A 144,179-nucleotide genomic window follows, 5' to 3' on the forward strand; every position below is an offset into this window, starting at 1 on the left:
ATTCACACCACCCCGTGATGTTTTTCTCACTCCTACTAGTGAATGTAATGTAACACACACCCATACAATGCGCACCACCCCGTGATGTTTTTCTCACTCCTACTAGTGAATGTAATGTAACACACACCCATACAATGCGCACCACCCCGCGATGTTTTTCAGAAACCTATCCTACATTGCCACTGCATTTCCCTGACCTCCCCATGCTGACCACCCCGCGGTGCTTTTCTCCATCCTACATTGCCACTCACTGCCTATCCTAATCCACACCCTCCGATTCACACCACCCCGTGATGTTTTTCTCACTCCTACTAGTGAATGTAATGTAACACACACCCATACAATGCGCACCACCCCGTGATGTTTTTCTCACTCCTACTAGTGAATGTAATGTAACACAAACCAATACAATGCGAACCACCCCGCGATCTTTTTCAGAAAACTATCCTACATTGCCACTGCATGTTCCCTGACCTCCCCATGCTGACCACCCCGCGGTGCTTTTCTCCATCCTACATTGCCACTCACTGCCTATCCTAATTCAGACCCTCCGATTCACACTACCCCGTGATGTTTTTCTCTCTCCTACTAGTGAATGTAATGTAACACACACCCATACAATGCGCACCACCCCGTGATGTTTTTATCACTCCTACTAGTGAATGTAATGTAACACACACCCATACAATGCGCACCACCCCGCGATCTTTTTCAGAAACCTATCCTACATTGCCACTGCATGTTCCCTGACCTCCCCATGCTGACCACCCCGCGGTGCTTTTCTCCATCCTACATTGCCACTCACTGCCTATCCTAATCCAGACCCTCCGATTCACACCACCCCGTGATGTTTTTCTCACTCCTACTAGTGAATGTAATGTAACACACACCCATACAATGCGCACCACCCCGTGATGTTTTTCTCACTCCTACTAGTGAATGTCACCCCGTGATGTTTTTCTCACTCCTACTAGTGAATGTAATGTAACACACACCCATACAATGCGCACCACCCCGCGATGTTTTTCAGAAACCTATCCTACATTGCCATTGCATGTTCCCTGACCTCCCCATGCTGACCACCCCGCGGTGCTTTTCTCCATCCTACATTGCCACTCACGGCCTATCCTAATTCAGACCCTCCGATTCACACCACCCCGTGATGTTTTTCTCACGCCTACTAGTGAATGTAATGTAACACACACCCATACAATGCCCACCACCCCGTGATGTTTTTCTCACTCCCACTAGTGAATGTAATGTAACACACACCCATACAATGCGCACCACCCCGCGATGTTTTTCAGAAACCTATCCTACATTGCCACTGCATGTTCCCTGACCTCCCCATGCTGACCACCCCGCGGTGCTTTTCTCCATCCTACATTGCCACTCACTGCCTATCCTAATTCAGACCCTCCGATTCACACCACCCCGTGATGTTTTTCTCACTCCTACTAGTGAATGTAATGTAACACACACCCATACAATGCGCACCACCCCGTGATGTTTTTCTCACTCCTACTAGTGAATGTAATGTAACACACACCCATACAATGCGCACCACCCCGCGATGTTTTTCAGAAACCTATCCTACATTGCCACTGCATGTTCAGTGACCTCCCCATGCTGACCACTCCGCGGTGCTTTTCTCCATCCTACATTGCCACTCACTGCCTATCCTAATTCAGACCCTCTGATTCACACCACCCCGTGATGTGTTTCTCACTCCTACTAGTGAATGTAATGTAACACACACCCATACAATGCGCACCACCCCGTGATATTTTTGTCACTCCTACTAGTGAATGTAATGTAACACACACCCATACAATGCGCACCACCCCACGATGTTTTTCAGAAACCTATCCTACATTGCCATTGCATGTTCCCTGACCTCCCCATGCTGACCACCCCGCGGTGCTTTTCTCCAACCTACATTGCCACTCACGGCCTATCCTAATTCAGACCCTCCGATTCACACCACCCCGTGATGTTTTTCTCACTCCTACTAGTGAATGTAATGTAACACACACCCATACAATGCCCACCACCCCGTGATGTTTTTCTCACTCCTACTAGTGAATGTAATGTAACACACACCCATACAATGCGCACCACCCCGCGATGTTTTTCAGAAACCTATCCTACATTGCCACTGCATGTTCCCTGACCTCCCCATGCTGACCACCCCGCGGTGCTTTTCTCCATCCTACATTGCCACTCACTGCCTATCCTAATTCAGACCCTCCGATTCACACCACCCCGTGATGTTTTTCTCACTCCTACTAGTGAATGTAATGTAACACACACCCATACAATGCGCACCACCCCGTGATGTTTTTCTCACTCCTACTAGTGAATTTAATGTAACACACACACATACAATGCGCACCACCCCGCGATGTTTTTCAGAAACCTATCCTACATTGCCACTGCATGTTCCCTGACCTCCCCATGCTGACCACCCCGCGGTGCTTTTCTCCATCCTACATTGCCACTCACTGCCTATCCTAATTCAGACCCTCTGATTCACACCACCCCGTTATGTGTTTCTCACTCCTACTAGTGAATGTAATGTAACACACACCCATACAATGCGCACCACCCCGTGATATTTTTCTCACTCCTACTAGTGAATGTAATGTAACACACACCCATACAATGCGCACCACCCCACGATGTTTTTCAGAAACCTATCCTACATTGCCACTGCATGTTCCCTGACCTCCTCATGCTGACCTCCCCGCGGTGCTGTTCTCCATCCTACATTGCCACTCACTGCCTATCCTAATTCAGACCCTCCGATTCACACCACCCCGTGATGTTTTTCTCACTCCTACTAGTGAATGTAATGCAACACACACCCATACAATGCGCACCACCCCGTGATGTTTTTCTCACTCCTACTAGTGAATGTAATGTAACACACACCCATACAATGCGCACCACCCCGCGATGTTTTTCAGAAACCTATCCTACATTGCCACTGCATGTTCCCTGACCTCCCCATGCTGACCACCCCGCGGTGCTTTTGTCCATCCTACATTGCCACTCACTGCCTATCCTAATTCAGACCCTCCGATTCACACCACCCCGTGATGTTTTTCTCACTCCTACTAGTGAATGTAATGTAACACACACCCATACAATGCGCACCACCCCGCGATGTTTTTCAGAAACCTATCCTACATTGCCACTGCATGTTCCCTGACCTCCCCATGCTGACCACCCCGCGGTGCTTTTGTCCATCCTACATTGCCACTCACTGCCTATCCTAATTCAGACCCTCCGATTCACACCACCCCGTGATGTTTTTGTCACTCCTACTAGTGAATGTAATGTAACACACACCCATACAATGCGCACCACCCCGCGATGTTTTTCAGAAACCTATCCTACATTGCCACTGCATGTTCCCTGACCTCCCCATGCTGACCACCTCGCGGTGCTTTTATCCATCCTACATTGCCACTCACTGCCTGTCCTAATTCAGACCCTCCGATTCACACCACCCCGTGATGTTTTTCTCACTCCTACTAGTGAATGTAATGTAACACACACCCATACAATGCGCACCACCCCATGATGTTTTTCTCACTCCTACTAGTGAATGTAATGTAACACACACCCATACAATGCTCACCACCCCGCGATCTTTTTCAGAAACCTATCGTACATTGCCACTGCATGTTCCCTGACCTCCCCATGCTGACCACCCCGCAGTGCTTTTCTCCATCCTACATTGCCACTCACTGCCTATCCTAATTCAGACCCTCCGATTCACACCACCCCGTGATGTTTTTCTCACTCCTACTAGTGAATGTAATGTAACACACACCCATACAATGCGCACCACCCCGTGATGTTTTTCTCACTCCTACTAGTGAATGTAATGTAACACACACCCATACGATGCGCACCACCCCGCGATGTTTTTCAGAAACCTATCCTACATTGCCACTGCATGTTCCCTGACCTCCCCATGCTGACCACCCCGTGGTGCTTTTGTCCATCCTACATTGCCACTCACTGCCTATCCTAATTCAGACCCTCCGATTCACACCACCCCGTGATGTTTTTCTCACTCCTACTAGTGAATGTAATGTAACACACACCCATACAATGCGCACCACCCCGTGATGTTTTTCTCACTCCTACTAGTGAATGTAATGTAACACACACCCATACAATGCGCACCACCCCGCGATGTTTTTCAGAAACCTACCCTACATTGCCACTGCATGTTCCCTAACCTCCCCATGCTGACCACCCCGAGGTGCTTTTCTCCATCCTACATTGCCACTCACTGCCTATCCTAATTCAGACCCTCCGATTCACACCACCCCGTGATGTTTTTCTCACTCCTACTAGTGAATGTAATGTAACACACACCCATACGCGCACCACCCCGTGATGTTTTTCTCACTCCTACTAGTGAATGTAATGCAACACACACCAATACAATGCGCACCACCCCGCGATCTTTTTCAGAAAACTATCCTACATTGCCACTGCATGTTCCCTGACCTCCCCATGCTGACCACCCCGCGGTGCTTTTCTCCATCCTACATTGCCACTCACTGCCTATCCTAATTCAGACCCTCCGATTCACACTATCCCGTGATGTTTTTCTCTCTCCTACTAGTGAATGTAATGTAACACACACCCATACAATGCGCACAACCCCGTGATGTTTTTCTCACTCCGACTAGTGAATGTAATGTAACACACACCCATACAATGCGCACCACCCCGCGATCTTTTTCAGAAACCTATCCTACATTGCCACTGCATGTTCCCTGACCTCCCCATGCTGACCACCCCGCGGTGCTTTTCTCCATCCTACATTGCCACTCACTGCCTATCCTAATTCAGAGCCTCCGATTCACACCACCCCGTGATGTTTTTCTCACTCCTACTAGTGAATATCACCCCGTGATGTTTTTCTCACTCCTACTAGTGTATGTAATGTAACACACACCCATACAATGCGCACCACCCCGCGATGTTTTTCAGAAACCTATCCTACATTGCCACTGCATGTTCCCTGACATCCCCATGCTGACCACCCCGCGGTGCTTTTCTCCATCCTACATTGCCACTCATTGCCTATCCTAATTCAGACCCTCCGATTCACACCACCCCGTGATGTTTTTCTCACTCCTACTAGTGAATGTAATGTAACACACACCCATACAATGCGCACCACCCCGTGATGTTTTTCTCAGTCCTACTAGTGAATGTAATGGAACACACACCCATACAATGCGCACCACCCCGCGATCTTTTTCAGAAACCTATCCTACATTGCCACTGCATGTTCCCTGACCTCCCCATGCTGACCACCCCGCGGTGCTTTTCTCCATCCTACAATGCCCCTCACTGCCTATCCTAATTCAGACTCTCCGATTCACACCACCCCGTGATGTTTTTCTCACTCCTACTAGTGAATGTAATGTAACACACACCCATACAATGCGCACTACCCCGTGATGTTTTTCTCACTCCTACTAGTGAATGTAATGTAACACACACCCATACAAGGCGCACCACCCCGCGATGTTTTTCAGAAACCTACCCCACATTGCCACTGCATGTTCCCTGACCTCCCCATGCTGACCACCCCGAGGTGCTTTTCTCCATCCTACATTGCCACTCACTGCCTATCCTAATTCAGACCCTCCGATTCACACCACCCCGTGATGTTTTTCTCACTCCTACTCATGAATGTCACCCCGTGATGTTTTTCTCACTCCTACTAGTGTATGTAATGTAACACACACCCATAAAATGCGCACCACCACGCGATGTTTTTCAGAAACCTATCCTACTTTGCCACTGCATGTTCCCTGACATCCCCATGCTGACCACCCCGCGGTGCTTTTCTCCATCCTACATTGCCACTCATTGCCTATCCTAATTCAGACCCTCCGATTCACACCACCCCGTGATGTTTTTCTCACTCCTAGTAGTGAATGTAATGTAACACACACCCATACAATGCGCACCACTACGTGATGTTTTTCTGTCCTACTAGTGAATGTAATGGAACACACACCCATACAATGCGCACCACCCCGCGATGTTTTTCAGAAACCTATCCTACATTGCCACTGCATGTTCCCTGACCTCCCCATGCTGACCACCCCGCGGTGCTTTTCTCCATCCTACATTGCCACTCACGGCCTATCCTAATTCAGACCCTCCGATTCACACCACCCCGCGATGTTTTTCTCACTCCTACTAGTGAATGTAATGTAACACACACCCATACAATGCCCACCACCCCGTGATGTTTTTCTCACTCCTACTAGTGAATGTAATGTAACACACACCCATACAATGCGCACCACCCCGCGATGTTTTTCAGAAAGCTATCCTACATTGCCACTGCATGTTCCCTGACCTCCCCATGCTGACCACCCCACGGTGCTTTTCTCCACCCTACATTGCCACTCACTGCCTGTCCTAATTCAGACCCTCCGATTCCCACCACCCCGTGATGTTTTTCTCACTCCTACTAGTGAATGTAATGTAACACACACCCAAACAATGCGCACCACCCCGTGATGTTTTTCTCACTCCTACTAGTGAATGTAATGCAACACACACCAATACAATGCGCACCTCCCCGCGATCTTTTTCAGAAAACTATCCTACATTGCCACTGCATGTTCCCTGACCTCCCCATGCTGACCACCCCGCGGTGCTTTTCTCCATCCTACATTGCCACTCACTGCCTATCTTAATTCAGATCCTCCGATTCACACTACCCCGTGATGTTTTTCTCTCTCCTACTAGTGAATGTAATGTAACACACACCCATACAATGCGCACCACCCCGTGATGTTTTTCTCACTCCTACTAGTGAATGTAATGTAACACACACCCATACAATGCGCACCACCCCGCGATGTTTTTCAGAAACCTATCCTACATTGCCACTGCATGTTCCCTGACCTCCCCATGCTGACCACCCCGCAGTGCTTTTCTCCATCCTACATTGCCACTCACTGCCTATCCTAATTCAGATCCTCCGATTCACACCACCCCGTGATGTTTTTCTCACTCCTACTAGTGAATGTAATGTAACACACACCCATACAATGCGCACCACCCCATGATGTTTTTCTCACTCCTACTAGTGAATGTAATGTAACACACACCCATACAATGTGCACCACCCCGCGATGTTTTTCAGAAACCTATCCTACATGCCACTGCATGTTCCCTGACCTCCCCATGCTGACCACCCCGCGGTGCTTTTCTCCATTCTACATTGCCACTCACTGCCTATCCTAATTCAGACCCTCTGATTCACACCACCCCGTGATGTGTTTCTCACTCCTACTAGTGAATGCAATGTAACACACACCCATACAATGCGCACCACCCCGTGATATTTTTCTCACTCCTACTAGTGAATGTAATGTAACACACACCCATACAATGCGCACCACCCCGTGATATTTTTCTCACTCCTACTAGTGAATGTAATGTAACACACACCCATACAATGCGCACCACCCTGCGATGTTTTTCAGAAACCTATCCTACATTGCCACTGCATGTTCCCTGACCTCCCCATGCTGACCACCCCGCGGTGCTTTTGTCCATCCTACATTGCCACTCACTGCCTATCCTAATTCAGACCCTCCGATTCACACCACCCCGTGATGTTTTTCTCACTCCTACTAGTGAATGTAATGTAACACACACCCATACAATGCGCACCACCCCGTGATGTTTTTCTCACTCCTACTAGTGAATGTAATGTAACACACACCCATACAATGCGCACCACCCTGCGATGTTTTTCAGAAACCTATCCTACATTGCCACTGCATGTTCCCTGACCTCCCCATGCTGACCACACCGCGGTGCTTTTGTCCATCCTACATTGCCACTCACTGCCTATCCTAATTCAGACCCTCCGATTCACACCACCCCGTGATGTTTTTCTCACTCCTACTAGTGAATGTAATGTAACACACACCCATACGCGCACCACCCCGTGATGTTTTTCTCACTCCTACTAGTGAATGTAATGCAACACACACCAATACAATGCGCACCACCCCGCGATCTTTTTCAGAAAACTATCCTACATTGCCACTGCATGTTCCCTGACTCCCCATGCTGACCACCCCGCGGTGCTTTTCTCCATCCTACATTGCCACTCACTGCCTATCCTAATTCAGACCCTCCGATTCACACTATCCCGTGATGTTTTTCTCTCTCCTACTAGTGAATGTAATGTAACACACACCCATACAATGCGCACCACCCCGTGATGTTTTTCTCACTCCTACTAGTGAATGTAATGTAACACACACCCATACAATGCGCACCACCCCGCGATCTTTTTCAGAAACCTATCCTACATTGCCACTGCATGTTCCCTGACCTCCCCATGCTGACCACCCCGCGGTGCTTTTCTCCATCCTACATTGCCACTCACTGCCTATCCTAATTCAGACCCTCCGATTCACACCAACCCGTGATGTTTTTCTCACTCCTACTAGTGAATGTCACCCCGTGATGTTTTTCTCACTCCTACTAGTGTATGTAATGTAACACACACCCATACAATGCGCACCACCCCGCGATCTTTTTCAGAAACCTATCCTACATTGCCACTGCATGTTCCCTGACATCCCCATGCTGACCACCCCGCGGTGCTTTTCTCCATCCTACATTGCCACTCATTGCCTATCCTAATTCAGACCCTCCGATTCACACCACCCCGTGATGTTTTTCTCACTCCTACTAGTGAATGTAATGTAACACGCACCCATACAATGCGCACCACCCCGTGATGTTTTTCTCAGTCCTACTAGTGAATGTAATGGAACACACACCCATACAATGCGCACCACCCCGCGATGTTTTTCAGAAACCTATCCTACATTGCCACTTCATGTTCCCTGACCTCCCCATGCTGACCACCCCGCGGTGCTTTTCTCCATCCTACATTGCCACTCACGGCCTATCCTAATTCAGACCCTCCGATTCACACCACCCCGTGATGTTTTTCTCACTCCTACTAGTGAATGTAATGTAACACACACCCATACAATGCCCACCACCCCGTGATGTTTTTCTCACTCCTACTAGTGAATGTAATGTAACACACACCCATACAATGCGCACCACACCGCGATGTTTTTCAGAAAGCTATCCTACATTGCCACTGCATGTTCCCTGACCTCCCCATGCTGACCACCCCGCGGTGCTTTTCTCCATCCCACATTGCCACTCACTGCCTGTCCTAATTCAGACCCTCCGATTCACACCACCCCGTGATGTTTTTCTCACTCCTACTAGTGAATGTAATGTAACACACACCCAAACAATGCGCACCACCCCGTGATGTTTTTCTCACTCCTACTAGTGAATGTAATGTAACACACACCCATACAATGCGCACCACCCCGCGATGTTTTTCAGAAACCTATCCTACATTGCCACTGCATGTTCCCTGACCTCCCCATGCTGACCACCCCGCGGTGCTTTTCTCCATCCTACATTGCCACTCACTGCCTATCCTAATTCAGACACTCCGATTCACACCACCCCGTGATGTTTTTCTCACTCCTACTAGTGAATGTAATGTAACACACACCCATACAATGCGCACCACCCCGTGATGTTTTTCTCACTCCTACTAGTGAATGTAATGTATCACACACCCATACAATGCGCACCACCCCGCGATGTTTTTCAGAAACCTACCCTACATTGCCACTGCATTTTCCCTGACCTCCCCATGCTGACCACCCCAGGTGCTTTCTCCATCCTACATTGCCACTCACTGCCTATCCTAATTCAGACCCTCCGATTCACACCACCCCGTGATGTTTTTCTCACTCCTACTAGTGAATGTCACCCCGTGATGTTTTTCTCACTCCTACTAGTGTATGTAATGTAACACACACCCATAAAATGCGCACCACCCCGCGATGTTTTTCAGAAACCTATCCTACATTGCCACTGCATGTTCCCTGACATCCCCATGCTGACCACCCCGCGGTGCTTTTCTCCATCCTACATTGCCACTCATTGCCTATCCTAATTGAGACCCTCCGATTCACACCACCCCGTGATGTTTTTCTCACTCCTACTAGTGAATGTAATGTAACACACACCCATACAATGCGCACCACTCCGTGATGTTTTTCTCAGTCCTACTAGTGAATGTGATGGAACACACACCCATACAATGCGCACCACCCCGCGATGTTTTTCAGAAACCTATCCTACATTGCCACTGCATGTTCCCTGACCTCCCCATGCTGACCACCCCGCGGTGCTTTTCTCCATCCTACATTGCCACTCACGGCCTATCCTAATTCAGACCCTCCGATTCACACCACACCGCGATGTTTTTCTCACTCCTACTAGTGAATGTAATGTAACACACACCCATACATTGCCCACCACCCCGTGATGTTTTTCTCACTCCTACTAGTGAATGTAATGTAACACACACCCATACAATGCGCACCACCCCGCGATGTTTTTCAGAAAGCTATCCTACATTGCCACTGCATGTTCCCTGACCTCCCCATGCTGACCACCCCGCGGTGCTTTTCTCCATCCTACATTGCCACTCACTGCCTGTCCTAATTCAGACCCTCCGATTCACACCACCCCGTGATGTTTTTCTCACTCCTACTAGTGAATGTAATGTAACACACACCCAAACAATGCGCACCACCCAGTGATGTTTTTCTCACTCCTACTAGTGAATGTAATGTAACACACAGCCATACAATGCGCACCACCCCGCGATGTTTTTCAGAAACCTATCCTATATTGCCACTGCATGTTCCCTGACCTTCCCATGCTGACCACCCCGCGGTGCTTTTCTCCATCCTACATTGCCACTCACTGCCTATCCTAATTCAGACACTCCGATTCACACCACCCCGTGATGTTTTTCTCACTCCTACTAGTGAATGTAATGTAACACACACCCATACAATGCGCACCACCCCGTGATGTTTTTCTCACTCCTACTAGTGAATGTAATGTAACACACACCCATACAATGCGCACCACCCCGCGATGTTTTTCAGAAACCTACCCTACATTGCCACTGCATGTTCCCTGACCTCCCCATGCTGACCACCCCGAGGTGCTTTTCTCCATCCTACATTGCCACTCACTGCCTATCCTAATTCAGACCCTCCGATTCACACCACCCCGTGATGTTTTTCTCACTCCTACTAGTGAATGTAATGTAACACACACCCATACAATGCTCACCACCCCGCGATCTTTTTCAGAAACCTATCGTACATTGCCACTGCATGTTCCCTGACCTCCCCATGCTGACCACCCCGCGGTGCTTTTCTCCATCCTACATTGCCACTCACTGCCTATCCTAATTCAGACCCTCCGATTCACACCACCCCGTGATGTTTTTCTCACTCCTAATAGTGAATGTAATGTAACACACACCCATACAATGCGCACCACCCCGTGATGTTTTTCTCACTTCTACTAGTGAATGTAATGTAACACACACCCATACAATGCGCACCACCCCGCGATCTTTTTCAGAAACCTATCCTACATTGCCACTGCATGTTCCCTGACCTCCCGATGCTGACCACCCCGCGGTGCTTTTCTCCATCCTACAATGCCCCTCACTGCCTATCCTAATTCAGACTCTCCGATTCACACCACCCCGTGATGTTTTTCTCACTCCTACTAGTGAATGTAATGTAACACACACCCATACAATGCGCACCACCCCGTGATGTTTTTCTCACTCCTACTAGTGAATGTAATGTAACACACACCCATACAATGCGCACCACCCCGCGATGTTTTTCAGAAACCTACCCTACATTGCCACTGCATTTTCCCTGACCTCCCCATGCTGACCACCCCAGGTGCTTTCTCCATCCTACATTGCCACTCACTGCCTATCCTAATTCAGACCCTCCGATTCACACCACCCCGTGATGTTTTTCTCACTCCTACTAGTGAATGTCACCCCGTGATGTTTTTCTCACTCCTACTAGTGTATGTAATGTAACACACACCCATAAAATGCGCACCACCCCGCGATGTTTTTCAGAAACCTATCCTACATTGCCACTGCATGTTCCCTGACATCCCCATGCTGACCACCCCGCGGTGCTTTTCTCCATCCTACATTGCCACTCATTGCCTATCCTAATTCAGACCCTCCGATTCACACCACCCCGTGATGTTTTTCTCACTCCTACTAGTGAATGTAATGTAACACACACCCATACAATGCGCACCACTCCGTGATGTTTTTCTCAGTCCTACTAGTGAATGTGATGGAACACACACCCATACAATGCGCACCACCCCGCGATGTTTTTCAGAAACCTATCCTACATTGCCACTGCATGTTCCCTGACCTCCCCATGCTGACCACCCCGCGGTGCTTTTCTCCATCCTACATTGCCACTCACGGCCTATCCTAATTCAGACCCTCCGATTCACACCACACCGCGATGTTTTTCTCACTCCTACTAGTGAATGTAATGTAACACACACCCATACATTGCCCACCACCCCGTGATGTTTTTCTCACTCCTACTAGTGAATGTAATGTAACACACACCCATACAATGCGCACCACCCCGCGATGTTTTTCAGAAAGCTATCCTACATTGCCACTGCATGTTCCCTGACCTCCCCATGCTGACCACCCCGCGGTGCTTTTCTCCATCCTACATTGCCACTCACTGCCTGTCCTAATTCAGACCCTCCGATTCACACCACCCCGTGATGTTTTTCTCACTCCTACTAGTGAATGTAATGTAACACACACCCAAACAATGCGCACCACCCAGTGATGTTTTTCTCACTCCTACTAGTGAATGTAATGTAACACACAGCCATACAATGCGCACCACCCCGCGATGTTTTTCAGAAACCTATCCTATATTGCCACTGCATGTTCGCTGACCTTCCCATGCTGACCACCCCGCGGTGCTTTTCTCCATCCTACATTGCCACTCACTGCCTATCCTAATTCAGACACTCCGATTCACACCACCCCGTGATGTTTTTCTCACTCCTACTAGTGAATGTAATGTAACACACACCCATACAATGCGCACCACCCCGTGATGTTTTTCTCACTCCTACTAGTGAATGTAATGTAACACACACCCATACAATGCGCACCACCCCGCGATGTTTTTCAGAAACCTACCCTACATTGCCACTGCATGTTCCCTGACCTCCCCATGCTGACCACCCCGAGGTGCTTTTCTCCATCCTACATTGCCACTCACTGCCTATCCTAATTCAGACCCTCCGATTCACACCACCCCGTGATGTTTTTCTCACTCCTACTAGTGAATGTAATGTAACACACACCCATACAATGCGCACCACCCCGTGATGTTTTTCTCACTCCTACTAGTGAATGTAATGCAACACACACCAATACAATGCGCACCTCCCCGCGATCTTTTTCAGAAAACTATCCTACATTGCCACTGCATGTTCCCTGACCTCCCCATGCTGACCACCCCGCGGTGCTTTTCTCCATCCTACATTGCCACTCACTGCCTATCCTAATTCAGATCCTCCGATTCACACTACCCCGTGATGTTTTTCTCTCTCCTACTAGTGAATGTAATGTAACACACACCCATACAATGCTCACCACCCCGCGATCTTTTTCAGAAACCTATCGTACATTGCCACTGCATGTTCCCTGACCTCCCCATACTGACCACCCCGCGGTGCTTTTCTCCATCCTACATTGCCACTCACTGCCTATCCTAATTCAGACCCTCCGATTCACACCACCCCGTGATGTTTTTCTCACTCCTAATAGTGAATGTAATGTAACACACACCCATACAATGCGCACCACCCCGTGATGTTTTTCTCACTTCTACTAGTGAATGTAATGTAACACACACCCATACAATGCGCACCACCCCGCGATCTTTTTCAGAAACCTATCCTACATTGCCACTGCATGTTCCCTGACCTCCCGATGCTGACCACCCCGCGGTGCTTTTCTCCATCCTACAATGCCCCTCACTGCCTATCCTAATTCAGACTCTCCGATTCACTCCACCCCGTGATGTTTTTCTCACTCCTACTAGTGAATGTAATGTAACACACACCCATACAATGCGCACCACCCCGTGATGTTTTTCTCACTCCTACTAGTGAATGTAATGTAACACACACCCATACAAGGCGCACCACCCTGCGATGTTTTTCAGAAACCTATCCTACATTGCCACTGCATGTTCCCCGACCTCCCCATGCTGACCACCCCGCGGTGCTTTTCTCCATCCTACATTGCCACTCACTGCCTGTCCTAATTCAGATCCTCTGATTCACACCACCCCGTGATGTTTTTCTCACTCCTACTAGTGAATGTAATGTAACACACACCCATACAATGCGCACCACCCCGTGATGTTTTTCTCACTCCTACTAGTGAATGTAATGTAACACACACCCATACGATGCGCACCACCCCGCGATGTTTTTCAGAAACCTATCCTACATTGCCACTGCATGTTCCCTGACCTCCCCATGCTGACCACCCCGCGGTGCTTTTGTCCATCCTACATTGCCACTCACTGCCTATCCTAATTCAGACCCTCCGATTCACACCACCCCGTGATGTTTTTCTCACTCCTACTAGTGAATGTAATGTAACACACACCCATACAATGCGCACCACCCCGTGATGTTTTTCTCACTCCTACTAGTGAATGTAATGTAACACACACCCATACAATGCGCACCACCCCGCGATGTTTTTCAGAAACCTACCCTACATTGCCACTGCATGTTCCCTGACCTCCCCATGCTGACAACCCCGAGGTGCTTTTCTCCATCCTACATTGCCACTCACTGCCTATCCTAATTCAGACCCTCCGATTCACACCACCCCGTGATGTTTTTCTCACTCCTACTAGTGAATGTAATGTAACACACACCCATACGCGCACCACCCCGTGATGTTTTTCTCACTCCTACTAGTGAATGTAATGCAACACACACCAATACAATGCGCACCACCCCGCGATCTTTTTCAGAAAACTATCCTACATTGCCACTGCATGTTCCCTGACCTCCCCATGCTGACCACCCCGCGGTGCTTTTGTCCATCCTACATTGCCACTCACTGCCTATCCTAATTCAGACCCTCCGATTCACACTATCCCGTGATGTTTTTCTCTCTCCTACTAGTGAATGTAATGTAACACACACCCATACAATGCGCACAACCCCGTGATGTTTTTCTCACTCCTACTAGTGAATGTAATGTAACACACACCCATACAATGCGCACCACCCCGCGATCTTTTTCAGAAACCTATCCTACATTGCCACTGCATGTTCCCTGACCTCCCCATGCTGACCACCCCGCGGTGCTTTTCTCCATCCTACATTGCCACTCACTGCCTATCCTAATTCAGACCCTCCGATTCACACTACCCCGTGATGTTTTTCTCACTCCTACTAGTGAATATCACCCCGTGATGTTTTTCTCACTCCTACTAGTGTATGTAATGTAACACACACCCATACAATGCGCACCACCCCGCGATGTTTTTCAGAAACCTATCCTACATTGCCACTGCATGTTCCCTGACATCCCCATGCTGACCACCCCGCGGTGCTTTTCTCCATCCTACATTGCCACTCATTGCCTATCCTAATTCAGACCCTCCGATTCACACCACCCCGTGATGTTTTTCTCACTCCTACTAGTGAATGTAATGTAACACACACCCATACAATGCGCACCACCCCGTGATGTTTTTCTCAGTCCTACTAGTGAATGTAATGGAACACACACCCATACAATGCGCACCACCCCGCGATCTTTTTCAGAAACCTATCCTACATTGCCACTGCATGTTCCCTGACCTCCCCATGCTGACCACCCCGCGGTGCTTTTCTCCATCCTACAATGCCCCTCACTGCCTATCCTAATTCAGACTCTCCGATTCACACCACCCCGTGATGTTTTTCTCACTCCTACTAGTGAATGTAATGTAACACACACCCATACAATGCGCACCACCCCGTGATGTTTTTCTCACTCCTACTAGTGAATGTAATGTAACACACACCCATACAAGGCGCACCACCCCGCGATGTTTTTCAGAAACCTACCCCACATTGCCACTGCATGTTCCCTGACCTCCCCATGCTGACCACCCCGAGGTGCTTTTCTCCATCCTACATTGCCACTCACTGCCTATCCTAATTCAGACCCTCCGATTCACACCACCCCGTGATGTTTTTCTCACTCCTACTAGTGAATGTCACCCCGTGATATTTTTCTCACTCCTACTAGTGTATGTAATGTAACACACAGCCATAAAATGCGCACCACCACGCGATGTTTTTCAGAAACCTATCCTACTTTGCCACTGCATGTTCCCTGACATCCCCATGCTGACCACCCCGCGGTGCTTTTCTCCATCCTACATTGCCACTCATTGCCTATCCTAATTCAGACCCTCCGATTCACACCACCCCGTGATGTTTTTCTCACTCCTAGTAGTGAATGTAATGTAACACACACCCGTACAATGCGCACCACTCCGTGATGTTTTTCTCAGTCCTACTAGTGAATGTAATGGAACACACACCCATACAATGCGCACCACCCCGCGATGTTTTTCAGAAACCTATCCTACATTGCCACTGCATGTTTCCTGACCTCCCCATGCTGACCACCCCGCGGTGCTTTTCTCCATCCTACATTGCCACTCACGGCCTATCCTAATTCAGACCCTCCGATTCACACCACCCCGCGATGTTTTTCTCACTCCTACTAGTGAATGTAATGTAACACACACCCATACAATGCCCACCACCCCGTGATGTTTTTCTCACTCCTACTAGTGAATGTAATGTAACACACACCCATACAATGCGCACCACCCCGCGATGTTTTTCAGAAAGCTATCCTACATTGCCACTGCATGTTCCCTGACCTCCCCATGCTGACCACCCCGCGGTGCTTTTCTCCATCCTACATTGCCACTCACTGCCTGTCCTAATTCAGACCCTCCGATTCACACCACCCCGTGATGTTTTTCTCACTCCTACTAGTGAATATAATGTAACACACACCCAAACAATGCGCACCACCCCGTGATGTTTTTCTCACTCCTACTAGTGAATGTAATGCAACACACACCAATACAATGCGCACCTCCCCGCGATCTTTTTCAGAAAACTATCCTACATTGCCACTGCATGTTCCCTGACCTCCCCATGCTGACCACCCCGCGGTGCTTTTCTCCATCCTACATTGCCACTCACTGCCTATCTTAATTCAGATCCTCCGATTCACACTACCCCGTGATGTTTTTCTCTCTCCTACTAGTGAATGTAATGTAACACACACCCATACAATGCGCACCACCCCGTGATGTTTTTCTCACTCCTACTAGTGAATGTAATGTAACACACAACCATACAATGCGCACCACCCCGCGATGTTTTTCAGAAACCTATCCTACATTGCCACTGCATGTTCCCTGACCTCCCCATGCTGACCACCCCGCAGTGCTTTTCTCCATCCTACATTGCCACTCACTGCCTATCCTAATTCAGATCCTCCGATTCACACCACCCCGTGATGTTTTTCTCACTCCTACTAGTGAATGTAATGTAACACACACCCATACAATGCGCACCACCCCATGATGTTTTTCTCACTCCTACTAGTGAATGTAATGTAACACACACCCATACAATGTGCACCACCCCGCGATGTTTTTCAGAAACCTATCCTACATTGCCACTGCATGTTCCCTGACCTCCCCATGCTGACCACCCCGCGGTGCTTTTCTCCATCCTACATTGCCACTCACTGCCTATCCTAATTCAGACCCTCTGATTCACACCACCCCGTGATGTGTTTCTCACTCCTACTAGTGAATGCAATGTAACACACACCCATACAATGCGCACCACCCCGTGATATTTTTCTCACTCCTACTAGTGAATGTAATGTAACACACACCCATACAATGCGCACCACCCCGTGATATTTTTCTCACTCCTACTAGTGAATGTAATGTAACACACACCCATACAATGCGCACCACCCTGCGATGTTTTTCAGAAACCTATCCTACATTGCCACTGCATGTTCCCTGACCTCCCCATGCTGACCACCCCGCGGTGCTTTTGTCCATCCTACATTGCCACTCACTGCCTATCCTAATTCAGACCCTCCGATTCACACCACCCCGTGATGTTTTTCTCACTCCTACTAGTGAATGTAATGTAACACACACCCATACAATGCGCACCACCCCGTGATGTTTTTCTCACTCCTACTAGTGAATGTAATGTAACACACACCCATACAATGCGCACCACCCCGCGATGTTTTTCAGAAACCTACCCTACATTGCCACTGCATTTTCCCTGACCTCCCCATGCTGACCACCCCAGGTGCTTTCTCCATCCTACATTGCCACTCACTGCCTATCCTAATTCAGACCCTCCGATTCACACCACCCCGTGATGTTTTTCTCACTCCTACTAGTGAATGTCACCCCGTGATGTTTTTCTCACTCCTACTAGTGTATGTAATGTAACACACACCCATAAAATGCGCACCACCCCGCGATGTTTTTCAGAAACCTATCCTACATTGCCACTGCATGTTCCCTGACATCCCCATGCTGACCACCCCGCGGTGCTTTTCTCCATCCTACATTGCCACTCATTGCCTATCCTAATTCAGACCCTCCGATTCACACCACCCCGTGATGTTTTTCTCACTCCTACTAGTGAATGTAATGTAACACACACCCATACAATGCGCACCACTCCGTGATGTTTTTCTCAGTCCTACTAGTGAATGTGATGGAACACACACCCATACAATGCGCACCACCCCGCGATGTTTTTCAGAAACCTATCCTACATTGCCACTGCATGTTCCCTGACCTCCCCATGCTGACCACCCCGCGGTGCTTTTCTCCATCCTACATTGCCACTCACTGCCTGTCCTAATTCAGACCCTCCGATTCACACCACCCCGTGATGTTTTTCTCACTCCTACTAGTGAATGTAATGTAACACACACCCAAACAATGCGCACCACCCCGTGATGTTTTTCTCACTCCTACTAGTGAATGTAATGTAACACACACCCATACAATGCGCACCACCCCGCGATGTTTTTCAGAAACCTATCCTATATTGCCACTGCATGTTCCCTGACCTTCCCATGCTGACCACCCCGCGGTGCTTTTCTCCATCCTATATTGCCACTCACTGCCTATCCTAATTCAGACACTCCGATTCACACCACCCCGTGATGTTTTTCTCACTCCTACTAGTGAATGTAATGTAACACACACCCATACAATGCGCACCACCCCGTGATGTTTTTCTCACTCCTACTAGTGAATGTAATGTAACACACACCCATACAATGCGCACCACCCCGCGATGTTTTTCAGAAACCTACCCTACATTGCCACTGCATGTTCCCTGACCTCCCCATGCTGACCACCCCGAGGTGCTTTTCTCCATCCTACATTGCCACTCACTGCCTATCCTAATTCAGACCCTCCGATTCACACCACACCGTGATGTTTTTCTCACTCCTACTAGTGAATGTAATGTAACACACACCCATACAATGCGCACCACCCCGTGATGTTTTTCTCACTCCTACTAGTGAATGTAATGCAACACACACCAATACAATGCGCACCTCCCCGCGATCTTTTTCAGAAAACTATCCTACATTGCCACTGCATGTTCCCTGACCTCCCCATGCTGACCACCCCGCGGTGCTTTTCTCCATCCTACATTGCCACTCACTGCCTATCCTAATTCAGATCCTCCGATTCACACTACCCCGTGATGTTTTTCTCTCTCCTACTAGTGAATGTAATGTAACACACACCCATACAATGCGCACCACCCCGTGATGTTTTTCTCACTCCTACTAGTGAATGTAATGTAACACACACCCATACAATGCGCACCACCCCGCGATGTTTTTCAGAAACCTATCCTACATTGCCACTGCATGTTCCCTGACCTCCCCATGCTGACCACCCCGCGGTGCTTTTCTCCATCCTACATTGCCACTCACTGCCTGTCCTAATTCAGACCCTCCGATTCACACCACCCCGTGATGTTTTTCTCACTCCTACTAGTGAATGTAATGTAACACACACCCAAACAATGCGCACCACCCCGTGATGTTTTTCTCACTCCTACTAGTGAATGTAATGTAACACACACCCATACAATGCGCACCACCCCGCGATGTTTTTCAGAAACCTATCCTACATTGCCACTGCATGTTCCCTGACCTCCCCATGCTGACCACCCCGCGGTGCTTTTCTCCATCCTACATTGCCACTCACTGCCTATCCTAATTCAGACACTCCGATTCACACCACCCCGTGATGTTTTTCTCACTCCTACTAGTGAATGTAATGTAACACACACCCATACAATGTGCACCACCCCGTGATGTTTTTCTCACTCCTACTAGTGAATGTAATGTAACACACACCCATACAATGCGCACCACCCCGCGATGTTTTTCAGAAACCTACCCTACATTGCCACTGCATGTTCCCTGACCTCCCCATGCTGACCACCCCGAGGTGCTTTTCTCCATCCTACATTGCCACTCACTGCCTATCCTAATTCAGACCCTCCGATTCACACCACCCCGTGATGTTTTTCTCACTCCTACTAGTGAATGTAATGTAACACACACCCAAACAATGCGCACCACCCCGTGATGTTTTTCTCACTCCTACTAGTGAATGTAATGTAACACACACCCATACAATGCGCACCACCCCGCGATGTTTTTCAGAAACCTATCCTATATTGCCACTGCATGTTCCCTGACCTCCCCATGCTGACCACCCCGCGGTGCTTTTCTCCATCCTACATTGCCACTCACTGCCTATCCTAATTCAGACACTCCGATTCACACCACCCCGTGATGTTTTTCTCACTCCTACTAGTGAATGTAATGTAACACACACCCATACAATGCGCACCACCCCGCGATGTTTTTCAGAAACCTATCCTACATTGCCACTGCATGTTCCCTGACCTCCCCATGCTGACCACCCCGCGGTGCTTTTCTCCATCCTACATTGCCACTCACTGCATATCCTAATTCAGACCCTCCGATTCACACCACCCCGTGATGTTTTTCTCACTCCTACTAGTGAATGTAATGTAACACACACCCATACAATGCGCACCACCCCGCGATGTTTTTCAGAAAGCTATCCTACATTGCCACTGCATGTTCCCTGACCTCCCCATGCTGACCACCCCGCGGTGCTTTTCTCCATCCTACATTGCCACTCACTGCCTGTCCTAATTCAGACCCTCCGATTCACACCACCCCGTGATGTTTTTCTCACTCCTACTAGTGAATGTAATGTAACACACACCCAAACAATGCGCACCACCCCGTGATGTTTTTCTCACTCCTACTAGTGAATGTAATGTAACACACACCCATACAATGCGCACCACCCCGCGATGTTTTTCAGAAACCTATCCTACATTGCCACTGCATGTTCCCTGACCTCCCCATGCTGACCACCCCGCGGTGCTTTTCTCCATCCTACATTGCCACTCACTGCCTATCCTAATTCAGACACTCCGATTCACACCACCCCGTGATGTTTTTCTCACTCCTACTAGTGAATGTAATGTAACACACACCCATACAATGCGCACCACCCCGTGATGTTTTTCTCACTCCTACTAGTGAATGTAATGTAACACACACCCATACAATGCGCACCACCCCGCGATGTTTTTCAGAAACCTACCCTACATTGCCACTGCATGTTCCCTGACCTCCCCATGCTGACCACCCCGAGGTGCTTTACTCCATCCTACATTGCCACTCACTGCCTATCCTAATTCAGACCCTCCGATTCACACCACCCCGTGATTTTTTTTCTCACTCCTACTAGTGAATGTAATGTAACACACACCCATACAATGCGCAGCACCCCGTGATGTTTTTCTCACTCCTACTAGTGAATGTAATGCAACACACACCAATACAATGCGCACCTCCCCGCGATCTTTTTCAGAAAACTATCCTACATTGCCACTGCATGTTCCCTGACCTCCCCATGCTGACCAACCCGCGGTGCTTTTCTCCATCCTACATTGCCACTCACTGCCTATCCTAATTCAGACCCTCCGATTCACACCACCCCGTGATGTTTTTCTCACTCCTACTAGTAAATGTAATGTAACACACACCCATACAATGCGCACCAACCCGTGATGTTTTTCTCACTCCTACTAGTGAATGTAATGTAACACACACCCATACAATGCGCACCACCCCGCTATGTTGTTCAGAAACCTATCCTACATTGCCACTGCATGTTCCCTGACCTCCCCATGCTGACCACCCCGCGGTGCTTTTCTCCATCCTACATTGCCACTCACTGCCTATCCTAATTCAGACCCTCTGATTCACACCACCCCGTGATGTGTTTCTCACTCCTACTAGTGAATGTAATGTAACACACACCCATACAATGCGCACCACCCCGTGATATTTTTCTCACTCCTACTAGTGAATGTAATGTAACACACACCCATACAATGCGCACCACCCCACGATGTTTTTCAGAAACCTATCCTACATTGCCACTGCCTGTTCCCTGACCTCCCCATGCTGACCACCCCGCGGTGCTGTTCTCCATCCTACATTCCCACTCATTGCCTATCCTAATTTAGACCCTCCGATTCACACCACCCCGTGATGTTTTTCTCACTCCTACTAGTGAATGTAATGGAACACACACCCATACAATGCGCACCACCCCGTGATGTTTTGCTCACTCCTACTAGTGAATGTAATGTAACACACACCCATACAAGGCGCACCACCCCGCCATGTTTTTCAGAAACCTATCCTACATTGCCACTGCATGTTCCCTGACCTCCCCATGCTGACCACCCCGTGGTGCTTTTGTCCATCCTACATTGCCACTCACTGCCTATCCTAATTCAGACCATCCGATTCACACCACCCCGTGATGTTTTTTTCACTCCTACTAGTGAATGTAATGTAACACACACCCATGCAATGCGCACCACCCCGCGATATTTTTCAGAAACCTATCCTACATTGCCACTGCATGTTCCATGACCTCCCCATGCTGACCACCTCGCGGTGCTTTTCTCCATCCTACATTGCCACTCACTGCCTGTCCTAATTCAGACCCTCCGATTCACACCACCCCGTGATGTTTTTCTCACTCCTACTAGTGAATGCAATGTAACACACACCCATACAATGCGCACCACCCCGCGATGTTTTTCAGAAACCTATCCTACATTGCCACTGCATGTTCCCTGACCTCCCCATGCTGACCACCCCGCGGTGCTTTTCTCCATCCTACATTGCCACTCACTGCCTATCCTAATTCAGACCCTCCGATTCACACCACCCCGTGATGTTTTTCTCACTCCTACTAGTGAATGTAATGTAACACACACCCATACAATGCGCACCACCCCGTGATGTTTTTCTCACTCCTAGTAGTGAATGTAATGTAACACACACCAATACAATGCGCACCACCCCGCGTTCTTTTTCAGAAAACTATCCTACATTGCCACTGCATGTTCCCTGACCTCCCCATGCTGACCACCCCGCGGTGCTTTTCCCCATCCTACATTGCCACTCACTGCCTATCCTAATTCAGACCCTCTGATTCACACAACCCCGTGATGTGTTTCTCACTCCTACTAGTGAATGTAATGTAACACACACCCATACAATGCGCACCACCCCGTGATATTTTTCTCACTCCTACTAGTGAATGTAATGTAACACACACCCATACAATGCGCACCACCCCACGATGTTTTTCAGAAACCTATCCTACATTGCCATTGCATGTTCCCTGACCTCCCCATGCTGACCACCCCGCGGTGCTTTTCTCCATCCTACATTGCCACTCACGGCCTATCCTAATTCAGACCCTCCGATTCACACCACCCCGTGATGTTTTTCTCACTCCTACTAGTGAATGTAATGTAACACACACCCATACAATGCCCACCACCCCGTGATGTTTTTCTCACTCCTACTAGTGAATGTAATGTAACACACACCCATACAATGCGCACCACCCCGCGATGTTTTTCTCACTCCTACTAGTGAATGTAATGTAACACACACCCATACAATGCGCACCACCCCGCGATGTTTTTCAGAAACCTACCCTACATTGCCACTGCATTTTCCCTGACCTCCCCATGCTGACCACCCCAGGTGCTTTCTCCATCCTACATTGCCACTCACTGCCTATCCTAATTCAGACCCTCCGATTCACACCACCCCGTGATGTTTTTCTCACTCCTACTAGTGAATGTCACCCCGTGATGTTTTTCTCACTCCTACTAGTGTATGTAATGTAACACACACCCATAAAATGCGCACCACCCCGCGATGTTTTTCAGAAACCTATCCTACATTGCCACTGCATGTTCCCTGACATCCCCATGCTGACCACCCCGCGGTGCTTTTCTCCATCCTACATTGCCACTCATTGCCTATCCTAATTCAGACCCTCCGATTCACACCACCCCGTGATGTTTTTCTCACTCCTACTAGTGAATGTAATGTAACACACACCCATACAATGCGCACCACTCCGTGATGTTTTTCTCAGTCCTACTAGTGAATGTGATGGAACACACACCCATACAATGCGCACCACCCCGCGATGTTTTTCAGAAACCTATCCTACATTGCCACTGCATGTTCCCTGACCTCCCCATGCTGACCACCCCGCGGTGCTTTTCTCCATCCTACATTGCCACTCACGGCCTATCCTAATTCAGACCCTCCGATTCACACCACACCGCGATGTTTTTCTCACTCCTACTAGTGAATGTAATGTAACACACACCCATACATTGCCCACCACCCCGTGATGTTTTTCTCACTCCTACTAGTGAATGTAATGTAACACACACCCATACAATGCGCACCACCCCGCGATGTTTTTCAGAAAGCTATCCTACATTGCCACTGCATGTTCCCTGACCTCCCCATGCTGACCACCCCGCGGTGCTTTTCTCCATCCTACATTGCCACTCACTGCCTGTCCTAATTCAGACCCTCCGATTCACACCACCCCGTGATGTTTTTCTCACTCCTACTAGTGAATGTAATGTAACACACACCCAAACAATGCGCACCACCCCGTGATGTTTTTCTCACTCCTACTAGTGAATGTAATGTAACACACAGCCATACAATGCGCACCACCCCGCGATGTTTTTCAGAAACCTATCCTATATTGCCACTGCATGTTCCCTGACCTTCCCATGCTGACCACCCCGCGGTGCTTTTCTCCATCCTACATTGCCACTCACTGCCTATCCTAATTCAGACACTCCGATTCACACCACCCCGTGATGTTTTTCTCACTCCTACTAGTGAATGTAATGTAACACACACCCATACAATGCGCACCACCCCGTGATGTTTTTCTCACTCCTACTAGTGAATGTAATGTAACACACACCCATACAATGCGCACCACCCCGCGATGTTTTTCAGAAACCTACCCTACATTGCCACTGCATGTTCCCTGACCTCCCCATGCTGACCACCCCGAGGTGCTTTTCTCCATCCTACATTGCCACTCACTGCCTATCCTAATTCAGACCCTCCGATTCACACCACCCCGTGATGTTTTTCTCACTCCTACTAGTGAATGTAATGTAACACACACCCATACAATGCGCACCACCCCGTGATGTTTTTCTCACTCCTACTAGTGAATGTAATGCAACACACACCAATACAATGCGCACCTCCCCGCGATCTTTTTCAGAAAACTATCCTACATTGCCACTGCATGTTCCCTGACCTCCCCATGCTGACCACCCCGCGGTGCTTTTCTCCATCCTACATTGCCACTCACTGCCTATCCTAATTCAGATCCTCCGATTCACACTACCCCGTGATGTTTTTCTCTCTCCTACTAGTGAATGTAATGTAACACACACCCATACAATGCGCACCACCCCGTGATGTTTTTCTCACTCCTACTAGTGAATGTAATGTAACACACACCCATACAATGCGCACCACCCCGCGATGTTTTTCAGAAACCTATCCTACATTGCCACTGCATGTTCCCTGACCTCCCCATGCTGACCACCCCGCGGTGCTTTTCTCCATCCTACATTGCCACTCACTGCCTGTCCTAATTCAGACCGTCCGATTCACACCACCCCGTGATGTTTTTCTCACTCCTACTAGTGAATGTAATGTAACACACACCCAAACAATGCGCACCACCCCGTGATGTTTTTCTCACTCCTACTAGTGAATGTAATGTAACACACACCCATACAATGCGCACCACCCCGCGATGTTTTTCAGAAACCTATCCTACATTGCCACTGCATGTTCCCTGACCTCCCCATGCTGACCACCCCGCGGTGCTTTTCTCCATCCTACATTGCCACTCACTGCCTATCCTAATTCAGACACTCCGATTCACACCACCCCGTGATGTTTTTCTCACTCCTACTAGTGAATGTAATGTAACACACACCCATACAATGTGCACCACCCCGTGATGTTTTTCTCACTCCTACTAGTGAATGTAATGTAACACACACCCATACAATGCGCACCACCCCGCGATGTTTTTCAGAAACCTACCCTACATTGCCACTGCATGTTCCCTGACCTCCCCATGCTGACCACCCCGAGGTGCTTTTCTCCATCCTACATTGCCACTCACTGCCTATCCTAATTCAGACCCTCCGATTCACACCACCCCGTGATGTTTTTCTCACTCCTACTAGTGAATGTAATGTAACACACACCCAAACAATGCGCACCACCCCGTGATGTTTTTCTCACTCCTACTAGTGAATGTAATGTAACACACACCCATACAATGCGCACCACCCCGCGATGTTTTTCAGAAACCTATCCTATATTGCCACTGCATGTTCCCTGACCTCCCCATGCTGACCACCCCGCGGTGCTTTTCTCCATCCTACATTGCCACTCACTGCCTATCCTAATTCAGACACTCCGATTCACACCACCCCGTGATGTTTTTCTCACTCCTACTAGTGAATGTAATGTAACACACACCCATACAATGCGCACCACCCCGCGATGTTTTTCAGAAACCTATCCTACATTGCCACTGCATGTTCCCTGACCTCCCCATGCTGACCACCCCGCGGTGCTTTTCTCCATCCTACATTGCCACTCACTGCCTATCCTAATTCAGACCCTCCGATTCACACCACCCCGTGATGTTTTTCTCACTCCTACTAGTGAATGTAATGTAACACACACCCATACAATGCGCACCACCCCGTGATGTTTTTCTCACTCCTACTAGTGAATGTAATGTAACACACACCCATACAATGTGCACCACCCCGCGATGTTTTTCAGAAACCTATCTTACATTGCCACTGCATGTTCCCTGACCTCCCCATGCTGACCACCCCGCGGTGCTTTTCTCCATCCTACATTGCCACTCACTGCCTATCCTAATTCAGACCCTCCGATTCACACCACCCCGTGATGTTTTTCACACTCCTACTAGTGAATGTAATGTAACACACACCCATACAATGCGCACCACCCCGCGATGTTTTTCAGAAAGCTATCCTACATTGCCACTGCATGTTCCCTGACCTCCCCATGCTGACCACCCCGCGGTGCTTTTCTCCATCCTACATTGCCACTCACTGCCTGTCCTAATTCAGACCCTCCGATTCACACCACCCCGTGATGTTTTTCTCACTCCTACTAGTGAATGTAATGTAACACACACCCAAACAATGCGCACCACCCCGTGATGTTTTTCTCACTCCTACTAGTGAATGTAATGTAACACACACCCATACAATGCGCACCACCCCGCGATGTTTTTCAGAAACCTATCCTACATTGCCACTGCATGTTCCCTGACCTCCCCATGCTGACCACCCCGCGGTGCTTTTCTCCATCCTACATTGCCACTCACTGCCTATCCTAATTCAGACACTCCGATTCACACCACCCCGTGATGTTTTTCTCACTCCTACTAGTGAATGTAATGTAACACACACCCATACAATGCGCACCACCCCGTGATGTTTTTCTCACTCCTACTAGTGAATGTAATGTAACACACACCCATACAATGCGCACCACCCCGCGATGTTTTTCAGAAACCTACCCTACATTGCCACTGCATGTTCCCTGACCTCCCCATGCTGACCACCCCGAGGTGCTTTTCTCCATCCTACATTGCCACTCACTGCCTATCCTAATTCAGACCCTCCGATTCACACCACCCCGTGATGTTTTTCTCACTCCTACTAGTGAATGTAATGTAACACACACCCATACAATGCGCAGCACCCCGTGATGTTTTTCTCACTCCTACTAGTGAATGTAATGCAACACACACCAATACAATGCGCACCTCCCCGCGATCTTTTTCAGAAAACTATCCTACATTGCCACTGCATGTTCCCTGACCTCCCCATGCTGACCAACCCGCGGTGCTTTTCTCCATCCTACATTGCCACTCACTGCCTATCCTAATTCAGACCCTCCGATTCACACCACCCCGTGATGTTTTTCTCACTCCTACTAGTAAATGTAATGTAACACACACCCATACAATGCGCACCACCCCGTGATGTTTTTCTCACTCCTACTAGTGAATGTAATGTAACACACACCCATACAATGCGCACCACCCCGCTATGTTGTTCAGAAACCTATCCTACATTGCCACTGCATGTTCCCTGACCTCCCCATGCTGACCACCCCGCGGTGCTTTTCTCCATCCTACATTGCCACTCACTGCCTATCCTAATTCAGACCCTCTGATTCACACCACCCCGTGATGTGTTTCTCACTCCTACTAGTGAATGTAATGTAACACACACCCATACAATGCGCACCACCCCGTGATATTTTTCTCACTCCTACTAGTGAATGTAATGTAACACACACCCATACAATGCGCACCACCCCACGATGTTTTTCAGAAACCTATCCTACATTGCCACTGCCTGTTCCCTGACCTCCCCATGCTGACCACCCCGCGGTGCTGTTCTCCATCCTACATTCCCACTCATTGCCTATCCTAATTTAGACCCTCCGATTCACACCACCCCGTGATGTTTTTCTCACTCCTACTAGTGAATGTAATGGAACACACACCCATACAATGCGCACCACCCCGTGATGTTTTGCTCACTCCTACTAGTGAATGTAATGTAACACACACCCATACAAGGCGCACCACCCCGCCATGTTTTTCAGAAACCTATCCTACATTGCCACTGCATGTTCCCTGACCTCCCCATGCTGACCACGCCGTGGTGCTTTTGTCCATCCTACTTTGCCACTCACTGCCTATCCTAATTCAGACCATCCGATTCACACCACCCCGTGATGTTTTTTTCACTCCTACTAGTGAATGTAATGTAACACAACCCATGCAATGCGCACCACCCCGCGATGTTTTTCAGAAACCTATCCTACATTGCCACTGCATGTTCCCTGACCTCCCCATGCTGACCACCTCGCGGTGCTTTTCTCCATCCTACATTGCCACTCACTGCCTGTCCTAATTCAGACCCTCCGATTCACACCACCCCGTGATGATTTTCTCACTCCTACTAGTGAATGTAATGTAACACACACCCATACAATGCGCACCACCCCGCGATGTTTTTCAGAAACCTATCCTACATTGCCACTGCATGTTCCCTGACCTCCCCATGCTGACCACCCCGCGGTGCTTTTCTCCATCCTACATTGCCACTCACTGCCTATCCTAATTCAGACCCTCCGATTCACACCACCCCGTGATGTTTTTCTCACTCCTACTAGTGAATGTAATGTAACACACACCCATACAATGCGCACCACCCCGTGATGTTTTTCTCACTCCTACTAGTGAATGTAATGTAACACACACCAATACAATGCGCACCACCCCGCGTTCTTTTTCAGAAAACTATCCTACATTGCCACTGCATGTTCCCTGACCTCCCCATGCTGACCACCCCGCGGTGCTTTTCCCCATCCTACATTGCCACTCACTGCCTATCCTAATTCAGACACTCTGATTCACACAACCCCGTGATGTGTTTCTCACTCCTACTAGTGAATGTAATGTAACACACACCCATACAATGCGCACCACCCCGTGATATTTTTCTCACTCCTACTAGTGAATGTAATGTAACACACACCCATACAATGCGCACCACCCCACGATGTTTTTCAGAAACCTATCCTACATTGCCATTGCATGTTCCCTGACCTCCCCATGCTGACCACCCCGCGGTGCTTTTCTCCATCCTACATTGCCACTCACGGCCTATCCTAATTCAGACCCTCCGATTCACACCACCCCGTGATGTTTTTCTCACTCCTACTAGTGAATGTAATGTAACACACACCCATACAATGCCCACCACCCCGTGATGTTTTTCTCACTCCTACTAGTGAATGTAATGCAACACACACCAATACAATGCGCACCACCCCGCCATCTTTTTCAGAAAACTATCCTACATTGCCACTGCATGTTCCCTGACTCCCCATGCTGACCACCCCGCGGTGCTTTTCTCCATCCTACATTGCCACTCACTGCCTATCCTAATTCAGACCCTCCGATTCACACTATCCCGTGATGTTTTTCTCTCTCCTACTAGTGAATGTAATGTAACACACACCCATACAATGCGCACCACACCGTGATGTTTTTCTCACTCCTACTAGTGAATGTAATGTAACACACACCCATACAATGCGCACCACCCCGCGATCTTTTTCAGAAACCTATCCTACATTGCCACTGCATGTTCCCTGACCTCCCCATGCTGACCACCCCGCGGTGCTTTTCTCCATCCTACATTGCCACTCACTGCCTATCCTAATTCAGACCCTCCGATTCACACCACCCCGTGATGTTTTTCTCACTCCTACTAGTGAATGTCACCCCGTGATGTTTTTCTCACTCCTACTAGTGTGTGTAATGTAACACACACCCATACAATGCGCACCACCCCGCGATGTTTTTCAGAAACCTATCCTACATTGCCACTGCATGTTCCCTGACATCCCCATGCTGACCACCCCGCGGTGCTTTTCTCCATCCTACATTGCCACTCATTGCCTATCCTAATTCAGACCCTCCGATTCACACCACCCCGTGATGTTTTTCTCACTCCTACTAGTGAATGTAATGTAACACACACCCATACAATGCGCACCAACCCGTGATGTTTTTCTCAGTCCTACTAGTGAATGTAATGTAACACACACCCATACAATGCGCACCACCCCACGATGTTTTTCAGAAACCTATCCTACATTGCCACTGCCTGTTCCCTGACCTCCCCATGCTGACCACCCCGCGGTGCTGTTCTCCATCCTACATTCCCACTCATTGCCTATCCTAATTCAGACCCTCCGATTCACACCACCCCGTGATGTTTTTCTCACTCCTACTAGTGAATGTAATGGAACACACACCCATACAATGCGCACCACCCCGTGATGTTTTGCTCACTCCTACTAGTGAATGTAATGTAACACACACCCATACAAGGCGCACCACCCCGCCATGTTTTTCAGAAACCTATCCTACATTGCCACTGCATGTTCCCTGACCTCCCCATGCTGACCACCCCGTGGTGCTTTTGTCCATCCTACATTGCCACTCACTGCCTATCCTAATTCAGACCATCCGATTCACACCACCCCGTGATGTTTTTTTCACTCCTACTAGTGAATGTAATGTAACACACACCCATGCAATGCGCACCACCCCGCGATGTTTTTCAGAAACCTATCCTACATTGCCACTGCATGTTCCCTGACCTCCCCATGCTGACCACCTCGCGGTGCTTTTCTCCATCCTACATTGCCACTCACTGCCTGTCCTAATTCAGACCCTCCGATTCACACCACCCCGTGATGTTTTTCTCACTCCTACTAGTGAATGTAATGTAACACACACCCATACAATGCGCACCACCCCGCGATGTTTTTCAGAAACCTATCCTACATTGCCACTGCATGTTCCCTGACCTCCCCATGCTGACCACCCCGCGGTGCTTTTCTCCATCCTACATTGCCACTCACTGCCTATCCTAATTCAGACCCTCCGATTCACACCACCCCGTGATGTTTTTCTCACTCCTACTAGTGAATGTAATGTAACACACACCCATACAATGCGCACCACCCCGTGATGTTTTTCTCACTCCTAGTAGTGAATGTAATGTAACACACACCAATACAATGCGCACCACCCCGCGTTCTTTTTCAGAAAACTATCCTACATTGCCACTGCATGTTCCCTGACCTCCCCATGCTGACCACCCCGCGGTGCTTTTCCCCATCCTACATTGCCACTCACTGCCTATCCTAATTCAGACCCTCTGATTCACACAACCCCGTGATGTGTTTCTCACTCCTACTAGTGAATGTAATGTAACACACACCCATACAATGCGCACCACCCCGTGATATTTTTCTCACTCCTACTAGTGAATGTAATGTAACACACACCCATACAATGCGCACCACCCCACGATGTTTTTCAGAAACCTATCCTACATTGCCATTGCATGTTCCCTGACCTCCCCATGCTGACCACCCCGCGGTGCTTTTCTCCATCCTACATTGCCACTCACGGCCTATCCTAATTCAGACCCTCCGATTCACACCACCCCGTGATGTTTTTCTCACTCCTACTAGTGAATGTAATGTAACACACACCCATACAATGCCCACCACCCCGTGATGTTTTTCTCACTCCTACTAGTGAATGTAATGCAACACACACCAATACAATGCGCACCACCCCGCCATCTTTTTCAGAAAACTATCCTACCTTGCCACTGCATGTTCCCTGACTCCCCATGCTGACCACCCCGCGGTGCTTTTCTCCATCCTACATTGCCACTCACTGTCTATCCTAATTCAGACCCTCCGATTCACACTATCCCGTGATGTTTTTCTCTCTCCTACTAGTGAATGTAATGTAACACACACCCATACAATGCGCACCACACCGTCATGTTTTTCTCACTCCTACTAGTGAATGTAATGTAACACACACCCATACAATGCGCACCACCCCGCGATCTTTTTCAGAAACCTATCCTACATTGCCACTGCATGTTCCCTGACCTCCCCATGCTGACCACCCCGCGGTGCTTTTCTCCATCCTACATTGCCACTCACTGCCTATCCTAATTCAGACCCTCCGATTCACACCACCCCGTGATGTTTTTCTCACTCCTACTAGTGAATGTCACCCCGTGATGTTTTTCTCACTCCTACTAGTGTATGTAATGTAACACACACCCATACAATGCGCACCACCCCGCGATGTTTTTCAGAAACCTATCCTACATTGCCACTGCATGTTCCCTGACATCCCCATGCTGACCACCCCGCGGTGCTTTTCTCCATCCTACATTGCCACTCATTGCCTATCCTAATTCAGACCCTCCGATTCACACCACCCCGTGATGTTTTTCTCACTCCTACTAGTGAATGTAATGTAACACACACCCATACAATGCGCACCACCCCGTGATGTTTTTCTCAGTCCTACTAGTGAATGTAATGGAACACACACCCATACAATGCGCACCACCCCGCGATGTTTTTCAGAAACCTATCCTACATTGCCACTTCATGTTCCCTGACCTCCCCATGCTGACCACCCCGCGGTGCTCTTCTCCATCCTACATTGCCACTCACGGCCTATCCTAATTCAGACCCTCCGATTCACACCACCCCGTGATGTTTTTCTCACTCCTACTAGTGAATGTAATGTAACACACACCCATACAATGCCCACCACCCCGTGATGTTTTTCTCACTCCTACTAGTGAATGTAATGTAACACACACCCATAAAATGCGCACCACCCCGCGATGTTTTTCAGAAAGCTATCCTACATTGCCACTGCATGTTCCCTGACCTCCCCATGCTGACCACCCCGCGGTGCTTTTCTCCATCCTACATTGCCACTCACTGCCTGTCCTAATTCAGACCCTCCGATTCACACCACCCCGTGATGTTTTTCTCACTCCTACTAGTGAATGTAATGTAACACACACCCAAACAATGCGCACCACCCCGTGATGTTTTTGTCACTCCTACTAGTGAATGTAATGTAACACACACCCATACAATGCGCACCACCCCGCGATGTTTTTCAGAAACCTATCCTATATTGCCACTGCATGTTTCCTGACCTCCCCATGCTGACCACCCCGCGGTGCTTTTCTCCATCCTACATTGCCACTCACTGCCTATCCTAATTCAGACACTCCGATTCACACCACCCCGTGATGTTTTTCTCACTCCTACTAGTGAATGTAATGTAACACACACCCATACAATGCGCACCACCCCGCGATGTTTTTCAGAAACCTATCCTACATTGCCACTGCATGTTCCCTGACCTCCCCATGCTGACCACCCCGCGGTGCTTTTCTCCATCCTACATTGCCACTCACTGCCTATCCTAATTCAGACCCTCCGATTCACACCACCCCGTGATGTTTTTCTCACTCCTACTAGTGAATGTAATGTAACACACACCCATACAATGCGCACCACCCCGTGATGTTTTTCTCACTCCTACTAGTGAATGTAATGTAACACACACCCATACAATGTGCACCACCCCGCGATGTTTTTCAGAAACCTATCCTACATTGCCACTGCATGTTCCCTGACCTCCCCATGCTGACCAACCCGCGGTGCTTTTCTCCATCCTACATTGCCACTCACTGCCTATCCTAATTCAGACCCTCTGATTCACACCACCCCGTGATGTGTTTCTCACTCCTACTAGTGAATGCAATGTAACACACACCCATACAATGCGCACCACCCCGTGATATTTTTCTCACTCCTACTAGTGAATGTAATGTAACACACACCCATACAATGCGCACCACCCCACGATGTTTTTCAGAAACCTATCCTACATTGCCATTGCATGTTCCCTGACCTCCCCATGCTGACCACCCCGCGGTGCTTTTCTCCATCCTACATTGCCACTCACGGCCTATCCTAATTCAGACCCTCCGATTCACACCACCCCGTGATGTTTTTCTCACTCCTACTAGTGAATGTAATGTAACACACACCCATACAATGCCCACCACCCCGTGATGTTTTTCTCACTCCTACTAGTGAATGTAATGTAACACACACCCATACAATGCGCACCACCCCGCGATGTTTTTCAGAAACCTATCCACCATTGCCACTGCATGTTCCCTGACCTCCCCATGCTGACCACCCCGCGGTGCTGTTCTCCATCCTACATTCCCACTCATTGCCTATCCTAATTCAGACCCTCCGATTCACACCACCCCGTGATGTTTTTCTCACTCCTACTAGTGAATGTAATGGAACACACACCATACAATGCGCACCACCCCGTGATGTTTTGCTCACTCCTACTAGTGAATGTAATGTAACACACACCCATACAAGGCGCACCACCCCGCCATGTTTTTCAGAAACCTATCCTACATTGCCACTGCATGTTCCCTGACCTCCCCATGCTGACCACCCCGTGGTGCTTTTGTCCATCCTACATTGCCACTCACTGCCTATCCTAATTCAGACCATCTGATTCACACCACCCCGTGATGTTTTTTTCACTCCTACTAGTGAATGTAATGTAACACACACCCATGCAATGCGCACCACCCCGCGATGTTTTTCAGAAACCTATCCTACATTGCCACTGCATGTTCCCTGACCTCCCCATGCTGACCACCTCGCGGTGCTTTTCTCCATCCTACATTGCCACTCACTGCCTGTCCTAATTCAGACCCTCCGATTCACACCACCCCGTGATGTTTTTCTCACTCCTACTAGTGAATGTAATGTAACACACACCCATACAATGCGCACCACCCCGCGATGTTTTTCAGAAACCTATCCTACATTGCCACTGCATGTTCCCTGACCTCCCCATGCTGACCACCCCGCGGTGCTTTTCTCCATCCTACATTGCCACTCACTGCCTATCCTAATTCAGACCCTCCGATTCACACCACCCCGTGATGTTTTTCTCACTCCTACTAGTGAATGTAATGTAACACACACCCATACAATGCGCACCACCCCGTGATGTTTTTCTCACTCCTAGTAGTGAATGTAATGTAACACACACCAATACAATGCGCACCACCCCGCGTTCTTTTTCAGAAAACTATCCTACATTGCCACTGCATGTTCCCTGACCTCCCCATGCTGACCACCCCGCGGTGCTTTTCCCCATCCTACATTGCCACTCACTGCCTATCCTAATTCAGACCCTCTGATTCACACAACCCCGTGATGTGTTTCTCACTCCTACTAGTGAATGTAATGTAACACACACCCATACAATGCGCACCACCCCGTGATATTTTTCTCACTCCTACTAGTGAATGTAATGTAACACACACCCATACAATGCGCACCACCCCACGATGTTTTTCAGAAACCTATCCTACATTGCCATTGCATGTTCCCTGACCTCCCCATGCTGACCAATCCGCGGTGCTTTTCTCCATCCTACATTGCCACTCACGGCCTATCCTAATTCAGACCCTCCGATTCACACCACCCCGTGATGTTTTTCTCACTCCTACTAGTGAATGTAATGTAACACACACCCATACAATGCCCACCACCCCGTGATGTTTTTCTCACTCCTACTAGTGAATGTAACGCAACACACACCAATACAATGCGCACCACCCCGCCATCTTTTTCAGAAAACTATCCTACATTGCCACTGCATGTTCCCTGACTCCCCATGCTGACCACCCCGCGGTGCTTTTCTCCATCCTACATTGCCACTCACTGCCTATCCTAATTCAGACCCTCCGATTCACACTATCCCGTGATGTTTTTCTCTCTCCTACTAGTGAATGTAATGTAACACACACCCATACAATGCGCACCACACCGTGATGTTTTTCTCACTCCTACTAGTGAATGTAATGTAACACACACCCATACAATGCGCACCACCCCGCGATGTTTTTCAGAAACCTATCCTACATTGCCACTGCATGTTCCCTGACCTCCCCATGCTGACCACCCCGCGGTGCTTTTCTCCATCCTACATTGCCACTCCTTGCCTATCCTAATTCAGACCCTCCGATTCACACCACCCCGTGATGTTTTTCTCACTCCTACTAGTGAATGTCACCCCGTGATGTTTTTCTCACTCCTACTAGTGTATGTAATGTAACACACACCCATACAATGCGCACCACCCCGCGATGTTTTTCAGAAACCTATCCTACATTGCCACTGCATGTTCCCTGACATCCCCATGCTGACCACCCCGCGGTGCTTTTCTCCATCCTACATTGCCACTCATTGCCTATCCTAATTCAGACCCTCCGATTCACACCACCCCGTGATGTTTTTCTCACTCCTACTAGTGAATGTAATGTAACACACACCCATACAATGCGCACCACCCCGTGATGTTTTTCTCAGTCCTACTAGTGAATGTAATGGAACACACACCCATACAATGCGCACCACCCCGCGATGTTTTTCAGAAACCTATCCTACAATGCCACTGCATGTTCCCTGACCTCCCCATGCTGACCACCCCGCGGTGCTCTTCTCCATCCTACATTGCCACTCACGGCCTATCCTAATTCAGACCCTCCGATTCACACCACCCCGTGATGTTTTTCTCACTCCTACTAGTGAATGTAATGTAACACACACCCATACAATGCCCACCACCACGTGATGTTTTTCTCACTCCTACTAGTGAATGTAATGTAACACACACCCATAAAATGCGCACCACCCCGCGATGTTTTTCAGAAAGCTATCCTACATTGCCACTGCATGTTCCCTGACCTCCCCATGCTGACCACCCCGCGGTGCTTTTCTCCATCCTACATTGCCACTCACTGCCTGTCCTAATTCAGACCCTCCGATTCACACCACCCCGTGATGTTTTTCTCACTCCTACTAGTGAATGTAATGTAACACACACCCAAACAATGCGCACCACCCCGTGATGTTTTTCTCACTCCTACTAGTGAATGTAATGTAACACACACCCATACAATGCGCACCACCCCGCGATGTTTTTCAGAAACCTATCCTATATTGCCACTGCATGTTCCCTGACCTCCCCATGCTGACCACCCCGCGGTGCTTTTCTCCATCCTACATTGCCACTCACTGCCTATCCTAATTCAGACACTCCGATTCACACCACCCCGTGATGTTTTTCTCACTCCTACTAGTGAATGTAATGTAACACACACCCATACAATGCGCACCACCCAGCGATGTTTTTCAGAAACCTATCCTACATTGCCACTGCATGTTCCCTGACCTCCCCATGCTGACCAACCCGCGGTGCTTTTCTACATCCTACATTGCCACTCACTGCCTATCCTAATTCAGACCCTCTGATTCACACCACCCCGTGATGTGTTTCTCACTCCTACTAGTGAATGCAATGTAACACACACCCATACAATGCGCACCACCCCGTGATATTTTTCTCACTCCTACTAGTGAATGTAATGTAACACACACCCATACAATGCGCACCACCCCACGATGTTTTTCAGAAACCTATCCTACATTGCCATTGCATGTTCCCTGACCTCCCCATGCTGACCACCCCGCGGTGCTTTTCTCCATCCTACATTGCCACTCACGGCCTATCCTAATTCAGACCCTCCGATTCACACCACCCCGTGATGTTTTCTCACTCCTACTAGTGAATGTAATGTAACACACACCCATACAATGCCCACCACCCCGTGATGTTTTTCTCACTCCTACTAGTGAATGTAATGTAACACACACCCATACAATGCGCACCACCCCGCGATGTTTTTCAGAAACCTATCCTACATTGCCACTGCATGTTCCCTGACCTCCCCATGCTGACCACCCCGCGGTGCTTTTCTCCATCCTACATTGCCACTCACTGCCTATCCTAATTCAGACCCTCTGATTCACACCACCCCGTGATGTTTTTCTCACTCCTACTAGTAAATGTAATGTAACACACACCCATACAATGCGCACACCCCGTGATGTTTTCTCACTCCTACTAGTGAATGTAATGTAACACACACCCATACAATGCGCACCACCCCGCGATGTTTTTCAGAAACCTATCCTACATTGCCACTGCATGTTCCTGACCTCCCCATGCTGACCACCCCGCGGTGCTTTTCTCCATCCTACATTGCCACTCACTGCCTATCCTAATTCAGACCCTCTGATTCACACCACCCCGTGATGTGTTTCTCACTCCTACTAGTGAATGTAATGTAACACACACCCATACAATGCGCACCACCCCGTGATATTTTTCTCACTCCTACTAGTGAATGTAATGTAACACACACCCATACAATGCGCACCACCCCACGATGTTTTTCAGAGACCTATCCTACATTGCCACTGCCTGTTCCCTGACCTCCCCATGCTGACCACCCCGCGGTGCTGTTCTCCATCCTACATTGCCACTCATTGCCTATCCTAATTCAGACCCTCCGATTCACACCACCCCGTGATGTTTTTCTCACTCCTACTAGTGAAAGTAATGTAACACACACCCATACAATGCGCACCACCCGTGATGTTTTGCTCACTCCTACTAGTGAATGTAATGTAACACACACCCATACAATGCGCACCACCCCGCGATGTTTTTCAGAAACCTATCCTACATTGCCACTGCATGTTCCCTGACCTCCCCATGCTGACCACCCCGCGGTGCTTTTGTCCATCCTACATTGCCACTCACTGCCTATCCTAATTCAGACCCTCTGATTCACACCACCCCGTGATGTTTTTCTCACTCCGACTAGTGAATGTCATGGAACACACACCCATACAATGCGCACCACCCCGTGATGTTTTTCTCACTCCTACTAGTGAATGTAATGTAACACACACCCATACAAGGCGCACCACCCCGCGATGTTTTTCAGAAACCTATCCTACATTGCCACTGCATGTTCCCTGACCTCCCCATGCTGACCACCCCGCGGTGCTTTTGTCCATCCTACATTGCCACTCACTGCCTATCCTAATTCAGACCATCCGATTCACACCACCCCGTGATGTTTTTGTCACTCCTACTAGTGAATGTAATGTAACACACACCCATAAAATGCGCACCACCCCGCGATGTTTTTCAGAAACCTATCCTACATTGCCACTGCATGTTCCCTGACCTCCCCATGCTGACGACCTCGCGGTGCTTTTCTCCATCCTACATTGCCACTCACTGCCTGTCCTAATTCAGACCCTCCGATTCACACCACCCCGTGATGTTTTTCTCACTCCTACTAGTGAATGTAATGTAACACACACCCATACAATGCGCACCACCCCGCGATGTTTTTCAGAAACCTATCCTACATTGCCACTGCATGTTCCCTGACCTCCCCATGCTGACCACCCCACGGTGCTTTTCTCCATCCTACATGCCACTCACTGCCTATCCTAATTCAGACCCTCTGATTCACACCACCCCGTGATGTGTTTCTCACTCCTACTAGTGAAAGTAATGTAACACACACCCATACAATGCGCACCACCCCGTGATATTTTTCTCACTCCTACTAGTGAATGTAATGTAACACACACCCATACAATGCGCACCACCCCACGATGTTTTTCAGAAACCTATCCTACATTGCCATTGCATGTTCCCTGACCTCCCCATGCTGACCACCCCGCGGTGCTTTTCTCCATCCTACATTTCCACTCACGGCCTATCCAAATTCAGACCCTCCGATTCACACCACCCCGTGATGTTTTTCTCACTCCTACTAGTGAATGTAATGGAACACACACCCATACAATGCGCACCACCCCGTGATGTTTTTCTCACTCCTACTAGTGAATGTAAAGTAACACACACCCATACAATGCGCACCACCACGCGATGTTTTTCAGAAACCTATCCTACATTGCCACTGCATGTTCCCTGACCTCCCCATGCTGACCACCCCGCGGTGCTTTTGTCCATCCTACATTGCCACTCACTGCCTATCCTAATTCAGACCCTCCGATTCACACCACCCTGTGATGTTTTTCTCACTCCTAATAGTGAATGTAATGTAACACACACCCATACAATGCGCACCACCCCGTGATATTTTTCTCACTCCTACTAGTGAATGTAATGTAACACACACCCATACAAGGCGCACCACCCCGCGATGTTTTTCAGAAACCTAACCTACATTGCCACTGCATGTTCCCAGACCTCCCCATGCTGACCACCCCGCGGTGCTTTTGTCCATCCTACATTGCCACTCACTGCCTATCCTAATTCAGACCCTCCGATTCACACCACCCCGTGATGTTTTTGTCACTCCTACTAGTGAATGTAATGTAACACACACCCATACAATGTGCACCACCCCCCGATGTTTTTCAGAAACCTATCCTACATTGCCACTGCATATTCTCTGACCTCCCCATGCTGACCACCCCGCGGTGCTTTTCTCCATCCTACATTGCCACTCACTGCCTGTCCTAATTCAGACCCTCCGATTCACACCACCCCGTGATGTTTTTCTCACTCCTACTAGTGAATGTAATGTAACACACACCCATACAATGCGCACCACCCCGTGATGTTTTTGTCACTCCTACTGGTGAATGTAATGTAACACACACCCATACAATGCGCACCACCCCGCGATGTTTTTCAGAAACCTATCCTACATTGCCACTGCATGTTCCCTGACCTCCCCATGCTGACCACCTCGCGGTGCTTTTCTCCATCCTACATTGCCACTCACTGCCTGTCCTAATTCAGACCCTCCGATTCACACCACCCCGTGATGTTTTTCTCACTCCTACTAGTGAATGTAATGTAACACACACCCATACAATGCGCACCACCCCGTGATGTTTTTCTCACTCCTAGTAGTGAATGTAATGTAACACACACCAATACAATGCGCACCACCCCGCGTTCTTTTTCAGAAAACTATCCTACATTGCCACTGCATGTTCCCTGACCTCCCCATGCTGACCACCCCGCGGTGCTTTTCTCCATCCTACATTGCCACTCACTGCCTATCCTAATTCAGACCCTCTGATTCACACCACCCCGTGATGTGTTTCTCACTCCTACTAGTGAATGTAATGTAACACACACCCATACAATGCGCACCACCCCGTGATATTTTTCTCACTCCTACTAGTGAATGTAATGTAACACACACCCATACAATGCGCACCACCCCACGATGTTTTTCAGAAACCTATCCTACATTGCCATTGCATGTTCCATGACCTCCCCATGCTGACCACCCCGCGGTGCTTTTCTCCATCCTACATTGCCACTCACGGCCTATCCTAATTCAGACCCTCCGATTCACACCACCCCGTGATGTTTTTCTCACTCCTACTAGTGAATGTAATGTAACACACACCCATACAATGCCCACCACCCCGTGATGTTTTTCTCACTCCTACTAGTGAATGTAATGTAACACACACCCATACAATGCGCCCCACCCCGCGATGTTTTTCAGAAACCAATCCTACATTGCCACTGCATGTTCCCTGACCTCCCCATACTGACCACCCCGTGGTGCTTTTCTCCATCCTACATTGCCACTCACTGCCTATCCTAATTCAGACCCTCTGATTCACACCACCCCGTGATGTTTTTCTCACTCCTACTAGTGAATGTAATGTAACACACACCCATACAATGCGCACCACCCCGTGATGTTTTTCTCACTCCTACTAGTGAATGTAATGTAACACACACCCATACAATGCGGACCACCCCGCGATGTTTTTCAGAAACCTATCCTACATTGCCACTGCATGTTCCCTGACCTCCCCATGCTGACCACCCCGCGGTGCTTTTGTCCATCCTACATTGCCACTCACTGCCTATCCTAATTCAGACCCTCCGATTCACACCACCCCGTGATGTTTTTCTCACTCCTACTAGTGAATGTAATGTAACACACACCCATACAATGTGCACCACCCCCCGATGTTTTTCAGAAACCTATCCTACATTGCCACTGCATATTCCCTGACCTCCCCATGCTGACCACCCCGCGGTGCTTTTCTCCATCCTACATTGCCACTCACTGCCTGTCCTAATTCAGACCCTCCGATTCACACCACCCCGTGATGTTTTTCTCACTCCTACTAGTGAATGTAATGTAACACACACCCATACAATGCGCACCACCCCGTGATGTTTTTGTCACTCCTACTAGTGAATGTAATGTAACACACACCCATACAATGCGCACCACCCCGCGATGTTTTTCAGAAACCTATCCTACATTGCCACTGCATGTTCCCTGACCTCCCCATGCTGACCACCTCGCGGTGCTTTTCTCCATCCTACATTGCCACTCACTGCCTGTCCTAATTCAGACCCTCCGATTCACACCACCCCGTGATGTTTTTCTCACTCCTACTAGTGAATGTAATGTAACACACACCCATACAATGCGCACCACCCCACGATGTTTTTCAGAAATCTATCCTACATTGCCACTGCATGTTCCCTGACCTCCCCATGCTGACCACCCCGCGGTGCTTTTCTCCATCCTACATTGCCACTCACTGCCTATCCTAATTCAGACCCTCCGATTCACACCACCCCGTGATGTTTTTCTCACTCCTACTAGTGAATGTAATGTAACACACACCCATACAATGCGCACCACCCCGTGATGTTTTTCTCACTCCTAGTAGTGAATGTAATGTAACACATACCAATACAATGCGCACCACCCCGCGTTCTTTTTCAGAAAACTATCCTACATTGCCACTGCATGTTCCCTGACCTCCCCATGCTGACCACCCCGCGGTGCTTTTCTCCATCCTACATTGCCACTCACTGCCTATCCTAATTCAGACCCTCTGATTCACACCACCCCGTGATGTGTTTCTCACTCCTACTAGTGAATGTAATGTAACACACACCCATACAATGCGCACCACCCCGTGATATTTTTCTCACTCCTAGTAGTGAATGTAATGTAACACACACCCATACAATGCGCACCACCCCACGATGTTTTTCAGAAACCTATCCTACATTGCCATTGCATGTTCCCTGACCTCCCCATGCTGACCACCCCGCGGTGCTTTTCTCCATCCTACATTGCCACTCACGGCCTATCCTAATTCAGACCCTCCGATTCACACCACCCCGTGATGTTTTTCTCACTCCTACTAGTGAATGTAATGTAACACACACCCATACAATGCGCACCACCCCGTGATGTTTTTCTCACTCCTACTAGTGAATGTAATGTAACACACACCCATACAATGCGCCCCACCCCGCGATGTTTTTCAGAAACCAATCCTACATTGCCACTGCATGTTCCCTGACCTCCCCATGCTGACCACCCCGCGGTGCTTTTCTCCATCCTACATTGCCACTCACTGCCTATCCTAATTCAGACCCTCCGATTCACACCACCCCGTGATGTTTTTCTCACTCCTACTAGTGAATGTAATGTAACACACACCCATACAATGCGCACCACCCCGTGATGTTTTTCTCACTCCTACTAGTGAATGTAATGTAACACACACCCGTACAATGCGCACCACCCCGCGATGTTTTTCAGAAACCTATCCTACATTGCCACTGCATGTTCCCTGACCTCCCCATGCTGACCACCCGCGGTGCTTTTGTCCATCCTACATTGCCACTCACTGCCTATCCTAATTCAGACCCTCCGATTCACACCACCCCGTGATGTTTTTCTCACTCCTAATAGTGAATGTAATGTAACACACACCCATACAATGCGCACCACCCCGTGATGTTTTTCTCACTCCTACTAGTGAATGTAACGTAACACACACCCATACAAGGCGCACCACCCCGCGATGTTTTTCAGAAACCTAACCTACATTGACACTGCATGTTCCCTGACCTCCCCATGCTGACCACCCCGCGGTGCTTTTGTCCATCCTACATTGCCACTCACTGCCTATCCTAATTCAGACCCTCCGATTTACACCACCCCGTGATGTTTTGTCACTCCTACTAGTGAATGTAATGTAACACACACCCATACAATGCGCACCACCCCCCGATGTTTTTCAGAAACCTATCCTACATTGCCACTGCATGTTCCCTGACCTCCCCATGCTGACCACCCCGCGGTGCTTTTCTCCATCCTACATTGCCACTCACTGCCTATCCTAATTCAGACCCTCCGATTCACACCACCCCGTGATGTTTTTCTCACTCCTACTAGTGAATGTAATGTAACACACACCCATACAATGCGCACCACCCCGTGATGTTTTTCTCACTCCTAGTAGTGAATGTAATGTAACACACACCCATACAATGCGCACCACCCCGCGTTCTTTTTCAGAAAACTATCCTACATTGCCACTGCATGTTCCCTGACCTCCCCATGCTGACCACCCCGCGGTGCTTTTCCCCATCCTACATTGCCACTCACTGCCTATCCTAATTCAGACCCTCTGATTCACACAACCCCGTGATGTGTTTCTCACTCCTACTAGTGAATGTAATGTAACACACACCCATACAATGCGCACCACCCCGTGATATTTTTCTCACTCCTACTAGTGAATGTAATGTAACACACACCCATACAATGCGCACCACCCCACGATGTTTTTCAGAAACCTATCCTACATTGCCATTGCATGTTCCCTGACCTCCCCATGCTGACCACCCCGCGGTGCTTTTCTCCATCCTACATTGCCACTCACGGCCTATCCTAATTCAGACCCTCCGATTCACACCACCCCGTGATGTTTTTCTCACTCCTACTAGTGAATGTAATGTAACACACACCCATACAATGCCCACCACCCCGTGATGTTTTTCTCACTCCTACTAGTGAATGTAATGCAACACACACCCAATACAATGCGCACCACCCCGCGATCTTTTTCAGAAAACTATCCTACATTGCCACTGCATGTTCCCTGACTCCCCATGCTGACCACCCGCGGTGCTTTTCTCCATCCTACATTGCCACTCACTGCCTATCCTAATTCAGACCCTCCGATTCACACTATCCCGTGATGTTTTTCTCTCTCCTACTAGTGAATGTAATGTAACACACACCCATACAATGCGCACCACACCGTGATGTTTTCTCACTCCTACTAGTGAATGTAATGTAACACACACCCATACAATTGCGCACCACCCCGCGATCTTTTTCAGAAACCTATCCTACATTGCCACTGCATGTTCCCTGACCTGCCCATGCTGACCACCCCGCGGTGCTTTTCTCCATCCTACATTGCCACTCACTGCCTATCCTAATTCAGACCCTCCGATTCACACCACCCCGTGATGTTTTTCTCACTCCTACTAGTGAATGTCACCCCGTGATGTTTTTCTCACTCCTACTAGTGTATGTAATGTAACACACACCCATACAATGCGCACCACCCCGCGATGTTTTTCAGAAACCTATCCTACATTGCCACTGCATGTTCCCTGACATCCCCATGCTGTCCACCCCGCGGTGCTTTTCTCCATCCTACATTGCCACTCATTGCCTATCCTAATTCAGACCCTCCGATTCACACCACCCCGTGATGTTTTTCTCACTCCTACTAGTGAATGTAATGTAACACACACCCATACAATGCGCACCACCCCGTGATGTTTTTCTCAGTCCTACTAGTGAATGTAATGGAACACACACCCATACAATGCGCACCACCCCGCGATGTTTTTCAGAAACCTATCCTACATTGCCACTGCATGTTCCCTGACCTCCCCATGCTGACCACCCCGCGGTGCTTTTCTCCATCCTACATTGCCACTCACGGCCTATCCTAATTCAGACCCTCCGATTCACACCACCCCGTGATGTTTTTCTCACTCCTACTAGTGAATGTAATGTAACACACACCCATACAATGCCCACCACCCCGTGATGTTTTTCTCACTCCTATTAGTGAATGTAATGTAACACACACCCATAAAATGCGCACCACCCCGCGATGTTTTTCAGAAAGCTATCCTACATTGCCACTGCATGTTCCCTGACCTCCCCATGCTGACCACCCCGCGGTGCTTTTCTCCATCCTACATTGCCACTCACTGCCTGTCCTAATTCAGACCCTCCGATTCACACCACCCCGTGATGTTTTTCTCACTCCTACTAGTGAATGTAATGTAACACACACCCAAACAATGCGCACCACCCCGTGATGTTTTTCTCACTCCTACTAGTGAATGTAATGTAACACACACCCATACAATGCGCACCACCCCGCGATGTTTTTCAGAAACCTATCCTATATTGCCACTGCATGTTCCCTGACCTCCCCATGCTGACCACCCCGCGGTGCTTTTCTCCATCCTACATTGCCACTCACTGCCTATCCTAATTCAGACACTCCGATTCACACCACCCCGTGATGTTTTTCTCACTCCTACTAGTGAATGTAATGTAACACACACCCATACAATGCGCACCACCCCGCGATGTTTTTCAGAAACCTATCCTACATTGCCACTGCTTGTTCCCTGACCTCCCCATGCTGACCACCCCGCGGTGCTTTTCTCCATCCTACATTGCCACTCACTGCCTATCCTAATTCAGACCCTCCGATTCACACCACCCCGTGATGTTTTTCTCACTCCTACTAGTGAATGTAATGTAACACACACCCATACAATGCGCACCACCCCGTGATGTTTTTCTCACTCCTACTAGTGAATGTAATGTAACACACAGCCATACAATGTGCACCACCCCGCTATGTTTTTCAGAAACCTATCCTACATTGCCACTGCATGTTCCCTGACCTCCCCATGCTGACCACCCCACGGTGCTTTTCTCCATCCTACATTGCCACTCACTGCCTATCCTAATTCAGACCCTCTGATTCATACCACCCCGTGATGTGTTTCTCACTCCTACTAGTGAATGCAATGTAACACACACCCATACAATGCGCACCACCCCGTGATATTTTTCTCACTCCTACTAGTGAATGTAATGTAACACACACCCATACAATGCGCACCACCCCACGATGTTTTTCAGAAACCTATCCTACATTGCCATTGCATGTTCCCTGACCTCCCCATGCTGACCACCCCGCGGTGCTTTTCTCCATCCTACATTGCCACTCACGGCCTATCCTAATTCAGACCCTCCGATTCACACCACCCCGTGATGTTTTTCTCACTCCTACTAGTGAATGTAATGTAACACACACCCATACAATGCCCACCACCCCGTGATGTTTTTCTCACTCCTACTAGTGAATGTAATGTAACACACACCCATACAATGCGCACCACCCCGCGATGTTTTTCAGAAACCTATCCTACATTGCCACTGCATGTTCCCTGACCTCCCCATGCTGACCACCCCGCGGTGCTTTTCTCCATCCTACATTGCCACTCACTGCCTATCCTAATTCAGACCCTCTGATTCACACCACCCCGTGATGTTTTTCTCACTCCTACTAGTAAATGTAATGTAACACACACCCATACAATGCGCACCACCCCTTGATGTTTTTCTCACTCCTACTAGTGAATGTAATGTAACACACACCCATACAATGCGCACCACCCCGCGATGTTTTTCAGAAACCTATCCTACATTGCCACTGCATGTTCCCTGACCTCCCCATGCTGACCACCCCGCGGTGCTTTTCTCCATCCTACATTGCCACTCACTGCCTATCCTAATTCAGACACTCCGATTCACACCACCCCGTGATGTTTTTCTCACTCCTACTAGTGAATGTAATGTAACACACACCCATACAATGCGCACCACCCCGCGATGTTTTTCAGAAACCTATCCTACATTGCCACTGCTTGTTCCCTGACCTCCCCATGCTGACCACCCCGCGGTGCTTTTCTCCATCCTACATTGCCACTCACTGCCTATCCTAATTCAGACCCTCCGATTCACACCACCCCGTGATGTTTTTCTCACTCCTACTAGTGAATGTAATGTAACACACACCCATACAATGCGCACCACCCCGTGATGTTTTTCTCACTCCTACTAGTGAATGTAATGTAACACACACCCATACAATGTGCACCACCCCGCTATGTTTTTCAGAAACCTATCCTACATTGCCACTGCATGTTCCCTGACCTCCCCATGCTGACCACCCCACGGTGCTTTTCTCCATCCTACATTGCCACTCACTGCCTATCCTAATTCAGACCCTCTGATTCACACCACCCCGTGATGTGTTTCTCACTCCTACTAGTGAATGCAATGTAACACACACCCATACAATGCGCACCACCCCGTGATATTTTTCTCACTCCTACTAGTGAATGTAATGTAACACACACCCATACAATGCGCACCACCCCACGATGTTTTTCAGAAACCTATCCTACATTGCCATTGCATGTTCCCTGACCTCCCCATGCTGACCACCCCGCGGTGCTTTTCTCCATCCTACATTGCCACTCACGGCCTATCCTAATTCATACCCTCCGATTCACACCACCCCGTGATGTTTTTCTCACTCCTACTAGTGAATGTAATGTAACACACACCCATACAATGCCCACCACCCCGTGATGTTTTTCTCACTCCTACTAGTGAATGTAATGTAACACACACCCATACAATGCGCACCACCCCGCGATGTTTTTCAGAAACCTATCCTACATTGCCACTGCATGTTCCCTGACCTCACCAGCTGACCACCCCGCGGTGCTTTTGTCCATCCTACATTGCCACTCACTGCCTATCCTAATTCAGACCATCCGATTCACACCACCCCGTGATGTTTTTGTCACTCCTACTAGTGAATGTAATGTAACACACACCCATACAATGCGCACCACCCCGCGATGTTTTTCAGAAACCTATCCTACATTGCCACTGCATGTTCCCAGACCTCCCCATGCTGACGACCTCGCGGTGCTTTGCTCCATCCTACATTGCCACTCATTGCCTGTCCTAATTCAGACCCTCCGATTCACACCACCCCGTGATGTTTTTCTCACTCCTACTAGTGAATGTAATGTAACACACACCCATACAATGCGCACCACCCCGCGATGTTTTTCAGAAACCTACCCTACATTGCCACTGCATGTTCCCTGACCTCCCCATGCTGACCACCCCGAGGTGCTTTTCTCCATCCTACATTGCCACTCACTGCCTATCCTAATTCAGACCCTCCGATTCACACCACCCCGTGATGTTTTTCTCACTCCTACTAGTGAATGTAATGTAACACACACCCATACAATGCGCAGCACCCCGTGATGTTTTTCTCACTCCTACTAGTGAATGTAATCCAACACACACCAATACAATGCGCACCTCCCCGCGATCTTTTTCAGAAAACTATTCTACATTGCCACTGCATGTTCCCTGACCTCCTCATGCTGACCAACCCGCGGTGCTTTTCTCCATCCTACATTGCCACTCACTGCCTATCCTAATTCAGACCCTCCGATTCACACCACCCCGTGATGTTTTTCTCACTCCTACTAGTAAATGTAATGTAACACACACCCATGCAATGTGCACCACCCCGTGATGTTTTTCTCACTCCTACTAGTGAATGTAATGTAACACACACCCATACAATGCGCACCACCCCGCTATGTTGTTCAGAAACCTATCCTACATTGCCACTGCATGTTCCCTGACCTCCCCATGCTGACCACCCCGCGGTGCTTTTCTCCATCCTACATTGCCACTCACTGCCTATCCTAATTCAGACCATCTGATTCACACCACCCCGTGATGTGTTTCTCACTCCTACTAGTGAATGTAATGTAACACACACCCATACAATGCGCACCACCCCGTGATATTTTTCTCACTCCTACTAGTGAATGTAATGTAACACACACCCATACAATGCGCACCAACCCACGATGTTTTTCAGAAACCTATCCTACATTGCCACTGCCTGTTCCCTGACCTCCCCATGCTGACCACCCCGCGGTGCTGTTCTCCATCCTACATTCCCACTCATTGCCTATCCTAATTCAGACCCTCCGATTCACACCACCCCGTGATGTTTTTCTCACTCCTACTAGTGAAAGTAATGTAACACACACCCATACAATGCGCACCACCCCGTGATGTTTTGCTCACTCCTACTAGTGAATGTAATGTAACACACACCCATACAATGCGCACCACCCCGCGATGTTTTTCAGAAACCTATCCTACATTGCCACTGCATGTTCCCTGACCTCCCCATGCTGACCACCCTGCGGTGCTTTTCTCCATCCTACATTGCCACTCACTGCCTATCCTAATTCAGACCCTCCGATTCACACCACCCCGTGATGTTTTTCTCACTCCTACTAGTGAATGTAATGTAACACACACCCATACAATGCGCACCACCCCGCGATGTTTTTCAGAAACCTATCCTACATTGCCACTGCATGTTCCCTGACCTCCCCATGCTGACCACCCCGCAGTGCTTTTCTCCATCCTACATTGCCACTCACTGCCTATCCTAATTCAGACCCTCAGATTCACACCACCCCGTGATGTTTTTCTCACTCCTACTAGTGAATGTAATGTAACACACACCCATACAATGCGCACCACCCCGTGATGTTTTTCTCACTCCTAGTAGTGAATGTAATGTAACACACACCAATACAATGCGCACCACCCCGCGTTCTTTTTCAGAAAACTATCCTACATTGCCACTGCATGTTCCCTGACCTCCCCATGCTGACCACCCCGCGGTGCTTTTCCCCATCCTACATTGCCACTCACTGCCTATCCTAATTCAGACCCTCTGATTCACACCACCCCGTGTTGTGTTTCTCACTCCTACTAGTGAATGTAATGTAACACACACCCATACAATGCGCACCACCCCGTGATATTTTTCTCACTCCTACTAGTGAATGTAATGTAACACACACCCATACAATGCGCACCACCCCACGATGTTTTTCAGAAACTTATCCTACATTGCCATTGCATGTTCCCTGACCTCCCCATGCTGACCACCCCGCGGTGCTTTTCTCCATCCTACATTGCCACTCACGGCCTATCCTAATTCAGACCCTCCGATTCACACCACCCCGTGATGTTTTTCTCACTCCTACTAGTGAATGTAATGTAACACACACCCATACAATGCCCACCACCCCGTGATGTTTTTCTCACTCCTACTAGTGAATGTAATGCAACACACACCAATACAATGCGCACCACCCCGCGATCTTTTTCAGAAACCTATCCTACATTGCCACTGCATGTTCCCTGACCTCCCCATGCTGACCACCCCGCGGTGCTTTTCTCCATCCTACATTGCCACTCACTGCCTATCCTAATTCAGACCCTCCGATTCACACCACCCCGTGATGTTTTTCTCACTCCTACTAGTGAATGTCACCCCGTGATGTTTTTCTCACTCCTACTAGTGTATGTAATGTAACACACACACATACAATGCGCACCCCCCCGCGATGTTTTTCAGAAACCTATCCTACATTGCCACTGCATGTTCCCTGACATCCCCATGCTGACCACCCCGCGGTGCTTTTCTCCATCCTACATTGCCACTCATTGCCTATCCTAATTCAGACCCTCCGATTCACACCACCCCGTGATGTTTTTCTCACTCCTACTAGTGAATGTAATGTAACACACACCCATACAATGCGCACCACCCCGTGATGTTTTTCTCAGTCCTACTAGTGAATGTAATGGAACACACACCCATACAATGCGCACCACCCCGCGATGTTTTTCAGAAACCTATCCTACATTGCCACTGCATGTTCCCTGACCTCCCCATGCTGACCACCCCGCGGTGCTTTTCTCCATCCTACATTGCCACTCACAGCCTATCCTAATTCAGACCCTCCGATTCACACCACCCCGTGATGTTTTTCTCACTCCTACTAGTGAATGTAATGTAACACACACCCATACAATGCCCACCACCCCGTGATGTTTTTCTCACTCCTATTAGTGAATGTAATGTAACACACACCCATAAAATGCGCACCACCCCGCGATGTTTTTCAGAAAGCTATCCTACATTGCCACTGCATGTTCCCTGACCTCCCCATGCTGACCACCCCGCGGTGCTTTTCTCCATCCTACATTGCCACTCACTGCCTGTCCTAATTCAGACCCTCCGATTCACACCACCCCGTGATGTTTTTCTCACTCCTACTAGTGAATGTAATGTAACACACACCCAAACAATGCGCACCACCCCGTGATGTTTTTCTCACTCCTACTAGTGAATGTAATGTAACACACACCCATACAATGCGCACCACCCCGCGATGTTTTTCAGAAACCTATCCTATATTGCCACTGCATGTTCCCTGACCTCCCCATGCTGACCACCCCGCGGTGCTTTTCTCCATCCTACATTGCCACTCACTGCCTATCCTAATTCAGACACTCCGATTCACACCACCCCGTGATGTTTTTCTCACTCCTACTAGTGAATGTAATGTAACACACACCCATACAATGCGCACCACCCCGCGATGTTTTTCAGAAACCTATCCTACATTGCCACTGCTTGTTCCCTGACCTCCCCATGCTGACCACCCCGCGGTGCTTTTCTCCATCCTACATTGCCACTCACTGCCTATCCTAATTCAGACCCTCCGATTCACACCACCCCGTGATGTTTTTCTCACTCCTACTAGTGAATGTAATGTAACACACACCCATACAATGCGCACCACCCCGTGATGTTTTTCTCACTCCTACTAGTGAATGTAATGTAACACACACCCATACAATGTGCACCACCCCGCGATGTTTTTCAGAAACCTATCCTACATTGCCACTGCATGTTCCCTGACCTCCCCATGCTGACCACCCCGCGGTGCTTTTCTCCATCCTACATTGCCACTCACTGCCTATCCTAATTCAGACCCTCTGATTCACACCACCCCGTGATGTGTTTCTCACTCCTACTAGTGAATGCAATGTAACACACACCCATACAATGCGCACCACCCCGTGATATTTTTCTCACTCCTACTAGTGAATGTAATGTAACACACACCCATACAATGCGCACCACCCCACGATGTTTTTCAGAAACCTATCCTACATTGCCATTGCATGTTCCCTGACCTCCCCATGCTGACCACCCCGCGGTGCTTTTCTCCATCCTACATTGCCACTCACGGCCTATCCTAATTCAGACCCTCCGATTCACACCACCCCGTGATGTTTTTCTCACTCCTACTAGTGAATGTAATGTAACACACACCCATACAATGCCCACCACCCCGTGATGTTTTTCTCACTCCTACTAGTGAATGTAATGTAACACACACCCATACAATGCGCACCACCCCGCGATGTTTTTCAGAAACCTATCCTACATTGCCACTGCATGTTCCCTGACCTCCCCATGCTGACCACCCCGCGGTGCTTTTCTCCATCCTACATTGCCACTCACTGCCTATCCTAATTCAGACCCTCTGATTCACACCACCCCGTGATGTTTTTCTCACTCCTACTAGTAAATGTAATGTAACACACACCCATACAATGCGCACCACCCCGTGATGTTTTTCTCACTCCTACTAGTGAATGTAATGTAACACACACCCATACAATGCGCACCACCCCGCGATGTTTTTCAGAAACCTATCCTACATTGCCACTGCATGTTCCCTGACCTCCCCATGCTGACCACCCCGCGGTGCTTTTCTCCATCCTACATTGCCACTCACTGCCTATCCTAATTCAGACCCTCTGATTCACACCACCCCGTGATGTGTTTCTCACTCCTACTAGTGAATGTAATGTAACACACACCCATACAATGCGCACCACCCCGTGATATTTTTCTCACTCCTACTAGTGAATGTAATGTAACACACACCCATACAATGCGCACCACCCCACGATGTTTTTCAGAGACCTATCCTACATTGCCACTGCCTGTTCCCTGACCTCCCCATGCTGACCACCCCGCGGTGCTGTTCTCCATCCTACATTTCCACTCATTGCCTATCCTAATTCAGACCCTCCGATTCACACCACCCCGTGATGTTTTTCTCACTCCTACTAGTGAAAGTAATGTAACACACACCCATACAATGGGCACCACCCGTGATGTTTTGCTCACTCCTACTAGTGAATGTAATGTAACACACACCCATACAATGCGCACCAAACCGCGATGTTTTTCAGAAACCTATCCTACATTGCCACTGCATGTTCCCTGACCTCCCCATGCTGACCACCCCGCGGTGCTTTTGTCCATCCTACATTGCCACTCACTGCCTATCCTAATTCAGACCCTCCGATTCACACCACCCCGTGATGTTTTTCTCACTCCGACTAGTGAATGTAATGGAACACACACCCATACAATGCGCACCAACCCGTGATGTTTTTCTCACTCCTACTAGTGAATGTAATGTAACACACACCCATACAAGGCGCACCACCCCGCGATGTTTTTCAGAAACCTATCCTACATTGCCACTGCATGTTCCCTGACCTCCCCAGCTGACCACCCCGCGGTGCTTTTGTCCATCCTACATTGCCACTCACTGCCTATCCTAATTCAGACCATCCGATTCACACCACCCCGTGATGTTTTTGTCACTCCTACTAGTGAATGTAATGTAACACACACCCATACAATGCGCACCACCCCGCGATGTTTTTCAGAAACCTATCCTAAATTGCCACTGCATGTTCCCAGACCTCCCCAAGCTGACGACCTCGCGGTGCTTTTCTCCATCCTACATTGCCACTCATTGCCTGTCCTAATTCAGACCCTCCGATTCACACCACCCCGTGATGTTTTTCTCACTCCTACTAGTGAATGTAATGTAACACACACCCATACAATGCGCACCACCCCGCGATGTTTTTCAGAAACCTATCCTACATTGCCACTGCATGTTCCCTGACCTCCCCATGCTGACCACCCCGCGGTGCTTTTCTCCATCCTACATTGCTACTCACTGCCTATCCTAATTCAGACCCTCTGATTCACACCACCCCGTGATGTGTTTCTCACTCCTACTAGTGAATGTAATGTAACACACACCCATACATTGCGCACCACCCCGTGATATTTTTCTCACTCCTACTAGTGAATGTAATGTAACACACACCCATACAATGCGCACCACCCCACGATGTTTTTCAGAAACCTATCCTACATTGCCATTGCATGTTCCCTGACCTCCCCATGCTGACCACCCCGCGGTGCTTTTCTCCATCCTACATTGCCACTCACGGCCTATCCTAATTCAGACCCTCCGATTCACACCACCCCGTGATGTTTTTCTCACTCCTACTAGTGAATGTAATGTAACACACACCCATACAATGCGCACCACCCCGTGATGTTTTTCTCACTCCTACTAGTGAATGTAATGTAACACACACCCATACAATGCGCACCACCCCGCGATGTTTTTCAGAAACCTATCCTACATTGCCACTGCATGTTCCCTGACCTCCCCATGCTGACCACCCCGCGGTGCTTTTGTCCATCCTACATTGCCACTCACTGCCTATCCTAATTCAGACCCTCCGATTCACACCACCCTGTGATGTTTTTCTCACTCCTAATAGTGAATGTAATGTAACACACACCCATACAATGCGCACCACCCCGTGATGTTTTTCTCACTCCTACTAGTGAATGTAATGTAACACACACCCATACAAGGCGCACCACCCCGCGATGTTTTTCAGAAACCTAACCTACATTGCCACTGCATGTTCCCTGACCTCCCCATGCTGACCACCCCGCGGTGCTTTTGTCCATCCTACATTGCCACTCACTGCCTATCCTAATTCAGACCCTCCGATTCACACCACCCCGTGATGTTTTTGTCACTCCTACTAGTGAATGTAATGTAACACACACCCATACAATGTGCACCACCCCCCGATGTTTTTCAGAAACCTATCCTACATTGCCACTGCATATTCCCTGACCTCCCCATGCTGACCACCCCGCGGTGCTTTTCTCCATCCTACATTGCCACTCACTGCCTATCCTAATTCAGACCCTCCGATTCACACCACCCCGTGATGTTTTTCTCACTCCTACTAGTGAATGTAATGTAACACACACCCATACAATGCGCACCACCCCGTGATGTTTTTCTCACTCCTACTAGTGAATGTAATGTAACACACACCCATACAATGTGCACCACCCCGCGATGTTTTTCAGAAACCTATCCTACATTGCCACTGCATGTTCCCTGACCTCCCCATGCTGACCACCCCGCGGTGCTTTTCTCCATCCTACATTGCCACTCACTGCCTATCCTAATTCAGACCCTCCGATTCACACCACCCCGTGATGTTTTTCTCACTCCTACTAGTGAATGTAATGTAACACACACCCATACAATGCGCACCACCCCGCGATGTTTTTCAGAAAGCTATCCTACATTGCCACTGCATGTTCCCTGACCTCCCCATGCTGACCACCCCGCGGTGCTTTTCTCCATCCTACATTGCCACTCACTGCCTGTCCTAATTCAGACCCTCCGATTCACACCACCCCGTGATGTTTTTGTCACTCCTACTAGTGAATGTAATGTAACACACACCCAAACAATGCGCACCACCCCGTGATGTTTTTCTCACTCCTACTAGTGAATGTAATGTAACACACACCCATACAATGCGCACCACCCCGCGATGTTTTTCAGAAACCTATCCTACATTGCCACTGCATGTTCCCTGACCTCCCCATGCTGACCACCCCGCGGTGCTTTTCTCCATCCTACATTGCCACTCACTGCCTATCCTAATTCAGACACTCCGATTCACACCACACCGTGATGTTTTTCTCACTCCTACTAGTGAATGTAATGTAACACACACCCATACAATGCGCACCACCCCGTGATGTTTTTCTCACTCCTACTAGTGAATGTAATGTAACACACACCCATACAATGCGCACCACCCCGCGATGTTTTTCAGAAACCTACCCTACATTGCCACTGCATGTTCCCTGACCTCCCCATGCTGACCACCCCGAGGTGCTTTTCTCCATCCTACATTGCCACTCACTGCCTATCCTAATTCAGACCCTCCGATTCACACCACCCCGTGATGTTTTTCTCACTCCTACTAGTGAATGTAATGTAACACACACCCATACAATGCGCAGCACCCCGTGATGTTTTTCTCACTCCTACTAGTGAATGTAATCCAACACACACCAATACAATGCGCACCTCACCGCGATCTTTTTCAGAAAACTATCCTACATTGCCACTGCATGTTCCCTGACCTCCCCATGCTGACCAACCCGCGGTGCTTTTCTCCATCCTACATTGCCACTCACTGCCTATCCTAATTCAGACCCTCCGATTCACACCACCCCGTGATGTTTTTCTCACTCCTACTAGTAAATGTAATGTAACACACACCCATACAATGCGCACCACCCCGTGATGTTTTTCTCACTCCTACTAGTGAATGTAATGTAACACACACCCATACAATGCGCACCACCCCGCTATGTTGTTCAGAAACCTATCCTACATTGCCACTGCATGTTCCCAGACCTCCCCATGCTGACCACCCCGCGGTGCTTTTCTCCATCCTACATTGCCACTCACTGCCTATCCTAATTCAGACCCTCTGATTCAAACCACCCCGTGATGTGTTTCTCACTCCTACTAGTGAATGTAATGTAACACACACCCATACAATGCGCACCACCCCGTGATATTTTTCTCACTCCTACTAGTGAATGTAATGTAACACACACCCATACAATGCGCACCAACCCACGATGTTTTTCAGAAACCTATCCTACATTGCCACTGCCTGTTCCCTGACCTCCCCATGCTGACCACCCCGCGGTGCTGTTCTCCATCCTACATTCCCACTCATTGCCTATCCTAATTCAGACCCTCCGATTCACACCACCCCGTGATGTTTTTCTCACTCCTACTAGTGAAAGTAATGTAACACACACCCATACAATGCGCACCACCCCGTGATGTTTTGCTCACTCCTACTAGTGAATGTAATGTAACACACACCCATACAATGCGCACCACCCCGCGATGTTTTTCAGAAACCTATCCTACATTGCCACTGCATGTTCCCTGACCTCCCCATGCTGACCACCCTGCGGTGCTTTTCTCCATCCTACATTGCCACTCACTGCCTATCCTAATTCAGACCCTCCGATTCACACCACCCCGTGATGTTTTTCTCACTCCTACTAGTGAATGTAATGGAACACACACCCATACAATGCGCACCACCCCGTGATGTTTTTCTCACTCCTACTAGTGAATGTAATGTAACACACACCCATACAAGGCGCACCACCCCGCCATGTTTTTCAGAAACCTATCCTACATTGCCACTGCATGTTCCCTGACCTCCCCATGCTGACCACCCCGCGGTGCTTTTGTCCATCCTACATTGCCACTCACTGCCTATCCTAATTCAGACCATCCGATTCACACCACCCCGTGATGTTTTTTTCACTCCTACTAGTGAATGTAATGTAACACACACCCATACAATGCGCACCACCCCGCGATGTTTTTCAGAAACCTATCCTACATTGCCACTGCATGTTCCCTGACCTCCCCATGCTGACCACCTCGCGGTGCTTTTCTCCATCCTACATTGCCACTCACTGCCTGTCCTAATTCAGACCCTCCGATTCACACCACCCCGTGATGTTTTTCTCACTCCTACTAGTGAATGTAATGTAACACACACCCATACAATGCGCACCACCCCGCGATGTTTTTCAGAAACCTATCCTACATTGCCACTGCATGTTCCCTGACCTCCCCATGCTGACCACCCCGCGGTGCTTTTCTCCATCCTACATTGCCACTCACTGCCTATCATAATTCAGACCCTCCGATTCACACCACCCCGTGATGTTTTTCTCACTCCTACTAGTGAATGTAATGTAACACACACCCATACAATGCGCACCACCCCGTGATGTTTTTCTCACTCCTAGTAGTGAATGTAATGTAACACACACCAATACAATGCGCACCACCCCGCGTTCTTTTTCAGAAAACTATCCTACATTGCCACTGCATGTTCCCTGACCTCCCCATGCTGACCACCCCGTGGTGCTTTTCCCCATCCTACATTGCCACTCACTGCCTATCCTAATTCAGACCCTCTGATTCACACAACCCCGTGATGTGTTTCTCACTCCTACTAGTGAATGTAATGTAACACACACCCATACAATGCGCACCACCCCGCGATGTTTTTCAGAAACCTATCATACATTGCCACTGCATGTTCCCTGACCTCCCCATGCTGACCACCTCGCGGTGCTTTTCTCCATCCTACATTGCCACTCACTGCCTGTCCTAATTCAGACCCTCCGATTCACACCACCCCGTGATGTTTTTCTCACTCCTACTAGTGAATGTAATGTAACACACACCCATACAATGCGCACCACCCCGCGATGTTTTTCAGAAATCTATCCTACATTGCCACTGCATGTTCCCTGACCTCCCCATGCTGACCACCCCGCGGTGCTTTTCTCCATCCTACATTGCCACTCACTGCCTATCATAATTCAGACCCTCCGATTCACACCACCCCGTGATGTTTTTCTCACTCCTACTAGTGAATGTAATGTAACACACACCCATACAATGCGCACCACCCCGTGATGTTTTTCTCACTCCTAGTAGTGAATGTAATGTAACACACACCAATACAATGCGCACCACCCCGCGTTCTTTTTCAGAAAACTATCCTACATTGCCACTGCATGTTCCCTGACCTCCCCATGCTGACCACCCCGTGGTGCTTTTCCCCATCCTACATTGCCACTCACTGCCTATCCTAATTCAGACCCTCTGATTCACACAACCCCGTGATGTGTTTCTCACTCCTACTAGTGAATGTAATGTAACACACACCCATACAATGCGCACCACCCCGTGATATTTTTGTCACTCCTACTAGTGAATGTAATGTAACACACACCCATACAATGCGCACCACCCCACGATGTTTTTCAGAAACCTATCCTACATTGCCATTGCATGTTCCCTGACCTCCCCATGCTGACCACCCCGCGGTGCTTTTCTCCATCCTACATTGCCACTCACGGCCTATCCTAATTCAGACCCTCCGATTCACACCACCCTGTGATGTTTTTCTCACTCCTACTAGTGAATGTAATGTAACACACACCCATACAATGCCCACCACCCCGTGATGTTTTTCTCACTCCTACTAGTGAATGTAATGCAACACACACCAATACAATGCGCACCACCCCGCCATCTTTTTCAGAAAACTATCCTACATTGCCACTGCATGTTCCCTGACTCCCCATGCTGACCACCCCGCGGTGCTTTTCTCCATCCTACATTGCCACTCACTGCCTATCCTAATTCAGACCCTCCGATTCACACTATCCCGTGATGTTTTTCTCTCTCCTACTAGTGAATATAATGTAACACACACCCATACAATGCGCACCACACCGTGATGTTTTTCTCACTCCTACTAGTGAATGTAATGTAACACACACCCATACAATGCGCACCACCCCGCGATCTTTTTCAGAAACCTATCCTACATTGCCACTGCATGTTCCCTGACCTCCCCATGCTGACCACCCCGCGGTGCTTTTCTCCATCCTACATTGCCACTCACTGCCTATCCTAATTCAGACCCTCCGATTCACACCACCCCGTGATGTTTTTCTCACTCCTACTAGTGAATGTCACCCCGTGATGTTTTTCTCACTCCTACTAGTGTATGTAATGTAACACACACCCATACAATGCGCACCACCCCGCGATGTTTTTCAGAAACCTATCCTACATTGCCACTGCATGTTCCCTGACATCCCCATGCTGACCACCCCGCGGTGCTTTTCTCCATCCTACATTGCCACTCATTGCCTATCCTAATTCAGACCCTCCGATTCACACCACCCCGTGATGATTTTCTCACTCCTACTAGTGAATGTAATGTAACACACACCCATACAATGCGCACAACCCCGTGATGTTTTTCTCAGTCCTACTAGTGAATGTAATGGAACACACACCCATACAATGCGCACCACCCCGCGATGTTTTTCAGAAACCTATCCTACATTGCCACTGCATGTTCCCTGACCTCCCCATGCTGACCACCCCGCGGTGCTCTTCTCCATCCTACATTGCCACTCACGGCCTATACTAATTCAGACCCTCCGATTCACACCACCCCGTGATGTTTTTCTCACTCCTACTAGTGAATGTAATGTAACACACACCCATACAATGCCCACCACCCCGTGATGTTTTTCTCACTCCTACTAGTGAATGTAATGTAACACACACCCATAAAATGCGCACCACCCCGCGATGTTTTTCAGAAAGCTATCCTACATTGCCACTGCATGTTCCCTGACCTCCCCATGCTGACCACCCCGCGGTGCTTTTCTCCATCCTACATTGCCACTCACTGCCTGTCCTAATTCAGACCCTCCGATTCACACCACCCTGTGATGTTTTTCTCACTCCTACTAGTGAATGTAATGTAACACACACCCAAACAATGCGCACCACCCCGTGATGTTTTTCTCACTCCTACTAGTGAATGTAATGTAACACACACCCATACAATGCGCACCACCCCGCGATGTTTTTCAGAAACCTATCCTATATTGCCACTGCATGTTCCCTGACCTCCCCATGCTGACCACCCCGCGGTGCTTTTCTCCATCCTACATTGCCACTCACTGCCTATCCTAATTCAGACACTCCGATTCACACCACCCCGTGATGTTTTTCTCACTCCTACTAGTGAATGTAATGTAACACACACCCATACAATGCGCACCACCCCGCGATGTTTTTCAGAAACCTATCCTACATTGCCACTGCATGTTCCCTGACCTCCCCATGCTGACCACCCCGCGGTGCTTTTCTCCATCCTACATTGCCACTCACTGCCTATCCTAATTCAGACCCTCCGATTCACACCAACCCGTGATGTTTTTCTCACTCCTACTAGTGAATGTAATGTAACACACACCCATACAATGCGCACCACCCCGTGATGTTTTTCTCACTCCTACTAGTGAATGTAATGTAACACACACCCATACAATGTGCACCACCCCGCGATGTTTTTCAGAAACCTATCCTACATTGCCACTGCATGTTCCCTGACCTCCCCATGCTGACCAACCCGCGGTGCTTTTCTACATCCTACATTGCCACTCACTGCCTATCCTAATTCAGACCCTCTGATTCACACCAGCCCGTGATGTGTTTCTCACTCCTACTAGTGAATGCAATGTAACACACACCCATACAATGCGCACCACCCCGTGATATTTTTGTCACTCCTACTAGTGAATGTAATGTAACACACACCCATACAATGCGCACCACCCCACGATGTTTTTCAGAAACCTATCCTACATTGCCATTGCATGTTCCCTGACCTCCCCATGCTGACCACCCCGCGGTGCTTTTGTCCATCCTACATTGCCACTCACTGCCTGTCCTAATTCAGACCCTCCGATTCACACCACCCCGTGATGTTTTTCTCACTCCGACTAGTGAATGTCATGGAACACACACCCATACAATGCGCACCACCCGTGATGTTTTGCTCACTCCTACTAGTGAATGTAATGTAACACACACCCATACAATGCGCACCACCCCGCGATGTTTTTCAGAAACCTATCCTACATTGCCACTGCATGTTCCCTGACCTCCCCATGCTGACCACCCCGCGGTGCTTTTGTCCATCCTACATTGCCACTCACTGCCTGTCCTAATTCAGACCCTCCGATTCACACCACCCCGTGATGTTTTTCTCACTCCGACTAGTGAATGTCATGGAACACACACCCATACAATGCGCACCACCCCGTGATGTTTTTCTCACTCCTACTAGTGAATGTAATGTAACACACACCCATACAAGGCGCACCACCCCGCGATGTTTTTCAGAAACCTATCCTACATTGCCACTGCATGTTCCCTGACCTCCCCATGCTGACCACCCCACGGTGCTTTTCTCCATCCTACATGCCACTCACTGCCTATCCTAATTCAGACCCTCCGATTCACACCACCCCGTGATGTTTTTGTCACTCCTACTAGTGAATGTAATGTAACACACACCCATACAATGTGCACCACCCCCCGATGTTTTTCAGAAACCTATCCTACATTGCCACTGCATATTCCCTGACCTCCCCATGCTGACCACCCTGCGGTGCTTTTCTCCATCCTACATTGCCACTCATGCCTGTCCTAATTCAGACCCTCCGATTCACACCACCGCGTGATGTTTTTGTCACTCCTACTAGTGAATGTAATGTAACACACACCCATACAATGCGCACCACCCCGTGATGTTTTTGTCACTCCTACTAGTGAATGTAATGTAACACACACCCATACAATGCGCACCACCCCGCGATGTTTTTCAGAAACCTATCCTACATTGCCACTGCATGTTCCCTGACCTCCCCATGCTGACCACCTCGCGGTGCTTTTCTCCATCCTACATTGCCACTCACTGCCTGTCCTAATTCAGACCCTCCGATTCACACCACCCCGTGATGTTTTTCTCACTCCTACTAGTGAATGTAATGTAACACACACCCATACAATGCGCACCACCCCGCGATGTTTTTCAGAAACCTATCCTACATTGCCACTGCATGTTCCCTGACCTCCCCATGCTGACCACCCCGCGGTGCTTTTCTCCATCCTACATTGCCACTCACTGCCTATCCTAATTCAGACCCTCCGATTCACACCACCCCTTGATGTTTTTCTCACTCCTACTAGTGAATGTAATGTAACACACACCCATACAATGCGCACCACCCCGTGATGTTTTTCTCACTCCTAGTAGTGAATGTAATGTAACACACACCAATACAATGCGCACCACCCCGCGTTCTTTTTCAGAAAACTATCCTACATTGCCACTGCATGTTCCCTGACCTCCCCATGCTGACCACCCCGCTGTGCTTTTCTCCATCCTACATTGCCACTCACTGCCTATCCTAATTCAGACCCTCTGATTCACACCACCACGTGATGTGTTTCTCACTCCTACTAGTGAATGTAATGTAACACACACCCATACAATGCGCACCACCCCGTGATATTTTTCTCACTCCTACTAGTGAATGTAATGTAACACACACCCATACAATGCGCACCACCCCACGATGTTTTTCAGAAACCTATCCTACATTGCCATTGCATGTTCCATGACCTCCCCATGCTGACCACCCCGCGGTGCTTTTCTCCATCCTACATTGCCACTCACGGCCTATCCTAATTCAGACCCTCCGATTCACACCACCCCGTGATGTTTTTCTCACTCCTACTAGTGAATGTAATGTAACACACACCCATACAATGCCCACCACCCCGTGATGTTTTTCTCACTCCTACTAGTGAATGTAATGTAACACACACCCATGCAATGCGCCCCACCCAGCGATGTTTTTCAGAAACCAATCCTACATTGCCACTGCATGTTCCCTGACCTCCCCATGCTGACCACCCCGCGGTGCTTTTCTCCATCCTACATTGCCACTCACTGCCTATCCTAATTCAGACCCTCCGATTCACACCACCCCGTGATGTTTTTCTCACTCCTACTAGTGAATGTAATGTAACACACACCCATACAATGCGCACCACCCCGTGATGTTTTTCTCACTCCTACTAGTGAATGTAATGTAACACACACCCATACAATGCGCACCACCCCGCGATGTTTTTCAGAAACCTATCCTACATTGCCACTGCATGTTCCCTGACCTCCCCATGCTGACCACCCCGCGGTGCTTTTGTCCATCCTACATTGCCACTCACTGCCTATCCTAATTCAGACCCTCCGATTCACACCACCCCGTGATGTTTTTCTCACTCCTACTAGTGAATGTAATGTAACACACACCCATACAATGTGCACCACCCCCCGATGTTTTTCAGAAACCTATCCTACATTGCCACTGCATATTCCCTGACCTCCCCATGCTGACCACCCCGCGGTGCTTTTCTCCATCCTACATTGCCACTCACTGCCTGTCCTAATTCAGACCCTCCGATTCACACCACCCCGTGATGTTTTTCTCACTCCTACTAGTGAATGTAATGTAACACACACCCATACAATGCGCACCACCCCGTGATGTTTTTGTCACTCCTACTAGTGAATGTAATGTAACACACACCCATACAATGCGCACCACCCCGCGATGTTTTTCAGAAACCTATCCTACATTGCCACTGCATGTTCCCTGACTTCCACATGCTGACCACCTCGCGGTGCTTTTCTCCATCCTACATTGCCACTCACTGCCTGTCCTAATTCAGACCCTCCGATTCACACCACCCCGTGATGTTTTTCTCACTCCTACTAGTGAATGTAATGTAACACACACCCATACAATGCGCACCACCCCGCGATGTTTTTCAGAAACCTATCCTACATTGCCACTGCATGTTCCCTGACCTCCCCATGCTGACCACCCCGCGGTGCTTTTCTCCATCCTACATTGCCACTCACTGCCTATCCTAATTCAGACCCTCCGATTCACACCACCCCGTGATGTTTTTCTCACTCCTACTAGTGAATGTAATGTAACACACACCCATACAATGCGCACCACCCCGTGATGTTTTTCTCACTCCTAGTAGTGAATGTAATGTAACACACACCAATACAATGCGCACCACCCCGCGTTCTTTTTCAGAAAACTATCCTACATTGCCACTGCATGTTCCCTGACCTCCCCATGCTGACCACCCCGCGGTGCTTTTCTCCATCCTACATTGCCACTCACTGCCTATCCTAATTCAGACCCTCTGATTCACACCACCCCGTGATGTGTTTCTCACTCCTACTAGTGAATGTAATGTAACACACACCCATACAATGCGCACCACCCCGTGATATTTTTCTCACTCCTACTAGTGAATGTAATGTAACACACACCCATACAATGCGCACCACCCCACGATGTTTTTCAGAAACCTATCCTACATTGCCATTGCATGTTCCCTGACCTCCCCATGCTGACCACCCCGCGGTGCTTTTCTCCATCCTACATTGCCACTCACGGCCTATCCTAATTCAGACCCTCCGATTCACACCACCCCGTGATGTTTTTCTCACTCCTACTAGTGAATGTAATGTAACACACACCCATACAATGCCCACCACCCCGTGATGTTTTTCTCACTCCTACTAGTGAATGTAATGTAACACACACCCATACAATGCGCCCCACCCCGCGATGTTTTTCAGAAACCAATCCTACATTGCCACTGCATGTTCCCTGACCTCCCCATGCTGACCACCCCGCGGTGCTTTTCTCCATCCTACATTGCCACTCACTGCCTATCCTAATTCAGACCCTCCGATTCACACCACCCCGTGATGTTTTTCTCACTCCTACTAGTGAATGTAATGTAACACACACCCATACAATGCGCACCACCCCGTGATGTTTTTCTCACTCCTACTAGTGAATGTAATGTAACACACACCCATACAATGCGCACCACCCCGCGATGTTTTTCAGAAACCTATCCTACATTGCCACTGCATGTTCCCTGACCTCCCCATGCTGACCACCCCGCGGTGCTTTTGTCCATCCTACATTGCCACTCACTGCCTATCCTAATTCAGACACTCCGATTCACACCACCCCGTGATGTTTTTCTCACTCCTAATAGTGAATGTAATGTAACACACACCCATACAATGCGCACCACCCCGTGATGTTTTTCTCACTCCTACTAGTGAATGTAATGTAACACACACCCATACAAGGCGCACCACCCCGCGATGTTTTTCAGAAACCTAACCTACATTGACACAGCATGTTCCCTGACCTCCCCATGCTGACCACCCCGCGGTGCTTTTGTCCATCCTACATTGCCACTCACTGCCTATCCTAATTCAGACCCTCCGATTCACACCACCCCGTGATGTTTTTGTCACTCCTACTAGTGAATGTAATGTAACACACACCCATACAATGCGCACCACCCCCCGATGTTTTTCAGAAACCTATCCTACATTGCCACTGCATGTTCCCTGACCTCCCCATGCTGACCACCCCGCGGTGCTTTTCTCCATCCTACATTGCCACTCACTGCCTATCCTAATTCAGACCCTCCGATTCACACCACCCCGTGATGTTTTTCTCACTCCTACTAGTGAATGTAATGTAACACACACCCATACAATGCGCACCACCCCGTGATGTTTTTCTCACTCCTAGTAGTGAGTGTAATGTAACACACACCAATACAATGCGCACCACCCCGCGTTCTTTTTCAGAAAACTATCCTACATTGCCACTGCATGTTCCCTGACCTCCCCATGCTGACCACCCCGCGGTGCTTTTCCCCATCCTACATTGCCACTCACTGCCTATCCTAATTCAGACCCTCTGATTCACACAACCCCGTGATGTGTTTCTCACTCCTACTAGTGAATGTAATGTAACACACACCCATACAATGCGCACCACCCCACGATGTTTTTCAGAAACCTATCCTACATTGCCATTGCATGTTCCCTGACCTCCCCATGCTGACCACCCCGCGGTGCTTTTCTCCATCCTACATTGCCACTCACGGCCTATCCTAATTCAGACCCTCCGATTCACACCACCCCGTGATGTTTTTCTCACTCCTACTAGTGAATGTAATGTAACACACACCCATACAATGCCCACCACCCCGTGATGTTTTTCTCACTCCTACTAGTGAATGTAATGCAACACACACCAATACAATGCGCACCACCCCGCGATCTTTTTCAGAAAACTATCCTACATTGCCACTGCATGTTCCCTGACTCCCCATGCTGACCACCCCGCGGTGCTTTTCTCCATCCTACATTGCCACTCACTGCCTATCCTAATTCAGACCCTCCGATTCACACTATCCCGTGATGTTTTTCTCTCTCCTACTAGTGAATGTAATGTAACACACACCCATACAATGCGCACCACACCGTGATGTTTTTCTCACTCCTACTAGTGAATGTAATGTAACACACACCCATACAATGCGCACCACCCCGCGATCTTTTTCAGAAACCTATCCTACATTGCCACTGCATGTTCCCTGACCTCCCCATGCTGACCACCCCGCGGTGCTTTTCTCCATCCTACATTGCCACTCACTGCCTATCCTAATTCAGACCCTCCGATTCACACCACCCCGTGATGTTTTTCTCACTCCTACTAGTGAATGTCACCCCGTGATGTTTTTCTCACTCCTACTAGTGTATGTAATGTAACACACACCCATACAATGCGCACCACCCCGCGATGTTTTTCAGAAACCTATCCTACATTGCCACTGCATGTTCCCTGACATCCCCATGCTGACCACCCCGCGGTGCTTTTCTCCATCCTACATTGCCACTCATTGCCTATCCTAATTCAGACACTCCGATTCACACCACCCCGTGATGTTTTTCTCACTCCTACTAGTGAATGTAATGTAACACACACCCATACAATGCGCACCACCCCGTGATGTTTTTCTCAGTCCTACTAGTGAATGTAATGGAACACACACCCATACAATGCGCACCACCCCGCGATGTTTTTCAGAAACCTATCCTACATTGCCACTGCATGTTCCCTGACCTCCCCATGCTGACCACCCCGCGGTGCTTTTCTCCATCCTACATTGCCACTCACGGCCTATCCTAATTCAGACCCTCCGATTCACACCACCCCGTGATGTTTTTCTCACTCCTACTAGTGAATGTAATGTAACACACACCCATAAAATGCGCACCACCCCGCGATGTTTTTCAGAAAGCTATCCTACATTGCCACTGCATGTTCCCTGACCTCCCCATGCTGACCACCCCGCGGTGCTTTTCTCCATCCTACATTGCCACTCACTGCCTGTCCTAATTCAGACCCTCCGATTTACACCACCCCGTGATGTTTTTCTCACTCCTACTAGTGAATGTAATGTAACACACACCCAAACAATGCGCACCACCCCGTGATGTTTTTCTCACTCCTACTAGTGAATGTAATGTAACACACACCCATACAATGCGCACCACCCCGCGATGTTTTTCAGAAACCTATCCTATATTGCCACTGCATGTTCCCTGACCTCCCCATGCTGACCACCCCGCGGTGCTTTTCTCCATCCTACATTGCCACTCACTGCCTATCCTAATTCAGACACTCCGATTCACACCACCCCGTGATGTTTTTCTCACTCCTACTAGTGAATGTAATGAAACACACACCCATACAATGCGCACCACCCCGCGATTTTTTTCAGAAACCTATCCTACATTGCCACTGCTTGTTCCCTGACCTCCCCATGCTGACCACCCCGCGGTGCTTTTCTCCATCCTACATTGCCACTCACTGCCTATCCTAATTCAGACCCTCCGATTCACACCACCCCGTGATGTTTTTCTCACTCCTACTAGTGAATGTAATGTAACACACACCCATACAATGCGCACCACCCCGTGATGTTTTTCTCACTCCTACTAGTGAATGTAATGTAACACACACCCATACAATGTGCACCACCCCGCGATGTTTTTCAGAAACCTATCCTACATTGCCACTGCATGTTCCCTGACCTCCCCATGCTGACCACCCCGCGGTGCTTTTCTCCATCCTACATTGCCACTCACTGCCTATCCTAATTCAGACCCTCTGATTCACACCACCCCGTGATGTGTTTCTCACTCCTACTAGTGAATGCAATGTAACACACACCCATACAATGCGCACCACCCCGTGATATTTTTCTCACTCCTACTAGTGAATGTAATGTAACACACACCCATACAATGCGCACCACCCCACGATGTTTTTCAGAAACCTATCCTACATTGCCATTGCATGTTCCCTGACCTCCCCATGCTGACCACCCCGCGGTGCTTTTCTCCATCCTACATTGCCACTCACGGCCTATCCTAATTCAGACCCTCCGATTCACACCACCCCGTGATGTTTTTCTCACTCCTACTAGTGAATGTAATGTAACACACACCCATACAATGCCCACCACCCCGTGATGTTTTTCTCACTCCTACTAGTGAATGTAATGTAACACACACCCATACAATGCGCACCACCCCGCGATGTTTTTCAGAAACCTATCCTACATTGCCACTGCATGTTCCCTGACCTCCCCATGCTGACCACCCCGCGGTGCTTTTCTCCATCCTACATTGCCACTCACTGCCTATCCTAATTCAGACCCTCTGATTCACACCACCCCGTGATGTTTTTCTCACTCCTACTAGTAAATGTAATGTAACACACACCCATATAATGCGCACCACCCCGTGATGTTTTTCTCACTCCTACTAGTGAATGTAATGTAACACACACCCATACAATGCGCACCACCCCGCGATGTTTTTCAGAAACCTATCCTACATTGCCACTGCATGTTCCCTGACCTCCCCATGCTGACCACCCCGCGGTGCTTTTCTCCATCCTACATTGCCACTCACTGCCTATCCTAATTCAGAACCTCCGATTCACACCACCCCGTGATGTTTTTCTCACTCCGACTAGTGAATGTAATGGAACACACACCCATACAATGCGCACCACCCCGTGATGTTTTTCTCACTCCTACTAGTGAAAGTAATGTAACACACACCCATACAAGGCGCACCACCCCGCGATGTTTTTCAGAAACCTATCCTACATTGCCACTGCATGTTCCCTGACCTCCCCAGCTGACCACCCCGCGGTGCTTTTGTCCATCCTACATTGCCACTCACTGCCTATCCTAATTCAGACCATCCGATTCACACCACCCCGTGATGTTTTTGTCACTCCTACTAGTGAATGTAATGTAACACACACCCATACAATGCGCACCACCCCGCGATGTTTTTCAGAAACCTATCCTACATTGCCACTGCATGTTCCCTGACCTCCCCATGCTGACGACCTCGCGGTGCTTTTCTCCATCCTACATTGCCACTCATTGCCTGTCCTAATTCAGACCCTCCGATTCACACCACCCCGTGATGTTTTTCTCACTCCTACTAGTGAATGTAATGTAACACACACCCATACAATGCGCACCACCCCGCGATGTTTTTCAGAAACCTATCCTACATTGCCACTGCATGTTCCCTGACCTCCCCATGCTGACCACCCCGCGGTGCTTTTCTCCATCCTACATTGCCACTCACTGCCTATCCTAATTCAGACCCTCTGATTCACACCACCCCGTGATGTGTTTCTCACTCCTACTAGTGAATGTAATGTAACACACACCCATACAATGCGCACCACCCCGTGATATTTTTCTCACTCCTACTAGTGAATGTAATGTAACACACACCCATACAATGCGCACCACCCCACGATGTTTTTCAGAAACCTATCCTACATTGCCATTGCATGTTCCCTGACCTCCCCATGCTGACCACCCCGCGGTGCTTTTCTCCATCCTACATTGCCACTCACGGCCTATCCTAATTCAGACCCTCCGATTAACACCACCCCGTGATGTTTTTCTCACTCCTACTAGTGAATGTAATGTAACACACACCCATACAATGCGCACCACCCCGTGATGTTTTTCTCACTCCTACTAGTGAATGTAATGTAACACACACCCATACAATGCGCACCACCCCGCGATGTTTTTCAGAAACCTATCCTACATTGCCACTGCATGTTCCCTGACCTCCCCATGCTGACCACCCCGCGGTGCTTTTGTCCATCCTACATTGCCACTCACTGCCTATCCTAATTCAGACCCTCCGATTCACACCACCCTGTGATGTTTTTCTCACTCCTAATAGTGAATGTAATGTAACACACACCCATACAATGCGCACCACCCCGTGATGTTTTTCTCACTCCTACTAGTGAATGTAATGTAACACACACCCATACAAGGCGCACCACCCCGCGATGTTTTTCAGAAACCTAACCTACATTGCCACTGCATGTTCCCTGACCTCCCCATGCTGACCACCCCGCGGTGCTTTTGTCCATCCTACATTGCCACTCACTGCCTATCCTAATTCAGACCCTCCGATTCACACCACCCCGTGATGTTTTTGTCACTCCTACTAGTGAATGTAATGTAACACACACCCATACAATGTGCACCACCCCCCGATGTTTTTCAGAAACCTATCCTACATTGCCACTGCATATTCCCTGACCTCCCCATGCTGACCACCCCGCGGTGCTTTTCTCCATCCTACATTGCCACTCACTGCCTGTCCTAATTCAGACCCTCCGATTCACACCACCCCGTGATGTTTTTCTCACTCCTACTAGTGAATGTAATGTAACACACACCCATACAATGCGCACCACCCCGTGATGTTTTTGTCACTCCTACTAGTGAATGTAATGTAACACACACCCATACAATGCGCACCACCCCGCGATGTTTTTCAGAAACCTATCCTACATTGCCACTGCATGTTCCCTGACCTCCCCATGCTGACCACCTCGCGGTGCTTTTCTCCATCCTACATTGCCACTCACTGCCTGTCCTAATTCAGACCCTCCGATTCACACCACCCCGTGATGTTTTTCTCACTCCTACTAGTGAATGTAATGTAACACACACCCATACAATGCGCACCACCCCGCGATGTTTTTCAGAAACCTATCCTACATTGCCACTGCATGTTCCCTGACCTCCCCATGCTGACCACCCCGCGGTGCTTTTCTCCATCCTACATTGCCACTCACTGCCTATCCTAATTCAGACCCTCCGATTCACACCACCCCGTGATGTTTTTCTCACTCCTACTAGTGAATGTAATGTAACACACACCCATACAATGCGCACCACCCCGTGATGTTTTTCTCACTCCTAGTAATGAATGTAATGTAACACACACCAATACAATGCGCACCACCCCGCGTTCTTTTTCAGAAAACTATCCTACATTGCCACTGCATGTTCCCTGACCTCCCCATGCTGACCACCCCGCGGTGCTTTTCTCCATCCTACATTGCCACTCACTGCCTATCCTAATTCAGACCCTCTGATTCACACCACCCCGAGATGTGTTTCTCACTCCTACTAGTGAATGTAATGTAACACACACCCATACAATGCGCACCACCCCGTGATATTTTTCTCACTCCTACTAGTGAATGTAATGTAACACACACCCATACAATGCGCACCACCCCACGATGTTTTTCAGAAACCTATCCTACATTGCCATTGCATGTTCCCTGACCTCCCCATGCTGACCACCCCACGGTGCTTTTCTCCATCCTACATTGCCACTAACGGCCTATCCTAATTCAGGCCCTCCGATTCACACCACCCCGTGATGTTTTTCTCACTCCTACTAGTGAATGTAATGTAACACACACCCATACAATGCCCACCACCCCGTGATGTTTTTCTCACTCCTACTAGTGAATGTAATGTAACACACACCCATACAATGCGCCCCACCCCGCGATGTTTTTCAGAAACCAATCCTACATTGCCACTGCATGTTCCCTGACCTCCCCATGCTGACCACCCCGCGGTGCTTTTCTCCATCCTACATTGCCACTCACTGCCTATCCTAATTCAGACCCTCCGATTCACACCACCCCGTGATGTTTTTCTCACTCCTACTAGTGAATGTAATGTAACACACACCCATACAATGCGCACCACCCCGTGATGTTTTTCTCACTCCTACTAGTGAATGTAATGTAACACACACCCATACAATGCGCACCACCCCGCGATGTTTTTCAGAAACCTATCCTACATTGCCACTGCATGTTCCCTGACCTCCGCATGCTGACCAACCCGCGGTGCTTTTGTCCATCCTACATTGCCACTCACTGCCTATCCTAATTCAGACCCTCCGATTCACACCACCCCGTGATGTTTTTGTCACTCCTAATAGTGAATGTAATGTAACACACACCCATACAATGCGCACCACCCCGTGATGTTTTTCTCACTCCTACTAGTGAATGTAATGTAACACACACCCATACAAGGCGCACCACCCCGCGATGTTTTTCAGAAACCTAACCTACATTGACACTGCATGTTCCCTGACCTCCCCATGCTGACCACCCCGCGGTGCTTTTGTCCATCCTACATTGCCACTCACTGCCTATCCTAATTCAGACCCTCCGATTCACACCACCCCGTGATGTTTTTGTCACTCCTACTAGTGAATGTAATGTAACACACACCCATACAATGCGCACCACCCCCCGATGTTTTTCAGAAACCTATCCTACATTGCCACTGCATATTCCCTGACCTCCCCATGCTGACCACCCCGCGGTGCTTTTCTCCATCCTACATTGCCACTCACTGCCTGTCCTAATTCAGACCCTCCGATTCACACCACCCCGTGATGTTTTTCTCACTCCTATTAGTGAATGTAATGTAACACACACCCATACAATGCGCACCACCCCGTGATGTTTTTCTCACTCCTACTAGTGAATGTAATGTAACACACACCCATACAATGCGCACCACCCCGCGATGTTTTTCAGAAACCTATCCTACATTGCCACTGCATATTCCCTGACCTCCCCATGCTGACCACCCCGCGGTGCTTTTCTCCATCCTACATTGCCACTCACTGCCTGTCCTAATTCAGACCCTCCGATTCACACCACCCCGTGATGTTTTTCTCACTCCTACTAGTGAATGTAATGTAACACACACCCATACAATGCGCACCACCCCGTGATGTTTTTCTCACTCCTACTAGTGAATGTAATGCAACACACACCAATACAATGCGCACCACCCCGCGATCTTTTTCAGAAAACTATCCTACATTGCCACTGCATGTTCCCTGACCTCCCCATGCTGACCACCCCGAGGTGCTTTTCTCCATCCTACATTGCCACTCACTGCCTATCCTAATTCAGACCCTCCGATTCACACAACCCCGTGATGTTTTTCTCTGTCCTACTAGTGAATGTAATGTAAAACACACCCATACAATCCGCACCACCCCGTGATGTTTTTCTCACTCCTACTAGTGAATGTAATGTAACACACACCCATACAATGCGCACCACCCCGCGATCTTTTTCAGAAACCTATCCTTCATTGCCACTGCATGTTCCCTGACCTCCCCATGCTGACCACCCCGCGGTGCTTTTCTCCATCCTACATTGCCACTCACTGCCTATCCTAATTCAGACCCTCTGATTCACACAACCCCGTGATGTTTTTCTCACTCCTACTAGTGAATGTCACCCCGTGATGTTTTTCTCACTCCTACTAGTGAATGTAATGTAACACACACCCATACAATGCGCACCACCCCGCGATGTTTTTCAGAAACCTATCCTACATTGCCACTGCATGTTCCCTGACATCCCCATGCTGACCACCTTGCGGTGCTTTTCTCCATCCTACATTGCCACTCACTGCCTATCCTAATTCAGACCCTCCGATTCACACCACCCCGTGATGTTTTTCTCACTCCTACTAGTGAATGTAATGTAACACACACCCATACAATGCGCACCACCCCGTGATGTTTTTCTCAGTCCTACTAGTGAATGTAATGTAACACACACCCATACAATGCGCACCACCCCGCGATGTTTTTCAGAAACCTATCCTACATTGCCACTGCATGTTCCCTGACCTCCCCATGCTGACCACCCCTCGGTGCTTTTCTCCATCCTACATTGCCACTCACGGCCTATCCTAATTCAGACCCTCCGATTCACACCACCCCGTGATGTTTTTCTCACTCGTACTAGTGAATGTAATGTAACACACACACATACAATGCCCACCACCCCGTGATGTTTTTCTCACTCCTACTAGTGAATGTAATGTAACACACACCCATACAATGCGCACCATCCCGCGATGTTTTTCAGAAACCTATCCTACATTGCCACTGCATGTTCCCTGACCTCCCCATGCTGACCACCCCGCGGTGCTTTTCTCCATCCTACATTGCCACTCACTGCCTATCCTAATTCAGACCCTCCGATTCACACCACCCCGTGATGTTTTTCTCACTCCTACTAGTGAATGTAATGTAACACACACCCATACAATGCGCACCACCCCGTGATGTTTTTCTCACTCCTACTAGTGAATGTAATGTAACACACACCCATACAATGCGCACCACCCCGCGATGTTTTTCTGAAACCTATCCTACATTGCCACTGCATATTCCCTGACCTCCCCATGCTGACGACCCTGCGCTGCTTTTCTCCATCCTACATTGCCACTCACTGCCTGTCCTAATTCAGACCCTCCGATTCACACCACCCCGTGATGTTTTTCTCACTCCTACTAGTGAATGTAATGTAACACACACCCATACAATGCGCACCACCCCGTGATGTTTTTCTCACTCCTACTAGTGAATGTAATGTAACACACACCCATACAATGCGCACCACCCCGCGATCTTTTTCAGAAACCTATCCTACATTGCCACTGCATGTTCCCTGACCTCCCCATGCTGACCACCCCGCGGTGCTTTTCTCCATCCTACATTGCCACTCACAGCCTATCCTAATTCAGACCCTCCGATTCACAGCACACCGTGATGTTTTTCTCACTCCTACTAGTGAATGTAATGTAACACACACCCATACAATGCGCACCACCCCGTGATGTTTTTCTCACTCCTACTAGTGAATGTAATGTAACACACACCCATACAATGCGCACCACCCCGCGATGTTTTTCAGAAACCTACCCTACATTGCCACTGCATGTTCCCTGACCTCCCCATGCTGACCACCCCGAGGTGCTTTTCTCCATCCTACATTGCCACTCACTGCCTATCCTAATTCAGACCCTCCGATTCACACCACCCCGTGATGTTTTTCTCACTCCTACTAGTGAATGTAATGTAACACACACCCATACAATGCGCACGACCCCGTGATGTTTTTCTCACTCCTACTAGTGAATGTAATGCAACACACACCAATACAATGCGCACCACCCCGCGATCTTTTTCAGAAAACTATCCTACATTGCCACTGCATGTTCCCTGACCTCCCCATGCTGACCACCCCGCGGTGCTTTTCTCCATCCTACATTGCCACTCACTGCCTATCCTAATTCAGACCCTCCGATTCACACTACCCCGTGATGTTTTTCTCTCTCCTACTAGTGAATGTAATGTAACACACACCAATACAATCCGCACCACCCCGTGATGTTTTTCTCACTCCTACTAGTGAATGTCACCCCGTGATGTTTTTCTCACTCCTACTAGTGAATGTAATGTAACACACACCCATACAATGCGCACCACCCCGCGATGTTTTTCAGAAACCTATCCTACATTGCCACTGCATGTTCCCTGACATCCCCATGCTGACCACCCCGCGGTGCTTTTCTCCATCCTACATTGCCACTCACTGCCTATCCTAATTCAGACCCTCCGTTTCACAAAACCCCGTGATGTTTTTCTCACTCCTACTAGTGAATGTAATGTAACACACACCCATACAATGCGCACCACCCCGTGATGTTTTTCTCAGTCCTACTAGTGAATGTAATGTAACACACACCCATACAATGCGCACCACCCCCGATGTTTTTCATAAACCTATCCTACATTGCCACTGCATGTTCCCTGACCTCCCCATGCTGACCACCCCTCGGTGCTTTTCTCCATCCTACATTGCCACTCACGGCCTATCCTAATTCAGACCCTCCGATTCACACCACCCCGTGATGTTTTTCTCACTCCTACTAGTGAATGTAATGTAACACACACCCATACAATGCCCACCACCCCGTGATGTTTTTCTCACTCCTACTAGTGAATGTAATGTAACACACACCCATACAATGCCCACCACCCCGTGATGTTTTTCTCACTCCTACTAGTGAATGTAATGTAACACACACCCATACAATGCGCACCACCCCGCCATATTTTTCAGAAACCTATCCTACATTGCCACTGCATGTTCCCTGACCTCCCCATGCTGACCACCCCGCGGTGCTTTTCTCCATCCTACATTGCCACTCACTGCCTATCCTAATTCAGAACCTCCGATTCACACCACCCCGTGATGTTTTTCTCACTCGTACTAGTGAATGTAATGTAACACACACCCATACAATGCGCACCACCCCGTGATGTTTTTCTCACTCCTACTAGTGAATGTAATGTAACACACACCCATACAATGCGCACCACCCCGCGATGTTTTTCAGAAACCTACCCTACATTGCCACTGCATGTTCCCTGACCTCCCCATGCTGACCAGCCCGAGGTGCTTTTCTCCATCCTACATTGCCACTCACTGCCTATCCTAATTCAGACCCTCCGATTCACACCACTCCGTGATGTTTTTCTCACTCCTACTAGTGAATGTAATGTAACACACACCCATACAATGCGCACCACCCCGTGATGTTTTTCTCACTCCTACTAGTGAATGTAATGCAACACACACCAATACAATGCGCACCACCCCGCGATCTTTTTCAGAAAACTATCCTACATTGCCACTGCATGTTCCCTGACCTCCCCATGCTGACCACCCCGCGGTGCTTTTCTCCATCCTACATTGCCACTCACTGCCTATCCTAATTCAGACCCTCCGATTCACACTACCCCGTGATGTTTTTCTCTCTCCTACTAGTGAATGTAATGTAACACACACCAATACAATCCGCACCACCCTGTGATGTTTTTCTCACTCCTACTAGTGAATGTCACCCCGTGATGTTTTTCTCACTCCTACTAGTGAATGTAATGTAACACACACCCATACAATGCGCACCACCCCGCGATGTTTTTCAGAAACCTATCCTACATTGCCACTGCATGTTCCCTGACATCCCCATGCTGACCACCCCGCGGTGCTTTTCTCCATCCTACATTGCCACTCACTGCCTATCCTAATTCAGACCCTCCGATTCACACCACCCCGTGATGTTTTTCTCACTCCTACTAGTGAATGTAATGTAACACACACCCATACAATGCCCACCACCCCGTGATGTTTTTCTCACTCCTACTAGTGAATGTAATGTAACACACACCCATACAATGCGCACCACCCCGCCATATTTTTCAGAAACCTATCCTACATTGCCACTGCATGTTCCCTGACCTCCCCATGCTGACCACCCCGCGGTGCTTTTCTCCATCCTACATTGCCACTCACTGCCTATCCTAATTCAGACCCTCCGATTCACACCACCCCGTGATGTTTTTCTCACTCGTACTAGTGAATGTAATGTAACATACACCCATACAATGCGCACCACCCCGTGATGTTTTTCTCACTCCTACTAGTGAATGTAATGTAACACACACCCATACAATGCGCACCACCCCGCGATGTTTTTCAGAAACCTACCCTACATTGCCACTGCATGTTCCCTGACCTCCCCATGCTGACCACCCCGAGGTGCTTTTCTCCATCCTACATTGCCACTCACTGCCTATCCTAATTCAGACCCTCCGATTTACACCACCCCGTGATGTTTTTCTCACTCCTACTAGTGAATGTAATGTAACACACACCCATACAATGCGCACCACCCCGTGATGTTTTTCTCACTCCTACTAGTGAATGTAATGCAACACACACCAATACAATGCGCACCACCCCGCGATCTTTTTCAGAAAACTATCCTACATTGCCACTGCATGTTCCCTGACCTCCCCATGCTGACCACCCCGAGGTGCTTTTCTCCATCCTACATTGCCACTCACTGCCTATCCTAATTCAGATCCTCCGATTCACACAACCCCGTGATGTTTTTCTCTCTCCTACTAGTGAATGTAATGTAAAACACACCCATACAATCCGCACCACCCCGTGATGTTTTTCTCACTCCTACTAGTGAATGTAATGTAACACACATCCATACAATGCGCACCACCCCGCGATCTTTTTCAGAAACCTATCCTACATTGTCACTGCATGTTCCCTGACCTCCCCATGCTGACCACCCCGCTGTGCTTTTCTCCATCCTACATTGCCACTCACTGCCTATCCTAATTCAGACCCTCCGATTCACACAACCCCGTGATGTTTTTCTCACTCCTACTAGTGAATGTCACCCCGTGATGTTTTTCTCACTCCTACTAATGAATGTAATGTAACACACACCCATACAATGCGCACCACCCCGCCATGTTTTTCAGAAACCTATCCTACATTGCCACTGCATGTTCCCTGACCTCCCCATGCTGACCACCCCTTGGTGCTTTTCTCCATCCTACATTGCCACTCACGGCCTATCCTAATTCAGACCCTCCGATTCACACCACCCCGTGATGTTTTCTCACTCCTACTAGTGAATGTAATGTAACACACACCCATACAATGCGCACCACCCCGCGATGTTTTTCAGAAACCTATCCTACATTGCCACTGCATGTTCCCTGACCTCCCCATGCTGACCACCCCGCGGTGCTTTTCTCCATCCTACATTGCCACTCACTGCCTATCCTAATTCAGACCCTCCGATTCACACCACCCCGTGATGTTTTTCTCACTCCTACTAGTGAATGTAATGTAACACACACCCATACAATGCGCACCACCCCGTGATGTTTTTCTCACTCCTACTAGTGAATGTAATGCAACACACACCAATACAATGCGCACCACCCCTCGATCTTTTTCAGAAAACTATCCTACATTGCCACTGCATGTTCCCTGACCTCCCCATGCTGACCACCCCGCGGTGCTTTTCTCCATCCTACATTGCCACTCACTGCCTATCCTAATTCAGACCCTCCGATTCACACTACCCCGTGATGTTTTTCTCTCTCCTACTAGTGAATGTAATGTAACACAAACCAATACAATCCGCACCACCCCGTGATGTTTTTCTCACTCCTACTAGTGAATGTCACCCCGTGATGTTTTTCTCACTCCTACTAGTGAATGTAATGTAACACACACCCATACAATGTGCACCACCCCGCGATGTTTTTCAGAAACCTATCCTACATTGCCACTGCATGTTCCCTGACATCCCCATGCTGACCACCCCGCGGTGCTTTTCTCCATCCTACATTGCCACTCACTGCCTATCCTAATTCAGACCCTCCGATTCACACCACCCCGTGATGTGTTTCTCACTCCTACTAGTGAATGTAATGTAACACACACCCATACAATGCGCACCACCCCGTGATGTTTTTCTCAGTCCTACTAGTGAATGTAATGTAACACACACCCATACAATGCGCACCACCCCGCCATGTTTTTCAGAAACCTATCCTACATTGCCACTGCATGTTCCCTGACCTCCCCATGCTGACCACCCCTCGGTGCTTTTCTCCATGCTACATTGCCACTCACGGCCTATCCTAATTCAGACCCTCCGATTCACACCACCCCGTGATGTTTTTCTCACTCCTACTAGTGAATGTAATGTAACACACACCCATACAATGCCCACCACCCCGTGATGTTTTTCTCACTCCTACTAGTGAATGTAATGTAACACACACCCATACAATGCGCACCACCCCGCGATATTTTTCAGAAACCTATCCTACATTGCCACTGCATGTTCCCTGACCTCCCCATGCTGACCACCCCGCGGTGCTTTTCTCCATCCTACATTGCCACTCACTGCCTATCCTAATTCAGACCCTCCGATTCACACCACCCCGTGATGTTTTTCTCATTCTTACTAGTGAATGTAATGTAACACACACCCATACAATGCGCACCACCCCGTGATGTTTTTCTCACTCCTACTAGTGAATGTAATGTAACACACACCCATACAATGCTCACCACCCCGCGATCTTTTTCAGAAACCTATCCTACATTGCCACTGCATGTTCCCTGACCTCCCCATGCTGACCACCCCGCGGTGCTTTTCTCCATCCTACATTGCCACTCACTGCCTATTCTAATTCAGACCCGCCGATTCACACCACCCCGTGATGTTTTTCTCACTCCTACTAGTGAATGTAATGTAACACACACCCATACAATGCGCACCACCCCGTGATGTTTTTCTCACTCCTACTAGTGAATGTAATGCAACACACACCAATACAATGCGCACCACCCCTCGATCTTTTTCAGAAAACTATCCTACATTGCCACTGCATGTTCCCTGACCTCCCCATGCTGACCACCCCGCGGTGCTTTTCTCCATCCTACATTGCCACTCACTGCCTATCCTAATTCAGACCCTCCGATTCACACTACCCCGTGATGTTTTTCTCTCTCCTACTAGTGAATGTAATGTAACACAAACCAATACAATCCGCACCACCCCGTGATGTTTTTCTCACTCCTACTAGTGAATGTCACCCCGTGATGTTTTTCTCACTCCTACTAGCGAATGTAATGTAACACACACCCATACAATGTGCACCACCCCGCGATGTTTTTCAGAAACCTATCCTACATTGCCACTGCATGTTCCCTGACATCCCCATGCTGACCACCCCGCGGTGCTTTTCTCCATCCTACATTGCCACTCACTGCCTATCCTAATTCAGACCCTCCGATTCACACCACCCCGTGATGTTTTTCTCACTCCTACTAGTGAATGTAATGTAACACACACCCATACAATGCGCACCACCCCGTGATGTTTTTCTCAGTCCTACTAGTGAATGTAATGTAACACACACCCATACAATGCGCACCACCCCGCCATGTTTTTCAGAAACCTATCCTACATTGCCACTGCATGTTCCCTGACCTCCCCATGCTGACCACCCCTCGGTGCTTTTCTCCATGCTACATTGCCACTCACGGCCTATCCTAATTCAGACCCTCTGATTCACACCACCCCGTGATGTTTTTCTCACTCCTACTAGTGAATGTAATGTAACACACACCCATACAATGCCCACCACCCCGTGATGTTTTTCTCACTCCTACTAGTGAATGTAATGTAACACACACCCATACAATGCGCACCACCCCGCGATCTTTTTCAGAAACCTATCCTACATTGCCACTGCATGTTCCCTGACCTCCCCATGCTGACCACCCCGCTGTGCTTTTCTCCATCCTACATTGCCACTCACTGCCTATCCTAATTCAGACCCTCCGATTCACACAACCCCGTGATGTTTTTCTCACTCCTACTAGTGAATGTCACCCCGTGATGTTTTTCTCACTCCTACTAATGAATGTAATGTAACACACACCCATACAATGCGCACCACCCCGCGATGTTTTTCAGAAACCTATCCTACATTGCCACTGCATGTTCCCTGACCTCCCCATGCTGACCACCCCTCGGTGCTTTTCTCCATCCTACATTGCCACTCACGGCCTATCCTAATACAGACCCTCCGATTCACACCACCCCGTGATGTTTTCTCACTCCTACTAGTGAATGTAATGTAACACACACCCATACAATGCGCACCACCCCGCGATGTTTTTCAGAAACCTATCCTACATTGCCACTGCATGTTCCCTGACCTCCCCATGCTGACCACCCCGCAGTGCTTTTCTCCATCCTACATTGCCACTCACTGCCTATCCTAATTCAGACCCTCCGATTCACACCACCCCGTGATGTTTTTCTCACTCCTACTAGTGAATGTAATGTAACACACACCCATACAATGCGCACCACCCCGTGATGTTTTTCTCACTCCTACTAGTGAATGTAATGCAACACACACCAATACAATGCGCACCACCCCTCGATCTTTTTCAGAAAACTATCCTACATTGCCACTGCATGTTCCCTGACCTCCCCATGCTGACCACCCCGCGGTGCTTTTCTCCATCCTACATTGCCACTCACTGCCTATCCTAATTCAGACCCTCCGATTCACACTACCCCGTGATGTTTTTCTCTCTCCTACTAGTGAATGTAATGTAACACAAACCAATACAATCCGCACCACCCCGTGATGTTTTTCTCACTCCTACTAGTGAATGTCACCCCGTGATGTTTTTCTCACTCCTACTAGTGAATGTAATGTAACACACACCCATACAATGTGCACCACCCCGCGATGTTTTTCAGAAACCTATCCTACATTGCCACTGCATGTTCCCTGACATCCCCATGCTGACCACCCCGCGGTGCTTTTCTCCATCCTACATTGCCACTCACTGCCTATCCTAATTCAGACCCTCCGATTCACACCACCCCGTGATGTTTTTCTCACTCCTACTAGTGAATGTAATGTAACACACACCCATACAATGCGCACCACCCCGTGATGTTTTTCTCAGTCCTACTAGTGAATGTAATGTAACACACACCCATACAATGCGCACCACACCGCCATGTTTTTCAGAAACCTATCCTACATTGCCACTGCATGTTCCCTGACCTCCCCATGCTGACCACCCCTCGGTGCTTTTCTCCATTCTACATTGCCACTCACGGCCTATCCTAATTCAGACCCTCCGATTCACACCACCCCGTGATGTTTTTCTCACTCCTACTAGTGAATGTAATGTAACACACACCCATACAATGCCCACCACCCCGTGATGTTTTTCTCACTCCTACTAGTGAATGTAATGTAACACACACCCATACAATGCGCACCACCCCGCGATCTTTTTCAGAAACCTATCCTACATTGCCACTGCATGTTCCCTGACCTCCCCATGCTGACCACCCCGCTGTGCTTTTCTCCATCCTACATTGCCACTCACTGCCTATCCTAATTCAGACCCTCCGATTCACACAACCCCGTGATGTTTTTCTCACTCCTACTAGTGAATGTCACCCCGTGATGTTTTTCTCACTCCTACTAATGAATGTAATGTAACACACACCCATACAATGCGCACCACCCCGCGATGTTTTTCAGAAACCTATCCTACATTGCCACTGCATGTTCCCTGACCTCCCCATGCTGACCACCCCTCGGTGCTTTTCTCCATCCTACATTGCCACTCACGGCCTATCCTAATACAGACCCTCCGATTCACACCACCCCGTGATGTTTCTCACTCCTACTAGTGAATGTAATGTAACACACACCCATACAATGCGCACCACCCCGCGATGTTTTTCAGAAACCTATCCTACATTGCCACTGCATGTTCCCTGACCTCCCCATGCTGACCACCCCGCAGTGCTTTTCTCCATCCTACATTGCCACTCACTGCCTATCCTAATTCAGACCCTCCGATTCACACCACCCCGTGATGTTTTTCTCACTCCTACTAGTGAATGTAATGTAACACACACCCATACAATGCGCACCACCCCGTGATGTTTTTCTCACTCCTACTAGTGAATGTAATGCAACACACACCAATACAATGCGCACCACCCCTCGATCTTTTTCAGAAAACTATCCTACATTGCCACTGCATGTTCCCTGACCTCCCCATGCTGACCACCCCGCGGTGCTTTTCTCCATCCTACATTGCCACTCACTGCCTATCCTAATTCAGACCCTCCGATTCACACTACCCCGTGATGTTTTTCTCTCTCCTACTAGTGAATGTAATGTAACACAAACCAATACAATCCGCACCACCCCGTGATGTTTTTCTCACTCCTACTAGTGAATGTCACCCCGTGATGTTTTTCTCACTCCTACTAGTGAATGTAATGTAACACACACCCATACAATGTGCACCACCCCGCGATGTTTTTCAGAAACCTATCCTACATTGCCACTGCATGTTCCCTGACATCCCCATGCTGACCACCCCGCGGTGCTTTTCTCCATCCTACATTGCCACTCACTGCCTATCCTAATTCAGACCCTCCGATTCACACCACCCCGTGATGTTTTTCTCACTCCTACTAGTGAATGTAATGTAACACACACCCATACAATGCGCACCACCCCGTGATGTTTTTCTCAGTCCTACTAGTGAATGTAATGTAACACACACCCATACAATGCGCACCACCCCGCCATGTTTTTCAGAAACCTATCCTACATTGCCACTGCATGTTCCCTGACCTCCCCATGCTGACCACCCCTCGGTGCTTTTCTCCATGCTACATTGCCACTCACGGCCTATCCTAATTCAGACCCTCCGATTCACACCACCCCGTGATGTTTTTCTCACTCCTACTAGTGAATGTAATGTAACACACACCCATACAATGCCCACCACCCCGTGATGTTTTTCTCACTCCTACTAGTGAATGTAATGTAACACACACCCATACAATGCGCACCACCCCGCGATATTTTTCAGAAACCTATCCTACATTGCCACTGCATGTTCCCTGACCTCCCCATGCTGACCACCCCGCGGTGCTTTTCTCCATCCTACATTGCCACTCACTGCCTATCCTAATTCAGACCCTCCGATTCACACCACCCCGTGATGTTTTTCTCATTCTTACTAGTGAATGTAATGTAACACACACCCATACAATGCGCACCACCCCGTGATGTTTTTCTCACTCCTACTAGTGAATGTAATGTAACACACACCCATACAATGCTCACCACCCCGCGATCTTTTTCAGAAACCTATCCTACATTGCCACTGCATGTTCCCTGACCTCCCCATGCTGACCACCCTGCGGTGCTTTTCTCCATCCTACATTGCCACTCACTGCCTATTCTAATTCAGACCCGCCGATTCACACCACCCCGTGATGTTTTTCTCACTCCTACTAGTGAATGTAATGTAACACACACCCATACAATGCGCACCACCCCGTGATGTTTTTCTCACTCCTACTAGTGAATGTAATGCAACACACAGCAATACAATGCGCACCACCCCTCGATCTTTTTCAGAAAACTATCCTACATTGCCACTGCATGTTCCCTGACCTCCCCATGCTGACCACCCCGCGGTGCTTTTCTCCATCCTACATTGCCACTCACTGCCTATCCTAATTCAGACCCTCCGATTCACACTACCCCGTGATGTTTTTCTCTCTCCTACTAGTGAATGTAATGTAACACAAACCAATACAATCCGCACCACCCCGTGATGTTTTTCTCACTCCTACTAGTGAATGTCACCCCGTGATGTTTTTCTCACTCCTACTAGCGAATGTAATGTAACACACACCCATACAATGTGCACCACCCCGCGATGTTTTTCAGAAACCTATCCTACATTGCCACTGCATGTTCCCTGACATCCCCATGCTGACCACCCCGCGGTGCTTTTCTCCATCCTACATTGCCACTCACTGCCTATCCTAATTCAGACCCTCCGATTCACACCACCCCGTGATGTTTTTCTCACTCCTACTAGTGAATGTAATGTAACACACACCCATACAATGCGCACCACCCCGTGATGTTTTTCTCAGTCCTACTAGTGAATGTAATGTAACACACACCCATACAATGCGCACCACCCCGCCATGTTTTTCAGAAACCTATCCTACATTGCCACTGCATGTTCCCTGACCTCCCCATGCTGACCACCCCTCGGTGCTTTTCTCCATGCTACATTGCCACTCACGGCCTATCCTAATTCAGACCCTCCGATTCACACCACCCCGTGATGTTTTTCTCACTCCTACTAGTGAATGTAATGTAACACACACCCATACAATGCCCACCACCCCGTGATGTTTTTCTCACTCCTACTAGTGAATGTAATGTAACACACACCCATACAATGCGCACCACCCCGCGATATTTTTCAGAAACCTATCCTACATTGCCACTGCATGTTCCCTGACCTCCCCATGCTGACCACCCCGCGGTGCTTTTCTCCATCCTACATTGCCACTCACTGCCTATCCTAATTCAGACCCTCCGAGTCACACCACCCCGTGATGTTTTTCTCATTCTTACTAGTGAATGTAATGTAACACACACCCATACAATGCGCACCACCCCGTGATGTTTTTCTCACTCCTACTAGTGAATGTAATGTAACACACACCCATACAATGCTCACCACCCCGCAATCTTTTTCAGAAACCTATCCTACATTGCCACTGCATGTTCCCTGACCTCCCCATGCTGACCACCCCGCGGTGCTTTTCTCCATCCTACATTGCCACTCACTGCCTATTCTAATTCAGACCCGCCGATTCACACCACCCCGTGATGTTTTTCTCACTCCTACTAGTGAATGTAATGTAACACACACCCATACAATGCGCACCACCCCGTGATGTTTTTCTCACTCCTACTAGTGAATGTAATGTAACACACACCCATACAATGCGCACCACCCCGCGATATTTTTCAGAAACCTATCCTACATTGCCACTGCATGTTCCCTGACCTCCCCATGCTGACCACCCCGCGGTGCTTTTCTCCATCCTACATTGCCACTCACTGCCTGTCCTAATTCAGACACTCCGATTCACACCACCCCGTGATGTTTTTCTCACTCCTACTAGTGAATGTAATGTAACACACACCCATACAATGCGCACCACCCCGTGATGTTTTTCTCACTCCTACTAGTGAATGTAATGTAACACACACTCATACAATGCGCACCACCCCGCGATGTTTTTCAGAAACCTATCCTACATTGCCACTGCATGTTCCCTCACCTCCCCATGCTGACCACCCCGCGGTGCTTTTCTCCATCCTACATTGCCACTCACTGCCTATCCTAATTGAGACCCTCCGATTCACACCACCCCGTGATGTTTTTCTCACTCCTACTAGTGAATGTAATGTAACACACACCCATACAATGCGCACCACCCCGTGATGTTTTTCTCACTCCTACTAGTGAATGTAATGCAACACACACGAATACAATGCGCACCACCCCGCGATCTTTTTCAGAAAACTATCCTACATTGCCACTGCATGTTCCCTGACCTCCCCATGCTGACCACCCCGCGGTGCTTTTCTCCATCCTACATTGCCACTCACTGCCTATCCTAATTCAGACCCTCCGATTCACACTACCCCGTGATGTTTTTCTCTCTCCTACTAGTGAATGTAATGTAACACACACCCATACAATGCGCACCACCCTGTGATGTTTTTCTCACTCCTACTAGTGAATGTAATGTAACACACACCCATACAATGCGCACCACCCCGCGATCTTTTTCAGAAACCTATCCTACGTTGCCACTGCATGTTCCCTGACCTCCCCATGCTGACCACCCCGCGGTGCTTTTCTCCATCCTACATTGCCACTCACTGCCTATCCTAATTCAGACCCTCCGATTTACACCACCCCGTGTTGTTTTTCTCACTCCTACTAGTGAATGTAATGTAACACACACCCATACATGCGCACCACCCCGTGATGTTTTTCTCACTCCTACTAGTGAATGTAATGCAACACACACCCATACAATGCGCACCACCCCGCGATGTTTTTCAGAAACCTATCCTACATTGCCACTGCATGTTCCCTGACTTCCCCATGCTGACGACCCCGCGGTGCTTTTTTCCCATCCTACATTGCCACTCACTGCCTATCCTAATTCAGACCCTCTGATTCACACCACCCTGTGATGTTTTTCTCACTCCTACTAGTGAATGTAATGTAACACACACCCATACAATGCGCACCACCCCGCGATGTTTTTCAGAAACCTATCCTACATTGCCACTGCATGTTCCCTGACCTCCCCATGCTGACATCCCGCGGTGCTTTTCTCCATCCTACATTGCCACTCACTGCCTATCCTAATTCAGACCCTCCGATTCACACCACCCCGTGATGTTTTTCTCACTCCTATTAGTGAATTTAATGTAACACACACCCATACAATGCGCACCACCCCGTGATGTTTTTCTCAGTCCTACGAGTGAATATAATGTAACGCACACCCATACAATGCGCACCACCCCGCGATGTTTTTCAGAAACCTATCCTACATTGCCACTGCATGTTCCCTGACCTCCCCATGCTGCCCAACCCGCGGTGCTTTTCTCCATCCTACATTGCCACTCACGGCCTATCCTAATTCAGACCCTCCGATTCACACCACCCCGTGATGTTTTTCTCACTCCTACTAGTGAATGTAATGTAACACACACCCATACAATGCGCACCACCCCGCGATGTTTTTCAGAAACCTATCCTACATTGCCACTGCATGTTCCCTGACCTCCCCATGCTGACCTCCCCGCGGTGCTTTTCTCCATCCTACATTGCCACTCACTGCCTATCCTAATTCAAACACTCCGATTCACACCACCCCGTGATGTTTTTCTCACTCCTACTAGTGAATGAAATGTAACACACACCCATACAATGCGCACCACCCCGTGATGTTTTTCTCACTCCTACTAGTGAATGTAATGTAACACACACCCATACAATGCGCACCACCCCGCGATGTTTTTCAGAAACATATCCTACATTGCCACTGCATGTTCCCTGACCTCCGCATGCTGACCACCCAGCGGTGCTTTTCTCCATCCTACATTGCCACTCACAGCCTATCCTAATTCAGACCCTCCGATTCACACCACCCCGTGATGTTTTTCTCACTCCTACTAGTGAATGTAATGTAACACACACCCATACAATGCGCACCAGCCCGTGATGTTTTTCTCACTCCTACTAGTGAATGTAATGTAACACACACCCATACAATGCGCAGCACCCCGCGATCTTTTTCAGAACCCTATCCTACATTGCCACTGCATGTTCCCTGACCTCCCCATGCTGACCACCCCGCGGTGCTTTTCTCCATCCTACATTGCCACTCACTGCCTATCCTAATTCAGATCCTCCGATTCACACCACCCCGTGATGTTTTTCTCACTCCTACTAGTGAATGTATGTATCACACACCCATACAATGCGCACCACCCCGTGATGTTTTTCTCACTCCTACTAGTGAATGTAATGTAACACACACCCATAAAATGCGCACCACCCGGCGATCTTTTTCAGAAACCTATCCTACATTGCCACTGCATGTTCCCTGACCTCCCCATGCTGACCACCCCGCGGTGCTTTTCTCCATCCTACATTGCCACTCACTGCCTATCCTAATTCAGACCCTCCGATTCACACCACCCCGTGATGTTTTTCTCACTCCTACTAGTGAATGTAATGTAACACACACCTATACAATGCCCACCACCCCGTGATGTTTTTCTCACTCCTACTAGTGAATGTAATGTAACACACACCCATACAATGCGCACCACCCCGCGATGTTTTTCAGAAACCTATCCTACATTGCCACTGCATGTTCCCTGACCTCCCCATGCTGACCACCCCGCGGTGCTTTTCTCCATCCTACATTGCCACTCACTGCCTGTCCTAATTCAGACCCTCAGATTCACACCACCCCGTGATGTTTTTCTCACTCCTACTAGTGAATGTAATGTAACACACACCCATACAATGCGCACCACCCCGTGATGTTTTTCTCACTCCTACTAGTGAATGTAATGTAACACACACCCATACAATGCGCACCACCCGCGATCTTTTTCAGAAACCTATCCTACATTGCCACTGCATGTTCCCTGACCTCCCCATGCTGACCACCCCGCGGTGCTTTTCTCCATCCTACATTGCCACTCACTGCCTATCCTAATTCAGACCCTCCGATTCACACCACCCCGTGATGTTTTTCTCACTCCTACTAGTGAATGTAATGTAACACACACCCATACAATGCGCACCACCCCGTGATGTTTTTCTCACTCCTACTAGTGAATGTCACCCCTTGATGTTTTTCTCACTCCTACTAGTGAATGTAATGTAACACACACCCATGCAATGCGCACCACCCCGCGATGTTTTCAGAAACCTATCCTACATTGCCATTGCATGTTCCCTGACCTCCCCATGCTGACCACCCCGCGGTGCTTTTCTCCATCCTACATTGCCAATCACGGCCTATCCTAATTCAGACCCTCCGATTCAGACCACCCCATGATGTTTTTCTCACTCCTACTAGTGAATATAATGTAGCACACACCCATACATGCGCACCACCCCGCGATCTTTTTCAGAAACCTATCCTACATTGCCACTGCATGTTCCCTGACATCCACATGCTGACCACCCGCGGTGCTTTTCTCCATCCTACATTGCCACTCACTGCCTATCCTAATTCAGACCCTCCGATTCACACCACACCGTGATGTTTTTCTCACTCCTTCTAGTGAATGTAATGTAACACACACCCATACAATGCGCACCACCCCGTGATGTTTTTCTCAGTCCTACTAGTGAATGTAATGTAACACACACCCATACAATGCGCACCACCCCGCGATGTTTTTCAGAAACCTATCCTACATTGCCACTGCATGTTCCCTGACCTCCCCATGCTGACCACCCCGCGGTGCTTTTCTCCATCCTACATTGCCACTCACGGCCTATCCTAATTCAGACCCTCCGATTCACACCACCCCGTGATGTTTTTCTCACTCCTACTAGTGAATGTAATGTAACACACACCCATACAATGCCCACCACCCCGTGATGTTTTTCTCACTCCTACTAGTGAATGTAATGTAACACACACCCATAAAATGCGCACCACCGCGCGATGTTTTTCAGAAACCTATCCTACATTGCCACTGCATGTTCCCTGACCTCCCCATGCTGACCACCCCGCGGTGCTTTTCTCAATCCTACATTGCCACTCACTGCCTATCCTAATTCAGACCCTCCGATTCACACCACCCCGTGATGTTTTTCTCATTCCTACTAGTGAATGTAATGTAACACACACCCATACAATGCGCACCACCCCGTGATGTTTTTCTCACTCCTGCTAGTGAATGTAATGTAACACACACCCATACAATGCGCACCACCCCGCGATGTTTTTCAGAAACCTATCCTACATTGCCACTGCATGTTCCCTGACCTCCCCATGCTGACCTCCCCGCGGTGCTTTTCTCCATCCTACATTGCCACTCACTGCCTATCCTAATTCAGACACTCAGATTCACACCACCCCGTGATGTTTTTCTCACTCCTACTAGTGAATGTAATGTAACACACACCCATACAATGCGCACCACCCCATGATGTTTTTCTCACTCCTACTAGTGAATGTAATGTAACACACACCCATACAATGCGCACAACCCCGCGATGTTTTTCAGAAACCTATCCTACATTGCCACTGCATGTTCCCTGACCTCCGCATGCTGACCACCCCGCGGTGCTTTTCTCCATCCTACATTGCCACTCACTTCCTATCCTAATTCAGACCCTCTGATTCACACCACCCCGTGATGTTTTTCTCACTCCTACTAGTGAATGTAATGTAACACACACCCATACAATGCGCACCACCCCGTGATGTTTTTCTCACTCCTACTAGTGAATCTAATGTAACACACACCCATACAATGCGCACCACCCCGCGATGTTTTTCAGAAACCTATGCTACATTGCCACTGCATGTTCCCTGACCTCCCCATGCTGACCACCCCGCGGTGCTTTTCTCCATCCTACATTGCCACTCACTGCCTATCCTAATTCAGACCCTCCGATTCACACCACCCCGTGATGTTTTTCTCACTCCTACTAGTGAATGTAATGTAACACACACCCATACAATGCGCACCACCCCGTGATGTTTTTCTAACTCCTACTAGTGAATGTAATGTAACACACACCCATACAATGCGCACCACCCCGCGATCTTTTTCAGAAACCTATCCTACATTGCCACTGCATGTTCCCTGACCTCCCCATGCTGACCACCCCGCGGTGCTTTCCTCCATCCTACATTGCCACTCACTGCCTATCCTAATTCAGACCCTCCGATTCACACCACCCCGTGATGTTTTTCTCACTCCTACTAGTGAATGTAATGTAACACACACCTATACAATGCGCACCACCCCGCGATGTTTTTCAGAAACCTATCCTACATTGCCACTGCATGTTCCCTGACCTCCCCATGCTGACCACCCCGCGGTGCTTTTCTCCATCCTACATTGCCACTCACTGCCTGTCCTAATTCAGACCCTCCGATTCACACCACCCCGTGATGTTTTTCTCACTCCTACTAGTGAATGTAATGTAACACACACCCATACAATGCGCACCACCCCGTGATGTTTTTCTAACTCCTACTAGTGAATGTAATGTAACACACACCCATACAATGCGCACCACCCCGCGATCTTTTTCAGAAACCTATCCTACATTGCCACTGCATGTTCCCTGACCTCCCCATGCTGACCACCCCGCGGTGCTTTTCTCCATCCTACATTGCCACTCACTGCCTATCCTAATTCAGACCCTCCGATTCACACCACCCCGTGATGTTTTTCTCACTCCTACTAGTGAATGTAATGTAACACACACCCATACAATGCGCACCACCCCGCGATGTTTTTCAGAAACCTATCCTACATTGCCACTGCATGTTCCCTGACCTCCCCATGCTGACCACCCCGCGGTGCTTTTCTCCATCCTACATTGCCACTCACTGCCTGTCCTAATTCAGACCCTCCGATTCACACCACCCCGTGATGTTTTTCTCACTCCTACTAGTGAATGTAATGTAACACACACCCATACAATGCGCACCACCCCGTGATGTTTTTCTCACTCCTACTAGTGAATGTAATGTAAAACACACCCATACACTGCGCACCACCCCGCCATGTTTTTCAGAAACCTATCCTACATTGCCACTGCATGTTCCCTGACCTCCCCATGCTGACCACCCCGCGGTGCTTTTCTCCATTCTACATTGCCACTCACTGCCTATCCTAATTCAGACCCTCCGATTCACACCACCCCGTGATGTTTTTCTCACTCCTACTAGTGAATGTAATGTAACACACACCCATACAATGCGCACCACCCCGCGATGTTTTTCAGAAACCTATCCTACATTGCCACTGCATGTTCCCTGACCTCCGCATGCTGACCACCCCGCGGTGCTTTTCTCCATCCTACATTGCCACTCACTGCCTATCCTAATTCAGACCCTGTGATTCACACCACACCGTGATGTTTTTCTCACTCCTACTAGTGAATGTAATGTAACACACACCCATACAATGCGCACCACCCCGTGATGTTTTTCTCACTCCTACTAGTGAATGTAATGTAACACACACCCATACAATGCGCACCACCCCGCGATGTTTTTCAGAAACCTATCCTACATTGCCACTGCATGTTCCCTGACCTCCCCATGCTGACCACCCCGCGGTGCTTTTCTCCATGCTACATTGCCACTCACTGCCTATCCTAATTCAGACCCTCCGATTCACACCACCCCGTGATTTTTTTCTCACTCCTACTAGTGAATGTAATGTAACACACACCCATACAATGCGCACCACCCCGTGATGTTTTTCTAACTCCTACTAGTGAATATAATGTAACACACACCCATACAATGCGCACCACCCCGCGATCTTTTTCAGAAACCTATCCTACATTGCCACTGCATGTTCCCTGACCTCCCCATGCTGACCACCCCGCGGTGCTTTTCTCCATCCTACATTGCCACTCACTGCCTATCCTAATTCAGACCCTCCGATTCACACCACCCCGTGATGTTTTTCTCACTCCTACTAGTGAATGTAATGTAACACACACCTATACAATGCCCACCAGCCCGCGATGTTTTTCAGAAACCTATCCTACATTGCCACTGCATGTTCCCTGACCTCCCCATGCTGACCACCTCGCGGTGCTTTTGTCCATCCTACATTGCCACTCACTGCCTGTCCTAATTCAGACCCTCCGATTCACACCACCCCGTGATGTTTTTCTCACTCCTACTAGTGAATGTAATGTAACACACACCCATACAATGCGCACCACCCCGTGATGTTTTTCTAACTCCTACTAGTGAATGCAATGTAACACACACCCATACAATGCGCACCACCCCGCGATCTTTTTCAGAAACCTATCCTACATTGCCACTGCATGTTCCCTGACCTCCCCATGCTGACCACCCCGCGGTGCTTTTCTCCATCCTACATTGCCACTCACTGCCTATCCTAATTCAGACCCTCCGATTCACACCACCCCGTGATGTTTTTCTCACTCCTACTAGTGAATGTAATGTAACACACACCCATACAATGCGCACCACCCCGCGATGTTTTTCAGAAACCTATCCTACATTGCCACTGCATGTTCCCTGACCTCCCCATGCTGACCACCCCGCGGTGCTTTTCTCCATTCTATATTGCCACTCACTGCCTATCCTAATTCAGACCCTCCGATTCACACCACCCCGTGATGTTTTTCTCACTCCTACTACTGAATGTAATGTAACACACACCCATACAATGCGCACCACCCCGTGATGTTTTTCTCACTCCTACTAGTGAATGTAATGTAACACACACCCATACAATGCGCACCACACCGCGATGTTTTTCAGAAACCGACGCTACATTGCCACTGCATGTTCCCTGACCTCCCCATGCTGACCACCCCGCGGTGCTTTTCTCCATCCTACATTGCCACTCACTGCCTATCCTAATTCAGACCCTCCGATTCACACCACCCCGTGATGTTTTTCTCACTCCTACTAGTGAATGTAATGTAACACACACCCATACAATGCGCACCACCCCGTGATGTTTTTCTCACTAATACTAGTGAATGTAATGTAACACACACCCATACAATGCGCACCACCCCGCGATGTTTTTCAGAAACCTATCCTACATTGCCATTGCATGTTCCCTGACCTCCCCATGCTGACCACCCCGCGGTGCTTTTCTCCATCCTACATTGCCACTAACGGCCTATCCTAATTCAGACCCTCCGAATCACACCACCCCGTGATGTTTTTCTCACTCCTACTAGTGAATGTAATGTAACACACACCCATATAATGCGCACCACCCCGTGATGTTTTTCTCACTCCTACTAGTGAATGTAATGTAACACACACCCATACAATGCGCACCACCCCGTGATGTTTTTCTCACTCCTACTAGTGAATGTAATGTAACACACACCCATACAATGCGCTCCACCCCGCGATATTTTTCAAAAACTGACGCTACATTGCCACTGCGTGTTCCCTGACCTCCCCATGCTGACCACCCCGCGGTGCTTTTCTCCATCCTACATTGCCACTCACTGCCTATCCTAATTCAGACCCTCCGATTCACACCACCCCGTGATGTTTTTCTCATTCCTACTAGTGAATGTAATGTAACACACACCCATACAATGCGCACCACCCCGTGATGTTTTTCTCACTCCTGCTAGTGAATGTAATGTAACACACACCCATACAATGCGCACCACCCCGCGATGTTTTTCAGAAACCTATCCTACATTGCCACTGCATGTTCCCTGACCTCCCCATGCTGACCTCCCCGCGGTGCTTTTCTCCATCCTACATTGCCACTCACTGCCTATCCTACTTCAGACACTCCGATTCACACCACCCCTTGATGTTTTTCTCTCTCCTACTAGTGAATGTAATGTAACACACACCCATACAATGCGCACCACCCCATGATGTTTTTCTCACTCCTACTAGTGAATGTAATGTAACACACACCCATACAATGCGCACCACCCCGCGATCTTTTTCAGAACCCTATCCTACATTGCCACTGCATGTTCCCTGACCTCCCCATGCTGACCACCCCGCGGTGCTTTTCTCCATCCTACATTGCCACTCACTACCTATCCTAATTCAGACCCTCCGATTCACACCACCCCGTGATGTTTTTCTCACTCCTACTAGTGAATGTAATGTAACACACACCCATACAATGCGCACCACCCCGTGATGTTTTTCTCACTCCTACTAGTTGATGGAATGTAATGTAACACACACCCATACAATGCGCCCCACCCCGCGATGTTTTTCAGAAACCTATCCTACATTGCCACTGCATGTTCCCTGATCGCCCCATGCTGACCACCCCGCGGTGCTTTTCTCCATCCTACATTGCTACTCACTGCCTGTCCTAATTCAGACCCTCCGATTCACACCACCCCGTGATGTTTTTCTCACTCCTACTAGTGAATGTAACGTAACACACACCCATACAATGCGCACCACCCCGCGATGTTTTTCAGAAACCTATCCTACATTGCCACTGCATGTTCCCTGACCTCCCCATGCTGACCACCCCGCGGTGCTTTTCTCCATCCTACATTGCCACTCACTGCCTGTCCTAATTCAGACCCTCCGATTCACACCACCCCGTGATGTTTTTCTCACTCCTACTAGTGAATGTAATGTAACACACACCCATACAATGCGCACCACCCCGTGATGTTTTTCTCACTCCTACTAGTGAATGTAATGTAACACACAGCCATACAATGCGCACCACCCCGTGATGTTTTTCTCAGTCCTACTAGTGAATGTAATGTAACACACACCCATACAATGCGCACCACCCCGCGATGTTTTTCAGAAACCTATCCTACATTGCCACTGCATGTTCCCTGACCTCCCCATGCTGACCACCCCGCGGTGCTTTTCTCCATCCTACATTGCCACTCACTGCCTGTCCTAATTCAGACCCTCCGATTCACACCACCCCGTGATGTTTTTCTCACTCCTACTAGTGAATGTAATGTAACACACACCCATACAATGCGCACCACCCCGTGATGTTTTTCTCACTCCTACTAGTGAATGTCACCCCTTGATGTTTTTCTCACTCCTACTAGTGAATGTAATGTAACACACACCCATGCAATGCGCACCACCCCGCGATGTTTTTCAGAAACCTATCCTACATTGCCATTGCATGTTCCCTGACCTCCCCATGCTGACCACCCCGCGGTGCTTTTCTCCATCCTACATTGCCACTCACGGCCTATCCTAATTCAGACCCTCCGATTCACACCACCCCGTGATGTTTTTCTCACTCCTACTAGTAAATGTAATGTAGCACACACCCATACAATGCGCACCACCCCGCGATCTTTTTCAGAAACCTATCCTACATTGCCACTGCATGTTCCCTGACATCCACATGCTGACCACCCCGCGGTGCTTTTCTCCATCCTACATTGCCACTCATTGCCTATCCTAATTCAGACCCTCCGATTCACACCACCCCGTGATGTTTTTCTCACTCCTACTAGTGAATGTAATGTAACACACACCCATACAATGCGCACCACCCCGTGATGTTTTTCTCAGTCCTACTAGTGAATGTAATGTAACACACACCCATACAATGCGCACCACCCCGCGATGTTTTTCAGAAACCTATCCTACATTGCCACTGCATGTTCCCTGACCTCCCCATGCTGACCACCCCGCGGTGCTTTTCTCCATCCTACATTGCCACTCACGGCCTATCCTAATTCAGACCCTCCGATTCACACCACCCCGTGATGTTTTTCTCACTCTTACTAGTGAATGTAATGTAACACACACCCATACAATGCCCACCACCCCGTGATGTTTTTCTCACTCCTACTAGTGAATGTAATGTAACACACACCCATACAATGCGCACCACCCCGCGATGTTTTTCAGAAACCTATCCTACATTGCCACTGCATGTTCCCTGACCTCCCCATGCTGACCACCCCGCGGTGCTTTTCTCCATCCTACATTGCCACTCACGGCCTATCCTAATTCAGACCCTCCGATTCACACCACCCCGTGATGTTTTTCTCACTCCTACTAGTGAATGTAATGTAACACACACCCATACAATGCGCACCACCCCGTGATGTTTTTCTAACTCCTACTAGTGAATGTAATGTAACACACACCCATACAATGCGCACCACCCCGCGATCTTTTTCAGAAACCTATCCTACATTGCCACTGCATGTTCTCTGACCTCCCCATGCTGACCACCCCGCGGTGCTTTTCTCCATCCTACATTGCCACTCACTGCCTATCCTAATTCAGACCCTCAGATTCACACCACCCCGTGATGTTTTTCTCACTGCTACTAGTGAATGTAATGTAACACACACCTATACAATGCGCACCACCCCGCGATGTTTTTCAGAAACCTATCCTACATTGCCACTGCATGTTCCCTGACCTCCCCATGCTGACCACCCCGCGGTGCTTTTCTCCATCCTACATTGCCACTCACTGCCTGTCCTAATTCAGGATTCACACCACCCCGTGATGTTTTTCTCACTCCAACTAGTGAATGTAATGTAACACACACCCATACAATGCGCACCACCCCGTGATGTTTTTCTAACTCCTACTAGTGAATGTAATGTAACACACACCCATACAATGCGCACCACCCCGCGATCTTTTTCAGAAACCTATCCTACATTGCCACTGCATGTTCCCTGACCTCCCCATGCTGACCACCCCGCGGTGCTTTTCTCCATCCTACATTGCCACTCACTGCCTATCCTAATTCAGACCCTCTGATTCACACCACCCCGTGATGTTTTTCTCACTCCTACTAGTGAATGTAATGTAACACACACCTATACAATGCGCACCACCCCGCGATGTTTTTCAGAAACCTATCCTACATTGCCACTGCATGTTCCCTGACCTCCCCATGCTGACCACCCCGCGGTGCTTTTCTCCATCCTACATTGCCACTCACTGCCTGTCCTAATTCAGACCCTCCGATTCACACCACCCCGTGATGTTTTTCTCACTCCTACTAGTGAATGTAATGTAACACACACCCATACAATGCGCACCACCCCGTGATGTTTTTCTAACTCCTACTAGTGAATGTAATGTAACACACACCCATACAATGCGCACCACCCCGCGATCTTTTTCAGAAACCTATCCTACATTGCCCCTGCATGTTCCCTGACCTCCCCATGCTGACCACCCCGCGGTGCTTTTCTCCATCCTACATTGCCACTCACTGCCTGTCCTAATTCAGACCCTCCGATTCACACCACCCCGTGATGTTTTTCTCATTCCTACTAGTGAATGTAATGTAACACACACCCATACAATGCGCACCACCCCGTGATGTTTTTCTCACTCCTACTAGTGAATGTAATGTAACACACACCCATACACTGCGCACCACCACGCGATGTTTTTCAGAAACCTATCCTACATTGCCACTGCATGTTCCCTGACCTCCCCATGCTGACCACCCCGCGGTGCTTTTCTCCATTCTACATTGCCACTCACTGCCTATCCTAATTCAGACCCTCCGATTCACACCACCCCGTGATGTTTTTCTCACTCCTACTACTGAATGTAATGTAACACACACCCATACAATGCGCACCACCCCGTGATGTTTTTCTCACTCCTACTAGTGAATGTAATGTAACACACACCCATACAATGCGCACCACCCCGCGATGTTTTTCAGAAACCTATCCTACATTGCCACTGCATGTTCCCTGACCTCCCCATGCTGACCACGCCGCGGTGCTTTTCTCCATCCTACATTGCCACTCACTGCCTGTCCTAATTCAGACCCTCCGATTTACACCACGCCGTGATGTTTTTCTCACTCCTACTAGTGAATGTAATGTAACACACACCCATACAATGCGCACCACCCCGTGATGTTTTTCTCACTCCTACTAGTGAATGTAATGTAACACACACCCATACAATGCGCACCACCCCGCGATGTTTTTCAGAAACCTATCCTACATTGCCACTACATGTTCCCTGACCTCCCATGCTGACCACCCCGCGGTGCTTTTCTCCATCCTACATTGCCACTCACTGCCTGTCCTAATTCAGACCCTCCGATTCACACCACCCCGTGATGTTTTTCTCACTCCTACTAGTGAATGTAATGTAACACACACCCATACAATGCGCACCACCCCGTGATGTTTTTCTCACTCCTACTAGTGAATGTCACCCCTTGATGTTTTTCTCACTCCTACTAGTGAATGTAATGTAACACACACCCATGCAATGCGCACCACCCCGCGATGTTTTTCAGAAACCTATCCTACATTGCCATTGCATGTTCCCTGACCTCCCCATGCTGACCACCCCGCGGTGCTTTTCTCCATCCTACATTGCCACTCACGGCCTATCCTAATTCAGACCCTCCGATTCACACCACCCCGTGATGTTTTTCTCACTCCTACTAGTAAATGTAATGTAGCACACACCCATACAATGCGCACCACCCCGCGATCTTTTTCAGAAACCTATCCTACATTGCCACTGCATGTTCCCTGACATCCACATGCTGACCACCCCGCGGTGCTTTTCTCCATCCTACATTGCCACTCATTGCCTATCCTAATTCAGACCCTCCGATTCACACCACCCCGTGATGTTTTTCTCACTCCTACTAGTGAATGTAATGTAACACACACCCATACAATGCGCACCACCCCGTGATGTTTTTCTCAGTCCTACTAGTGAATGTAATGTAACACACACCCATACAATGCGCACCACCCGCGATGTTTTTCAGAAACCTATCCTACATTGCCACTGCATGTTCCCTGACCTCCCCATGCTGACCACCCCGCGGTGCTTTTCTCCATCCTACATTGCCACTCACGGCCTATCCTAATTCAGACCCTCCGATTCACACCACCGCGTGATGTTTTTCTCACTCCTACTAGTGAATGTAATGTAACACACACCCATACAATGCCCACCACCCCGTGATGTTTTTCTCACTCCTACTAGTGAATGTAATGTAACACACACCCATACAATGCGCACCACCCCGCGATGTTTTTCAGAAACCTATCCTACATTGCCACTGCATGTTCCCTGACCTCCCCATGCTGACCACCCCGTGGTGCTTTTCTCCATCCTACATTGCCACTCACTGCCTATGCTAATTCAGACCCTCCGATTCACACCACCCCGTGATGTTTTTCTCATTCCTACTAGTGAATGTAATGTAACACACACCCATACAATGCGCACCACCCCGTGATGTTTTTCTCACTCCTGCTAGTGAATGTAATGTAACACACACCCATACAATGCGCACCACCCCGCGATGTTTTTCAGAAACCTATCCTACATTGCCACTGCATGTTCCCTGACCTCCCCATGCTGACCTCCCCGCGGTGCTTTTCTCCATCCTACATTGCCACTCACTGCCTATCCTAATTCAGACACTCCGATACACACCACCCCGTGATGTTTTTCTCACTCCTACTAGTGAATGTAATGTAACACACACCCATACAATGCGCACCACCCCATGATGTTTTTCTCACTCCTACTAGTGAATGTAATGTAACACACACCCATACAATGCGCACCACCCCGCGATGTTTTTCAGAAACCTATCCTACATTGCCACTGCATGTTCCCTGACCTCCGCATGCTGACCACCCCGCGGTGTTTTTCTCCATCCTACATTGCCACTCACTGCCTATCCTAATTCAGACCCTCTGATTCACACCACCCCGTGATGTTTTTCTCACTCCTTCTAGTGAATGTAATGTAACACACACCCATACAATGCGCACCACCCCGTGATGTTTTTCCTCACTCCTACTAGTGAATGTAATGTAACACACACCCATACAATGCGCACCACCCCGCGATGTTTTTCAGAAACCTATCCTACATTGCCACTGCATGTTCCCTGACCTCCCCATGCTGACCACCCCGCGGTGCTTTTCTCCATGCTACATTGCCACTCACTGCCTATCCTAATTCAGACCCTCCGATTCACACCACCCCGTGATGTTTTTCTCACTCCTACTAGTGAATGTAATGTAACACACACCCATACAATGCGCACCACCCCGTGATGTTTTTCTCACTCCTACTAGTGAATGTCACCCCTTGATGTTTTTCTCACTCCTACTAGTGAATGTAATGTAACACACACCCATGCAATGCGCACCACCCCGCGATGTTTTTCAGAAACCTATCCTACATTGCCACTGCATGTTCCCTGACCTCCCCATGCTGACCACCCCGCGGTGCTTTTCTCCATCCTACATTGCCACTCACTGCCTATCCTAATTCAGACCCTCCGATTCACACCACCCCGTGATGTTTTTCTCACTCCTACTAGTGAATGTAATGTAACACACACCCATACAATGCGCACCACCCCGTGATGTTTTTCTAACTCCTACTAGTGAATGTAATGTAACACACACCCATACAATGCGCACCACCCCGCGATCTTTTTCAGAAACCTATCCTACATTGCCACTGCATGTTCTCTGACCTCCCCATGCTGACCACCCCGCGGTGCTTTTCTCCATCCTACATTGCCACTCACTGCCTGTCCTAATTCAGACCCTCCGATTCACACCACCCCGTGATGTTTTTCTCACTCCTACTAGTGAATGTAATGTAACACACACCCATACAATGCGCACCACCCCGTGATGTTTTTCTAACTCCTACTAGTGAATGTAATGTAACACACACCCATACAATGCGCACCACCCCGCGATCTTTTTCAGAAACCTATCCTACATTGCCACTGCATGTTCCCTGACCTCCCCATGCTGACCACCCCGCGGTGCTTTTCTCCATCCTACATTGCCACTCACTGCCTATCCTAATTCAGACCCTCTGATTCACACCACCCCGTGATGTTTTTCTCACTCCTACTAGTGAATGTAATGTAACACACACCTATACAATGCGCACCACCCCGCGATGTTTTTCAGAAACCTATCCTACATTGCCACTGCATGTTCCCTGACCTCCCCATGCTGACCACCCCGCGGTGCTTTTCTCCATCCTACATTGCCACTCACTGCCTGTCCTAATTCAGACCCTCCGATTCACACCACCCCGTGATGTTTTTCTCACTCCTACTAGTGAATGTAATGTAACACACACCCATACAATGCGCACCACCCCGTGATGTTTTTCTAACTCCTACTAGTGAATGTAATGTAACACACACCCATACAATGCGCACCACCCCGCGATCTTTTTCAGAAACCTATCCTACATTGCCCCTGCATGTTCCCTGACCTCCCCATGCTGACCACCCCGCGGTGCTTTTCTCCATCCTACATTGCCACTCACTGCCTGTCCTAATTCAGACCCTCCGATTCACACCACCCCGTGATGTTTTTCTCATTCCTACTAGTGAATGTAATGTAACACACACCCATACAATGCGCACCACCCCGTGATGTTTTTCTCACTCCTACTAGTGAATGTAATGTAACACACACCCATACACTGCGCACCACCACGCGATGTTTTTCAGAAACCTATCCTACATTGCCACTGCATGTTCCCTGACCTCCCCATGCTGACCACCCCGCGGTGCTTTTCTCCATTCTACATTGCCACTCACTGCCTATCCTAATTCAGACCCTCCGATTCACACCACCCCGTGATGTTTTTCTCACTCCTACTACTGAATGTAATGTAACACACACCCATACAATGCGCACCACCCCGTGATGTTTTTCTCACTCCTACTAGTGAATGTAATGTAACACACACCCATACAATGCGCACCACCCCGCGATGTTTTTCAGAAACCTATCCTACATTGCCACTGCATGTTCCCTGACCTCCCCATGCTGACCACGCCGCGGTGCTTTTCTCCATCCTACATTGCCACTCACTGCCTGTCCTAATTCAGACCCTCCGATTTACACCACGCCGTGATGTTTTTCTCACTCCTACTAGTGAATGTAATGTAACACACACCCATACAATGCGCACCACCCCGTGATGTTTTTCTCACTCCTACTAGTGAATGTAATGTAACACACACCCATACAATGCGCACCACCCCGCGATGTTTTTCAGAAACCTATCCTACATTGCCACTGCATGTTCCCTGACCTCCCCATGCTGACCACCCCGCGGTGCTTTTCTCCATCCTACATTGCCACTCACTGCCTGTCCTAATTCAGACCCTCCGATTCACACCACCCCGTGATGTTTTTCTCACTCCTACTAGTGAATGTAATGTAACACACACCCATACAATGCGCACCACCCCGTGATGTTTTTCTCACTCCTACTAGTGAATGTCACCCCTTGATGTTTTTCTCACTCCTACTAGTGAATGTAATGTAACACACACCCATGCAATGCGCACCACCCCGCGATGTTTTTCAGAAACCTATCCTACATTGCCATTGCATGTTCCCTGACCTCCCCATGCTGACCACCCCGCGGTGCTTTTCTCCATCCTACATTGCCACTCACGGCCTATCCTAATTCAGACCCTCCGATTCACACCACCCCGTGATGTTTTTCTCACTCCTACTAGTAAATGTAATGTAGCACACACCCATACAATGCGCACCACCCCGCGATCTTTTTCAGAAACCTATCCTACATTGCCACTGCATGTTCCCTGACATCCACATGCTGACCACCCCGCGGTGCTTTTCTCCATCCTACATTGCCACTCATTGCCTATCCTAATTCAGACCCTCCGATTCACACCACCCCGTGATGTTTTTCTCACTCCTACTAGTGAATGTAATGTAACACACACCCATACAATGCGCACCACCCCGTGATGTTTTTCTCAGTCCTACTAGTGAATGTAATGTAACACACACCCATACAATGCGCACCACCCCGCGATGTTTTTCAGAAACCTATCCTACATTGCCACTGCATGTTCCCTGACCTCCCCATGCTGACCACCCCGCGGTGCTTTTCTCCATCCTACATTGCCACTCACGGCCTATCCTAATTCAGACCCTCCGATTCACACCACCGCGTGATGTTTTTCTCACTCCTACTAGTGAATGTAATGTAACACACACCCATACAATGCCCACCACCCCGTGATGTTTTTCTCACTCCTACTAGTGAATGTAATGTAACACACACCCATACAATGCGCACCACCCCGTGATGTTTTTCTCACTCCTACTAGTGAATGTAATGTAACACACACCCATACAATGCGCTCCACCCCGCGATATTTTTCAAAAACTGACGCTACATTGCCACTGCGTGTTCCCTGACCTCCCCATGCTGACCACCCCGCGGTGCTTTTCTCCATCCTACATTGCCACTCACTGCCTATCCTAATTCAGACCCTCCGATTCACACCACCCCGTGATGTTTTTCTCATTCCTACTAGTGAATGTAATGTAACACACACCCATACAATGCGCACCACCCCGTGATGTTTTTCTCACTCCTGCTAGTGAATGTAATGTAACACACACCCATACAATGCGCACCACCCCGCGATGTTTTTCAGAAACCTATCCTACATTGCCACTGCATGTTCCCTGACCTCCCCATGCTGACCTCCCCGCGGTGCTTTTCTCCATCCTACATTGCCACTCACTGCCTATCCTACTTCAGACACTCCGATTCACACCACCCCTTGATGTTTTTCTCTCTCCTACTAGTGAATGTAATGTAACACACACCCATACAATGCGCACCACCCCATGATGTTTTTCTCACTCCTACTAGTGAATGTAATGTAACACACACCCATACAATGCGCACCACCCCGCGATCTTTTTCAGAACCCTATCCTACATTGCCACTGCATGTTCCCTGACCTCCCCATGCTGACCACCCCGCGGTGCTTTTCTCCATCCTACATTGCCACTCACTACCTATCCTAATTCAGACCCTCCGATTCACACCACCCCGTGATGTTTTTCTCACTCCTACTAGTGAATGTAATGTAACACACACCCATACAATGCGCACCACCCCGTGATGTTTTTCTCACTCCTACTAGTGAATGTAATGTAACACACACCCATACAATGCGCCCCACCCCGCGATGTTTTTCAGAAACCTATCCTACATTGCCACTGCATGTTCCCTGATCGCCCCATGCTGACCACCCCGCGGTGCTTTTCTCCATCCTACATTGCTACTCACTGCCTGTCCTAATTCAGACCCTCCGATTCACACCACCCCGTGATGTTTTTCTCACTCCTACTAGTGAATGTAACGTAACACACACCCATACAATGCGCACCACCCCGCGATGTTTTTCAGAAACCTATCCTACATTGCCACTGCATGTTCCCTGACCTCCCCATGCTGACCACCCCGCGGTGCTTTTCTCCATCCTACATTGCCACTCACTGCCTGTCCTAATTCAGACCCTCCGATTCACACCACCCCGTGATGTTTTTCTCACTCCTACTAGTGAATGTAATGTAACACACACCCATACAATGCGCACCACCCCGTGATGTTTTTCTCACTCCTACTAGTGAATGTAATGTAACACACAGCCATACAATGCGCACCACCCCGTGATGTTTTTCTCAGTCCTACTAGTGAATGTAATGTAACACACACCCATACAATGCGCACCACCCCGCGATGTTTTTCAGAAACCTATCCTACATTGCCACTGCATGTTCCCTGACCTCCCCATGCTGACCACCCCGCGGTGCTTTTCTCCATCCTACATTGCCACTCACTGCCTGTCCTAATTCAGACCCTCCGATTCACACCACCCCGTGATGTTTTTCTCACTCCTACTAGTGAATGTAATGTAACACACACCCATACAATGCGCACCACCCCGTGATGTTTTTCTCACTCCTACTAGTGAATGTCACCCCTTGATGTTTTTCTCACTCCTACTAGTGAATGTAATGTAACACACACCCATGCAATGCGCACCACCCCGCGATGTTTTTCAGAAACCTATCCTACATTGCCATTGCATGTTCCCTGACCTCCCCATGCTGACCACCCCGCGGTGCTTTTCTCCATCCTACATTGCCACTCACGGCCTATCCTAATTCAGACCCTCCGATTCACACCACCCCGTGATGTTTTTCTCACTCCTACTAGTAAATGTAATGTAGCACACACCCATACAATGCGCACCACCCCGCGATCTTTTTCAGAAACCTATCCTACATTGCCACTGCATGTTCCCTGACATCCACATGCTGACCACCCCGCGGTGCTTTTCTCCATCCTACATTGCCACTCATTGCCTATCCTAATTCAGACCCTCCGATTCACACCACCCCGTGATGTTTTTCTCACTCCTACTAGTGAATGTAATGTAACACACACCCATACAATGCGCACCACCCCGTGATGTTTTTCTCAGTCCTACTAGTGAATGTAATGTAACACACACCCATACAATGCGCACCACCCCGCGATGTTTTTCAGAAACCTATCCTACATTGCCACTGCATGTTCCCTGACCTCCCCATGCTGACCACCCCGCGGTGCTTTTCTCCATCCTACATTGCCACTCACGGCCTATCCTAATTCAGACCCTCCGATTCACACCACCCCGTGATGTTTTTCTCACTCTTACTAGTGAATGTAATGTAACACACACCCATACAATGCCCACCACCCCGTGATGTTTTTCTCACTCCTACTAGTGAATGTAATGTAACACACACCCATACAATGCGCACCACCCCGCGATGTTTTTCAGAAACCTATCCTACATTGCCACTGCATGTTCCCTGACCTCCCCATGCTGACCACCCCGCGGTGCTTTTCTCCATCCTACATTGCCACTCACGGCCTATCCTAATTCAGACCCTCCGATTCACACCACCCCGTGATGTTTTTCTCACTCCTACTAGTGAATGTAATGTAACACACACCCATACAATGCGCACCACCCCGTGATGTTTTTCTAACTCCTACTAGTGAATGTAATGTAACACACACCCATACAATGCGCACCACCCCGCGATCTTTTTCAGAAACCTATCCTACATTGCCACTGCATGTTCTCTGACCTCCCCATGCTGACCACCCCGCGGTGCTTTTCTCCATCCTACATTGCCACTCACTGCCTATCCTAATTCAGACCCTCAGATTCACACCACCCCGTGATGTTTTTCTCACTGCTACTAGTGAATGTAATGTAACACACACCTATACAATGCGCACCACCCCGCGATGTTTTTCAGAAACCTATCCTACATTGCCACTGCATGTTCCCTGACCTCCCCATGCTGACCACCCCGCGGTGCTTTTCTCCATCCTACATTGCCACTCACTGCCTGTCCTAATTCAGACCATCCGATTCACACCACCCCGTGATGTTTTTCTCACTCCTACTAGTGAATGTAATGTAACACACACCCATACAATGCGCACCACCCCGTGATGTTTTTCTAACTCCTACTAGTGAATGTAATGTAACACACACCCATACAATGCGCACCACCCCGCGATCTTTTTCAGAAACCTATCCTACATTGCCACTGCATGTTCTCTGACCTCCCCATGCTGACCACCCCGCGGTGCTTTTCTCCATCCTACATTGCCACTCACTGCCTATCCTAATTCAGACCCTCAGATTCACACCACCCCGTGATGTTTTTCTCACTGCTACTAGTGAATGTAATGTAACACACACCTATACAATGCGCACCACCCCGCGATGTTTTTCAGAAACCTATCCTACATTGCCACTGCATGTTCCCTGACCTCCCCATGCTGACCACCCCGCGGTGCTTTTCTCCATCCTACATTGCCACTCACTGCCTGTCCTAATTCAGGCCCTCCGATTCACACCACCCCGTGATGTTTTTCTCACTCCAACTAGTGAATGTAATGTAACACACACCCATACAATGCGCACCACCCCGTGATGTTTTTCTAACTCCTACTAGTGAATGTAATGTAACACACACCCATACAATGCGCACCACCCCGCGATCTTTTTCAGAAACCTATCCTACATTGCCACTGCATGTTCCCTGACCTCCCCATGCTGACCACCCCGCGGTGCTTTTCTCCATCCTACATTGCCACTCACTGCCTATCCTAATTCAGACCCTCTGATTCACACCACCCCGTGATGTTTTTCTCACTCCTACTAGTGAATGTAATGTAACACACACCTATACAATGCGCACCACCCCGCGATGTTTTTCAGAAACCTATCCTACATTGCCACTGCATGTTCCCTGACCTCCCCATGCTGACCACCCCGCGGTGCTTTTCTCCATCCTACATTGCCACTCACTGCCTGTCCTAATTCAGACCCTCCGATTCACACCACCCCGTGATGTTTTTCTCACTCCTACTAGTGAATGTAATGTAACACACACCCATACAATGCGCACCACCCCGTGATGTTTTTCTAACTCCTACTAGTGAATGTAATGTAACACACACCCATACAATGCGCACCACCCCGCGATCTTTTTCAGAAACCTATCCTACATTGCCCCTGCATGTTCCCTGACCTCCCCATGCTGACCACCCCGCGGTGCTTTTCTCCATCCTACATTGCCACTCACTGCCTGTCCTAATTCAGACCCTCCGATTCACACCACCCCGTGATGTTTTTCTCATTCCTACTAGTGAATGTAATGTAACACACACCCATACAATGCGCACCACCCCGTGATGTTTTTCTCACTCCTACTAGTGAATGTAATGTAACACACACCCATACACTGCGCACCACCACGCGATGTTTTTCAGAAACCTATCCTACATTGCCACTGCATGTTCCCTGACCTCCCCATGCTGACCACCCCGCGGTGCTTTTCTCCATTCTACATTGCCACTCACTGCCTATCCTAATTCAGACCCTCCGATTCACACCACCCCGTGATGTTTTTCTCACTCCTACTACTGAATGTAATGTAACACACACCCATACAATGCGCACCACCCCGTGATGTTTTTCTCACTCCTACTAGTGAATGTAATGTAACACACACCCATACAATGCGCACCACCCCGCGATGTTTTTCAGAAACCTATCCTACATTGCCACTGCATGTTCCCTGACCTCCCCATGCTGACCACGCCGCGGTGCTTTTCTCCATCCTACATTGCCACTCACTGCCTGTCCTAATTCAGACCCTCCGATTTACACCACGCCGTGATGTTTTTCTCACTCCTACTAGTGAATGTAATGTAACACACACCCATACAATGCGCACCACCCCGTGATGTTTTTCTCACTCCTACTAGTGAATGTAATGTAACACACACCCATACAATGCGCACCACCCCGCGATGTTTTTCAGAAACCTATCCTACATTGCCACTACATGTTCCCTGACCTCCCCATGCTGACCACCCCGCGGTGCTTTTCTCCATCCTACATTGCCACTCACTGCCTGTCCTAATTCAGACCCTCCGATTCACACCACCCCGTGATGTTTTTCTCACTCCTACTAGTGAATGTAATGTAACACACACCCATACAATGCGCACCACCCCGTGATGTTTTTCTCACTCCTACTAGTGAATGTCACCCCTTGATGTTTTTCTCACTCCTACTAGTGAATGTAATGTAACACACACCCATGCAATGCGCACCACCCCGCGATGTTTTTCAGAAACCTATCCTACGTTGCCATTGCATGTTCCCTGACCTCCCCATGCTGACCACCCCGCGGTGCTTTTCTCCATCCTACATTGCCACTCACGGCCTATCCTAATTCAGACCCTCCGATTCACACCACCCCGTGATGTTTTTCTCACTCCTACTAGTAAATGTAATGTAGCACACACCCATACAATGCGCACCACCCCGCGATCTTTTTCAGAAACCTATCCTACATTGCCACTGCATGTTCCCTGACATCCACATGCTGACCACCCCGCGGTGCTTTTCTCCATCCTACATTGCCACTCATTGCCTATCCTAATTCAGACCCTCCGATTCACACCACCCCGTGATGTTTTTCTCACTCCTACTAGTGAATGTAATGTAACACACACCCATACAATGCGCACCACCCCGTGATGTTTTTCTCAGTCCTACTAGTGAATGTAATGTAACACACACCCATACAATGCGCACCACCCCGCGATGTTTTTCAGAAACCTATCCTACATTGCCACTGCATGTTCCCTGACCTCCCCATGCTGACCACCCCGCGGTGCTTTTCTCCATCCTACATTGCCACTCACGGCCTATCCTAATTCAGACCCTCCGATTCACACCACCGCGTGATGTTTTTCTCACTCCTACTAGTGAATGTAATGTAACACACACCCATACAATGCCCACCACCCCGTGATGTTTTTCTCACTCCTACTAGTGAATGTAATGTAACACACACCCATACAATGCGCACCACCCCGCGATGTTTTTCAGAAACCTATCCTACATTGCCACTGCATGTTCCCTGACCTCCCCATGCTGACCACCCCGTGGTGCTTTTCTCCATCCTACATTGCCACTCACTGCCTATGCTAATTCAGACCCTCCGATTCACACCACCCCGTGATGTTTTTCTCATTCCTACTAGTGAATGTAATGTAACACACACCCATACAATGCGCACCACCCCGTGATGTTTTTCTCACTCCTGCTAGTGAATGTAATGTAACACACACCCATACAATGCGCACCACCCCGCGATGTTTTTCAGAAACCTATCCTACATTGCCACTGCATGTTCCCTGACCTCCCCATGCTGACCTCCCCGCGGTGCTTTTCTCCATCCTACATTGCCACTCACTGCCTATCCTAATTCAGACACTCCGATACACACCACCCCGTGATGTTTTTCTCACTCCTACTAGTGAATGTAATGTAACACACACCCATACAATGCGCACCACCCCATGATGTTTTTCTCACTCCTACTAGTGAATGTAATGTAACACACACCCATACAATGCGCACCACCCCGCGATGTTTTTCAGAAACCTATCCTACATTGCCACTGCATGTTCCCTGACCTCCGCATGCTGACCACCCCGCGGTGTTTTTCTCCATCCTACATTGCCACTCACTGCCTATCCTAATTCAGACCCTCTGATTCACACCACCCCGTGATGTTTTTCTCACTCCTTCTAGTGAATGTAATGTAACACACACCCATACAATGCGCACCACCCCGTGATGTTTTTCTCACTCCTACTAGTGAATGTAATGTAACACACACCCATACAATGCGCACCACCCCGCGATGTTTTTCAGAAACCTATCCTACATTGCCACTGCATGTTCCCTGACCTCCCCATGCTGACCACCCCGCGGTGCTTTTCTCCATGCTACATTGCCACTCACTGCCTATCCTAATTCAGACCCTCCGATTCACACCACCCCGTGATGTTTTTCTCACTCCTACTAGTGAATGTAATGTAACACACACCCATACAATGCGCACCACCCCGTGATGTTTTTCTCACTCCTACTAGTGAATGTCACCCCTTGATGTTTTTCTCACTCCTACTAGTGAATGTAATGTAACACACACCCATGCAATGCGCACCACCCCGCGATGTTTTTCAGAAACCTATCCTACATTGCCACTGCATGTTCCCTGACCTCCCCATGCTGACCACCCCGCGGTGCTTTTCTCCATCCTACATTGCCACTCACTGCCTATCCTAATTCAGACCCTCCGATTCACACCACCCCGTGATGTTTTTCTCACTCCTACTAGTGAATGTAATGTAACACACACCCATACAATGCGCACCACCCCGTGATGTTTTTCTAACTCCTACTAGTGAATGTAATGTAACACACACCCATACAATGCGCACCACCCCGCGATCTTTTTCAGAAACCTATCCTACATTGCCACTGCATGTTCTCTGACCTCCCCATGCTGACCACCCCGCGGTGCTTTTCTCCATCCTACATTGCCACTCACTGCCTGTCCTAATTCAGACCCTCCGATTCACACCACCCCGTGATGTTTTTCTCACTCCTACTAGTGAATGTAATGTAACACACACCCATACAATGCGCACCACCCCGTGATGTTTTTCTAACTCCTACTAGTGAATGTAATGTAACACACACCCATACAATGCGCACCACCCCGCGATCTTTTTCAGAAACCTATCCTACATTGCCACTGCATTTTCCCTGACCTCCCCATGCTGACCACCCCGCGGTGCTTTTCTCCATCCTACATTGCCACTCACTGCCTATCCTAATTCAGACCCTCTGATTCACACCACCCCGTGATGTTTTTCTCACTCCTACTAGTGAATGTAATGTAACACACACCTATACAATGCGCACCACCCCGCGATGTTTTTCAGAAACCTATCCTACATTGCCACTGCATGTTCCCTGACCTCCCCATGCTGACCACCCCGCGGTGCTTTTCTCCATCCTACATTGCCACTCACTGCCTGTCCTAATTCAGACCCTCCGATTCACACCACCCCGTGATGTTTTTCTCACTCCTACTAGTGAATGTAATGTAACACACACCCATACAATGCGCACCACCCCGTGATGTTTTTCTAACTCCTACTAGTGAATGTAATGTAACACACACCCATACAATGCGCACCACCCCGCGATCTTTTTCAGAAACCTATCCTACATTGCCCCTGCATGTTCCCTGACCTCCCCATGCTGACCACCCCGCGGTGCTTTTCTCCATCCTACATTGCCACTCACTGCCTGTCCTAATTCAGACCCTCCGATTCACACCACCCCGTGATGTTTTTCTCATTCCTACTAGTGAATGTAATGTAACACACACCCATACAATGCGCACCACCCCGTGATGTTTTTCTCACTCCTACTAGTGAATGTAATGTAACACACACCCATACACTGCGCACCACCACGCGATGTTTTTCAGAAACCTATCCTACATTGCCACTGCATGTTCCCTGACCTCCCCATGCTGACCACCCCGCGGTGCTTTTCTCCATTCTACATTGCCACTCACTGCCTATCCTAATTCAGACCCTCCGATTCACACCACCCCGTGATGTTTTTCTCACTCCTACTACTGAATGTAATGTAACACACACCCATACAATGCGCACCACCCCGTGATGTTTTTCTCACTCCTACTAGTGAATGTAATGTAACACACACCCATACAATGCGCACCACCCCGCGATGTTTTTCAGAAACCTATCCTACATTGCCACTGCATGTTCCCTGACCTCCCCATGCTGACCACGCCGCGGTGCTTTTCTCCATCCTACATTGCCACTCACTGCCTGTCCTAATTCAGACCCTCCGATTTACACCACGCCGTGATGTTTTTCTCACTCCTACTAGTGAATGTAATGTAACACACACCCATACAATGCGCACCACCCCGTGATGTTTTTCTCACTCCTACTAGTGAATGTAATGTAACACACACCCATACAATGCGCACCACCCCGCGATGTTTTTCAGAAACCTATCCTACATTGCCACTGCATGTTCCCTGACCTCCCCATGCTGACCACCCCGCGGTGCTTTTCTCCATCCTACATTGCCACTCACTGCCTGTCCTAATTCAGACCCTCCGATTCACACCACCCCGTGATGTTTTTCTCACTCCTACTAGTGAATGTAATGTAACACACACCCATACAATGCGCACCACCCCGTGATGTTTTTCTCACTCCTACTAGTGAATGTCACCCCTTGATGTTTTTCTCACTCCTACTAGTGAATGTAATGTAACACACACCCATGCAATGCGCACCACCCCGCGATGTTTTTCAGAAACCTATCCTACATTGCCATTGCATGTTCCCTGACCTCCCCATGCTGACCACCCCGCGGTGCTTTTCTCCATCCTACATTGCCACTCACGGCCTATCCTAATTCAGACCCTCCGATTCACACCACCCCGTGATGTTTTTCTCACTCCTACTAGTAAATGTAATGTAGCACACACCCATACAATGCGCACCACCCCGCGATCTTTTTCAGAAACCTATCCTACATTGCCACTGCATGTTCCCTGACATCCACATGCTGACCACCCCGCGGTGCTTTTCTCCATCCTACATTGCCACTCATTGCCTATCCTAATTCAGACCCTCCGATTCACACCACCCCGTGATGTTTTTCTCACTCCTACTAGTGAATGTAATGTAACACACACCCATACAATGCGCACCACCCCGTGATGTTTTTCTCAGTCCTACTAGTGAATGTAATGTAACACACACCCATACAATGCGCACCACCCCGCGATGTTTTTCAGAAACCTATCCTACATTGCCACTGCATGTTCCCTGACCTCCCCATGCTGACCACCCCGCGGTGCTTTTCTCCATCCTACATTGCCACTCACGGCCTATCCTAATTCAGACCCTCCGATTCACACCACCGCGTGATGTTTTTCTCACTCCTACTAGTGAATGTAATGTAACACACACCCATACAATGCCCACCACCCCGTGATGTTTTTCTCACTCCTACTAGTGAATGTAATGTAACACACACCCATACAATGCGCACCACCCCGCGATGTTTTTCAGAAACCTATCCTACATTGCCACTGCATGTTCCCTGACCTCCCCATGCTGACCACCCCGTGGTGCTTTTCTCCATCCTACATTGCCACTCACTGCCTATGCTAATTCAGACCCTCCGATTCACACCACCCCGTGATGTTTTTCTCATTCCTACTAGTGAATGTAATGTAACACACACCCATACAATGCGCACCACCCCGTGATGTTTTTCTCACTCCTGCTAGTGAATGTAATGTAACACACACCCATACAATGCGCACCACCCCGCGATGTTTTTCAGAAACCTATCCTACATTGCCACTGCATGTTCCCTGACCTCCCCATGCTGACCTCCCCGCGGTGCTTTTCTCCATCCTACATTGCCACTCACTGCCTATCCTAATTCAGACACTCCGATACACACCACCCCGTGATGTTTTTCTCACTCCTACTAGTGAATGTAATGTAACACACACCCATACAATGCGCACCACCCCATGATGTTTTTCTCACTCCTACTAGTGAATGTAATGTAACACACACCCATACAATGCGCACCACCCCGCGATGTTTTTCAGAAACCTATCCTACATTGCCACTGCATGTTCCCTGACCTCCGCATGCTGACCACCCCGCGGTGTTTTTCTCCATCCTACATTGCCACTCACTGCCTATCCTAATTCAGACCCTCTGATTCACACCACCCCGTGATGTTTTTCTCACTCCTTCTAGTGAATGTAATGTAACACACACCCATACAATGCGCACCACCCCGTGATGTTTTTCTCACTCCTACTAGTGAATGTAATGTAACACACACCCATACAATGCGCACCACCCCGCGATGTTTTTCAGAAACCTATCCTACATTGCCACTGCATGTTCCCTGACCTCCCCATGCTGACCACCCCGCGGTGCTTTTCTCCATGCTACATTGCCACTCACTGCCTATCCTAATTCAGACCCTCCGATTCACACCACCCCGTGATGTTTTTCTCACTCCTACTAGTGAATGTAATGTAACACACACCCATACAATGCGCACCACCCCGTGATGTTTTTCTCACTCCTACTAGTGAATGTCACCCCTTGATGTTTTTCTCACTCCTACTAGTGAATGTAATGTAACACACACCCATGCAATGCGCACCACCCCGCGATGTTTTTCAGAAACCTATCCTACATTGCCACTGCATGTTCCCTGACCTCCCCATGCTGACCACCCCGCGGTGCTTTTCTCCATCCTACATTGCCACTCACTGCCTATCCTAATTCAGACCCTCCGATTCACACCACCCCGTGATGTTTTTCTCACTCCTACTAGTGAATGTAATGTAACACACACCCATACAATGCGCACCACCCCGTGATGTTTTTCTAACTCCTACTAGTGAATGTAATGTAACACACACCCATACAATGCGCACCACCCCGCGATCTTTTTCAGAAACCTATCCTACATTGCCACTGCATGTTCTCTGACCTCCCCATGCTGACGACCCCGCGGTGCTTTTCTCCATCCTACATTGCCACTCACTGCCTGTCCTAATTCAGACCCTCCGATTCACACCACCCCGTGATGTTTTTCTCACTCCTACTAGTGAATGTAATGTAACACACACCCATACAATGCGCACCACCCCGTGATGTTTTTCTAACTCCTACTAGTGAATGTAATGTAACACACACCCATACAATGCGCACCACCCCGCGATCTTTTTCAGAAACCTATCCTACATTGCCACTGCATGTTCCCTGACCTCCCCATGCTGACCACCCCGCGGTGCTTTTCTCCATCCTACATTGCCACTCACTGCCTATCCTAATTCAGACCCTCCGATTCACACCACCCCGTGATGTTTTTCTCACTCCTACTAGTGAATGTAATGTAACACACACCCATACAATGCGCACCACCCCGCGATGTTTTTCAGAAACCTATCCTACATTGCCACTGCATGTTCCCTGACCTCCCCATGCTGACCACCCCGCGGTGCTTTTCTCCATCCTACATTGCCACTCACTGCCTGTCCTAATTCAGACCCTCCGATTCACACCACCCCGTGATGTTTTTCTCACTCCTACTAGTGAATGTAATGTAACACACACCCATACACTGCGCACCACCCCGCGATGTTTTTCAGAAACCTATCCTACATTGCCACTGCATGTTCCCTGACCTCCCCATGCTGACCACCTCGCGGTGCTTTTCTCCATCCTACATTGCCACTCACGGCCTATCCTAATTCAGACCCTCCGATTCACACCACCCCGTGATGTTTTTCTCACTCCTACTAGTAAATGTAATGTAGCACACACCCATACAATGCGCACCACCCCGCGATCTTTTTCAGAAACCTATCCTACATTGCCACTGCATGTTCCCTGACATCCACATGCTGACCACCCCGCGGTGCTTTTCTCCATCCTACATTGCCACTCATTGCCTATCCTAATTCAGACCCTCCGATTCACACCACCCCGTGATGTTTTTCTCACTCCTACTAGTGAATGTAATGTAACACACACCCATACAATGCGCACCACCCCGTGATGTTTTTCTCACTCCTACTAGTGAATGTCACCCCTTGATGTTTTTCTCACTCCTACTAGTGAATGTAATGTAACACACACCCATGCAATGCGCACCACCCCGCGATGTTTTTCAGAAACCTATCCTACATTGCCATTGCATGTTCCCTGACCTCCCCATGCTGACCACCCCGCGGTGCTTTTCTCCATCCTACATTGCCACTCACGGCCTATCCTAATTCAGACCCTCCGATTCACACCACCCCGTGATGTTTTTCTCACTCGTACTAGTGAATGTAATGTAACACACACCCATACAATGCCCACCACCCCGTGATGTTTTTCTCACTCCTACTAGTGAATGTAATGTAACACACACCCATACAATGCGCACCACCCCGCGATGTTTTTCAGAAACCTATCCTACATTGCCACTGCATGTTCCCTGACCTCCCCATGCTGACCACCCCGCGGTGCTTTTCTCCATCCTACATTGCCACTCACTGCCTATGCTAATTCAGACCCTCCGATTCACACCACCCCGTGATGTTTTTCTCATTCCTACTAGTGAATGTAATGTAACACACACCCATACAATGCGCACCACCCCGTGATGTTTTTCTCACTCCTGCTAGTGAATGTAATGTAACACACACCCATACAATGCGCACCACCCCGCGATGTTTTTCAGAAACCTATCCTACATTGCCACTGCATGTTCCCTGACCTCCCCATGCTGACCTCCCCGCGGTGCTTTTCTCCATCCTACATTGCCACTCACTGCCTATCCTAATTCAGACACTCCGATACACACCACCCCGTGATGTTTTTCTCACTCCTACTAGTGAATGTAATGTAACACACACCCATACAATGCGCACCACCCCATGATGTTTTTCTCACTCCTACTAGTGAATGTAATGTAACACACACCCATACAATGCGCACCACCCCGCGATGTTTTTCAGAAACCTATCCTACATTGCCACTGCATGTTCCCTGACCTCCGCATGCTGACCACCCCGCGGTGTTTTTCTCCATCCTACATTGCCACTCACTGCCTATCCTAATTCAGACCCTCTGATTCACACCACCCCGTGATGTTTTTCTCACTCCTTCTAGTGAATGTAATGTAACACACACCCATACAATGCGCACCACCCCGTGATGTTTTTCTCACTCCTACTAGTGAATGTAATGTAACACACACCCATACAATGCGCACCACCCCGCGATGTTTTTCAGAAACCTATCCTACATTGCCACTGCATGTTCCCTGACCTCCCCATGCTGACCACCCCGCGGTGCTTTTCTCCATCCTACATTGCCACTCACTGCCTATCCTAATTCAGACCCTCTGATTCACACCACCCTGTGATGTTTTTCTCACTCCTACTAGTGAATGTAATGTAACACACACCCATACAATGCGCACCACCCCGTGATGTTTTTCTAACTCCTACTAGTGAATGTAATGTAACACACACCCATACAATGCGCACCACCCCGCGATCTTTTTCAGAAACCTATCCTACATTGCCACTGCATGTTCTCTGACCTCCCCATGCTGACCACCCCGCGGTGCTTTTCTCCATCCTACATTGCCACTCACTGCCTATCCTAATTCAGACCCTCCGATTCACACCACCCCGTGATGTTTTTCTCACTCCTACTAGTGAATGTAATGTAACACACACCTATACAATGCGCACCACCCCGCGATGATTTTCAGAAACCTATCCTACATTGCCACTGCATGTTCCCTGACCTCCCCATGCTGACCACCCCGCGGTGCTTTTCTCCATCCTACATTGCCACTCACTGCCTGTCCTAATTCAGACCCTCCGATTCACACCACCCCGTGATGTTTTTCTCACTCCTACTAGTGAATGTAATGTAACACACACCCATACAATGCGCACCACCCCGTGATGTTTTTCTAACTCCTACTAGTGAATGTAATGTAACACACACCCATACAATGCGCACCACCCCGCGATCTTTTTCAGAAACCTATCCTACATTGCCACTGCATGTTCCCTGACCTCCCCATGCTGACCACCCCGCGGTGCTTTTCTCCATCCTACATTGCCACTCACTGCCTATCCTAATTCAGACCCTCCGATTCACACCACCCCGTGATGTTTTTCTCATTCCTACTAGTAAATGTAATGTAACACACACCCATACAATGCGCACCACCCCGCGATGTTTTTCAGAAACCTATCCTACATTGCCACTGCATGTTCCCTGACCTCCCCATGCTGACCACCCCGCGGTGCTTTTCTCCATCCTACATTGCCACTCACTGCCTGTCCTAATTCAGACCCTCCGATTCACACCACCCCGTGATGTTTTTCTCACTCCTACTAGTGAATGTAATGTAACACACACCCATACACTGCGCACCACCCCGCGATGTTTTTCAGAAACCTATCCTACATTGCCACTGCATGTTCCCTGACCTCCCCATGCTGACCACCCCGCGGTGCTTTTCTCCATCCTACATTGCCACTCACGGCCTATCCTAATTCAGACCCTCCGATTCACACCACCCCGTGATGTTTTTCTCACTCCTACTAGTAAATGTAATGTAGCACACACCCATACAATGCGCACCACCCCGCGATCTTTTTCAGAAACCTATCCTACATTGCCACTGCATGTTCCCTGACATCCACATGCTGACCACCCCGCGGTGCTTTTCTCCATCCTACATTGCCACTCATTGCCTATCCTAATTCAGACCCTCCGATTCACACCACCCCGTGATGTTTTTCTCACTCCTACTAGTGAATGTAATGTAACACACACCCATACAATGCGCACCACCCCGTGATGTTTTTCTCACTCCTACTAGTGAATGTCACCCCTTGATGTTTTTCTCACTCCTACTAGTGAATGTAATGTAACACACACCCATGCAATGCGCACCACCCCGCGATGTTTTTCAGAAACCTATCCTACATTGCCATTGCATGTTCCCTGACCTCCCCATGCTGACCACCCCGCGGTGCTTTTCTCCATCCTACATTGCCACTCACGGCCTATCCTAATTCAGACCCTCCGATTCACACCACCCCGTGATGTTTTTCTCACTCCTACTAGTAAATGTAATGTATCACACACCCATACAATGCGCACCACCCCGCGATCTTTTTCAGAAACCTATCCTACATTGCCACTGCATGTTCCCTGACATCCACATGCTGACCACCCCGCGGTGCTTTTCTCCATCCTACATTGCCACTCATTGCCTATCCTAATTCAGACCCTCTGATTCACACCACCCCGTGATGTTTTTCTCACTCCTACTAGTGAATGTAATGTAACACACACCCATACAATGCGCACCACCCCGTGATGTTTTTCTCAGTCCTACTAGTGAATGTAATGTAACACACACCCGTACAATGCGCACCACCCCGCGATGTTTTTCAGAAACCTATCCTACATTGCCACTGCATGTTCCCTGACCTCCCCATGCTGACCACCCCGCGGTGCTTTTCTCCATCCTACATTGCCACTCACGGCCTATCCTAATTCAGACCCTCCGATTCACACCACCCCGTGATGTTTTTCTCACTCCTACTAGTGAATGTAATGTAACACACACCCATACAATGCCCACCACCCCGTGATGTTTTTCTCACTCCTACTAGTGAATGTAATGTAACACACACCCATACAATGCGCACCACCCCGCGATGTTTTTCAGAAACCTATCCTACATTGCCACTGCATGTTCCCTGACCTCCCCATGCTGACCACCCCGCGGTGCTTTTCTCCATCCTACATTGCCACTCACTGCCTATGCTAATTCAGAACCTCCGATTCACACCACCCCGTGATGTTTTTCTCATTCCTACTAGTGAATGTAATGTAACACACACCCATACAATGCGCACCACCCCGTGATGTTTTTCTCACTCCTGCTAGTGAATGTAATGTAACACACACCCATACAATGCGCACCACCCCGCGATGTTTTTCAGAAACCTATCCTACATTGCCACTGCATGTTCCCTGACCTCCCCATGCTGACCTCCCCGCGGTGCTTTTCTCCATCCTACATTGCCACTCACTGCCTATCCTAATTCAGACACTCCGATACACACCACCCCGTGATGTTTTTCTCACTCCTACTAGTGAATGTAATGTAACACACACCCATACAATGCGCACCACCCCATGATGTTTTTCTCACTCCTACTAGTGAATGTAATGTAACACACACCCATACAATGCGCACCACCCCGCGATGTTTTTCAGAAACCTATCCTACATTGCCACTGCATGTTCCCTGACCTCCGCATGCTGACCACCCCGCGGTGTTTTTCTCCATCCTACATTGCCACTCACTGCCTATCCTAATTCAGACCCTCTGATTCACACCACCCCGTGATGTTTTTCTCACTCCTACTAGTGAATGTAATGTAACACACACCCATACAATGCGCACCACCCCGTGATGTTTTTCTCACTCCTACTAGTGAATGTAATGTAACACACACCCATACAATGCGAACCACCCCGCGATGTTTTTCAGAAACCTATCCTACATTGCCACTGCATGTTCCCTGACCTCCCCATGCTGACCACCCCGCGGTGCTTTTCTCCATCCTACATTGCCACTCACTGCCTATCCTAATTCAGACCCTCCGATTCACACCACCCCGTGATGTTTTTCTCACTCCTACTAGTGAATGTAATGTAACACACACCCATACAATGCGCACCACCCCGTGATGTTTTTCTAACTCCTACTAGTGAATGTAATGTAACACACACCCATACAATGCGCAGAACCCCGCGATCTTTTTCAGAAACCTATCCTACATTGCCACTGCATGTTCTCTGACCTCCCCATGCTGACCACCCCGCGGTGCTTTTCTCCATCCTACATTGCCACTCACTGCCTATCCTAATTCAGACCCTCCGATTCACACCACCCCGTGATGTTTTTCTCACTCCTACTAGTGAATGTAATGTAACACACACCTATACAATGCGCACCACCCCGCGATGTTTTTCAGAAACCTATCCTACATTGCCACTGCATGTTCCCTGACCTCCCCATGCTGACCACCCCGCGGTGATTTTCTCCATCCTACATTGCCACTCACTGCCTGTCCTAATTCAGACCCTCCGATTCACACCACCCCGTGATGTTTTTCTCACTCCTACTAGTGAATGTAATGTAACACACACCCATACAATGCGCACCACCCCGTGATGTTTTTCTAACTCCTACTAGTGAATGTAATGTAAGACACACCCATACAATGCGCACCACCCCGCGATCTTTTTCAGAAACCTATCCTACATTGCCACTGCATGTTCCCTGACCTCCCCATGCTGACCACCCCGCGGTGCTTTTCTCCATCCTACATTGCCACTCACTGCCTATCCTAATTCAGACCCTCCGATTCACACCACCCCGTGATGTTTTTCTCACTCCTACTAGTGAATGTAATGTAACACACACCCATACAATGCGCACCACCCCGCGATGTTTTTCAGAAACCTATCCTACATTGCCACTGCATGTTCCCTGACCTCCCCATGCTGACCACCCCGCGGTGCTTTTCTCCATCCTACATTGCCACTCACTGCCTGTCCTAATTCAGACCCTCCGATTCACACCACCCCGTGATGTTTTTCTCACTCCTACTAGTGAATGTAATGTAACACACACCCATACACTGCGCACCACCCCGCGATGTTTTTCAGAAACCTATCCTACATTGCCACTGCATGTTCCCTGACCTCCCCATGCTGACCACCCCGCGGTGCTTTTCTCCATTCTACATTGCCACTCACTGCCTATCCTAATTCAGACCCTCCGATTCACACCACCCCGTGATGTTTTTCTCACTCCTACTAGTGAATGTAATGTAACACACACCCATACAATGCGCACCACCCCGCGATCTTTTTCAGAAACCTATCCTACATTGCCACTGCATGTTCCCTGACCTCCGCATGCTGACCACCCCGCGGTGCTTTTCTCCATCCTACATTGCCACTCACTGCCTATCCTAATTCAGACCCTCTGATTCACACCACCCTGTGATGTTTTTCTCACTCCTACTAGTGAATGTAATGTAACACACACCCGTACAATGCGCACCACCCCGTGATGTTTTTCTAACTCCTACTAGTGAATGTAATGTAACACACACCCATACAATGCGCACCACCCCGCGATCTTTTTCAGAAACCTATCCTACATTGCCCCTGCATGTTCCCTGACCTCTCCATGCTGACCACCCCGCGGTGCTTTTCTCCATCCTACATTGCCACTCACTGCCTGTCCTAATTCAGACCCTCCGATTCACACCACCCCGTGATGTTTTTCTCACTCCTACTAGTGAATGTAATGTAACACACACCCATACAATGCGCACCACCCCGTGATGTTTTTCTCACTCCTACTAGTGAATGTAATGTAACACACACCCATACACTGCGCACCACCCCGCGATGTTTTTCAGAAACCTATCCTACATTGCCACTGCATGTTCCCTGACCTCCCCATGCTGACCACCCCGCGGTGCTTTTCTCCATTCTACATTGCCACTCACTGCCTATCCTAATTCAGACCCTCCGATTCACACCACCCCGTGATGTTTTTCTCACTCCTACTACTGAATGTAATGTAACACACACCCATACAATGCGCACCACCCCGTGATGTTTTTCTCACTCCTACTAGTGAATGTAATGTAACACACACCCATACAATGCGCACCACCCCGCGATGTTTTTCAGAAACCGACGCTACATTGCCACTGCATGTTCCCTGACCTCCCCATGCTGACCACCCCGCGGTGCTTTTCTCCATCCTACATTGCCACTCACTGCCTATCCTAATTCAGACCCTCCGATTCACACCACCCCGTGATGTTTTTCTCACTCCTACTAGTGAATGTAATGTAACACACACCCATACAATGCGCACCACCCCGTGATGTTTTTCTCACTCCTACTAGTGAATGTAATGTAACACACACCCATACAATGCGCACCACCCCGCGATGTTTTTCAGAAACCTATCCTACATTGCCATTGCATGTTCCCTGACCTCCCCATGCTGACCACCCCGCGGTGCTTTTCTCCATCCTACATTGCCACTAACGGCCTATCCTAATTCAGACCCTCCGATTCACACCACCCCGTGATGTTTTTCTCACTCCTACTAGTGAATGTAATGTAACACACACCCATATAATGCGCACCACCCCGTGATGTTTTTCTCACTCCTACTAGTGAATGTAATGTAACACACACCCATACAATGCGCACCACCCCGTGATGTTTTTCTCACTCCTACTAGTGAATGTAATGTAACACACACCCATACAATGCGCACCACCCCGCGATGTTTTTCAGAAACTGACGCTACATTGCCACTGCATGTTCCCTGACCTCCCCATGCTGACCAGGCCGCGGTGCTTTTCTCCATCCTACATTGCCACTCACTGCCTATCCTAATTCAGACCCTCCGATTCACACCACCCCGTGATGTTTTTCTCATTCCTACTAGTGAATGTAATGTAACACACACCCATACAATGCGCACCACCCCGTGATGTTTTTCTCACTCCTGCTAGTGAATGTAATGTAACACACACCCATACAATGCGCACCACCCCGCGATATTTTTCAGAAACCTATCCTACATTGCCACTGCATGTTCCCTGACCTCCCCATGCTGACCTCCCCACGGTGCTTTTCTCCATCCTACATTGCCACTCACTGCCTATCCTAATTCAGACACTCCGATTCACACCACCCCTTGATGTTTTTCTCTCTCCTACTAGTGAATGTAATGTAACACACACCCATACAATGCGCACCACCCCATGATGTTTTTCTCACTCCTACTAGTGAATGTAATGTAACACACACCCATACAATGCGCACCACCCCGCGATCTTTTTCAGAACCCTATCCTACATTGCCACTGCATGTTCCCTGACCTCCCCATGCTGACCACCCCGCGGTGCTTTTGTCCATCCTACATTGCCACTCACTGCCTATCCTAATTCAGACCCTCCGATTCACACCACACCGTGATGTTTTTCTCACTCTTACTAGTGAATGTAATGTAACACACACCCATACAATGCGCACCACCCCGTGATGTTTTTCTCACTCCTACTAGTGAATGTAATGTAACACACACCCATACAATGCGCCCCACCCCGCGATGTTTTTCAGAAACCTATCCTACATTGCCACTGCATGTTCCCTGACCTCCCCATGCTGACCACCCCGCGGTGCTTTTCTCCATCCTACATTGCTACGCACTGCCTGTCCTAATTCAGACCCTCCGATTCACACCACCCCGTGATGTTTTTCTCACTCCTACTAGTGAATGTAATGTAACACACACCCATACAATGCGCACCACCCCGTGATGTTTTTCTCACTCCTACTAGTGAATGTAACGTAACACACACCCATACAATGCGCACCACCCCGCGATCTTTTTCAGAAACCTATCCTACATTGCCACTGCATGTTCCCTGACCTCCCCATGCTGACCACCCCGCGGTGCTTTTCTCCATCCTACATTGCCACTCACTGCCTGTCCTAATTCAGACCCTCCGATTCACACCACCCCGTGATGTTTTTCTCACTCCTACTAGTGAATGTAATGTAACACACACCCATACAATGCGCACCACCCCGTGATGTTTTTCTCACTCCTACTAGTGAATGTAATGTAACACACACCCATACAATGCGCACCACCCCGTGATGTTTTTCTCACTCCTACTAGTGAATGTAATGTAACACACACCCATACAATGCGCACCACCCCGCGATGTTTTTCAGAAACCTATCCTACATTGCCACTGCATGTTCCCTGACCTCCCCATGCTGACCACGCCGCGGTGCTTTTCTCCATCCTACATTGCCACTCACTGCCTGTCCTAATTCAGACCCTCCGATTCACACCACGCCGTGATGTTTTTCTCACTCCTACTAGTGAATGTAATGTAACACACACCCATACAATGCGCACCACCCCGTGATGTTTTTCTCACTCCTACTAGTGAATGTAATGTAACACACACCCATACAATGCGCACCACCCCGCGATGTTTTTCAGAAACCTATCCTACATTGCCACTGCATGTTCCCTGACCTCCCCATGCTGACCACCCCGCGGTGCTTTTCTCCATTCTACATTGCCACTCACTGCCTATCCTAATTCAGACCCTCCGATTCTCACCACCCCGTGATGTTTTTCTCACTCCTACTAGTGAATGTAATGTAACACACACCCATACAATGCGCACCACCCCGCGATGTTTTTCAGAAACCGACGCTACATTGCCACTGCATGTTCCCTGACCTCCCCATGCTGACCACCCCGCGGTGCTTTCTCCATCCTACATTGCCACTCACTGCCTATCCTAATTCAGACCCTCCGATTCACACCACCCGTGATGTTTTTCTCACTCCTACTAGTGAATGTAATGTAACACACACCCATACAATGCGCACCACCCCGTGATGTTTTTCTCACTAATACTAGTGAATGTAATGCAACACACACCAATACAATGCGCACCACCCAGCCATCTTTTTCAGAAAACTATCCTACATTGCCACTCACTGCCTATCCTAATTCAGACCCTCCGATTCAAACTACCCCGTGATGTTTTTCTCTCTCCTACTAGTGAATGTAATGTAACACACACCCATACAATGCGCACCACCCCGTGATGTTTTTATCACTCCTACTAGTGAATGTAATGTAACACACACCCATACAATGCGCACCACCCCGCGATCTTTTTCACAAACCTATCCTACATTGCCACTGCATGTTCCCTGACCTCTCCATGCTGACCACCCCGCGGTGCTTTTCTCCATCCTACATTGCCACTCACTGCCTATCCTAATTCAGACACTCCGATTCACACCACCCCGTGATGTTTTTCTCACTCCTACTAGTGAATGTAATGTAACACACACCCATACAATGCGCACCACCCCGTGATGTTTTTCTCACTCCTACTAGTGAATGTCACCCCTTGATGTTTTTCTCACTCCTACTAGTGAATGTAATGTAACACACACCCATACAATGCGCACCACCCCGCGATGTTTTTCAGAAACCTATCCTACATTGCCATTGCATGTTCCCTGACCTCCCCAAGCTGACCACCCCGTGGTGCTTTTCTCCATCCTACATTGCCACTAACGGCCTATCCTAATTCAGACCCTCCGATTCACACCACCCCGTGATGTTTTTCTCACTCCTACTAGTGAATGTAATGTAACACACACCCATACAATGCCCACCGCCCCGTGATGTTTTTCTCACTCCTACTAGTGAATGTAATGCAACACACACCCATAAAATGCGCACCACCCCGCGATGTTTTTCAGAAACCTATCCTACATTGCCACTGCATGTTCCCTGACCTCCCCATGCTGACCTCCCCGCGGTGCTTTTCTCCATCCTACATTGCCACTCACTGCCTATCTTAATTCAGACCCTCCGATTCACACCACCCCGTGATGTTTTTCCCATTCCTACTAGTGAATGTAATGTAACACACACCCATACAATGCGCACCACCCCGTGATGTTTTTCTCCTGCTAGTGAATGTAATGTAACACACACCCATACAATGCGCACCACCCCGTGATGTTTTTCTCACTCCTACTAGTGAATGTAATGTAACACACACCCATACAATGCGCACCACCCCGCGATGTTTTTCAGAAACCTATCCTACATTGCCACTGCATGTTCCCTGACTTCCCCATGCTGACCACCCCGCGGTGCTTTTCTCCATCCTACATTGCCACTCACTGCCTATCCTAATTCAGACCCTCTGATTCACACCACCCCGTGATGTGTTTCTCACTCCTACTAGTGAATGTAATGTAACACACACCCATACAATGCGCACCACCCCGTGATATTTTTCTCACTCCCACTAGTGAATGTAATGTAACACACACCCATACAATGCGCACCACCGCGCGATCTTTTCCGAAACCTATCCTATATTGCCACTGCATGTTCCCTGACCTCCCCATGCTGACCACCCCGCGGTGCTGTTCTCCATCCTACATTGCCACTCACTGCCTATCCTAATTCAGACCCTCTGATTCACACCACCCCGTGATGTTTTTCTCACTCCTACTAGTGAATGTAATGTAACACACACCCATACAATGCACACCAACCCGTGATGTTTTGCTCACTCCTACTAGTGAATGTAATGTAACACACACCCATACAATGCGCACCACCCCGCGATGTTTTTCAGAAACCTATCCTACATTGCCACTGCATGTTCCCTGACCTCCCCATGGTGACCACCCCGCGGTGCTTTTGCCCATCCTACATTGCCACTCACTGCCTATCCTCATTCAGACCCTCCGATTCACACCACCCCGTGATGTTTTTCTCACTCCTACTACTGAATGTAATGTAACACACACCCATACAATACGCACCACCCCGTTATGTTTTTCTCACTCCTACTAGTGAATGTAATGTAACACACACATACAATGCGCACCACCCCGCGATGTTTTTCAGAAACCTATCCTACATTGCCACTGCATGTTCCCTGACCTCCCCATGCTGACCACCCCGCGGTGCTTTTGTCCATCCTACATTGCCACTCACTGCCTATCCTAATTCAGACCCTCCGATTCACACCACCCCGTGATGTTTTTGTCACTCCTACTAGTGAATGTAATGTAACACACACCCATACAATGCGCACCACCCCGTGATGTTTTTATCACTCCTACTAGTGAATGTAATGTAACACACACACATACAATGCGCACCACCCCGCGATCTTTTTCACAAACCTATCCTACATTGCCACTGCATGTTCCCTGACCTCCCCATGCTGACCACCCCGCGGTGCTTTTCTCCATCCTACATTGCCACTCACTGCCTATCCTAATTCAGACCCTCCGATTCACACCACACCGTGATGTTTTTCTCACTAATACTAGTGAATGTAATGCAACACACACCAATACAATGCGCACCACCCCGCCATCTTTTTCAGGAAACTATCCTACATTGCCACTCACTGCCTATCCTAATTCAGACCCTCCGATTCAAACTACCCCGTGATGTTTTTCTCTCTCCTATTAGTGAATGTAATGTAACACACACCCATACAATGCGCACCTCCCCGTGATGTTTTTATCACTCCTACTAGTGAATGTAATGTAACACACACCCATACAATGCGCACCACCCCGCGATCTTTTTCACAAACCTATCCTACATTGCCACTGCATGTTCCCTGACCTCCCCATGCTGACCTCCCCGCGGTGCTTTTCTCCATCCTACATTGCCACTCACTGCCTATCCTAATTCAGACACTCCGATTCACACCACCCCGTGATGTTTTTCTCACTCCTACTAGTGAATGTAATGTAACACACACCCATACAATGCGCACCACCCCGTGATGTTTTTCTCACTCCTACTAGTGAATGTCACCCCTTGATGTTTTTCTCACTCCTACTAGTGAATGTAATGTAACACACACCCATACAATGCGCACCACCCCGCGATGTTTTTCAGAAACCTATCCTACATTGCCATTGCATGTTCCCTGACCTCCCCAAGCTGACCACCCCGTGGTGCTTTTCTCCATCCTACATTGCCACTAACGGCCTATCCTAATTCAGACCCTCCGATTCACACCTCCCCGTGATGTTTTTCTCACTCCTACTAGTGAATGTAATGTAACACACACCCATACAATGCCCACCACCCCGTGATGTTTTTCTCACTCCTACTAGTGAATGTAATGCAACACACACCCATACAATGCGCACCACCCCGCGATGTTTTTCAGAAACCTATCCTACATTGCCACTGCATGTTCCCTGACCTCCCCATGCTGACCACCCCGCGGTGCTTTTCTCCATCCTACATTGCCACTCACTGCCTATCCTAATTCAGACCCTCCGATTCACACCACCCCGTGATGTTTTTCTCATTCCTACTAGTGAATGTAATGTAACACACACCCATACAATGCGCACCACCCCGTGATGTTTTTCTCACTCCTGCTAGTGAATATAATGTAACACACACCCATACAATGCGCACCACCCTGCGATGTTTTTCAGAAACCTATCCTACATTGCCACTGCATGTTCCCTGACGTCCCCATGCTGACCACCCCGCGGTGCTTTTCTCCATCCTACATTGCCACTCACTGCCTATCCTAATTCAGACCCTCCGATTCACACCACCCCGTGATGGTTTTCTCACTCCTACTAGTGAATGTAATGTAACACACACCCATACAATTCGCACCACCCCGTGATGTTTTTCTCACTCCTACTAGTGAATGTAATGTAACACACACCCATACAATGCGCACCACCCCGCGATGTTTTTCCGAAACCTATCCTACATTGCTACTGCATGTTCCCTGACCTCCCCATGCTGACCACCCCGCGGTGCTTTTCTCCATCCTACATTGCCACTCACTGCCTATCCTAATTCAGACCCTCCGATTCACACCACCCCGTGATGTTTTTCTCACTCCTACTAGTGAATGTAATGTAACACACACCCATACAATGCGCACCACCCCGTGTTGTTTTGCTCACTCCTACTAGTGAATGTAATGTAACACACACCCATACAATGCGCACCACCCCGCGATGTTTTTCAGAAACCTATCCTACATTGCCACTGCATGTTCCCTGACCTCCCCACGCTGACCACCCCGCGGTGCTTTTGTCCATCCTACATTGCCACTCACTGCCTATCCTAATTCAGACCCTCCGATTCACACCACCCCGTGATGTATTTCTCACTCCTACTAGTGAATGTAATGTAACACACACCCATAAAATGCGCACCACCCCGTGATGTTTTTCTCACTCCTACTAGTGAATGTAATGTAACACACACCCATACAATGCGCACCACCCCGCGATGATTTTCAGAAACCTATCCTACATTGCCACTGCATGTTTCCTGACCTCCCCATGCTGACCACCCCGGGGTGCTTTTGTCCATTCTACATTGCCACTCACTGCCTATCCTAATTCAGACCCTCCGATTCACACCACCCCGTGATGTTTTTGTCACTCCTACTAGTGAATGTAATGTAACACACACCCATACAATGCGCACCACCCCGTGATGTTTTTCAGAAACCTATCCTACATTGCCACTGCATGTTCCCTGACCTCCCCATGCTGACCACCTCGCGGTGCTTTTCTCCATCCTACATTGCCACTCACTGCCTGTCCTAATTCAGACCCTCCGATTCACACCACCCCGTGATGTTTTTCTCACTCCTACTAGTGAATGTAATGTAACACACACCCATACAATGCGCACCACCCCACGATGTTTTTCAGAAACCTATCCTACATTGCCACTGCATGTTCCCTGATCTCCCCATGCTGACCACCCCGCGGTGCTTTTCTCCATCCTACATTGCCACTCACTGCCTATCCTAATTCAGACCCTCCGATTCACACCACCACGTGATGTTTTTCTCACTCCTACTAGTGAATGTAATGTAACACACACCCATACAATGCGCACCACCCCGAGATGTTTTTCTCACTTCTAGTAGTGAATGTAATGCAACACACACACCAATACAATGCGCACCACCCCGCGATCTTTTTCAGAAAACTATCCTACATTGCCACTGCATGTTCCCTGACCTCCCCATGCTGACCACCCCGCGGTGCTTTTCTCCATCCTACATTGCCACTCACTGCCTATCCTAATTCAGACCCTCCGATTCACACTACCCCGTGATGTTTTTCTCTCTCCTACTAGTGAATGTAATGTAACACACACCCATACAATGCGCACCACCCCGTGATGTTTTTCTCAATCCTACTAGTGAATGTAATGTAACACACACCCATACAATGCGCACCACCCCGCGATCTTTTTCAGAAACCTATCCTACATTGCCACTGCATGTTCCCTGACCTCCCCATGCTGACCACCCCGCGGTGCTTTTCTCCATCCTACATTGCCACTCACTGCCTATCCTAATTCAGACCCTCCGATTCACACCACCCCGTGATGTTTTTCTCACTAATACTAGTGAATGTAATGCAACACACACCAATACAATGCGCACCACCTCGCCATCTTTTTCAGGAAACTATCCTACATTGCCACTCACTGCCTATCCTAATTCAGACCCTCCGATTCAAACTACCCCGTGATGTTTTTCTCTCTCCTACTAGTGAATGTAATGTAACACACACCCATACAATGCGCACCTCCCCGTGATGTTTTTATCACTCCTACTAGTGAATGTAATGTAACACACACCCATACAATGCGCACCACCCCGCGATCTTTTTCACAAACCTATCCTACATTGCCACTGCATGTTCCCTGACCTCCCCATGCTGACCTCCCCGCGGTGCTTTTCTCCATCCTACATTGCCACTCACTGCCTATCCTAATTCAGACACTCCGATTCACACCACCCCGTGATGTTTTTCTCACTCCTACTAGTGAATGTAATGTAACACACACCCATACAATGCGCACCACCCCGTGATGTTTTTCTCACTCCTACTAGTGAATGTCACCCCTTGATGTTTTTCTCACTCCTACTAGTGAATGTAATGTAACACACACCCATACAATGCGCACCACCCCGCGATGTTTTTCAGAAACCTATCCTACATTGCCATTGCATGTTCCCTGACCTCCCCAAGCTGACCACCCCGTGGTGCTTTTCTCCATCCTACATTGCCACTAACGGCCTATCCTAATTCAGACCCTCCGATTCACACCTCCCCGTGATGTTTTTCTCACTCCTACTAGTGAATGTAATGTAACACACACCCATACAATGCCCACCACCCCGTGATGTTTTTCTCACTCCTACTAGTGAATGTAATGCAACACACACCCATACAATGCGCACCACCCCGCGATGTTTTTCAGAAACCTATCCTACATTGCCACTGCATGTTCCCTGACCTCCCCATGCTGACCACCCCGCGGTGCTTTTCTCCATCCTACATTGCCACTCACTGCCTATCCTAATTCAGACCCTCCGATTCACACCACCACGTGATGTTTTTCTCATTCCTACTAGTGAATGTAATGTAACACACACCCATACAATGCGCACCACCCCGTGATGTTTTTCTCACTCCTGCTAGTGAATGTAATGTAACACACACCCATACAATGCGCACCACCCCGCGATGTTTTTCAGAAACCTATCCTACATTGCCACTGCATGTTCCCTGACGTCCCCATGCTGACCACCCCGCGGTGCTTTTCTCCATCCTACATTGCCACTCACTGCCTATCCTAATTCAGACCCTCCGATTCACACCACCCCGTGATGGTTTTCTCACTCCTACTAGTGAATGTAATGTAACACACACCCATACAATTCGCACCACCCCGTGATGTTTTTCTCACTCCTACTAGTGAATGTAATGTAACACACACCCATACAATGCGCACCACCCCGCGATGTTTTTCCGAAACCTATCCTACATTGCTACTGCATGTTCCCTGACCTCCCCATGCTGACCACCCCGCGGTGCTTTTCTCCATCCTACATTGCCACTCACTGCCTATCCTAATTCAGACCCTCCGATTCACACCACCCCGTGATGTTTTTCTCACTCCTACTAGTGAATGTAATGTAACACACACCCATACAATGCGCACCACCCCGTGTTGTTTTGCTCACTCCTACTAGTGAATGTAATGTAACACACACCCATACAATGCGCACCACCCCGCGATGTTTTTCATAAACCTATCCTACATTGCCACTGCATGTTCCCTGACCTCCCCACGCTGACCACCCCGCGGTGCTTTTGTCCATCCTACATTGCCACTCACTGCCTATCCTAATTCAGACCCTCCGATTCACACCACCCCGTGATGTATTTCTCACTCCTACTAGTGAATGTAATGTAACACACACCCATAAAATGCGCACCACCCCGTGATGTTTTTCTCACTCCTACTAGTGAATGTAATGTAACACACACCCATACAATGCGCACCACCCCGCGATGATTTTCAGAAACCTATCCTACATTGCCACTGCATGTTTCCTGACCTCCCCATGCTGACCACCCCGCGGTGCTTTTGTCCATTCTACATTGCCACTCACTGCCTATCCTAATTCACACCCTCCGATTCACACCACCCCGTGATGTTCTTGTCACTCCTACTAGTGAATGTAATGTAACACACACCCATACAATGCGCACCACCCCGTGATGTTTTTCAGAAACCTATCCTACATTGCCACTGCATGTTCCCTGACCTCCCCATGCTGACCACCTCGCGGTGCTTTTCTCCATCCTACATTGCCACTCACTGCCTGTCCTAATTCAGACCCTCCGATTCACACCACCCCGTGATGTTTTTCTCACTCCTACTAGTGAATGTAATGCAACACACACACCAATACAATGCGCACCACCCCGCGATCTTTTTCAGAAAACTATCCTACATTGCCACTGCATGTTCCCTGACCTCCCCATGCTGACCACCCCGCGGTGCTTTTCTCCATCCTACATTGCCACTCACTGCCTATCCTAATTCAGACCCTCCGATTCACACTACCCCGTGATGTTTTTCTCTCTCCTACTAGTGAATGTAATGTAACACACACCCATACAATGCGCACCACCCCGTGATGTTTTTCTCAATCCTACTAGTGAATGTAATGTAACACACACCCATACAATGCGCACCACCCCGCGATCTTTTTCAGAAACCTATCCTACATTGCCACTGCATGTTCCCTGACCTCCCCATGCTGACCACCCCGCGGTGCTTTTCTCCATCCTACATTGCCACTCACTGCCTATCCTAATTCAGACCCTCCGATTCACACCACCCCGTGATGTTTTTCGCACTAATACTAGTGAATGTAATGCAACACACACCAATACAATGCGCACCACCCCGCCATCTTTTTCAGGAAACTATCCTACATTGCCACTCACTGCCTATCCTAATTCAGACCCTCCGATTCAAACTACCCCGTGATGTTTTTCTCTCTCCTACTAGTGAATGTAATGTAACACACACCCATACAATGCGCACCTCCCCGTGATGTTTTTATCACTCCTACTAGTGAATGTAATGTAACACACACCCATACAATGCGCACCACCCCGCGATCTTTTTCACAAACCTATCCTACATTGCCACTGCATGTTCCCTGACCTCCCCATGCTGACCTCCCCGCGGTGCTTTTCTCCATCCTACATTGCCACTCACTGCCTATCCTAATTCAGACACTCCGATTCACACCACCCCGTGATGTTTTTCTCACTCCTACTAGTGAATGTAATGTAACACACACCCATACAATGCGCACCACCCCGTGATGTTTTTCTCACTCCTACTAGTGAATGTCACCCCTTGATGTTTTTCTCACTCCTACTAGTGAATGTAATGTAACACACACCCATACAATGCGCACCACCCCGCGATGTTTTTCAGAAACCTATCCTACATTGCCATTGCATGTTCCCTGACCTCCCCAAGCTGACCACCCCGTGGTGCTTTTCTCCATCCTACATTGCCACTAACGGCCTATCCTAATTCAGACCCTCCGATTCACACCTCCCCGTGATGTTTTTCTCACTCCTACTAGTGAATGTAATGTAACACACACCCATACAATGCCCACCACCCCGTGATGTTTTTCTCACTCCTACTAGTGAATGTAATGCAACACACACCCATACAATGCGCACCACCCCGCGATGTTTTTCAGAAACCTATCCTACATTGCCACTGCATGTTCCCTGACCTCCCCATGCTGACCACCCCGCGGTGCTTTTCTCCATCCTACATTGCCACTCACTGCCTATCCTAATTCAGACCCTCCGATTCACACCACCACGTGATGTTTTTCTCATTCCTACTAGTGAATGTAATGTAACACACACCCATACAATGCGCACCACCCCGTGATGTTTTTCTCACTCCTGCTAGTGAATGTAATGTAACACACACCCATACAATGCGCACCACCCCGCGATGTTTTTCAGAAACCTATCCTACATTGCCACTGCATGTTCCCTGACGTCCCCATGCTGACCACCCCGCGGTGCTTTTCTCCATCATACATTGCCACTCACTGCCTATCCTAATTCAGACCCTCCGATTCACACCACCACGTGATGGTTTTCTCACTCCTACTAGTGAATGTAATGTAACACACACCCATACAATTCGCACCACCCCGTGATGTTTTTCTCACTCCTACTAGTGAATGTAATGTAACACACACCCATACAATGCGCACCACCCCGCGATGTTTTTCCGAAACCTATCCTACATTGCTACTGCATGTTCCCTGACCTCCCCATGCTGACCACCCCGCGGTGCTTTTCTCCATCCTACATTGCCACTCACTGCCTATCCTAATTCAGACCCTCCGATTCACACCACCCCGTGATGTTTTTCTCACTCCTACTAGTGAATGTAATGTAACACACACCCATACAATGCGCACCACCCCGTGTTGTTTTGCTCTCTCCTACTAGTGAATGTAATGTAACACACACCCATACAATGCGCACCACCCCGCGATGTTTTTCATAAACCTATCCTACATTGCCACTGCATGTTCCCTGACCTCCCCAAGCTGACCACCCCGCGGTGCTTTTGTCCATCCTACATTGCCACTCACTGCCTATCCTAATTCAGACCCTCCGATTCACACCACCCCGTGATGTATTTCTCACTCCTACTAGTGAATGTAATGTAACACACACCCATAAAATGCGCACCACCCCGTGATGTTTTTCTCACTCCTACTAGTGAATGTAATGTAACACACACCCATACAATGCGCACCACCCCGCGATGATTTTCAGAAACCTATCCTACATTGCCACTGCATGTTTCCTGACCTCCCCATGCTGACCACCCCGCGGTGCTTTTGTCCATTCTACATTGCCACTCACTGCCTATCCTAATTCACACCCTCCGATTCACACCACCCCGTGATGTTCTTGTCACTCCTACTAGTGAATGTAATGTAACACACACCCATACAATGCGCACCACCCCGTGATGTTTTTCAGAAACCTATCCTACATTGCCACTGCATGTTCCCTGACCTCCCCATGCTGACCACCTCGCGGTGCTTTTCTCCATCCTACATTGCCACTCACTGCCTGTCCTAATTCAGACCCTCCGATTCACACCACCCCGTGATGTTTTTCTCACTCCTACTAGTGAATGTAATGTAACACACACCCATACAATGCGCACCAACCCGCGATGTTTTTCAGAAACCTATCCTACATTGCCACTGCATGTTCCCTGACCTCCCCATGCTGACCACCCCGCGGTGCTTTTCTCCATCCTACATTGCCACTCACTGCCTATCCTAATTCAGACCCTCCGATTCACACCACCACGTGATGTTTTTCTCACTCCTACTAGTGAATGTAATGTAACACACACCCATACAATGCGCACCACCCCGAGATGTTTTTCTCACTCCTAGTAGTGAATGTAATGCAACACACACCAATACAATGCGCACCACCCCGCGATCTTTTTCAGAAAACTATCCTACATTGCCACTGCATGTTCCCTGACCTCCCAATGCTGACCACCCCGCGGTGCTTTTCTCCATCCTACATTGCCACTCACTGCCTATCCTAATTCAGACCCTCCGATTCACACTACCCCGTGATGTTTTTCTCTCTCCTACTAGTGAATGTAATGTAACACACACCCATACAATGCGCACCACCCCGTGATGTTTTTCTCAATCCTACTAGTGAATGTAATGTAACACACACCCATACAATGCGCACCACCCCGCGATCTTTTTCAGAAACCTATCCTACATTGCCACTGCATGTTCCCTGACCTCCCCATGCTGACCACCCCGCGGTGCTTTTCTCCATCCTACATTGCCACTCACTGCCTATCCTAATTTAGACCCTCCGATTCACACCACCCCGTGATGTTTTTCTCACTCCTACTAGTGAATGTAATGTAACACACACCCATACAATGCGCACCACCCCGTGATGTTTTTCTCACTCCTACTAGTGAATGTAATGTAACACACACCCATACAATGCGCACCACCCCGCGATGTTTTTCAGAAACCTATCCTACATTGCCACTGCATGTTCCCTGACCTCCCCATGCTGACCACCCCGCGGTGCTTTTCTCCATCCTACATTGCCACTCACTGCCTATCCTAATTCAGACCCTCCGATTCACACTACCCCGTGATGTTTTTCTCTCTCCTACTAGTGAATGTAATGTAACACACACCCATACAATGCGCACCACCCCGTGATGTTTTTCTCAATCCTACTAGTGAATGTAATGTAACACACACCCATACAATGCGCACCACCCCGCGATCTTTTTCAGAAACCTATCCTACATTGCCACTGCATGTTCCCTGACCTCCCCATGCTGACCACCCCGCGGTGCTTTTCTCCATCCTACATTGCCACTCACTGCCTATCCTAATTCAGACCCTCCGATTCACACCACCCCGTGATGTTTTTCGCACTAATACTAGTGAATGTAATGCAACACACACCAATACAATGCGCACCACCCCGCCATCTTTTTCAGGAAACTATCCTACATTGCCACTCACTGCCTATCCTAATTCAGACCCTCCGATTCAAACTACCCCGTGATGTTTTTCTCTCTCCTACTAGTGAATGTAATGTAACACACACCCATACAATGCGCACCTCCCCGTGATGTTTTTATCACTCCTACTAGTGAATGTAATGTAACACACACCCATACAATGCGCACCACCCCGCGATCTTTTTCACAAACCTATCCTACATTGCCACTGCATGTTCCCTGACCTCCCCATGCTGACCTCCCCGCGGTGCTTTTCTCCATCCTACATTGCCACTCACTGCCTATCCTAATTCAGACACTCCGATTCACACCACCCCGTGATGTTTTTCTCACTCCTACTAGTGAATGTAATGTAACACACACCCATACAATGCGCACCACCCCGTGATGTTTTTCTCACTCCTACTAGTGAATGTCACCCCTTGATGTTTTTCTCACTCCTACTAGTGAATGTAATGTAACACACACCCATACAATGCGCACCACCCCGCGATGTTTTTCAGAAACCTATCCTACATTGCCATTGCATGTTCCCTGACCTCCCCAAGCTGACCACCCCGTGGTGCTTTTCTCCATCCTACATTGCCACTAACGGCCTATCCTAATTCAGACCCTCCGATTCACACCTCCCCGTGATGTTTTTCTCACTCCTACTAGTGAATGTAATGTAACACACACCCATACAATGCCCACCACCCCGTGATGTTTTTCTCACTCCTACTAGTGAATGTAATGCAACACACACCCATACAATGCGCACCACCCCGCGATGTTTTTCAGAAACCTATCCTACATTGCCACTGCATGTTCCCTGACCTCCCCATGCTGACCACCCCGCGGTGCTTTTCTCCATCCTACATTGCCACTCACTGCCTATCCTAATTCAGACCCTCCGATTCACACCACCACGTGATGTTTTTCTCATTCCTACTAGTGAATGTAATGTAACACACACCCATACAATGCGCACCACCCCGTGATGTTTTTCTCACTCCTGCTAGTGAATGTAATGTAACACACACCCATACAATGCGCACCACCCCGCGATGTTTTTCAGAAACCTATCCTACATTGCCACTGCATGTTCCCTGACGTCCCCATGCTGACCACCCCGCGGTGCTTTTCTCCATCATACATTGCCACTCACTGCCTATCCTAATTCAGACCCTCCGATTCACACCACCACGTGATGGTTTTCTCACTCCTACTAGTGAATGTAATGTAACACACACCCATACAATTCGCACCACCCCGTGATGTTTTTCTCACTCCTACTAGTGAATGTAATGTAACACACACCCATACAATGCGCACCACCCCGCGATGTTTTTCCGAAACCTATCCTACATTGCTACTGCATGTTCCCTGACCTCCCCATGCTGACCACCCCGCGGTGCTTTTCTCCATCCTACATTGCCACTCACTGCCTATCCTAATTCAGACCCTCCGATTCACACCACCCCGTGATGTTTTTCTCACTCCTACTAGTGAATGTAATGTAACACACACCCATACAATGCGCACCACCCCGTGTTGTTTTGCTCTCTCCTACTAGTGAATGTAATGTAACACACACCCATACAATGCGCACCACCCCGCGATGTTTTTCATAAACCTATCGTACATTGCCACTGCATGTTCCCTGACCTCCCCAAGCTGACCACCCCGCGGTGCTTTTGTCCATCCTACATTGCCACTCACTGCCTATCCTAATTCAGACCCTCCGATTCACACCACCCCGTGATGTATTTCTCACTCCTACTAGTGAATGTAATGTAACACACACCCATAAAATGCGCACCACCCCGTGATGTTTTTCTCACTCCTACTAGTGAATGTAATGTAACACACACCCATACAATGCGCACCACCCCGCGATGATTTTCAGAAACCTATCCTACATTGCCACTGCATGTTTCCTGACCTCCCCATGCTGACCACCCCGCGGTGCTTTTGTCCATTCTACATTGCCACTCACTGCCTATCCTAATTCACACCCTCCGATTCACACCACCCCGTGATGTTCTTGTCACTCCTACTAGTGAATGTAATGTAACACACACCCATACAATGCGCACCACCCCGTGATGTTTTTC

Source organism: Cavia porcellus, unplaced genomic scaffold (genome assembly GCF_034190915.1).
Source record: "Cavia porcellus strain 051 isolate PalLab524CR breed Dunkin Hartley unplaced genomic scaffold, mCavPor4.1 scaffold_29, whole genome shotgun sequence".
Lineage (NCBI taxonomy): Eukaryota > Metazoa > Chordata > Mammalia > Rodentia > Caviidae > Cavia > Cavia porcellus.